This window comes from Myotis nattereri (genome assembly GCF_964212035.1).
Source record: "Myotis nattereri genome assembly, chromosome: 10".
Taxonomy (NCBI): Eukaryota; Metazoa; Chordata; class Mammalia; order Chiroptera; family Vespertilionidae; genus Myotis; species Myotis nattereri.
In genome coordinates this window covers 59,322,720-59,466,898 of record NC_138085.1, presented here as the reverse complement: position 1 = coordinate 59,466,898, position 144,179 = coordinate 59,322,720, and the positions used below count along the sequence as shown (strand labels likewise).

The 144,179-nt window shown below is 43.0% G+C and overlaps 4 protein-coding genes across 5 annotated transcripts; 2 read left to right on the top strand and 2 right to left on the bottom strand.

Moving 5' to 3' along the window:
• Positions 1-19,461: 19,461 nt before the first annotated feature.
• On the bottom strand, positions 19,462-20,193 carry ATP6V1E2 (ATPase H+ transporting V1 subunit E2; the record flags this gene model as incomplete). The annotated part of the gene is made up of 1 exon (XM_081100546.1): positions 19,462-20,193. One exon carries the CDS (start codon positions 20,191-20,193, stop codon positions 19,513-19,515), a length of 681 nt encoding a protein of 226 aa, XP_080956672.1. The 3' UTR covers positions 19,462-19,512.
• A 16,953-nt stretch (positions 20,194-37,146) lies between these two features.
• Positions 37,147-69,717, top strand: RHOQ (ras homolog family member Q). Its single transcript, XM_081100549.1, has 5 exons — positions 37,147-37,340; positions 37,922-37,980; positions 61,725-61,889; positions 62,202-62,297; positions 66,415-69,717. The coding sequence occupies exons 1-5, from the start codon at positions 37,199-37,201 to the stop codon at positions 66,568-66,570; spliced, it is 618 nt and encodes a 205-aa protein (XP_080956675.1). The 5' UTR covers positions 37,147-37,198; the 3' UTR covers positions 66,571-69,717.
• Positions 66,762-94,843, bottom strand: PIGF (phosphatidylinositol glycan anchor biosynthesis class F). Of its 2 annotated transcripts, none has more exons than XM_081100548.1 (6): positions 94,758-94,843; positions 92,698-92,946; positions 92,064-92,155; positions 90,764-90,880; positions 76,158-76,270; positions 66,762-67,077 (listed from the first exon to the last, which is right to left on the bottom strand). In XM_081100548.1, exons 2-6 carry the CDS (start codon positions 92,923-92,925, stop codon positions 66,923-66,925), a joined length of 705 nt encoding a protein of 234 aa, XP_080956674.1. In that variant the 5' UTR covers positions 92,926-92,946; positions 94,758-94,843; the 3' UTR covers positions 66,762-66,922. The 2 variants fall into 2 exon arrangements, with proteins under 2 accessions (XP_080956674.1, XP_080956673.1); XM_081100547.1 differs by having other exon boundaries at positions 76,162-76,270.
• Positions 94,844-94,882: 39 nt separating this feature from the next.
• CRIPT (CXXC repeat containing interactor of PDZ3 domain) lies at positions 94,883-104,065 on the top strand. The gene is made up of 5 exons (XM_081101258.1): positions 94,883-95,096; positions 98,755-98,820; positions 99,729-99,783; positions 102,119-102,222; positions 102,517-104,065. Exons 1-5 carry the CDS (start codon positions 95,081-95,083, stop codon positions 102,579-102,581), a joined length of 306 nt encoding a protein of 101 aa, XP_080957384.1. The 5' UTR covers positions 94,883-95,080; the 3' UTR covers positions 102,582-104,065.
• Positions 104,066-144,179: the final 40,114 nt, after the last annotated feature.

Genomic DNA, 144,179 nt, shown 5'->3' with positions numbered 1-144,179 from the left:
GAGGAGGCAGCATCTGAACTGGGCCTCCAAGCATGGGTAAGATTGGCTAAACTAGCTGGAAGGCCAACACTCCACATAGGGGAGCAGTGAGCTCAAAGGCAGAGAGGCGGGAACCAGCAGCATATCCAACATGGTCGTGCAAGTGTGCAATGCTCACAGGTGCCCAGATGAGGGGACAAGTGCGAGCTGAAATGCAGCCCACTCTCCCTGGCCAAGCCATGCCCCATGCACTAAGCTGTGTCTGTCCAGAGGAAAGGGAGCCTTTTTCTTCGTACAAAGGTGTCTTGTGCTCTCCACCTCATAGGCTCATGGGGCTGCATCTGCCCAGATAAGACCTTTCCTAAGGACACAAAGGCACCACAGAGGTCAGCCAAAGCCTCATGAGTGAGCACGACTTGGGATGGAGAGGAGACGCAGGCCAGCAAAGAAGCCAGTTCTCTGTTGGAGTCTGATGGAGGCTCTAGCTTTCTCTGGCCCTTGTTGGTCCCACTATGTTTCTTTCCACTCTACCTGGTCTATGGTTACCCACCCTGCCCTGCAGAGACCCCCCACATGGAAGAATGAGAAGAAAGTTCATTCAAGAGCTCAAAGTAGGTTGAACCAAAAGGAGGAGGAGGGCTCTGAGAGAAGAATCTGGATCAGGAGACAGACAGCATCCAGTGTACCTAGGATGCAGGTTACTGTTCCTCTGCCACCTCAGCAGAGAGGCCCTACAGAGAGGTGGCTACCCCCAGGGAGGTTCCCTCTACCTAGAGCACCTTCCCTCCTACCACTAGACTTTCAGAACCTATAGGAACCCCTCACCCCATTACCTCCCCTTCCTTTGTTCATCAATCTAGCAATGGGCCAAATCAAACTAAGGTTCAGATGCTCTTGGGGAAACATGAAGACTCTCCAAAGGGTCTTTTTAAAGGCCTCACACAAGCCCTCCACTTCTACAAGCACTCTCTCATTCAGGTGTCCTGTCTGACCTCTCGGACGAGGGTTCCTGCTGTTTCTCATGATAACCTTCCTCCCACTTCCCCCAAAGAAAGGCACACTTCTTATTCATCCCAAATCTTACCATGTGCATTGATGTGGAGAGAAAGGCACAGTGCCAGAAGGGGACAATCTAAATCCTGGTATCCATGTTGAAAAAGAGGACAGACTAATAACTGGGCACATCAACTAGCCTCTGATTTTCTCCTTTAATTCAAAATGAAGGAGAACCTATTCCACTTGTCGACTGATAAGATTTTTGATGATTCACTCATGTACTCTTTGGCATACAGCTCAAAAGGAGTTAGTAAAATTGAGAGACATTGTTGTAACAAAATTCCTTTCATGTCTTTGTACTTATGTATGTGAAACGGTTTCTGAGCTCAGCTCTTGTATCTATTAAAAACAAAACAAAAAAATACAAAACGCACACACACACACACCACATCAGAAATAGAATGCTGAACCCTAACCCCTTCTAGCAATGAGTAATAGTCATCCAAGGATATATGAACTAATTAGTGTAGGGGGAAAAAATAGCTTCATCTCATTAAGAGATGCGTTTCCAATTAAGCTTTATTTTTTATGCTTCCTTAGTATCTATTAAATTTTCTAATAGCATTTGTTTTGATTAATTGTGTACTAGTTGTCATGGTACAAATCCAGACAAAATGTTCCCTAACATTTAGAGTCTATGGTCACAGGAAATTTTAAAAATAAAATCATTTTATATACACAGCTTTGTTGGAGAGAAATATGATGAGGTGATACATAAAAAACATTCAGTCATAAAACATGTTAGGATAAAGTTCTGTAGGGGAGGTATAAATTCAAGGAGGAAAAGAGAAAGATGAAATGTTGTCCACATTTAAGGACGAACTTCATGTATTTTTTAAAAGGATGATGGAGGTATCCAATCCTATAGTATTTCATTTAGAAACATTTTTCAGAGTACTAAACCAGTTTTATTTTAAAAAGTCAATATTTGCATACATCAGAAGGCACACCCTATGTAAGTATTTATACTATGAAGAATTTTTGAATGTTTGCTTCTAAAAATGTGCAGATACATAGGAGGGTGCAAGAAAAACGTTTAAAACACCTGGGTCATCAGTCTGGCTCTTGCCTGCGAGTAGAGTGTGCCTACAGTGAAAGCAATCAACAGCGTTCCCTAAATCTTGGGGGACCTGTGGGCACCCTCAAAGGGGAAGTAGGACTCTCACTGGTGCCCATTTCATCCTATCAATACTTTTCCTCGATCTTTTTTGTTTTCTTGCTTTATTCTAAGCTTTCCTCTAAAATCCCATGCTCTCTACTACAAATGCCCCATCATACTTTTTCCCACGCGGCCTCAACCCTTCCTTTCTTCCAGAAGCTTTCAGTGCTCCCACCCCCACCCCCAGCCTTGTGGTGGCGCCCACTGTTTCCTCCCATTTTCTGTTGCTTTGGGCTCGTCCTCACCCCCCAGCTAGGCCTTAAGTTTTCTCATCTGTGTTTCCAAGTCTCTCTCCTCAGCAGTAAGAAGGACGTGGATTAATAAGAGTTGAGCGAGATGAAATTTGCAGAGTCTGGCCCCAAGCCTGGCTTGCAGCCAGACCTGGATACCCAGATGCGTTCAGCAAATACTTGTAATCGTGCTGTTACATTTTCTCGCTGATGAGTGATTACAGAGGTCTGGGCATCCTAGCGACCCCCTTCTTCTTCGCCCAGGAAACCAAGGACAGTTACCTAATTCCCAGGCCTCCTTTAGGTCACTTGCTAGCCGGGAGTGACGAACCCGCCCTCCCCCGCCTGCTGCCCGCGCTGGGTCCGCTGGCGGAGGGGGGAGGGGGGAGGCGGGGCGCGCGGCGGAGCCGGGAGCTATGAGGTCATGCTCAGGTCACGTGACCGCTGCTGCACTGTCAACTGTGGTACAATTACAGAGACTGTCTGGGCTTGTGACATTCAAACTAGTATCTCTCCCTCCTCCCTCTCCAGAGCGAGCGCTGGCCCCTTTCACATCAAGGGACCGTCTCAAAAGTCTAGGACCCTGAAGGTTCTGGCTACAACTTAAGATCTGGGAAAGAAAGATTGAAGGGGAGAGAAAAAAAAAGTCCACGATTGCACTTCTTGCTGCCGCAGTTTGAAAACCATGTTTAAGCCCGGGGCTCTTTAAAATCTTTTCTGCCGCCGCAACTTGGCATAAGCATTAAAGAGCCTTTTAAAAATCGTCATACTCCTTAACCCATTAATTCCAGTTCCAGGATGCCTGCCTGTGGAAATTATCCAAACTGAGGCAAAGGTTTAGGTGCATAAAATCCATGCCTTGTTATTGAAACTAAAAATATGCATATATGATTAAATTGACTAGGTTACAGTATAAATAAGCAATATAATATTGGGTGGTCATTATAAATAGTGATTTCCAAGACATTTTCATGTCATGGAAAATGCATGAAAAAATGGCCATGGGGAGTATTTGTTGAGCATTGACTTATGTGCCAGATGTTTTTGCTAAATGCTTGATATGGATTGAGTCTTACAACCTCAGGAGACAGATACTATTATTATGCTTTTAAAAACTGGCCTAGAGAAGGAACTTCCTCAGGTTAGCTAGCTAATAAAATATGAAAATTGAGGTTTAGAGTTTATTCAGAAGCCTTAACTGAGTAAGTGGCAGGGGCAGCATTTGAAGTCAGAGTATCTGAATCTCGAGTCCAGTCTCTTAACTCCCATGCTCTCAGCTGCCTGCCACAATAGTAACTTGTAGAGACCAGGATGCAACACGGTACATACACACCATCAGGTCAATAATGTGTATCCACATGTGTGCTCCTACACACAACATATGTAAAGAAACAAATAGAACAGACTCCACATTTCCTTGATGGTACCCCCAATGGTACAATCACCAGTGAGATCAATTTTCTTTAAACTCTTCTGGATCTTCAAATTTTTCTACAATGTGTGTGTATTAATTTAACAAATAGGCAAAATGTTATATATAGATAAGCTGGCAGGTGGACATCCCCTGAGGGGTCCCGGACTGCGAGAGGGTGCAGGCTGGGCTGAGGGAGCCCCCCCCCCCCACAGTGCATGAATTTTGTGCACTTGGCCTCTAGTATATAGATAAATTCCACTAAAAAGCCATGTGCCAATCACAGTATCATTTATTATAATGATAATTTGAAAGTAGCTCAAATGTCAATTACTGTTTGAATGGTTAAATAAATTATAAAACACTAGAAGCCGAATGCACAAAATTCGTGCAGGGGCCACTGCCTCGGCCCTTACTGCGGCTTTGTCCAGAAGGAAGGACATCTGGAAGGACATCTGGTCTAATATTATGTTTTTATTATTATAGATGACAGGTACAATAATTTTCAGGCATGTAAAATGAAGCTACCAAAGATCAAGTATCACTATGTAAAGGATCACAGTATAAAATGGTAGGCATATTATGTATAATTATTTGAGGATATCACTGTAAAATCTGAAAGAAAATAGAAAAGGGTAACTGTATCAGGATTTTTAAAACTTCTATAATGTTTTCCTATTTCTTGTATAACAATAAAAATATTTTCATTGAGTTAAGGTTCAGTGATCAAAATTAGCATGAAACACATGGGAATCTGTTTCTTCCTTTCTGTTTTATCTCATTTCATTGCCAAAACACCCCAAAGAAAATAGGCCTTTTCTCTTCCATTTTACTGATAAGAAAGGTGAGGCAAAGAGAAGGTGAGTTTCTTGGAGAAAACTAGCAAATAAGTGGCAACCCTGGGACTAGAATCTCCCACCCCAGGTGGCTGATAAACCACACTTATCCTCTGGAAAGGGCTGCATGGCACTGCCTAAAGAACACAAGCTGGAAACTAAGATGGCGGCATAGATAAACACCGGGAAATAGTCGCCCCACACAACAATTGAAAATTATCCCAAAGGACGGAGCAAACATCGTCCAAAACAACAGGAAGGCTGGCTGAGTGTAATTTCTACAACTAGAAGAAAAGAAAAGCACGCTGAGAGCCAGAGGAGCTGCGGAGGCTGAGTGCAGAGGTACGCGGCGGCTCGCGCGCGCGGAAAGGGGGTGGCACCTGAGGACGCGGCTGTCTTTTTGAATCACAAGCTCCCGACTGCTCTGATCTCCGGTTCTGGGAAGTCTCTGGGGACCCAGGACTCATACGGGCAGAGGCTGCTCTCTCAGGCGGCAGCGGGCGAACTTGGGGGGCAGATTTCCCTCGGAGGTGCTTGCAGCCATTGCCGGGACACTGAGACGCGCGACTCCGGGCGCGGAGAATCAGCCATAGCTTCTTTCCCCGCCCTTTTGACTCCCTGAGACCCCGCCCCACCCGGGCTGCGGCAGAGGCTTTTGCATGTGAATGCCCCAGAACTTTGCAACCTGATAATTACCTAACTGCAGCCGGGCCAGCCAGACCCGGAACTTCCAAGAGAAGGCCCAAGGCCCCGCAGCGGCTTGCATTGCTTCACAGCTGAGCCTCTTCGTAGTTCCTGCTGTGTGGCCTCAGGCAGGGGCTGAATTAGCACCTCCTTAGATCCAGGAGCCACTGTACCCAGTGGTCAGAGGGGGTCCATTCTCCCACTTCAGACACAGCTGATTCCCACAGCCAATTGGCCTGGAGGTCAATTCCTCCCAGTGATCCTACAACAAGCGAGGCACCAAGAGTGCACCAAGAGTGTCCACCCCAGGTAACTGGGGAGGCTGAGCCACTGGGCCCTACAGGACACCTGGCGCGCAGGCCACTCTATCAACACAGGGAAGCAGCCAAAATGCGGAGACAAAGAAACAGGTCACAATTGGCAGAAACGGAGGAGGCCAGACGACTGGATATAGAGTTCAAGGCCACGTTTATAAGGTTTGTCAAGAATTTTATGGAAACCGCCGATAAATTTAATGAATCCCTCAAGGAGTATGGTGAGACCATGGAGGTCATGAAAAAGGACCAATTAGAAATTATGCATACACTGACTGAAATAAAGAATACTTTACAGAGCTCCAACAGCAGACAAGAGGATCCCAAGAATCAAGTCAAAGATTTGAAATGCAAAGAAACAAAAAATACCCAACCGAAAAAGAAAAAAGAAAAGAGATTCAAAAAATATGAAGATAGTGTAAGGAACCTCTGGGACAACTTCAAGCGTACCAACATCAGAATTATAGGGGTACCAGAAGGAGAGAGAGGGCAAGATATTGAAAACCTTTTTGAAGAAATAATGACAGAAAACTTCCCCCACCTGGTGAAAGAAATGGACTTACAAGTCCAGGAAGCGCAGAGAACCCCAAACAAAAGGAATCCAAAGAGGACCACACCAAGACACATCATAATTAAAATGCCAAGAGCAAAAGATAAAGAGAGAATCTTAAAAGCAGCAAGAGAAAGACAGTCAGTTACCTACAAGGGAATACCCATACGACTGTCAGCTGATTTCTCAACAGAAACCATGCAGGCCAGAAGAGAGTGGCAAGAAATATTCAAAGAGATGAATAGCAAGAACCTGCAACCAAGATTACTTTATCCAGCAAAGCTATCATTCAGAATGGAAGGTCAGATAAAGAGCTTCACGGATAAGAAAAAGCTAAAGGAGTTCATCACCACCAAACCAGCATTATATGAAATGCTGAAAGGTATTCTTTAAGAAGAGGAAGAAGAAAAAGGAACTCTTACCATTTGCCACAGCATCGATGGAACTGGAGAGCGGATAAATACCACAAGATCTCACTTATTTGTGGAATATAATGAACAACATAAACTGATGAACAAGGACTGATCCAGAGACGGAGAGGCATTGATTGGACTGTCGGGCCTTGGAGGGAAGGTAGGGGAGGGTGGGGGCAAGGGGGAAAGATCAACCAAAGGACTTATATGCAAGCATATAGGCCTAACCAATGGACACGGACAACGGGGGGGTGAGGGGGTGAGCGGGGAGAGGGGGGGGGTAGAGGGTACACATATGTAATATCTTAATCAATAAAAAATATTAAAAAAAAAAAAAAAAAAAAAAAAAAAAAGAACACAAGCTACAGATATTAAGACACCAAACTCTGAGATGCAAGTGTGGATTCTCTCCAGTGGGTCAGAGCCTGGAAGCAGGAAGCATGCCCGATTTATGCTCTTTGTCTTCAGAGTGGGAACGCCTAAGGCTTTCTCCATCCACCCTCCAAACCCATCCACCCACACCCACACACACAGTCTGCCTTGTCCCCAAAACAGGCTCCCAGAGAACATGCCTTGCCCTTGGGTGAAGAGAAGGTCAGTAGATTTGCAGTTTGTCCTTCCCCACTCCCCTTGGGGTACAAGTCCTGCTTACTGCCCTCAGAAGAGGAACTGTGACCCCATAGGCCAGCATATGTCAAAGGCCAGTTGCAAACCAGGTGGGCACCAGAGAAGCAAACCTGGGAAGAGAGATCAGAAGAGGTCAAAGGTCAACAACAGTGGGTGAAGCTAGCAGTGGGGATCCGGGAAGCTGAAGTGCCCCAGAGAACATGGTCATCGGGCCCTGGTCCCTTATTTAACAACATGGGATTTGCCAGGTTCACACAACAGCTAGAGAGAGTAGGAGTGAGCCTAATCCAAAGCCCTAGGGAATCAAAGGCCAGGCGATGACTCCACAGAACCAGGCTCTGTCATCTGTTCAACACACCTAGTGCCATTCCTGTTTACCCCATCTCTCTGTTCTCATGGGGTCAGAGCCAGTACCCAATCTCTGATTCCACTTCACTTGGGGGTCAAGTGACCCCATACTTCAAGGTGGAAAAAACCTGGGAAGTCACAGGCAAACAAGCAGCTCCCCCTCTGGGGAAATAAGCCCAACCTCCAAAGCACATGAAACAAATCAATGGGCTGAGAGTCCAAAGATGTGTCCAAGTCCAAGAATTCCAGAGCCAGGTGAGGAAAGGTTCCAGAAGGCAGGAGGAGTCAGGAAGAGTCGCGACTTGAGTGGACCAAAAAGAGGGACTTGCTATAAAGAGCTCAGAGAAACTCAAAGATCCCATTGATGCAGTAATGTCACAGAAAGTTCAGACATGGGGCTAAGCCCGGGTTTACCAATACCAATGGCTGGGTGGGCCCCTAAGGAGGAGAAACGGAGGTGGCAGTGCTTGGATGGGGTGATGCTTGTCATTAGTGCATTTAAGTGTTTGTTCCCACCTTGAAGTGGAAACCATGGAGTACCTGAATGCTAGCAGCTCCTGCTACTGAAGATAAAGTGAAGTTAATGGTACTTTCTGTAAGAAAAGGAATGGCATTGGCCCCAAATGCTACTTTCAGGGGGCTTTTCAGAGGGAATATAAAATATTACCTATAAAAATACCTGTGCATTGGTCTGAGCTAGCTGGTGACTGGCTGACTTGCTTTGGTATTTCTGTGGGGTCAGTGTGGTTTCCTTTGTGCCAAGAAGGGGAGGGGCAAGTGTTATATTAGAAACATAACAGAGAAGCTGGTACATTTCACACAATAAAATGAAGGCATGCCCCTTCCATGCTTGCAAGTCCTCAATGGCTTTCCACTGTACATAGAATAAACCTGAATTCGGTGTGTGCCATTCATAAGACCCTCCCCCTTCCCTCCCCTCTCCCCTTCACTCACTGAGTGAAGCTCTACTGGCCTCCTCTCTGCTCCTCAAACTGGCATAGCTTTTTCTGCCTTGGTGCCTTAATTTGTAGTTCCTTCTGCTCAGAATGTCCTTCCTTTCTCCCCACTCCCAGCCTCCTCCTCTGCTGTTTGCATAGCCAGCTCCTTCTCGGGCGTTAGTTGCACGGGGGCCCTACTCCAGCAGGGGTCAGGGAAGGCCTCACTGCCCAGAGCCCTGCACTGAGATCAACCTGAAATCGCCAGTTGCCCACTTGTTTGGTGTCCTCTTCCCAGTCATGATGCCTCCCCGTACCCCCATCCCATGAGTCACATTAGAATGTTCCTTTCGGAAAGCTGGGGCCCTAATTGTCCTGTTCACTGCAAGGGATGTAAAGCCTGGCAGAGCACCTGCCATTTGGTAACCACTCAATAAATATTTGTGGGCTGAAAACGGGGGTGGTTGTATAAGCCATACTAAGGAGTTTTGTGGCTCTCTTTTTGTTTTATCAATGTTGCCTGTGGGGCAACATTTCCCTTAAGTCCCATTTAAATATCTGTTTCTCCCCAATTTTCGCTCTCCCAAAGCTGCCAGACACTCTCTCTTTCCCCTCAACCTTCTCCTTCTCAGCCCTCTCAACCCATGGGCTCCAGTCTCCTCCCTCAGCAAAACATAGGCTGGTGGCCCACCACGCCTAGCAGCCCACAGTCCGGGGATTCTGGTGGCCCACCACACCTGGCAGCCCACAGTCCGGGGATTCTGGTGGCCCACCATGCCTGGCAGCCCACAGTCCGGGGATTCTGGTGGCCCACCATGCCTGGCAGCCCACAGTCCCGGCATTCTGGTGGCCCACCACGCCTGGCAGCCCACAGTCCGGGGATTCTGGTGGCCCACCACGCCTGGCAGCCCACAGTCCCGGCATTCTGGTGGCCCACCACGCCTGGCAGCCCACAGTCCCGGCATTCTGGTGGCCCACCACGCCTAGCAGCCCACAGTCCGGGGATTCTGGTGGCCCACCACACCTGGCAGCCCACAGTCCGGGGATTCTGGTGGCCCACCACACCTGGCAGCCCACAGTCCGGGGATTCTGGTGGCCCACCACGCCTGGCAGCCCACAGTCCCGGCATTCTGGTGGCCCACCACGCCTGGCAGCCCACAGTCCCGGCATTCTGGTGGCCCACCACGCCTGGCAGCCCACAGTCCGGGGATTCTGGTGGCCCACCACGCCTGGAAGCCCACAGTCCGGGGATTCTGGTGGCCCACCACGCCTGGCAGCCCACAGTCCCGGCATTCTGGTGGCCCACCACACCTGGCAGCCCACAGTCCGGGGATTCTGGTGGCCCACCACGCCTGGCAGCCCACAGTCCCGGCATTCTGGTGGCCCACCACGCCTGGCAGCCCACAGCCCCGGCATTCTGGTGGCCCACCACGCCTGGCAGCCCACAGCCCCGGCATTCTGGTGGCCCACCACGCCTGGCAGCCCACAGTCCCGGCATTCTGGTGGCCCACCACGCCTGGCAGCCCACAGTCCCGGCATTCTGGTGGCCCACCACGCCTGGCAGCCCACAGTCCGGGGATTCTGGTGGCCCACCACGCCTGGCAGCCCACAGCCCCGGCATTCTGGTGGCCCACCACGCCTGGCAGCCCACAGTCCCGGCATTCTGGTGGCCCACCACGCCTGGCAGCCCACAGTCCCGGCATTCTGGTGGCCCACCACGCCTGGCAGCCCACAGTCCCGGCATTCTGGTGGCCCACCACGCCTGGAAGCCCACAGTCCGGGCATTCTGGTGGCCCACCACGCCTGGCAGCCCACAGCCCCGGCATTCTGGTGGCCCACCACGCCTGGCAGCCCACAGTCCGGGCATTCTGGTGGCCCACCACGCCTGGCAGCCCACAGTCCGGGCATTCTGGTGGCCCACCACGCCTGGCAGCCCACAGTCCCGGCATTCTGGTGCCCACCACGCCTGGCAGCCCACAGTCCCGGCATTCTGGTGGCCCACCACGCCTGGAAGCCCACAGTCCGGGCATTCTGGTGGCCCACCACGCCTGGCAGCCCACAGCCCCGGCATTCTGGTGGCCCACCACGCCTGGCAGCCCACAGTCCGGGCATTCTGGTGGCCCACCACGCCTGGCAGCCCACAGTCCGGGCATTCTGGTGGCCCACCACGCCTGGCAGCCCACAGTCCCGGCATTCTGGTGCCCACCACGCCTGGCAGCCCACAGTCCCGGCATTCTGGTGGCCCACCACGCCTGGCAGCCCACAGTCCCGGCATTCTGGTGGCCCACCACGCCTGGCAGCCCACAGTCCGGGGATTCTGGTGGCCCACCACGCCTGGCAGCCCACAGTCCCGGCATTCTGGTGGCCCACCACACCTGGCAGCCCACAGTCCGGGGATTCTGGTGGCCCACCACGCCTGGCAGCCCACAGTCCCGGCATTCTGGTGGCCCACCACGCCTGGCAGCTCACAGTCTCAGTCCACAGTTCAAAGCAGGTTGAACCAAAAGGAGCTTCATGAATAAACGAATGAGAGAGCTGCTGATTGGAATTTATCCAAGTAAAAACCCGGGGCTCACACGCCAAACCAGAAAAGACAAGCCTCTTCTTCAAACTCTTTATTGTTCCCCTTCCTTCAATGGAGCCCAGTGCATCTTGCTTCCTCTTTCTCCCCTCCCCTCCTCCCTTTCACAGAGCTCCATTAGCACCTGCTCTGTGCCAGCTCTGGGCTAGGTACTGTGCCACCTTCCCACCCACTCTGCTCCCCAACATGCCCCCTGTGCCCTGACCTCCCACAAGGTCCCAGTCTTTTCCTGGGCTCCCTCAAGTCACATCCCTCGTGCAGTCACCCACTGGTACTCCTTCTCTGTGAGCCTTCATTACAACCGAGCCCTGCGGCCAGAACAACCCGGTAAGAGAAAGGAAGGATTCTCTGAGGATCCAGCTATGGCCATGTATTTGCTACATATCTGACCTGCAGGGAGTCGAAGTTCTGGAGCTTCTATATGGTAACTTTTTCATAAAATGAATGATAACAACATGGTCTTTTCAGGTTTTTTCTTTGCAGTCCCAAGTGTCTTAGCTGATTATGACCTTGAACAGTGTCCTTGCTTCTTCTGAGCTTCGGATTCAAATGAACCTTTGGCTCTCAAGATTCCTTCAAGGTCTGAACATTCTGGAACCTCTGGGACGTGAATCCACCCAGATTTGTAGCCACCAGGATGAGTTAACACATCACCCTGTATGGGCTTATCTCCCAGTGACAAAAGAATGTGCTCAATTCTATCACGCCAAGTGTGTGTGGGAGGGTGTGGTGACTGGGCCAAGAGTCTGCCAGGACTGTCTCTCCGATTTGGAGATTCTTTCGCTGTGTCTGCAGAGAGAGAGTGGAGTAGCCTGCCTCCCCATAAAGGGCTGCTGACCTGCAGGAAAAGGCCACGGGGTGGGTGAGCTGTGAGATAGGGCAGGAAAGCATTGGACACCACGAGAGAGTGCAGGTTTATCATGCTTTAGAACAGTTTAGAAAGGTGGGATGGACGCGATCCTTTCCCAGTACCTTCAATAACAGGTGTGATTTCAGGATGAGGTAATGATTTAGAAGGATATAGAGGGACAGAAACAGAGGAAAGCATAGCAAGGGGCAGACTTGAGCAAATTTCCCCTGGAGAGCTCAGTAAGGAGCTGCACTTGCTTCCCAGAGGTGGGGGGAGGTGGGTATGATTGGCCTAGAGTAGATCTGCTGACCCACTTCCAGGATCCTGGGACCCCAGAGACAGAGAGGAAGCCCTGCGGCATTTTCTGTTCTGCCTGTCTGCTCTCCCTGCCTTCTCTGAGCTTGCAGTTCATGATCAAGCATCCCCTTTGCTTCTGGCTCTCCAGGCAGCTCAAAATCAGAACTAACTCTGTACTCTTCCTCCACCAGTCACCCTTGCCAGCAAGATTCCTGGGGTGGAGGCCTCCGTGAGGGGCAGGGCCTAGCTGGCTGTGTTTCAGACCCTCCAGCCCTCCCCCAGCAGGCAGTGAGCCTACCAAAGCAGCCTTGCCCTAACTCAGCACAGCCTCTGTCTGCATCTGCAGCAAACAGCTTCCCTTGCACCTCAGGAGGAAGTGTTAATGAGGAAAGGGGTGGGGAGGGTTGGGCCTGCCTGTGGTTGTAACAGTTTGCTCACGAGGATTGAGGAGCTAAAAGGAGAAAGGCGCTTTCTTGAGGATAGGACAGTTAACAAGGCGGGTGGGAAAAGATCAACCAAAGAACTTGTATGCATATATGCATAACCCATAAACACAGACAATAGGGTGGTAAAGGCTTGGGGTGGGAGGGTGGGCGAGAAGGGGTTAATGGGGGGAGGACATATGTAATACTTTCAATAATACATAATTTTTTTTAAAAAAGTATGCCTGCACATTTGTACCAGCCAATTAACAAGTGCCAGTGCATGCATTTCTAAAGCAGAGACCCCTATGGGAGTGCAGCTATCAGAATGGTGACAAACAGCCCACCAGATGGCCAAGGCTAGCGCTGGGGCTACAGAAAGGTAAAGGCTAAGGTTTGCCTCCCATGGCTGAGGCCCCTAAGGCTGACCCAGCCTCTAACTTTGCACCCAGGCCCAAAGCAAACCTCCTCCCCCATGTATTTCCGAGGGAGGGAGAGATGCACTAGGGCCCCAGGTTTGCCCAGGAGGTAACCAAACCCTGACGAGGTGAGGCAGGGGCACAGTAACGCCTGAGTTCAGGCTCCACCCATCCACAGCCTTCCCCAGGGAGCAGAAGAGAAGGGTTTTCTTGTCGAGCACCATCCCTGGACTACAGTGCAGGCCCTCATTCTCCCTACCTCTGCTCCCATCTCCCATCCTTGCCCTTTTCTGTGGCACAATCTAGGGGACGAAGAGGAGAGAGACTCCAGAGGCCTCCATTCAGGAAGCAGAGCCAGGCAGGAAAGAAGGACATAGCTATCAGAAATGTCTGTTCAGAACCTACGACGTGCACATCCAACTGAAATAATGAGGCATCAGGGAATGCAAAGAAGGAAGAAGACACACTGTCCCTGCCCACGTGGAGCTGAGTCTAGGAAGGTGGGACAAGTGGAAACAGAGGCTCCTAGTAAATGAAGGTGAAGTACTCGATGGAGCTGCTGTCCTACAGCCGGGACTGTGGGCTGCCAGGCGTGGTGGGCCACCAGTCTATGTTTTGCTGAGGGGCCATTTTGAGGGAGGAGACTGGAGCCCATGGGTTGAGAGGGCTGAGAAGGAGAAGGTTGAGGGGAAAGAGAGAGTGTCTGGCAGTTTTGGGAGAGAGAAAATTGGGGAGAAACAGATATTTAAATGGGACTTAAGGCAAATGTTGCCCCACAGGCACTAAACTTTTCATAAAACCTGACTATTAATTTTTTTGGAGATGAATTAATGTCACGCCCCAGTAATGGATGGTAGCCAGTTTAGGGGGCCAGAGCTCGGGTAGGCCAATGGGGTGCAGACACTCCTGGGTGACATCAGGAAATGGGGTTCCAGGTGTCAGAAGGAGCAGCAGCTGGGGGCTGGGTCAGCTGGGAAGGGACTGCTATGCTGGGCCTGGAAAGATGACTAGGAGAGAAGTCAGAATGAGAGAAGGCAGGAGGAGAGAAGGTGGAAAGAGAGAAGGTAGGAGGAGAGAAGGTGGGAGGAGAGAAGGTGGGAGGAGAGAAGGCAGAAGTCTCTGAGAGTAGGGGAACCCTGATTTAAAAAAAAATTGTAAGACAGTGTGAAACCGTGGTGGAAAGCCTCGGGGCCTGGACAGGTAGGAGGAGTAGAGGCAGGAGTGGATAGGACATACAGGTCACTGATTCTAATCTCTTCCAGTCTATGTATCAATGAATTTGATGACCTCACACAAGAGCTGGTAGGGTATTTATCATCTCTCACTTGGGCTGATAGATTGTTCCTAATGGGGCTTCTACCTCCAGTCTCTCCCTCCCTCCAATGTGTCTTCCACATACAGTGACACTAAAATCATCTTTGAGAAGTCCAGTGTCCATGATTTCATTCTTATCTAAAGTCCTTCAATGACCCTACACACCTCCTCCCCACCACCCCACCAGAATCAGTGTAACTCCTAAGCAGGGCACGCAGCACCACCTCATCAAGCTTCCTGTGCCTTCCCAGCTTCAACATGGTCACTCCCCGTTCACCCCTCACACTCATCACAATGAACCACACACCATTCCTCTAACACCACCTGCTTTTTCACTCCTTGGGGCCTTTGCATATGCTTTCCCCCCTTTTCCTGGAGTACTTTCCCTGGCTCCATTGCCAATACCCCAGAAGCTTTCTATGACCCTCTCTTCCTTGTATATAGCACTAGGCTGGCCTTTCCATATTGTATCATTATCATGATCCTCATGATAATGTTTGTGAGTCTGTGACTAGTGAAAGGACAGGACCAGATCACATTCTTTGCCCCCCAGCACCTAGCACAGGGCCTCGCTAGCTCTTTATTGGCATTCAGAAAACGTTTATTGAATGAGAGAATTTGTAACTCGCAAGGGCCCACATAGAAGATACCCTTTGGAGACTCTGTCTAGCTGACAAAGACCCCCTTTTCTCTGAGAACTGAATACCAACTGGACCCTAGGAGGACATCTGATCTGAGCTGGGCCAAAGGGACTCTCAGGAAAGTGGAACAAACTCCAAGAGAAGCACATTTGTTTCTGGAACCACAACATGTAAAATTGGGAATGTAAACTGGGGGGCATGCTTACTCCATCATTTAAACTGCACAGTAGAGAAAGTCACTCCTTGAAGTAAGAAAATGAAGTGGCCACCCAGGGAACTTCAGATCGTTTCCTGGTCCCCACGTCCAGCCCTCTCCTGAGACCATGACAGAGTCCTGTCCTTTAGTTCTGGGAGGCACCCTGTTGAGCCATAACCTGTCCCTAAATTTCTGTACCTTATACAGTCCTTACAGCACAAACCAACCTTTGCTGTTGGCAGTTACTTGGGGTTTTTCCTCTTTAAAAATCTTTGATTTTAATATAGAAGTTAAACTCTAACTTATAGAGTTTAATACATTAGACTCTAAATCACCATACCGTGCAGAGCTGCTCACATTATTTACAGGGCCCAGTGCAAAGGGAAAAGGTGGTGTCCTTTGTTCAAAACGTGCAAGGAGAGGGACTAAACTGTAAAGCTTTTTCCTTGTTTCTGCAGCCTCTCTTTTGATTTGTCATCGTTTTTATTTACAATGTTAATGACTAAGGGAATAAAAATTAAAAGTTTAAATCATAAGCATGAATTTTATTATTTATCTTCATATTGTGCCATGCCCAAATGGAGAGTCACCAAACTTACAGTGTGTATTTCTTGGCTTCTCCCAGAATATTCATCAAGCTGGCGGGAGGAGACGACCCCAAGTCTCCTCAGGCACTGACTGAGCTGTTTGATGGGAACTCTGTCGGTCATGGGGATACTTGGCAGGGCAAGTACAGACCCTCATAAGCTCCTGAAGTTCCTTCCCTGAGACTCAGGCCCAGTAGCTTGACAACTGCTATGTCTTCTTTCCCACAGGTCTAGGTGCTATGTGCTGGCTGGGGTCAGGGAAGTCCTGCCATTACAGCATCTGCCATTACGGCAGGCTGGCTGACCCAACCCACAGAAGACACATGAACCCAGGGTCTTAAACCTCTACACCAGGATGTGCTCAGTGTCTGGTGGGCAAGATGCTCACCTTCGTTGAGTCACCTGCTGAATGGAGCTGCCAGCCAGGGTGCTGATGGCCACTATTATGCCCAGTCATAAACCCTGCAGAGCATGTACACCCCCCCTCTGACCCTCCCTGCATGCACACCAGGCCCTCACCAGGGGCAGAGGGCAGCAATATTACTGGGTGAGGAAGAGGAAGGCTGGGACACAGGAAGCTGGGAAGTGGTAGCTAAGAACCCATCCGAGGGAGATGGGTAGGCTTTGGGAGTTGGCACCATGTGTGAGCCAAGGCTCCAAGCAATAGTTCATGCTCTGAAGCCACATGGGGCTTCACTTACAAAACACACATTCAAAGTTAAATTAAGAATTTCAGGGAGAAAACTAAGATGGCGGCATAGATAAACACCGGGAAATAGTCGCCCCACACAACAATTGAAAATTAGCCCAAAGGACGGAGCAAACATCGTCCAAAACAACAGGAAGGCTGGCTGAGTGTAATTTCTACAACTAGAAGAAAAGAAAAGCACGCTGAGAGCCAGAGGAGCTGCGGAGGCTGAGTGCAGAGGTACGCGGCGGCTTGCGCGTGCGGAAAGGGGGTGGCACCTGAGGACACGGCTGTCTTTTTGAATCACAAGCTCCCGACTGCTCTGATCTCCAGCTCCGGGAAGTCTCTGGGGACCCAGGTCTCATACGGGGAGAGGCTGCTCTCTCAGGCGGCAGCGGGCGAACTTGGGGGCAGATTTCCCTCGGAGGTGCTTGCAGCCATTGCCGGGACACTGAGACGCGCGACTCGGGCGCGGAGAATCAGCCATTGCTTCTTTCTACGCCCTTTGACTCCCTGAGACCCCGCCCCACCCGGGCTGCGGCAGAGGCTTTTGCATGTGAATGCCCCAGAACTTTGCAACCTGATAATTACCTAACTGCAGCCGGGCCAGCCAGACCCGGAACTTCCAAGAGAAGGCCCAAGGCCCCGCAGCGGCTTGCATTGCTTCACAGCTGAGCCTCTTCGTAGTTCCTGCTGTGTGGCCTCAGGCAGGGGCTGAATTAGCACCTCCTTAGATCCAGGAGCCACTGTACCCAGTGGTCAGAGGGGGTCCATTCTCCCACTTCAGACACAGCTGCTTCCCACAGCCAATTGGCCTGGAGGTCAATTCCTCCCAGTGATCCTACAACAAGCGAGGCACCAAGAGTGCAGCAAGAGTGTCCACCCCAGGTAACTGGGGAGGCTGAGCCACTGGGCCCTACAGGACACCTGGCGCACAGGCCACTCTATCAACAAAGGGAAGCAGCCAAAATGCGGAGACAAAGAAACAGGTCACAATTGGCAGAAACGGAGGAGGCCAGACGACTGGATATAGAGTTCAAGGCCACGTTTATAAGGTTTGTCAAGAATTTTATGGAAACCGCCGATAAATTTAATGAATCCCTCAAGGAGTATGGTGAGACCATGGAGGTCATGAAAAAGGACCAATTAGAAATTATGCATACACTGACTGAAATAAAGAATACTTTACAGAGCTCCAACAGCAGACAAGAGGATCCCAAGAATCAAGTCAAAGATTTGAAATGCAAAGAAACAAAAAATACCCAACCGAAAAAGAAAAAAGAAAAGAGATTCAAAAAATATGAAGATAGTGTAAGGAACCTCTGGGACAACTTCAAGCGTACCAACATCAGAATTATGGGGGTACCAGAAGGAGAGAGAGGGCAAGATATTGAAAACCTTTTTGAAGAAATAATGACAGAAAACTTCCCCCACCTGGTGAAAGAAATGGACTTACAAGTCCAGGAAGCGCAGAGAACCCCAAACAAAAGGAATCCAAAGAGGACCACACCAAGACACATCATAATTAAAATGCCAAGAGCAAAAGATAAAGAGAGAATCTTAAAAGCAGCAAGAGAAAGACAGTCAGTTACCTACAAGGGAGTACCCATCCGACTGTCAGCTGATTTCTCAACAGAAACCATGCAGGCCAGAAGAGAGTGGCAAGAAATATTCAAAGAGATGAATAGCAAGAACCTGCAACCAAGATTACTTTATCCAGCAAAGCTATCATTCAGAATGGAAGGTCAGATAAAGAGCTTCACGGATAAGAAAAAGCTAAAGGAGTTCATCACCACCAAACCAGCATTATATGAAATGCTGAAAGGTATTCTTTAAGAAGAGGAAAAAGAAAAAGGAACTCTTACCATTTGCCACAGCATGGATGGAACTGGAGAGCGGATAAATACCACAAGATCTTACTTATTTGTGGAATATAATGAACAACATAAACTGATGAACAAGGACTGATCCAGAGACGGAGAGGCATTGATTGGACTGTCGGGCCTTGGAGGGAAGGTAGGGGAGGGTGGGGGCAAGGGGGAAAGATCAACCAAAGGACTTATATGCAAGCATATAGGCCTAACCAATGGACACGGACAACGGGGGGGTGAGGGGGTGAGCGGGGAGAGGGGGGGTAGAGGGTACACATATGTAATATCTTAATCAATAAAAAATATTAAAAAAAAAAAAAAAAGAATTTCAGGCCCAGCTGGCGTGGCTCAATGGTTAAGCATCAACCTATGAACCAGAAGGTCACGGTTCAATTCCTGGTCAGGGCACATGCCTGGGTTGCGGGCTTGATCCCCACTGTGGGGTGTGCAGGAGGCAGCTGATCAATGATTCTCTCTCATCATTGATGTTTCTATTTCTCTCTCCCTCTCCCTTCCTCTCTGAAATCAATAAAATTAAAAAAAAAAATTTTAAACAGAATTTCAAGGCAGTGGTTACAGAAAATTAAACCCCAAGCACTGAACTGTTTTGAGCAGGGAGCCCTGTGTGGGTGACTGCACTGGTCACATATGCCCATGGAGTTGACCCTGTACACAAGAGGAAGATCTCTAAATCTCTTTAAACAACCTAAGTACAGGCTGTTGAAACAAAAGGAGGAAAACATTCTTCACATACATACTAAAGAAATTTAGAGCACTCAGACCCATAAGCCAAAAATACCACTCACATCTCACCATGAGGATGAGCTAAAGAAAAGAACAGACATCTTGTCTTTACTCCCTTCAACCAGACTGCAGAACTGAGCAGAAGCTGTGGTATGGATGGATGAACTGGAATTAGATTTCTAAGCATTAAGTGGGGCTTTATTCCAAAGTAGAATGCCTTTAGCTATTCAAAGGGTATTTCTTAGAAGAAGATAGAATGATATCAGAGCAACAAAGAAGAGGAAACATGACTAGTTTCTTTGCCTTAATAACATGCTTTTATGGCTCAGAAGTTCAACATGAGCTTCATTTCCCAGAGGTTTATATTAAAAACTTCCTGTTGGGATTGGCTCCAAATAAGGCCTTTCGCATTTCTGGCATCTTTTGATGGGCTAAGAGATCCAGTCGACTCTCTAGAGTATTGGAAACCTTTATATTCTGAGTGCTACTGTAGACCTCCACACCTCCCGCTGCATTCATAGGCAGGTGCACCTCTCGATCAAGGTGGACATTCACACTTTTTTGGGAGACTGTCTTGTATTGAGTGATGGCTTTTTTCACTGCCTGCTCAACCAGGAGGTGGTCCTGTGGCCTGCAGCGTATAATCACCTCAGGCTCCAGCAGTCGGAACAGACCTTGTAGCACCAGTTTATACAACATCTTCTGGTAGACTTCTGGATCTGACACAATCCTGATGAGTCTCAGCTTTGCTTCACTTAGCAACTCTGAGACGAGGTCATTTCGGGCTTTTAGGAAATTCAGCCTTGCTTGACTCCTCATGATGGACATCTGGATTTTCTTCTGCTGCTCTATCTGCTTTTCCTTTTTCTCATAATACTCCATAATCTTCAGTCGTTGGGTTTGCACAAGGCATCCTTTCTCGATGTTATATTCTTCCTCAGCCTTGACATCTATTTGTTCTGCCTTCTCAATGGCTTCCTGCTCAATGAAAGCCATCATGTGCTTAATGCGCTTCTGCACTTCGGCATCACTCAGGGCCATGGCTGCTCCTGGAAAGGGAGGTGGAGGGGGAGCTGGCAGACCCTCTGGTTCCTTTGATTAGGGCAGAGTTTTAGGAGTTCCACTTCCTTAGCTGTGGAGTGCATGAGGGGAGGAAGGAGAGAGTCAACATCCAAAGAAAAAAGTCCTGGAGACCATCTATCGGCTGCTCATTTCACAGATGAGGAAACTGAGGCGTAAAGAGGGAAAGCTACCTGTCTGAGGTCATACCTCAGAAGAAGAAAGACTTGAACCTGGGTTCCTAGAGTTCTCTCTTTATTATACTTACCACCTTTTTGTCATCAAATAATAGTGAGACAATTAGGACAGACCTAGTCCAGAAGTTTTCTAGGCAGTTATGGTTCAATACACAAAAAAGCATTACTATTTATGCCACAGAAACAAAAAGAATTACAAGATACTACTATGAACAATTATATGCCAACAAATTGGAAAACCTAGAAGAAATGGGTGGATTCCTACAAACATACAATCTACCATGACTGAAGAAATAGACATGAAGAAATAGAAAATCTGAACATAGCTATAACTAGTAAGAAGATTAAATCAGTAATTAACAAAAAACCTCCAACAAACAAAAGCCCAGGACCAGGTGACTTCACTGGAGAATTCTACTAAAAATAAAAATGAACGCCAATCCCTCTCAAACTCTTCCTCCCCCCATGAAAAAATGAAGAGGAGGAAATGCTTCCAAATATATTTTATGAGGCCTACATTACCTTAACACCAAAGTCAAACAAAGACACTACAAGAAAACTACAAACAATACCCCTGATGAACACAGATGTGAAAATCCTCAACAAAATACTAGTAAATCAAATTCAACAGCACATTAAAAGGTTCATACACCAGGAACAAGTAGGATTTATCCCTGGGATGCAGGGATGGTTCAGCATACAAATATCAATCAATGTGATACAACACATTAACAGAATGAAGGATAAAATTACATGACCATCTCAATAGATGTAGAAAAAGAATTTGAGAAAATTCAATACCCTTTCATAATAAAACCATGTAACAAACTAGGAGTAAAAGGAAATAACATCACACTCAACAATGAAAAAATAAAAGTTTTCCCTCTAAGATCAAGAACAAAGCGAGGATGTGACTCTTACCACTTCTATTAGCAAGGTATTAAAAGTCCTTGCTATAGCAATTAGGCAAGAGAAAGAAATAAAAGGTGTTGAAATTAAAAAGAAAAAAGTAAAATTATTTCTATTCCTAGTTGACATGATGTTATATCTAGAAAACCCTAACAATTCCACAAAAATAAAATGCTAGTACTAATAAACAAATTCAGTAGTTGCAAGATTCAAAATCAATATACAAAATCAGTTGTGTTCCTATACATTAACAACAAATAATTTAAAAGGAAATTAAGAAAACAATCCCATTTACAGTATCACCCACAAAAACCAAAGTACTAGAAATAAACTCAACCAAGGAAGCTAAATACTTGTGCACTATAAACTACAAAATGCTGCTGAAAGAAATTAAAGAAGACACAATAAACGGAAAGACATTCCATGTTAATGGATTAGAAGACAATATTGTTAAGATGTTCATACTACCCAAAACTCTCTACAAATTCAAGAACGAGAAAAAGAAACCCTAAAAATTCATATGAAACTACAAAGAACTCTGAAGAGCCAAAAGCAATCTTGAAAGAGAACAAAGCTGGATGTCTCACATTCCTGACTTCAAAACATATTGTAAACCTACAGTAACCAAAATAGTATGGCACAATAAAGACAGACATATAGACCAATGCAACAGAACAGAGAGCCCAGAAATAAACCCACACACACACAGTGAAATGATTTTTGACAAGGGTACCAAGACTGTGGAGAAAGGATAGTGTCCTCAACAAATGGCATTGGGAAAATTAAATATGTGCATACATAAAAACCAACTGAAATTGATTAGAGACTTAAATATAAAACCTAAAATTATAAAACTCCTAGAAGAAAACATTGGGAAAGACTTCATAACATTGGTCTTGGCAATGACTTCTTGACATGATACCCAAAGCATGGGCAACAAAAGCAAATAGGACTATATCAAACTCAAAATCTGTGCCGCAAATAAAATGATCAGTATAGCAATAAGGCAACTTATGGAATGGGAGAAAATATTTGCAAACCATATATCTGATAAAGGGATTAATATTCAAAGTATCTAAGAAACTTCTACAACTCAATAAGAAAAAAAATTAAAGAATAGATATTTATCCAAAGAAGAGATATAAATGCCCAAAAGGTATATAAGAAAATGCTCAACTTCACTAATCATCAGGAAACTGCAAATCAAAACCACAATGATATATCACCTTACATTTGTTAGGGTGTCCATTATTCACCCCCTTCCCCCCCCAAAAAAAATAATAAAGCTGAAAATAATGTGTTGGGAAAGATGTGGCGAAATTTGTACAATATTGGTGGGAATGTAAAATGGTGTTGCAGCTATGGAAAACAGCATGAAGGATCCTTAAGAAGTTAAAAATGGAACTACTATATGATCTAGCAATCCCATTGCAGGGAATTTATCCAAAAGAGTTGAAAATAGGACCTCAAAGACATATTTCCCACCCCTCCCCATGTTCATTGCAGCCTTATTCACAAAAGCTAATGGGTGGAAACAACCTAAGGACCATTGAGAGTTGAATTGATAAAGAAAATGTTGTAATACATACAACAGTATATTATTTTGACATAAAAATATGACAAGGATATCCTGTCAGCTGCTACATCATGGATGAACCTTGACATTATGCTAAGTGAAATAAGCCAGTCACAGGACAAACACTGCATGATTCTACTTACATGAGGTATTAAAAGTAGACCAATTCATAAAAGCAGAAAATAGAATGGTAGTTGCCAAGGGCAAAGGGGAGGGAAAGTTGGGGAGTTGATGGCAACGTGTATAGAGTTTCAGTCACGCAAGATGAAAAAGTTCTAGAGATTCAACAATGTGCTTATAGTTTACAATACTAACAATACTGGACTGTAACTTAAAAATCTGTTAAGAGGGTAGATTTCATGTTATGTGTTGTTGTTTTTAACACAATAACAAAACAGAATGCTGTCCCAGAAAGATGCACCAAGCTTGGTGAAAAATGACCCCGTGATGGTGACAAAGACCAAGGCTCCGGATTCAAAATTACAAACTGCTATTAGAAATTAAAAGGAAAATTCCCCCCATTAATTTAGGATGTAAGTTTTTTTTAAGACTGCACTTTTGTAAATAGAGCAAAACATTCTCTGCTCTTCAATAAGACAAGTCAACTAAATGGTTAGGGGAGAAAAAAGGCTCCCTGGGTGAGCAGAGAGAGCAGGAGATCCAGGAAGCCCCAGCTTATGTGTAGAAGGAAAAATGTACCAGACAAGCCCTTACCAGTCCTCAGCCAAGGGCCAGCCTTTGCTCCGGCGCCTGGAGTCCGCAGGCAGAATGTGGAACTTGGAACGCACACTGGAACCTGGCACTGTTTCTTCCTTCTTTCTGCAGGCGACCCTCGCAGTCTGCCCAGGCAGCTTGATCTGAAGAGCCAGGCTGTCACCGGGGAAGGCTGGCCAAGTCTGCAAGAGGAGGCCAAGAGGGATTTCCTTGGCACACAGGCCATGCCGGGGGCTTCCCTTGCACGCTCAGAATCTCAATTAAGTTGGCATACTGTGGGCTTCAGGTGTGGGGTAGGCTGACCTTAACCAGGATATCAGAAATGGATACGTGTGTGAACCAGACAGCCAGTTTATTAATTTACTAATGAAAAATACAGCTGTTGTGTTGGCAGATCCTGGCCTTCCCCACCCCCCGCCCTCCCCCCTCCCCGGCTCCCGTATGTGGGAAGGCAATCCAAAAGCACTTTAATGGGAAACCAGAGCAAGCAAAATTTGCCAGATGGTCTTTAAGGGGGCCACACCCACCACAGGGGCTGGCCTGCTCCAGGGGTGAGGCAGGACACCCTCTCCAGGCCTAGACAAGGTTGACCTGGGCAGCGCAGGCTCCACAGGGTGGGCTCAGGAGTCAGACTGCCGAAGTCAGATCCCAGTGCTGCACTTACCGTTCTGTATGACTTTGGTAAAGCAGCTCACCACTTGAAGCCTCATCTGTATAATGTAAATAATAACATCCCCAATAGAATTATTGTGAAGATAAAATAAATGAATATTTAGCTTAATCCTCATGCCTGGTAGTTATCATCATTACTACTACTCTAACTACCATGATTAGTGTCTCTTCTCTGCGTCAGGCCCCGTTCCTCCACACATCACTCTGTGTATACAGAGTGCCTGTGACTCCCTAAAGGGAGTGGAAACACAGCCTAGTCTTGCCTCCTTGTATTATACTCAGGAGCCCTGCCTGGAGTTTGGGAAGCTCCCAGCACTTCATGGCATCTTCACCCACAGCCTCAGGTGGCCGGCCACATCCTAGGTGATGGTGGGTGAAGTCCCGGGATTCCAGGGCTCCAGGGCTTGGGTGGAATCCTCTCAGAGCCTGTCACAGTCACCATCCAGAAACTCAGCCCTGAGTTCTCCTGCCCCCTCCCACTTCTCAACAGCTGATCAGTGCAGCGACCCTGAAGGCAGCTGCAAGGTGGGGCAGGTTTAAAAGTCAGGATTGAGCAAGCGCCTCTGCAGGCTTGTGGGTGCCCGTGTAATGCATCTGGCAGCTGTAACTCTTAGTCTGTCTGGAATGGGGATTATGAGGCCAATGGGCCTGTGGCTTGAGCAAAACAACAAAACAAACTGAGAAATGAGAATCCCACATGTCTGCTCCTGCGTGAGAGCCCGTATGCCTCCATTCCAATGAGGCAGGCTTGCGCTATAAGTGGCATCCACTTTGCCATTTTTTTGGGCCTGGCGGCGGTGGGTAAGGGGGGGTGGGGGGGTGGGGGGAGTGGGGGAGAGCAGCATTTATGGCTCTTTAAGACGGCCTTCCTCCTATAAACTATTCAGTACCAGGGTCTCTCATTGCCTGCCCAACTCATCAAGCTCCACCCCACCTAACGGCTTTTGCTCATACCAGTTTCTCAGCTAAAATGCCCTCCTCTGCTTCTTGTCCCACCTATATTTTCAGGCCCAGTTTGAGCCCCACCACCTCCTTGACCTCTGAACTCCTCCACAAAACAACGACAGCATGGTTATTTCCAGGATAGAATCAGAGCTGGATTCAGTGTCTTGTTTTCTCCGTGACTTTGCTTCTTCCAGGAACTTCCTTGAAGACAAGGATCTCCTTCTCTGGCAGAGGCTGGGCACAGAGAGGCATGGGTTCAAATGGATCAATCAGATTAAGAGTTGGGGAAGGGGCAGGACTTTCTTTTTTTTGTCTTTTTTTTATTGTGAAATATATTACACATACGGAGAAGTGTATAGAATGTAAATGTATGGCTTAATGACTTAATATGATATACAGATATCCTGTAACCACCACCCAGGGCAAGAAATAGAACATTGCCAGGATCCCCAAAAGGCCCTCCTTATGACATGAGGGAGACCTTTCAAAACTGGTGATTCTGTATTTGTGGGCATAGGAGGGTCCTTAGAGGAAATGTGAGTCTGGGGATCTCTTCTGGGCCCTCACAGTGGCCCAGTGAGCCTGTGTGAGCCTGGGGAAGGAAATGCAGATCCCCAGCCATTGAACCGGAGGAGGGGCTGGCGGGAGTGCCTGGTGCACAAAACCGAAAACCTGTCCTTCGCCTGGAGCCCTGCCAGAGCCTCAAGCAACTGGTCTTCATTCCAGATAGGATTTGTAAGCAAGTCTAAGGGCAAAGGTCTGGGTGTGGGCTCCCTACCCCTGGCCAGAAGAGAGGCAGCCCGACCTGGGCCTCCAGACACTTGAAGACTGCAGAGCGAGGAAGGGAAGGGACTTTCCAGAGTCAGGAGCACCGGCAACTTGCAGAGCCCAGGAAGTGGGTGAGGAAATTGAGAGAAATACTGACTCCTTTGGGGGATTTCAAATGCTAAATATGTGGGAAGGCCGCATCCCTTTTTTTGTTTCTCAACAAATGCTTGGTGACTATCTGTTATGTGCCAGGTGTAGGCACTGGAGATACAACAGAGAACAAGTCAGACACCAGCCCACAATGTAATGGGGGAGAGAAACCAGTAAGCAGGCAATCACTTGACAGTGTTCAGTGTTAGCAGTTTTAAGAAAGCTAAGTGAATGCAGGGATTTAGTGTCTAAGCCCCCTTCCTAGTTCATCACAGACTCTTATAATGCATTGACTTACAGATAGGTAAGCCGTGTCATGGGTGGTTTGAGATAACCATCATTGACAACAGGTGCCTTAACTTGGAGGCAAGTCACCTGGCAAAAGTAGCAAGTTGGGATAGAGAGACCAAGATGGAGGTGTAGGCAAATGCCTGTACTGGCCGCCTCCTACAACCACATCAAAATTACAACTAAAATACAGATAAAACATCACCCAGAACTGCCGGAAAGCTGGCTGAATGGAAGTCCTACACTAGAGACATAAAGAAGAAAGCGCACTGAGACTGGTAGGAGATGCGGAGGCGCAGAATGGGCTGGTCCGGCACCCATAAGTGCCGCTTTTTTAATCATGAGGGAGGACTGCCTCTGTGGAGGCCACCTGGAGGAGCAAGGGGTCCCAACTCCAGAGCAGACGCTCCAGCCCAGGGTCCCAGAGCTGGGAAAAGTCCCCATAACTACGGCCTGTAAAAACCAGTGTGGACTGGGGCTCAGTGACACAGAGGCTGCTGGAGACCCAGCTGCTCCTCTTAAAAGGCCTGCACACAAACTGAACTTACCAGCTCCCACTTCCTATGAGCTCCAGTGCTAGGGCGAGGCTCTGAGGGACACAGACACATACGAGGAGGAACTAGATTGTCTGGCATCAGGGCAGGAACTCGGAGGCAGCTTTCTTCCAGATGGAGGTGCTTGTAGGGATCATAGTTCCTATGCTGGGATCTTCCCAATTGCAGAGCTTACTGGCAGTCATTTCTGTTTGCTCTGCCCTGGTGATTCCCTGAGACCCTACCCCATCCAATTTGCAGCCCCACCCAACGTGTGTGGAGTAAATTTTGCATACGAATGGCCTGTCCTTGAAAATCTCTAACAAGCTGCAGCTGGGTCAGGAAGCACCAAGCCTATCATTAAAAGGCCCAAGACACAGCACCAGCACCAGCCTGCCTTGCTTCACAGCTGGGCCTCATCTGGGCCTTTTCAAACCTGATACAAAGAGGAGGAATCTGTAGATCTTTCTGTAGCTCCTGTTAGGGGGCCTCAGACAGGGCTGACTTTACTCCTCCCTGGAAACCCAACAGCCAGTGTACCCAGCGGTCAGTGTCAGATCATTACCAGATTACAACTCTCCACATCCATAAGCAACACACTCAAGGGGAAGACTCAGTGAGCACCAAAGCCCCACTGAAGCAAGTCCTGCTCCACAAGGGTGTCTCCTGCACAGCAGTTCTCCCACTATAGTCACAGCTGGTCCTCACAGCCATTGGCCTGGAGGTCAATTCCTCCCAGTGACGCCAACAGCAAACAAATCTCAACTACATCAAGACTGTGCACACAGCCCACAAAGGGGTGCACATAGAGTGTCCACCTCAGGTGATTGGGAATGCTGAGCCACTGTGACCTATAGGGCCACTCTATCAATTCAAGGACACCATAGCAGCTCTACCCAATACATAGAAACAAACACAGGGAAGCAGCCAAAATATGGAGACAAAGAAACATATCACAAATGAAAGACATGGAAGAAAGCAAACTACTAGATATAGAGTTCAAAATCACAGTTATAAGGTTACTCAAGAATCTTCTAGAAACCTCCAAGAGACTTAGTGAGACTTTCAATGATCTTAGTGAGAATGCCAAAAATAAAAAATAAAAATAAAAATAGGAAAAGGACCAGTCAGAAATTAAGCATACTGGTACACTGACTGAAATAAAGAACAATATACAGGGATTCAACAGTAGACTAGAGGATCCCGAGAATCAAATCAATGATTTGAAATATGAGGAAGCAAAAAACACCCAACCAGAAGAGCAAAAAGAAAAAAGAATCCAAAAATATGAAGATAGTGTAAGATAGTGTAAGGAGCCTCTGGGATAAACTCAAGTGTACCAACATCTGTATTATGGGGGTGCCAGAAGAAGAGAGAGAGCAAGATATTGAAAACCTATTTGAAGAAATAATGACAGAAAACTTCCCTACCTGGTGAAAGAAATAGACTTACAAGTCCAGGAAGCACAGAGTCCCAAACAAAAGGAATCCAAAGAGGACCACACCAAGACACATCATAATTAAAATGCGAAGGACTAAAGACAGAGAAAGAATCTTAAAAGCAGCAAGAGAAAAGCAGTTAGTTACCTACAAGGGAGTGCCCATATGACTGTCAGCTGATTTCTCAACAGAAACTATGCAGGCCAGAAATATTCAAAGTGATGAATAGCAAGGACCTAAATCCAAGATTACTCTACCCAGCAAAGCTCTCATTTAGAATTTAAGGTCAGATAAAGAGCTTCACAGACAAGAGAAAAAAAGCTAAAGGAGTTAGCTTTTATATGAAAGCAGTATTGTATGAAATGTTGAATAGTATTCTTTAAGAAGAGGAAGAAGAAGGAAAAGAAAAAGATCAAATATATGAACAACAAAATGGCAACTAATACATACCTATCAACAATTGAATCTAAAAATCAAAATAAACTAATAAGAAATCTAATGAACAGAATAAACTGGTGAATAAAATAGAATCAGAAGCATGGAAATGGAACAGACTGATGATTCTCAGAGGGAAGGAGGGTGTGGGGAGTGGGAAGAGATGAAACAAAGATCTTATATGCATATACGCATTACCTATGGACACAGACAATAAGATGGCAAATGCCTGGGGTGGGGCAGGAACCAGGTGGAGGGGAGCAATGGGGGAGAAAAGAGGGACATCTGTAATAATCTCACGAATAAAGATTTAAAAATCCTATCTAATAAAAGAACAATATGCAAATTAACCGTCACCCTGCAACAAAGATGGCAGTGCCAAAGATGGGAGTAGGAGGGGACACTGGCGACGTTGCCTCAGCGACGTGAGCCCAGCGTCCCACGCTCCAGCTGCATGGAGGGAGGGGCCTCTGGCCAGAGGCCGGGCGCAGGACACTAGCAACGTTGCAGGCCGGGCTGAGGGACGACCACCGCCCCCCCCCCCACATGAATTTCATGCACTGGGCCTCTAGTAATAATAATAATAATAATAATAATAATAATAATAATAAAAGAACATAGAAAAAAAGTAGCAAGTTGGTAGTATTCATTAAGAAGAATTTATCCAAATAGACAAGAATTGATTGGGTTGTTATGGATACCTAACTATGCAATCAAGAGAACCTTGGTTCAGAAATGTGGAAAGGTATTTGGCACCCAAAATGGGATGGGATAAGAGTCAGGAGAGGACACAGGATGAGTTGCTGTAGGCGTCAGCTGAAGGAGTGGTCTTGGGGTAAGGGGTCAACCCAGGAGGCAGGAGTAAAAATGGTTATTGTCGGACTGATCATTGAGATAAGCAGAAAGAGAGAGCCTCTAGATGGGGAGAATGCTGTGGGCCATGGCACAGTTGTGGGGATGTGTAGGAGGTCTGGGTGCAGAGAGTAGATTGGGTTGGCAGCAGCAAGCAGGCCTGCAGTGGCAGTGGGTGTCAGCAGTGCCCAGAAAGACTGGTGTTCAGCTGGGAAGGTTGGACATGTCAGACTGAGATTGGGTCATTAGGCAAAGGAGACCCATCTAAGGCTTCTGAGCAGGGCTGGAACTTGGCCAAACCTGGGTTTAAGAAGATTAGCAGAGGCAGGAGAGTCTGGCTATAAGCCAAATAAGTGCCATGTTGAGACTGCCTGGGTGAGGGTTTGGACAAGAACACAAGGACGGGCTTTGGGGTAGAAGGAAATGTTGCACAGAGCCAGCTGGCAGGTTTGATGAGTCAGGGGCAGGCCCTGGCAGCCTGCTGCAGCTCACTGAGCCGAGCAGCTCAGCTCAAGGTGAGGATGTGGGAAGCAGAGACTGTGCTACCTTTGGAGCAAGCTGAGGGAGAAGAGCATGAGCCAGAGAGTTCATTTGGTCTGGAAGTAAATGGAGACATCAGAGAGAAAATCAAAGTGCCCAGAAAGCTTCAACTCTTTCTCAGTGCTGATGAGTAAGGGGACACATACAATTTAATCCAAGAACTCCACCCCCAGTGCAAAGCAGGCTTTGGTCAGGGCCGGAGAAAGCTAATGCCTGCACGGGCCAGAACCAGACAGGGTAAGAAACATTTCTCCTCAAATAATTTACATTAAGAATTCACACCTTGCCCAGCATCCACCTATGAACCAGGAGGTCATGGTTTGATTCCAGGTCAGGGCACATGCTTGGGTTGTGGGTTTGATCCCCAGTGTGAGGCATGCAGGAAGCAGCCTATCAATGATACTCTCTCATCATTGATGTTTCTCTCTCTCTCTCTCTCTCTCTCTCTCTCCCTTCCCTCTCTGAAATCAATAAAAACATATATATTTTTAAAAGAATTCACACCTTCCCCTAGCCAGTGTGGCTCAGTTGGTTGGAGCGTTGTCCAGTCCACTAGAAGGTTGAGGGTTCGATTCCTGGTCAGGACACATATCTAGATTGTGGGTTTGATCCTCAACTCAGGGTGTGTACAGGAGGCAACTGATCGATTTCTCTCTCTCCCCCTTCCTCCTTCTCTGTTCAGGTTTCAGTCCTGATGTCACTCATAGGCCAGGCAATCTGGATAAAGGCTCAAAATCTGCCTGAATTCCATCTGGATAAAGACACAAAGCCTCATCTATAAAATAAGGATATTAATGAGGAATTCTGCTGCCTTGTCAATGGAGCTGTGAAAGCTAGATGTTGTAAGGAGTGAGCAAGCTTTGTGAAGTGCTAGGTAAATGTCAGATGCCATTCACAAAATACCCTCCCCTCATCTGCCCTTCCTAGAACCACAGTTCTCGAGCTGTCTGTGGAGAGGCAGGCCCAGGCCAGAGCCCAGGGAGCCTACAGAAGGCTGGGAGAAAGGATGAGGAGAGTAAGGAGCCCCAGGACAAGCCTCCAGTGAGTTATAGGCCGGAACAGCCCCAAAGAGTGCAGATGCTCTGCTTGCTCAGAAACACACAGTCCTCAGCTCAGGGGACATATTCAGATGCCAAACATTGCTTTATGGTTGACTTAATTCTCAATTAAGAGGTCCTGGCTGACCTCACCTCTGCTAAGAGGCACATCTCAATGCCTGACACAAGGCAGAGAGTGTATCCATTCCACTCTGCCCTTCACCATGGATAGGGACTTCCGTGATGACCTTATTGGGGAAAGTACTAGTTCTGATTCACTTAGTACTTCCCACAGAGTCAAGCACACAGAGATCACTTAATAATAACTATAGTTGGATAGGTAGAGGAATAGATGGATGATGAGGAAACAGTCTTCCCTGTAGACTGCCACAACTTTAGAGGTTTGCAACCCTCTTTGAGAAGAGAGAGGAAAGGGAAGATGCAGAATGCTGCTGTGGCCTGTCCTGAGGGGTACCTCCTCCTGTCCTGACCACACTCCTAGAACACAGAGCTCAATACAAATTTTAAAAATGTAAGTTATTTGGATGCATTTGCCCAGATCCTCTAGTTGAGTCTATTCTTCTCAGAAAGTGACTTGAAAGCCCAAGAAGGCTCCCACAGTCCTAACATGTCCCATAATCAGAGATGACACTCAACACAATTAACAGCTAACCAACCAGAGTCGTCCTGCCTCAGTTGCAACAGGGTTCTGCCAGGCATTAACCCTTTATGTTGAATCAGGAGGTCAGAGGGGGCCAGGGAAAGGCCTGGGGTCTGGGGCACCTGGGGGAGGAGGGTTCAGGGCAGGGGGCTTTGACCAACCAACATGAAATGATTGCATTTCTTTTACAACCTGTTCTACTACATTGTTGTAAAGGGGTTGAAGGTTAGCCCTGCCCCCTATGGAATCTGTTGGAAATGTCTACCTTTTAACTAAAGGCCTTAGGAATGTAGTTTAGGACACAGCAATTGTGTTTTGTTTTATTTTCTTAGGCCTTTTCTCTGTGTGCTTTACTTTGGATAGGTTTTATTGTTATGTCTTCAACATCACAGACTTTTTTTTTTCTACCATGTCCAATCTGCTGTTAAAACCGGCCAGTAAACTTTTCCTTTCAGGTATTGTGTTCTTCAATTCTAGAAGTTCGATTTGGTTCTTCTTCATAACTTCCATTCTTCACCTCTCCATATTCACATTTTTCTTTAAAACCCTGTGTATATTTATAGTACCTTTTAAAATCCCCATCTGCTAATTCCATTATCTCTCATTTCTGGGTTTGTTTCTACTGACTGGTTTTTCTCCTGATTACATTTTCCTACTTATTTGCATGTCTAGTAATTTTTGACATTCTGAATTCTATGTTGTTGAATGTCTCTATTATGTTGCTGTTCCTTAAAAATGATGAAATTCATTTTGCCTGGCATTTATGGTAATAGTGGATGAACTTGTTCTTTAGGAGGCCTGTTTATAAACTTTGTTGGGGGGACACCTAGAGTCACTTTTACTCTAGGGCTAATATGGCCCCTCTACAAATGTGCACCCCTCCTGTAGTTTCTACTGAATCCTCTGGACATTCTATAAAGTCCCTTCGTATTGGCTGGTTGGAACTCAAACACCTCCTAACTCTGTGTGTGCCCTGGGAACCAGGCAGCTCATGTTCTCAGGCAGTTCTTTGCCTAGCATTGTGGAGTTTCACGCTAGGAATGTACAATTTAGTATCAGCAGCAGACTCAAGAGGATCATGTTGCTATACTCCCTCCATTCTGGTACTTTGTCTTGAACAGTCTCCTCAGCTATCTTCTCAATTCAGCAAAGCCACTGTCGTCTACTTCAGTTGCCCCTCACTATGCTGCAATTCAGAAAGTGCTTCCAGTAGAAAGGTAGGGTGATAGCAGAGCTTGCCTCATGTGTTCTGTTCTTTCAGGAATCACTGCCCCTTGCCATGTGCTGTCCAATTGCAGAAAACGGTGGTCTTGTATATTTTGTGCCATTTCCAAGTTACTTACATTAGGAAGGCATTATAAGTTCAACGTGCTCCCCCAAATTTGTATGTTAAAACCTAAAGCCCAAAGTATTGGTATTAGTACGTGGGACCTTCTGGAAGTGATTAGGTCACCAGGGCAGAGCCTTCGTGAATGGGATTAGTGCCCTTAGAAAGAGGCCAGACAGAGCTCCCTAATACCTTCTCCCATATGAAGACACAAGTCTGCAACCCTCACCAAACCACACTGATATCCTGATCCCAGACTTCCAGCTCCAGAAATATGCAAAATACATTCCTGTTGTTGATGTCACCCAGTCTATGGTATGTTGTTATAGCAGCCAGAACAGATTAAGACAGAAGGTAGGTGTGACGGAAATGGGAACCTCTGCATGAAGCACAATCAATATTATAGTTCCCAATTAAATACAAAGCAGTTCCCCAGCACCCCTAATCCTGCACTCTGTCCCCCTAGCTGGCTCACTGTTCCCAGGAAGTAGTGTGCTGTTCCTTCTTGCCCGGGTGTGGGGCTGTCTTTGGCAGGCACTCTTATCTTGCTCCTATGAGCCTCTTAAACCGCAGGCCAATGACACCCTTCTGCAAATCCTTCTTCAGCTAGGTACTAACAGCCTCCCCTGCACTTCCAGAAGTCTGTTCTTTATCCTCTACGGCAGCACTGATCACATTATTTAGTAATTATCTATTTGCTCATCAGTTCCTTTCTGCCTCTCCCTCCAGCGATTGCGGTTTTCCAGCTCTTTATCCCCTGCCCAGGAATAAAGCCTGGCATCTAGTAAACCCCAATAAATGCTTGTTAAATGAAGTACTGGATGAATCAACGAAGAGTAGGAACTACAGGAAAAAGAGAAGGCTAAGTAGAGATTTCCCGATTCTCACACAGAGTATTGTATGTTTTGATATATGCAATTGACCCAAAAGGGAAAAAGCAAGCAGAGCCTATGGGGATGCTTAGAAACAAAGTTGACTTCTGTCTTTCAAGTCCCTGAAATTTGAGAATTATTTTTGTTGTTGTTTTGACCACGTGAGGGATTATCCTTTTTGCCCATAGGAAAAAGGTTTCTGCTGAAACCTATCTGGTCCTTCCAGTTTACCCATCTGTGGGCTGATCCGGGGCATCCAGGATAATCCCGCCCTCCCACTCCGCATACACACTAGTGGAATCAACCCAGAGCACTGAGTATTCCTGGCAGTCAATTTTGGCTTTTTTATGGGCCAAAGGGATGAAGTCATCATCACCAATGAAGTCACCTCTGCATGATTCATCTGACATCAGTTCCCCATGTGAAGTGCTCTTTTTCAGAGCTTCTCCCAGACCATCCAGGACCTGGGGGCCCTGACATTTTTCAAGGTTCTGGAGCTGATCCTCCGGCTCCTTGGATCCCTAGTAAATGCCTGTCCCAATAGGAACTGGGAGGCCAGAGTCCTGAACTGGGGAAGCCTCTCTGCTCCAGTCCTGGGAGAGACCTTGTCATCCTCATAAAGGCCTTCCCCATGTCTCCCCAACAACTGCTTCTCCTCTAGTCCTAAAACTGTAAGCAGGATACATTCTGAGTCACCCTACAGTTCTCAGGGGTGAGACCTGTTCTCATTCTTTTTTTTTCTTTTTTTCAAATACATTTTATTGATTTTTTTACAGAGAGGAAGGGAGAGAGATAGAGATTTAGAAACATCGATGAGAGAGAAACATCGATAGGCTGCCTCCTGCACATTCTACTGGGGATGTGCCCGCAACCAAGGTACATGCCCTTGACCGGAATTGAACCTGGGACCTTTCAGTCCGTAGGCCGAGGCTCTATCCACTGAGCCAAACCGGTTTCGGCCTGTTCTCATTCTTATGGATGCACTCACATTTATAGATGAGAAAGCTGAGGCCTGGAGAAGTGGGCCTCTAACTAGCATCAGGGACCAAATGCACTCTCCTGGCTGAGTAGACTCCAGTAGCTCCTAACCTCTTCCGATAGAACTTCCTTTCAGAATACGGGACTCAGCAAATGCTGCCTGAAGAAATGGTCCTATAGGCAAAGGGAGCAAGTCCTCCTTTCTTCCTTTCTAAGTGGCAGAAGGTGACCTTGAACCAAGATCTGACTTCAAAGCTGCCTTTCTTGTCATTCATACAAAGTTTCTTCCAGATTCATTGCAGCGGGCAATGCACATGCCCACCCGCACTTGGATGCATTTGGAGGGATCTGGTGAGATCTTGAGCGTGATTCCACAAGGAACTACCAGTAATCCAGGACGTCCTCCTGGGACGATGGAAGTCAGATTTGGGGTTTGAGAGTTGAGGCCTCAGAAGTGAGGCACAGGGACCTAACAGTGAGCATTTCCCGAAGTGAAGTGTCCTTGAGTGCTGCAATTGGCTTGTAGCCTTGAGATAACCACTCCACCTCTCTAGGTCTGTTTGCTTACCTACCACCTAAGGAGTCTAAGGAAGATGGTCCGGTTGACTTCTGCACTGCCTCTCAACACAGCGTTTTCTAATCCTGTGAATCAATGAAAGGAAGTGGTTTCTCTCATGTCAGCAGGGGGTGCAGCGTCAGCGCAAGAGTACCTGCTCTCCGCCAGCCCTCTCCCCCAGTGCCTCATGTTCAAAGCAGCACTGTTGGTCAGTGAATGGGCCCTGGGCAGCCCAGTCTTTCCGAGCTTTGCCCCGGCAGGGGCACAGGGGTTGCTGCCTGGATCGCAGGCCAAGGCTTACAGCACCATAGTGTGTGGCTCCTCAGGGATCACAACCTAACTCCTTCGAGGGGCACTGGGGGCTGCAAGGGGGCCTCAGAGAATGTCTCTTCCAGGGGGAACCAAGGCACATTTGTGGGGTCCAAAGCCAGCGGCGTCTCCCTTTTCTGGCTGGTTCTGGGGTGCTTCCATGATTCAAGATGCTGTAACTCCCTTAGTCACCAGTTTCAAAGGAAAGGATTCAAGCTTCTGCTGCGAACGGCTTGGGTGGTCGTGGGAAGGGGGCCCCAGCAATCAGCCAGGGGTCCCTTCTTTCTAGCCCAGGGTCGACCACTGCCCCTCCCCCATCACCCTACCCGCCTTAATGAAAAATTTTTTTTAATCCTCTTGGTCTTTCTTCCGTCCCGGTTTCTAGTTCTGTTGTGCACGTAGAGGCCGATGGATCCTGCCTTCCGGGCGGAGTTTAAATATATATGTATAATTTTGCATGACTATTGCGTCATCGCTGGAGTCGTCGTCGTTCCCCAAGAGGCCTCCTCATCTCCCAGCATCGGGGCCTCTGGACGCTTCCGGGCGCTGCGGGCACTTTCGCGAGGAGCCCTCGGCTCCTCCCAGGCGCTCCCCTCCCGGCCCCCTCCCGGCCCCCTCCCCCGCCTTACCTTCCTCCCCTCCCTCCTCCTCCTCCGCGCCTCCTCCCTGCGCCTCCTCTCCGCTGCCCTCGCGGGGAGTCTAGCTAGGGCAAGCCGGCTGGGCCCGTGGCGGCCGCGGGCGGGGCGCAGGAGCCGGTGGCGGGCGCGGGCGGGCGCCCCGCACTCGGGGGAGGCGCCTAGGACCGCCCTCCTCCGGGCGCAGCGGGGAGGGGGCCTGGGCCCGCGCGGGGCGGGGACAGCCGCCTGGCCCCTCCCCTCCCTGCCCTCCCCAAAGTTGCGGTCTCCCCCGGGGCCGGACGGTCTTATGATCCAGCGGATCCTCCTGGGGAGGCCGGGTCGGGGAGCGGGCGCGGGCGCCGAGCAGCTGGGGCAGCGGGCGGGCGCGGAGACCGGGGCCCGGGCGGGGATCCGGGCAGCGACCGAGGCGGCGGCTGCGCCCCGGGCCCGCCGCCCCCTCCCCTTGGGCGGGGGGAGCCGCTGCATGGGGCCGGGGGGACGGCCCAGCTGCGCGGAGCGGCGGCGGCGGACCCCCCAGGCGGGCTGGGGTTGAGCCGGGGGCCGGGGCAGGGGCTCCGGGGGGACCATGCCCGGAGGCCGGCCGGCCGCAGCATGGCTCACGGGCCCGGCGCGCTGATGCTCAAGTGTGTGGTGGTCGGCGACGGGGCGGTGGGCAAGACGTGCCTGCTCATGAGCTATGCCAACGACGCCTTCCCGGAGGAGTACGTGCCCACCGTCTTCGACCACTACGCCGGTAAGCGCGGCGCCGGCGAGGGCGGCCCCCGGGCCGGGAACTTTGGAGCAACTTTGGCGGAGCCCCCTCGCCGCCTCCCCTGAGCGCTCTCCCCACCCCTCCCCCGCCGCGCCCTCCTCGGGGCGCCAGCCCCACCCCCAGGCTTTGCCTCCGGCCACCCCTTTGCGGGCAGATGGGACCCCTCTTCCTACCCCCACTCCCCTCCCTGCGCACTCAGTGCCAGCTCCCCGCACTTCCCAACCCCCTTGGCGTCCTGGACCAACCTCCTTGACCTTCCCAACCACCGCCTCCCCTACTGCCCCCAGCCCCCGGGAAAACATTTGGGGGACCGGGCGGGAGACACGGGGCTGCGGGACTTGGGAGAAGGGTGTAGGCTGTAGCTGGGGGGGGGGGGCATCGCACCCCCACCTCACGCCACTTCAGAGTGAGCCGGGCACTAGGGAAAAGGGGTGACATCTCCCTTCCAGCGCCCTCCGGCCTCCGGCTGGGTTGGGAGTGGAAGGTCCTGGTGGGAAGCGAAATTGCCCCAGCGTCTAAGTAATTGTGAGCTTTTCTCCCCGCCCCCACTTCTGCCCCTGCAGTCAGCGTCACCGTAGGGGGCAAGCAGTACCTCCTGGGACTCTATGACACGGCCGGACAGGTGAGTGTCTTGGCCCCTGGCCTACACCCCCTCCCCTTTCTAGATTCAGGGTGCTTGCGAAGGGCCTTTGGAAACTGAGGTGTCTAAGGAGGGAGGGCGTGTCTGCGAGGGGCTTCTCTGGATCGTCTTTATTTCTTTTTTTCAACTCAGCAAATTAGGAAAAGGACAAAAAACCCAACAACAAACCCCAGACCAGCCCACCCCATGTGAACGCCTGGGCTGTGAAAGTTTTTGCTTGTGTGTGTGCCTTCTGTGTGGTGCCTGGTGTGTGGGTCCCAACTCCTGTTGCAAAGTGGCAGCAGCCAATCGTGAAGCGCCCTTATTTTTGGTCGCAGATGCCCAGGGCTCCCCCTCACAGCTTCTGTCTGGTCCCTCATTGGTGAGTGGCCTGCCTGCCGGAGGAGCCTGATTGGTGGAAAATGGCATCATCTAATATGATGGGAAGGCATTTGGTCCTGGTTATGTTTATTACAACATCACTGCACTCTGGGACTGTAGTCCCTGAAAACATAATTTGTGGTGTTACCAGGGGACCACAGGGAAAAAAAAGAAAAGAAACAACAACCATTTAGCCGCTCCCTGGGGCTGGGAGGGGCTGGAAGGGTTAGGAGTTCAGTGTGAATCTTGGAAGAAGGACTTTATTTCTTTTGCTTAGGAAGGCCAGGTGACTGGCTTTTTTTTCTGGGAGAGATTATTTTGTAGAAAGGAAATGCACACTTCTCCTGGCAGCCTCTGACCATTATTTGCAAACTAGAGGTGTCTCCTAAAGGTTTAAGGTCTCTTCTCTCTTCCTCTGACCCAGCTCCACCCTCTTCCCAGACCCACTGTTGCTGTGGGGCTAGATTGTATGATGAAGTTTTGCAGAATCCAGCCCTGTGATTAGATCTGAAGACTCAAGCAGAAGTTTCCACATGTCATGCAGACTTGGGTCCTTGAGGCTATGTGAGCAGCTGAGACATAGCGAGAGTCTTTGGGGGATGCTCAGTAGTAGCTTTCTTATCTGTAAAATGGGGGCTTAGCACCAAGTCTGGCACATACTAGGAAGGTGCTCAATAAAGGGGAGCTGTTCTTTGTGGCTTTTCTAGTTTTGGATTTCAGAATTGTGGTACCAGGTTAGATTCTGAAAAAAATGTCTTGTTTGGGGGGTTCCTTGATGTGACCTCTGGTTTCTAAACCATCACATTAGAGTAGCATCTGAGGGTTGAGAAACCGTTGCAGTGGGAGGTGCCTGAGGCTGCCTCCTTTATCCAAACCGACCCAAGTCAGTACAACCAGGTCTTCTGGGCCCCTTTTGGTTGCTTGCCTGGTTGTTATTCTTTCCAGCTATCAGAATGCATGGAGACCAACTTTTAAGCAGTGCACTTTACTTTTAAACAACAAGTTAAAATTATTGGTTGAAAGGAGTCAGGTTTTAAAATATGGCCTCTATTTTTAACTTCTGTCACTACCCCTTCTTCTTTCCTTTTCTCTTTTACTTGTCACCACGACTTTTTGTTTTGTTTTGTTTTTACCACGGCCCCTATTCAACAGGACATGTATATGTCAGAGCTGTTCTGTGCACATTCAAACCCAACTAATATTTACTGAGTTGCTTCTATATATTGGGCATGGGGTGACCACTTGCAAATATTATTATGTTTTCTTCACAAAACAACCTTATGAGATAGGTGATGTTTCATCTTTGCTGATGAGGAAACTGGGACTCAGAGAGGTGAGGTTGCTGACCTAAGGTCGCAGCTCTTGAGAGGTCTTGCTTTGTTTAGGACATGGGTCTGACTCTGTCCTACTTGAGGCAAAAAGCCATGGGAGGTGCCGAGATACCACCTGGGTTGATTGAATTGCTTATATGTCTGTAGACATGGTATTTGGAATTTTAAAAAATATATATTTTTATTGATTTCAGAGAGGAAGGGTGAGGGAAAGAGAGAGATAGAAACATCAATGAATGAGAGAGAATCATTGTTCAGCTGCCCCCTACATACTCCCTGCTGAGAATCGAACCCACAACCTAGACATGTGCCCTGACTGGGAATCGAACCACGACTTCCTGGTCCATAGGTCAATGCTCAACCACTGAGCCACACTGGCTGGGAGTATTTGAAATCTTCACAGCCATTTTCTGAGTGGGGGCTGTAAGCCAACTTTACAGAGAATAGAGAATCCTGATCCAAAAAGTCACTCAAAGTTAGGGCCCACTCACAAAATCAGGGCTTTCCATATGTCATCATAATTGCTGTTTCCTATAGAGATTATAAGCTATATACCAAGTGGGGGAGTCAACCTATTAGTGAGGTTCAGATATTAATGTTTTTGCCCAGTGGGTGGGACACCTCCTCTGTTGGTCAAGTTGGTGTTTCTCCCAATGTCTGAGACTTTTGTTTTTGCATCAAAGTTAGTGATAATTCATCTTTCAGCATCTAAGGATTTATTACTACTGTAATATGAAATCTTAGCAAAGGAATCACCAGTGAGATTAAATGGCAAGTGCCTAGGGTGTACCTAGCGCTGTGCTAAGCACCTGGCAGGTCAAAAGAATAAATTTATGAGAAGGATCTGCCATGACTGATGACAGCATAGGGGCAAGTGTCTGGATCAGATGCCTGTTTATGCATGTTATGTAGGAGATTTCAATGTTGTATTTGGTCATTAAGACCCCATGCCTCTATGAATATGTATCAGGTTAATCTTAAATAATGATAAACACATGCATGCACACACACACACACACACACACACACGAGAATTTTTAAGCCTGATGGGCAGTAGAGGAAAGGCCATGGGCTTTGAAACCAAAGGGGTCTCAGATCTCTCCTTTGCTCTACTAGTCATGTGATTCTAGCTAAGTTATTTTCCTTCTTTGTAATCTAGTAAAATTGTGGATAATTAGACTCTATACTGCAGTGTTTTAGGCCAGCTTATATTGTTTAATGTATGTAAATTTCTTCACTCATAGTAGATGTATAATATATTATGACAAATTATCATATTCCACCCTGGGCAGCTTTGTGGGGGGAAGGGATTGCAGGTGGACGAGGACAGTGTATTATGCCTGGAGTTGATAGCAATCCCACTAGGATTCCAGATCCTATTCTGTTCTCAGCAGAGGTGTGGATCCAGCTTTGCACTTGATGATTCCCACAGTCCGCATCATGGACCGACCCACAGACACAGTCGAGTGCTCCCTGCTCTAAGTGCCCTGTTGTGTCATATGGTTTTCTTTCCGAATCAGAGCCTGCACCCTCAGTGATGTAACAGAAACTTAGAAAAACTAAGAGTTCAGTATAGAATTTGAGAAGAAAGTGGGTTGTGTAGGTTTCAGTTGCTTCTACTTTGGGAGACAAAATGGGAATGAGGAAGAAGCTCACAGCACTGGAAACAGATGCTTTCCCTCATGCACTCACTGTATTTGAATAACAGCAACACTACCTCCCTCTGGTTGGAACTTGTAGTCTATGTACTTATTCTTCTTGGTCTTGGATCCCAGCGAAATTCAAAGCCAGCGGTCCTCAAACTACGGCCCGCGAGCCACATGCAAATACAAATATTGTATTTGTCCCCGTTTTGTTTTTTTACTTCAAAATAAGATATGTGCAGTGTGCATAGGAATTTGTTCATAGATTTTTTTTTAAACTATAGTCCGGCCCTCCAACGGTCTGAGGGATAGTGAACTGGCCCCCTGTTTAAAAAGTTTGAGGACCCCTGTTCAAAGCCATAAGCAAACACTTGCCCAATTTATGTATTAGGGAACTCAAGAGATGACTACAGGTATACCTTATTTCATTGCGCTTTGCTTTATTGCACTTCCCAGAGGTTGCAGTTTTGTACAAATGGAAGGCAAGGCCCTCCACCAGCAAAGGTTACAGCTCACTTTATTGTGGTGGTCTGGACCGGAACCCACAGTATCTCTGAGGTATGCCTATAGTAGATGAGCTTTTGCCTTCCAGAGCAGGCTGCTTCCTCTCTTGACCTCTGCTGAGACCTCTGAGAGACAGAGAGAGAGGAAGAGGAAGAAATAGGAATGTGCGTGTGTTGGCCAGTATTGGTCCCCATCACATTTTCTGCCTGGGGACATCCCTCAACATCCCCAACACACTCACTGGCATTCCTGCTAAAGGGATGCCCCCTCTCCTGGCCAAGCCCCTGGGTGGTCCAGGAGCAGCTGACATTTTGACTGCCTAGCATTTTGGAGTGGAAGTTGAGGCCAAGGCCTTCCTCCTCACTGGTGCCTTGTGCAGGGGTCTGGCTTCCGGCCCGGGGCTCTGTGCCGCTTCTCCTTTCTTGCTTGGCTTTCAGGATCAGCGTGGGTTCTGCAGCAGCCCCACTGTCTGCTCAGGGAGGGGCTGAAGAGGCGAGACTTTCCCTCTGCCTCTGCACTGTTTGGAAGCACATGGGAAGTGGGAAGAGCTCTTGCTCTCTGTGCAGCTGAGAGGTGGGGACCTGCTTGGCAAGCTGCTCTTGAGCTTCTGGCTCCAGGCTGATCTCTTAATCCTTGGCAGGAAGGCAGAACTTGATACCCTGAAGAGAGAGGACTGACGCCCAGTTTATCCCAGGCCCTGGAATACCCACACTCTGGAGGGTGCGTTGGGGGTGAGTTTGGGTTCTCTAGAGTTCCAGATTTAGCCACTGCCTCTGTGTGTGGAAGTCTATATGTGTGCTTTTGGGCGTGCCATTGCTGTCTGTTAACTTCAACGCATACAAGTTTAAGGGCACATCCATGAGAGCTATAAATACCCTTAATTCAGATGTCGCTTGGGGTTGCTTTTTTAGTGACAAGCCAGATCTGTTTCTCTCCTAACATAGCCTAGCATCTGTGGCTGCCCTGCAAGCCCTCTGGATACCCAGGGAAGCACTTCCCCACCAGAAGGGAATCTCCCTGGGAGGCAGCCTCAGAATTCCCCGCCAGGCCCCGCCTTCTGCATTTCCTGGGGCAGCCCCCAAGGGCCCCGTGTAATGAGAAGGGGAAAGGGGAGGGCCAGGGCTCCTCACCTTTAGGCTCTGTTCCTCACTCTATCTTCCCAGGTAGACTTTTCCCAGATGAAGAAATTGGGCTTACAGAAAGCAGAGATGTGATTAGGAAAAAAGTTTTCTTTACTTTGGAAAAGGCCTGCGGGGAATATCAGTCGGGCGTAGGAAATGCCCACTCATGTCACCCAGGCTCTAGGTGCCTGTAGCCCCACATTATATCCATGAGGGGCCCAGGGAGCAGAGTTTAGGAGGAGCCACAGGGTTCCTTCCAGGCATCAGCTGCAACAGGTGGGATGCTGGCACTAAGCATCCTGGTTTCCCTTAGTAACCTACTGTAGATTTGTCATCTGTGCATTTTGCTAACCTTTTTAGAAGCTATTTATATCTCCAGCCTGCACCACGTCACATGGAATGCTGGCTTCCTTCTCTGCTGGGAAGGTGGACGGCCTTTGTTGACTCCAAAGCCTTTGCAGCAACTGAATGCCCTGTGTTTCCCTCTCCTGGGACTCGGATGTGGGTTTGGGATGTGCCAGCTCAGGCAGGCAGCAGGGACCTCAGGGTGGGGCAGCCCCATCAGATCTGATTGGTTTCTCTTTGTGTCTCCCGTCCCCTTCCTGACTCTTTGATCCATCTGGCTTCTCCACTTCTGCCAGGATTCTCTTGAGGTTTGGTGACATTTACACACTCTGGGAACCCAAGTTTCCCAGCAGGTGTATCAGGAATGGGTGTTACAGGTGTGCCGCAGGGGGTGGGGCAGTGTGCCATTCTCAGTGTGTGCCAGGGTATCAGAAAGGTGGGGAGCACTGCTGTAAAGCTCCTGGGTCAGAGGCCTAATGGAGAGCCGGGTTTTTGCGATTTTGTTGTGGAATTTGGGGTTTCAGTATTAAAAGGAAACAAAACAAAGCAGCTCTCCAGGGGGTATCGGTTTCTAGCAATGACACACGTGTTAGCAGCAGCAGTTCCTACCAAGAGGCCTCCAGTGCAGAAGAGCAATACTGCAAGGAGGAGACAAGAGAAGCAGGTACACAGAAACAAAACGAAGGACCACACATGTCTTTTTAAAGAAACTGAAATTCGTGAGCCTCTGCTGAATTTCCTTTCACTCGGAGGGGCTTGGTTTTGCCCTCATTTGGCAAAGTAGGGGTCAAGGAGCAGCTTTCCTGGCTCTCAGCAGTTCGCTCTTCCTTTTTTTATTTTTTATTTTCGGGCTGGCAGTTGCTTTGCTTGAGGAAGTGAGGGGACACCCAGCCAGGGAGGGGTGACAGGATGGCTATGGCTGGGCCATCGGAGCTCCCCCAGGTCTCCCAGCTGCCTCAGTAGAGATCTCCCAGCTCCACTGCCTGCAGCACCTCCTGGCCGGTTCTTGCTCTCCGGAAGCTCCCTGGGGACAGACCACTGTGTCTGTTTTTCTCTGCCACATTTCCAGTACTTAGCCCAGAACCTGGGGCATGGAAGGCATACATCAGATATCCCTTAGGTTGACTTGATTCTCATTTGGCTGTCAACTCATTTTTGCTACAAGGTTAACCAAAGACTAAGGTTATGGCTATTAGAGAATAATTTCGGGCACAACCCCTTTCTTGGGGGAAAAAAAAAAAAAGCTTTGTTAACCCAGTAGTAAGCTGGAAGGTTAAAAGGAGTGATGGTATGGAGGTGTGCAGCAGGCCATCAATTTCATCCCCACCCAGAACCTGCGTGTAAGTTCACCAGTGGGTCCGTCCCCCAGAGCTGTCTCTCAGGCTCAGGCCTCTGCATCTCAGGTCTCAGATCTCCTGGGGAGGAGGCAGCTTGGCAGTGATGGATTCTTGTGGGATTTAGATCCTCCAGACCCGTGGTCGGCAAACCGCGGCTCGCGAGCCACATGCGGCTCTTTGGCCCCTTGAGTATGGCTCTTCCACAAAATACCACGTGCGGGTGCGCACGTATAGTGCGATTGAAACTTTGGGGCCCATGCGCAGAAGTCGGTATTTTGTGGAAGAGCCACACTCAAGGGGCCAAAGAGCCTCATGTGGCTCACGAGCCACGGTTTGCCGAGCCGTGGTTTGCCGAGCCGCGGTTTGCCGACCACTGCTCCAGACCAACCTTGAATCCCAGGTCCTCTTCTCTGTAGCTGTGAGACTATTGGCCCGCTGCTCACCCGTGTGATCCCCCTCCCCTCCCTGTAAGAGGAGATGGTGTCTACCTTGCAGGGTGGCTGTGAGGGGTAGGGATGAGGTGTAGTTGCCCCCTATGGCCTGATGCTCAGCCTGTGGTTGCTGAGAGTGATGGCCAGGCCAGCCTGGGTGGCGCCACACCAGTTCAAGGCAGTTGGTGTGGGTTCAGGGCCTTCTCTGTGTTCTGATCTTCTGTGGAGAAGAAAGCGGGGATCCGATCGCAGAAAGGTCCGCCCATGCACCTGGGAAAGCTCATTATGTGCAACCGAGCGCTGCCCGGTCCCAGCTGGGAAGGGGTGGCAGGGGGGAGCCTTTTGGGAGGGCTAGGCTTGCAGGAAGAGTTGGGAAGCAGTAGAGTACCCTGGTTACCTCTGTGGGCCCCGACTTTGAACCGCCAGCGCCCACTTTCCAGCAAGGAGCTTGGCCTCTCAAAACCTCAGTTTCCTTATTTGTATAAAGGGGATTGTATTGTGGAGCCATTGGATCAAATCAGAGCTGCTCAGCTCCCAGATAACGGATTTTCTCGGGCTCATGGAGGCTGGGTGGAGCCTGGGACAGACAGCCCCGGGCTCAGGTTGTCCCTTCTGACTTGAGCAGTCCAACCTCGGTCACTTCACCCATGGCCCCTTCATCCCGCCCGCTGTGTGCTGAACATGGCATCTCTTTTCTCTGTAGCATGAAGTGAACGCTTGGGAAGCCTTGGACGAAAGGAGGGCCTGCCAGGCAGAGGGTCCATGGGAGCTCCTGTTCTGGGTGGGGAGGAGTGCGGGCAGGGGGGTGTCTCGAATGTGTCTTTTTCTGGATCTCAGATCCCTGCTGTCAGTGTCAGCATGTGGAGTAGGGTTGATAACTAAATTATGGAGGTTTTTCACCCCATAACTGACAACTTGGTAATTAGGAGATATCAATCTGGGGCTGTGTTGCTTGTTGATTTTAATAAAAAGGACAAAAAGTAGGGGAAGGGGCCTTTATTGTTGTTGCAGTTTCTTTTCAAGAGGCTGGTGAGAGAGTAGTGATCCAGTCCATCCTGGGCTCAGGACAGAATTCGGGGTTTAGTCATGACACACTGGCATTTTTACAGAGTGCAAAGCATGTTGCATTTTACAGATTGCAATGCGTGTTGCACTTGGGGCTTCTCATCTGCTCCGTAAGTAAAGTGGTTAGCACATGGCCGCCTCGTTTTGTAGGTTTTGCGAGATTAAGTGACTTGCTCAGGCCACACAGCTGGTAAAAGGCCAAGATTCCAGGGCAGGCTGTCCAGTCCAGCTCAGGTCCCGGGTTATGTTAAATTACACAAAGCAGCTTGACAGTGTCAAATGTCTCTTTTAGTTGTATCTATTCTGTTGTTGAATATTTCATGTGAGAAGTGCATTGCTTTTACAAACAGAAGAGTTGGTGGAGTGGTGTCTATAAGTGGGACAGTAGGGGCTGCTGCTAAAGTGGCTCCAAGAAAAACTCCCTTCTACCTGGGAAGATGAGGGTGTTTTGTCAGTTTGTTCACTAACCTCAACTCTTGCTTAAAAAGAGAGATGCCTGGTGGCTGAATGGCTGGTGAGGGTGTGGGGGAGGCTCGGTGCCATTTGTGTGGAAGTATAGCCTCTTCCCAGGAAGGAGGAATGGGGATGCTCTTGACATGAGCTGACTTCTCAGGCCGAGGAGGCAGGGCTGCCTCCCTGCCCTTTGAGCTCTCAGCCCTGCTCTGCCTGCCAGCCTTCGCTTGGCATTAGCTTGCTGTTTGGGGCTGCTGAGTAGGACAGCTTCGGCCTGCAAAGTGACAGGTGTCTTTTCTGTCCCAAGCAGTTGCCCCAAGTCTTTCTTTTCTCCAAGAGTTCTCTTGTTTAGGTGAAAACTGCCATTTCAAATCTGTCTTTCTTCCACTCGAATATGCCCCGGATGCACCCAGAATGTTTTCTGTCGCCTGCCACGCATTTTGCTTGCCTTCCTGGGCTGTCCCCATTGGCACCACCTCTGCGTGAGCTCCCATTCCTCCTGCCTGGCCAGCTGTCAGGACCAGATGAAAATATTCATGCAGTCAGTCAGCAAACATCCCCACGCACCAGATCTGGGCTGAGCCCTGTGCCAGGGGCAGGGCTTATAAGACAGGTCAGGCACCGGCCCTGCCCCCAGGAGCTCACAGCTCAGTGAAGGGGCCAACAGTGAGTGATGGGAGAGGACGGGTACCTATTCACTGCGGACGCAGAGGCAGCCATGTCTGTCCTTCCAAGGAGATGAACAGCTCCTAAGAGCTAAGTGGACCAAGGGGTTCTCCAGGTCAGTTTTTGATGGAGAAAGTTGCTCAGATTGGATTCTTACATGCGCTAGACGCTTCAGAAGGATTTGACTCCCTGCACTGGTCTTCAGATGTGCAACTCAAACCAACATGTATCTCCAGTGAACTTGTTAGAAATCCGAATTCTCAGGCTCCACCCCAGACCTGAATCAGAAGCTTCGGGACATCTCTGTTACAATGAGCTCTCCATTCCAGTGCAGGTGGAGATGTCAGAGCTACAGGGGGAGTTCATGAATGTTTGTGTACTTACGTACCTCCTCTTAGCAAGCCACCTTCCTCCCCCCTCCTCCAACACACACACACACACACACACACACACACCTTCACCGTACCCCCTGTCCCTGGAGTGTGAGATTTATTTATTTTTAACCCCTGCCCCACCAAACACACCTCCTTTCTAGTTCGTTGTGCATGGTTGTGACTCTCCATATTTGTTGCAATGAATTGAAGCATCCAGCCTTCCTAGCTCTCCCGGTGATGGGGCCAGGAAAACACAGAAGCAGAACTTTCTAAGCCTCCCTTGGCTCCATTGGTATGCTGTCGGGCCCAGGGCTGTGCACACAGTAGGCTCCATGGGTATTCTTTGCTAAGCCATTTTCTCTCCTGTACATTAAGCAGCCAGACAGGCTGGGGCCCGGGCCCCTCTCTGTTCTCTGTAGCTGAGGTTAGCACTCTGGGTGGTGACAGGCCTGCCCCTACGGAGGATGCCAGTGTGGTTTGTGCTAAATTAGTTCCAGAGCAACAGATGGCGATGAGGTCCTTTTGTTTTAAAACTCCTCAGGCAGGACACCAGGAAAGGTGGGAGGAAGGGCTGTTACTCAGACACCCATCTTGGCAGGAATTACTTCTCTGGCTGTCCTCCTCCATTCCTCCATTCTCCTACACACACACACACACACACACACCACTTTAAAATTAGTTCTTCCTTCCATCCTCCTCTCTTCTAAACTGTTCAGTGTAGAAAAGACATCCGCTTTCAAATGGCCTAATGGTTGGGGTTACAAATGAGTTGGCTCAAAGTGTGCTGCCTCTAAGAGCCACTGCTGAGAAAGAGCATTTAATTCTGATTGTCCAGTTCAATTAAAACTCCATTTGCCCCAGCTTAATTTTCAAAGAGCTGTCCTCCCAGGCAGGCTGGTTCGGGGCTCACATTTACAACCTTAAGGTGTTTCTGGGGACTCCTTGTCCCTGCAGGGATGGGGAAGGGGCTGTGTTTGGCAGGAAGTAGCTCTGTCTCCATCCAGCTGCAGAAAGGGAGAAGGTGCTCCTGAGGTTCTCTTCAGGTTGAACCCCTTCTTTCAGTTCCAACTGAGCAAATTGTCTGTTAGCATTTGGTTTTATTCACGTGTAAATCTTTATTCAGCACCCAGATGGTAATTGGGCACAAAGCACTTAGCATGAGGTTTGGTGGAGGGGGGTCCCAGTAGGAAACCAGGTATGTGTTGGATTTAGGGAAATCTGCCAGAAAACTTATGGAAAGAACCTTCCCCATGACTTTCCCACCTCCATGTTGGCTTTCTTATCAGTTCACTTTGAAAGGAATTCTGATCTGTCTGTACATGACTGAAGTCTTTAAAATCAGGTTATAGCCCTGGCCGGGTGGCTCAGTTGGTTAGAGTGTCATACCGCTATGCCATGGCTGTGGGTTTGATCCCCTGGTCAGGGGTACATACAAGAATCAACCAATGAATAAGTGAAACAACAAATCAATGTTCCTTTCTCTATCTCTCTCCCTTCCTTTCTCTCTCTAAAAATCAATCAATAAATTTAAAAATGACATCAGGTTACAGATGGTTGTCTAGTGCATTGCTCGTTTAAGCACAATAGAGCTCATTTCTTCACTCAAGGGGCCCGTTAGTAGAAAGCCTGTCAGGGCTGTTTGGTCAGAGTGTGTGTTGTTCTCTAGTAAGTCTGGATCTTTAGGAAGCCTTCAGTGTGTTGGAGGCCAGTGTCCCTCCAGGGTGTCCTGTGGCCCTCTGTTGGAAGCACAGGAATGAAGGCGCAGAGAATGGGCTAAGCTGCTCAGCTCTGCCTCAATAGGAGGGGAGACTGAACGCTGCCTGCGGCCCTGGCGGAGCCCTGACATCCTGCTGCCTGACCTCGCAGGCCAGTGTGGAAGCAGCCACACCTTGGCAGGCTGGTGTTCATGAAGAAGCGATCACTCAGAATTCCTGGTGGACCAGACTGCTTATTGTATAAGTTTATTCCTCTTTCCTTTTCTATTTTTATTTATTTTTCTTTTTAAAAATATATTTTTATTGATTTCAGAGAGGAAGGGAGAGGGAGAGAGATAGAAACATCAGTGATGAGAAAGAATCATCGATCGGCTGCCTCCTGCACCCCCCACACTGGGGAATCAAGCCCGCAACCTGGTCATGTGCCCTGACCAGGAATTGAACCGGGAATCGAATTGTGACCTCCTGGTTCATAGGTCGATGCTCAACCACCTAGCCATGCTGGCGGGTTCCTCTTTCCTTTTTTAAAAAATTGAAATATAACTCACATTCATTGGATCTTATATATTCACAAAGTTGCACATCCATCAGCGCTGTTTAATTCTAGAACATTCTCATCACCTCCTAAAGAAACGCATTTAGCAGTCACTCTCTATTCCCCTTTCCCTCCAACTCCTAGCAACTGCTAATCCATTTTTTTTGTCTTCATAGATTTGCTTCCATTTAAATGGAATCATAGAATATGTAACCTTTGTGTCTGGCTTCTTTCACTTAGCATAATGTTTTCAAGGTTCATCGTGTTGAAGAATGTGCCATACTTCATTTCTTTTAATGGCTGAGTAACCCTTGCCTTCCCTTTTTATTCTCTTCCGTCAGTCTGTGTTAATGGCATCTTGCCCCTGGCTCTAGGAACCATTTTTCAGGTGGTGAGGCAGAGAGTGAGGTTCCGCTGGTCATGCACCTGCACGAGTTCACTGACCCTGAGTTCTCCAAACCCTGTCCTTTTGGGTTTTCATGGAGGTTTCGTTGAGTAGGCACGATTGAGTAATTCATTGGCCATTGGCAACTGATTCAGCTTCAGCCCCTCTTCCTTCTCCTCTAATCACATGGTTGATTCTCGGAGCTGTGAAGTTAAACACGGCTGTACTAACGTGACGCGGTGACTTGCTAGAGGACTGGAGGGGCTCTGTTGGGAGCCTCCTGGAGTACAAGAGGGCCAGAGCTGGCAGGAGAAGATGAAGGAGGAAATGCAGAACAGTCAGGGGGTTGGTATAAAATAAGCACGAAGAAGGATAAGCTGAGCTCCGGTGCTCAACAACGGGGAAGCCTGCCACGGGATCAGTGCGGGTCCTGGGCAGTGCATGTGTTGGGCTCCGGGGACTTCCTGCAGGGTATTTCTGCTGTGTGCCTCACCTCTCTGAATTTCAAAGAAATCTCTGTTACTCTGTGTGTGTGTGCACGTGTGCATATATGTGAGTACTTGCAAGGTCCCAGCTTTGCACGCTTATGGACCTGTATTTTTCTTAAATTCCGGTGAAATTCACACAACATAAAATGAATCATTTAAAAGTGTACAGTTCAGTCCTGGCTGGTGTGGTTCAGTTGGTTGGAACATCATGCTGTGCACTGGAAGATCACTGGTTCAATTCCCAATCAGAGCACATACCTAGGTTGCAGGTTCAATCCCCAGTTGGGCACCATCCAATCAATGTATCTCTTTTCTCTCTCTCTCTCTCTCTCTCTCTCTCTCTCTCTCTCTCTCTCTCCTTCACCCTCTAAAAATTAATGAAAAATAAAAAAAGAATGAAATAAAGCATATAATTCAGTGGCATTTAGTATACATTCACAATGTTGCAAACCTATACCTTGATCGAGTTCCAAAACATTTTCATCAGTCCAGAAGCTGTATTTTTCTAAGGGCCTGTTCTGTGACTGTATTTGTGAACTGCATTAGGTCATCCTGATTTTGCCTGCCTGCCAAGAAGACTTTCTCATCGTCAGATGGCAAATTTCACTGCATGTTGGGCCAAGGAGTGTGGTTTAAGCACTCAGATTCCAAGTGGGTTTGTTAGTCATGGTTTAACTCCTCCATGCAGCTTGGCTGCCGCATCTGGGCATGGAGAAAACCAGAGTGTCGTTCCTGGGGTCTTCTCTTGTTGTTTGGCCTCTTGTCTTGGTGTATTAAAAGGCCAGTGAGAGACTTTAGTCTTTGTAAGCCTCTTCCCCAGCCTCAAAGGCAGGTGTTAGTTCACAGCTGAGGAGAATGATGTTTCTTCCGGATTTGGCCCATCTATTACTTACAGTTCTGTATTGGCTGACCCCTCCCCTGGACCCTACAATGGGAGGTCCAGGTAACCTGCATTCACAATGCCCAAGGGTCCTCTGTAGGCCAAGTGTTGGAAAGGGTGAGAGGGATACTCCTGGGAAGTGTGAGGCCTGGTTATTACACGTGCCTCCCTCTAAATAGCTAGTCCTGGGTAGCATGTACTGCAGTGTGATTCAGGGACCACAGTGTTGCTGATGAGGAGGGGGTCCCTGAACAGTCTTCATGATCTGCAGAGGCAGAGCCTAGTGAATGGCAGCTATATACTGAGTGAGAGAAGGAGGGAGGGAGGAAGGGAGGAAGAGGGAGAAAGCAGAGGATAGCAGCAGAAAGGGGTGAATGAGGCGCCACCTTGGATGATCCAGGGACTACTTCTTTCTGATTGGACTTCTTAGGCCATGTGCCCACAGAGAACCAATGACTTTGGTAGGTTGGGGACTGGGAGAGGGGGCAGGGAATGAGTCCCTTGGATAATCCAGAGGCTACTTCATTCTGATTGGACTACTTAGCTCATGTGCCCATTTGAGAACAAATGCCTTTGGTCAGGGGGTGGGGAATGAACCTCTATGATTGGCTTAATCCAACCAGGAATTCTTTTAGCTATTAGGGGCATGTGTCTGGATGAAGGAGTGATGGGGTCCTGAACAAATTCAGTTTGGGGAAGAAGAAGGAAATAGGAGAAGGATGCTTCGTTGACAGCCAACAATATTCCTTCATACTTAGGTAAAATAAATGTCAAGACAATGAGTAGAAGGCAGAGGTAAAAATAGTAGCAGGAACTACAATGCTGGAAGTGTGCCCACTTTGAGGCTCTCCTCTTTAGAGCGCCCATTATTCAGGCAGGTGAGTTGGACCCACTGGTGCAGCACAGAATAGCCCTGATCACAGGAGGCCGTTTGATTCTTGGCTGAATGTGGTGACGGCAACCTGAGAAATTAGCCTGTTCCTGGAGAAGTCAGGTACCCGATGCACCTTCTCCAGCTTTGTACCTGGTGAAAGGAGGTGCCGGCCAGCACTGTGCCAGCCACCCATGATCTGGCTGCAGTTGGCCTTTCTGATTTCACCTTCTCACATGCTACCCTCATTCACTCAATAAGAACTGAGTAGCAGTGACTATAAGCCAGGCTTTGAAGAAGAGCCCCCTGCTCTCAGGGAGTCCTGTGCAGATTACAGAGAAGAAAAGAGGCGATCGTATTACAGCGTAAGAAGGGGAATGACAGGAAAAGCCTGGGGCGCTGCAGAAGTACTTAGTGATTCCTAATCTAAATGGAAGATTTGTTGGATGAAGAGATTTCTAGACCAAAGCCTGAGAGACGAGGAGGAGCTGCCCAGGCTCAGACATGTGCACAGGGAAAGGGCAGTGAGGCTGGCTGGGCAGTAGACTCACATGCTGTGTGTCTGGGGTGGGTCCTGAGGACCTCCAGGGGTCCGGCTGGAGCCTGATGGAGTGGTGATATCTTTTACCGAGCTGGTGAACACAGGAGAAGTTGCAGATTTGAAGGGGAATAAATTTAGTTCAGAAATGTTGAATTTGAGATTCTTCTGGTTTAGCCAAAAGGAGGCATCTGAAGCAGGAGCCTGGACCTCAAGAGGCAGAGAGCTCCTCCAGAGACACTTTTCTGACAGTTTTCTGAACATCTCAAGCTTAACATGTCCAAAACTGGCTTCTTGCATTTTCTTCCTAATGTGCTTCTCCACCCTCAGTCTTCCTCATCTCCCTGTAGAAGACAAGCCCCGTGCAGCTACATAAACCGAACCCCGGATTATTCCAGAGACTTCCCTGACCTCTGGCCACACTTCCAGCCCATCACTGAAGTCTGAGTTTACTTCCAGAATTTATCCAGAACCCCCCCATTTCTTTAGCTGTCACCTGCTGCCACTCAATCCAAGCCACCATGTTCTCCCCTGAATTATTGTAATACTCTGTCTCCTTGCACTCCTGCCCACCTCTGATTCATTCTCCACAGAGCAGCCTGAATTGCCTTTACAAAAAAAAACAAAAAAGTAAAAAACAACAAAAAACTCCCCAAATTATATGACTCCCGTTTTTCACCTTTTGGGTGACTTTCCATTACAGTAGGCTCTGATGATATAGGACTGCTAGCTCTCCAACCACCTGTCTCCCTGCCTTTCCCCCACTCCCCCACAGAAGCCAGGGCTTTTGTGCCTCAGGCTGTTGCACTTACTGTCCTGTATCTGGCTCCGGCTCCGTAAACCCTCCCTCAGATCTCAGGTTAGATGTCTCTCCCTCTGAGACGTCATCCTGGTGATCTCTCTCCTAGTACTCGGCTCTTTTCCTTCCTCACACGTATTTCAATTTGCATTTAGAGTCCTTTTTGTCCCTATTTGTTGAATGCCTAGCTCAGTGCTTCAACCAAATCCAACTCATCCCCTCTTTTATAACAAATGTTTCTCCTTTACTTATCCTTGAGTGAAATCTACAAGTAATATAACCTCTCTAATGCACCTGATTTTAAATCAATATAGCATCCTAGCAGCAATAGGAAAGAGAAATAAAAGGGAAGTGATTCATCATAAAAAATATTTATTTCAGTATTAAACTCCTAAGTTTTTAGAGCTGAGTTCTCCAGAAATTATAATGAAGTGGTCAGATGCCTACCTAGAGGTAGAATTACCACGAATTATAACAGCTACAGATGTTGACTAACAGTTGTGGTTTATTGGTGACACAGTTATTGAGAGCAATATTGCCGGTGGTGTGCAATTTTCTATAATGGTAAGCAACTCCTGTAATGTTTTAAACAAAATAAAATACAGTCTATTTTTTCTCTTTCAACTTGCACTGAAATTACCTTCCTAGAAAATTCACTACAACTGTGCAAAAAATACTTTGTACTTTTACGTGCACCAGAGTTAGATCCTAGACTCAAGTAATTATAAAAGGGTTTTCCATGCTCATCAATGCCAGGCGGTACACTCACCAGTCATGCACACAGGTTATGGTAATACCCTGGCTCGCCGAACGCCGAGAGGGACACTGTAAAAATACCGTTTCACAGCTGAACTGAAGAGTGTGTGTGTGTGTTGGGGGGAGGGGGGGGGGGAGGCAAATATTTTAAAAGTTTCTGGAAAACAGTTACCTCTTAGGAATTTATAGCACTTTAAAAAATTCATTTTCCTCCCCCAGTTTTCATCCTTCATTCACGTTGACTATCAAAAACACTCCCACATTTTCCAAACAGCCCGGCGGGACACAGAAGCACTTCCCTAGTTGGGAGGCACTTGCCTTCTCCTGTCACATTGGGACAAGGCCCTGCCTGTTTTTCACTAGAGCATTCACAGTGCTCAGCCCTGAGCTGACAGATACTTGTTAGAATAAATGAATGAATGAATATTCCATCAGCATGAATTTGTGCCAAGAAAGTTAGAAAGGAGTAGACCGCGTGGAAGCATGACCTGACATTTACCTTCTGTCTGCGTGCCTTAGGCCAGCTGACCTCTGTTTTAGTGAAAGAGACTGGTCATTATAGCTCCAGACAGGGTAGCGTTTCAGCTCTAAATCCTTTACCGCGGAGGGAAGTCATCTCACCACGCACAGAAGAAACTGCGCTGGCTCCGAAGTTGTGGTTTGTCTTTTTTTTTGGCAAGTCAGGCTTGTCTGTTGCTCAGAACACTTGACCAGCTCTCTCATTTATCTTCACATGTGTATGCTATATTTATTCTCCCCTCACAGATGGGGAACTACAGCTTGCCCGAGGGCCATATTTAGCTAAGTCTTGATCCCCTGTCTTGTGGGGTCAGCTTAGATAAAACAGAATCCTAACGCTTGATTTTTACCCAATCGGTTAAATCTCCTCCCACATTAAATCTGTTACTAAGGCTGTTCACCAGGGTAAAAAGTGTTCTTTTGAGCATTTTTAACCATGTAATGTGGTGATCGAGCTCAGCCCCTCCTTTTAGAGAAGAGGAAGTGCTGGTTCATAATGGCACTGTTGGACAAGGCCTGGGCCAGTGCTCTGGCGGATTGTACATTTCAACTTTCCTTTTCCTCCAGCCAACCTACCCAGGAGTTAGGGTCAGTCAGGCAGTCAGAAGGAAGATAGGGATGGGAAAAAAAGCCAAAGATTTGGTTCACTAACTTCTAAATAATTGGTAAATCAATGGAGCCTGACTTATTATAAATCAAAATAGATGAAAATGACAGTTACTGAAATTTAGAAGCTAAAACTTCAATTTCAAGAATTCTTTTACTGAAAGCTGATCAGGCCAGTGATATATACATAAATACCATTTCACAGCTGAACTGAAGATGAGGGAAAACAAAACAAACAAACAAGCCAACTATTTGAAAAGTTTTTGAAAAACAGATACCTCTTAGGAATTTATAGCACTTAAAAAAATTCTTTTTCCTACCCAAATTTTCTTTAGTTCCGTAGTAGTAGGAGGTGGTAGGCAAATTCAATACACTCATCACTGATGTATTTGGAACCAAACTTATCAAAATGCTGCCCAAAGGAACATAACCCAGCTTCCGTGAAAAACACAATTATTGTTAAGGGGGTGAAAAGTGATATTTTCATTTCATGAAGTCAAATGTAAAATGAACTCAAAAGTGACAGGATCACACAAAGGAAACGATGTTTCATAGATTGTTATTACTAAGAATTATTGTTGGAGGTTCCAGTGTTTCAGGAGCCATGCCTGATACCTATTTTGGGCTTCTCACGAGAAACAGATGGAGATTACTACTGTGTGCTTTGAAAGTGACAAAGTTGTTCCTTTATATACCACAAACCACCAGTTGTCAGGGGCATCTCTTAAGGTAGTTAGAAGCTGTTTTAAACTTTAGAAGTCTGGGCTTGTCAGTTAAAGAATTATTCCCTTGTGGTCCCACATTTTATCTTTCAAGGTTGTTACAGAGGAAACCTCTTGTAGGTTTTGATAAATGACTATCTCTTAAAGTAACATGCTGGATTATTCGGGAGTACATAATATGTTCTTAGGGCACTGTATAGCCTTCAAAACATTTGTCACTGATGTTCTCCCATTTTACAGACAGAGAAACTGACCATCTAAGAAGTATGTGACTAGGCCAAGGCCACATTGCTAGTAGGTCATATATGAGCCAATCCCCTTCACTCTTTAAGGTCACCTCCTCTAAGAAGTCTTTTAGCATCCCCTAATTACCACTCTTAGTATTTACCACATTCTGACATGTAATATAGTGTTCACCCATATTTGTCTCCATTACCATGAACTCCCTTAGAACAGGGACTGTTATAAATGTTTGTGTGTCTCTCCACCTGTCAAATTCTTCCTCCTCCATGCTGACCTTATGCATGTTCCCACACTAGGACTGAAATTTCTTTTCTTCTAGGCTATGGCTTTGAGGTCTACAAAGTTCTAGTGAGGTGCACGAGCACATAGTGGGTACTATTATTGCTCATTTGAGCTGGTTGCCTTGTTTTTAACATACAAGTATCTTATGACAGAGCTTTGCAAATGTATAAATTATAAGGGTGTTATATAAGTCAAATATGATAAGAATCTTGTCCTTCATTTCCCTAATGATTGCACTTCACACTATTCTGGACACATAGTAGGTGCTTATTAATTTTTTTTTTTTGGGGGGGGAGGGGGGTTAAGCATTTATATGTTCACCTGACCAGTTTCCACTTTTATTTTTCCCATTATTCTATATGCCTGTCATTTTATGTGTCTATATCTTGAACTCCCAACTCAACTGTAAGCTCCAGAGAGGACAATTATTCCTTGTATTTATGTCTCCCAAGCAGTGCGATCTCAATACATTTTTTCCAATTGATGTTAGGTGACCGGTGTGTGATAGCATACCAGTTAACAAAGCATGGGAGGGGCTGTGTTAGCTGATGTGACTGGGTTTACTTAAAATTCATGTTTGGATATGTAGTTTAAATAGGCATACACATGCTAAAAAAAATATGTCTTTTAAAGAGAATTCACTAAAGTAGGAGAGAGCACCAGGTCCACATGAAGGGGACAAAGGTCGTTTCGAAGTGGGGATGGTCATGGGCACTGCTGGCTGCCTATACGTGGAAAGGGATCTCCCTCCTGATGGTCACTTGTTGCAGTTCTGTTACACCTAAAGGTCTTTTCTTTCCTCTCAGAACACTTTTATTCAGCCTCTTTTTGTCTGAGGATCCTTGTCAGGTTGTAAGTGTGTGATATTTTTCCAGGGTTAAGGCTGTCATCATCGTAGATCAAAGACTCTTGACAAAAGCCGAGAGCTTAATCACTAAGCTACCAAAAGACATTTCTAAAAAAATTTGACACTTCTGGTACTTAGCCAGTTGGTCAGAAACTAAAGCTTTTACTAAGCACTCTAATAATCCTTATGATCAAACTCATGATTGTTTTTCATGTTTTTGATGGAAGACCAGTTATCTTTAATATGGTTTTCTCTACTCCTGAGAAGGTTCCAGTTACCATGCTGAAATGTCTAAAACTCTATCTTCTTTTAAAGAACTAAAATATAATTGCTTTGTTAATTAAGAAGACCACTAGAGAGTTGTCTTTGGGAAGTTACTGACTTTGGTATGTGGCTATTTAAAATGAAGGGCAGTTGTTCCACATTTAACTTTCTTTGTGTTGTCACATTTAAACTAGATAGCTGGAAATGAACTGTATTCATCCTCAAATCCAGAATTTCACTGTAAGTTCACTCAAGATACTGCACAGTAGATATAAACCATTTTATATGATGGAGGGTACAGGATGCATAGGAGATAATTTATTTTTTTAATATGCTATTATTAGACTTCTAATTACTCAGGCTAGATGGAAGCAGAAGGCTCTCATTCTTATAATAACTGCCAATTATTTAGTTGGAGAGTACAGGCAGAGTTCATTTTAGGTAGTTCAGACTTCAGAGGTAACATTTGTTGTTAAGGCGTTCTAAATGTACTTGTCTTTGTCTTGTGCTTTTATAACCCCAAATCCTTCACATTTTAACAAAATCTGCAATTTAACAAATATCTAAAAGTGATTAGTCTAATTTCTTTCCTTTGTGCCACATGTCTCTCATTGAGGAAAGTCAGGCCTCACTATGATTATGAAAGCAAACATACAATACTTATGTTCTGTAGAATATTTGCATTAATATTATTAAGCATATCCAGAGAATTGTGCATTCATTTTCTTTTTATTCTTTGCAATACCCTTCTAGAGAAAGAGTGCACATCCAATTTCCCAGATGAAGTAAATGTGCTTGAAAAGTAAAATTTCACTTAGAAATCTCATTTGTTTTTCTTAGAAATATATATATATATATATATATATATATATATATATATATATATATATATTTGGTTACATTTTGAATAGTCTTAAGGCTCTGAGTCCTCAAGTGACTAATTAGTACAGTAATAATATTCTCTTTTATTAATCTGAAAATGATGCTGTCCTCAAGAGACCTCAGTTTGATTTGTGCGTTTTGATGCCAGTATAGAAATTTTATTTCTCACTAAAGGAGTTTCTTCTCTGTGGTTGGAGAGAGATGCACAACCAGGTCTGGAGTGGGACCGCTGTGATGCTGTGTGGCTTTATGGAGGATAGAAGAGTCAGTTTCCCATGGGATGAAGAATTTATGTGCAAGCATTGGAGGTTTTTACGTGCCTGGCACTATGCTGAGGGATTGAGTTGCATTCTTTCATTTATTTCTCATAATCCTATGAGATAGTATCCCCATTTCTAATTCTATGAAAATTGGATATCTAAATATGGATGAGGAGAGGTTTTGAACAAGAGTGTCCCATTCCCTGAGCATGCCATGTATTCTCTCTGGAATGTAGAGTTGTGGGGTGGATGCTGAGATTAAATGCTGTCACTTTCCTCCCTTATTAGAATACTAGAGGCCCGGTGCATGAAAATTCATGCACTGGAGGGGGTGTCCTTTAGCCCGGCCTGCCCCCTCTTACAGTCTGGGAGCCCTTAGGGGTGGGAGGCGACCCAGTGATCAGGGGAAGGCAACGCCCCATCACACCTCGGCTGCTGCCACTGCCGGCAGCGTGAGCCTCGGCCAGCCCTGGTTACCTGGGCAGCTGGGGGGCTGTGGGGGCTGGGGGACTCCAGAGGCAGGTGCACAGAGTGGCCAGGTCTGTCTGGAGGTGGGCCCAGCCTTGCCGTGCGCCTGCCGCCCAGCAGGGCTAAGGGGACTAGGCATCGCCATCCTGTGGCTGTGGGCGCCGCCATCTTTGAGGGCGTGACAGTCAAGTAGCATATTTCCTCCTTATTGGCTGTGGGTGCTGCCATCTTTGAGGGTGGGACAGTCAATTAGCATATTCCCTACTTATTGACTGTGGGCACCACCATCTTTGCGATGGCGTGAGGGTCAATTAGCAGATTTCCTCTTTATTAGATAGGATGTCTTTAAAAATCAGCTTGAAATAGGCAACGGAGTACAGAAAGTATATTTAATGCACCTAATCCTACCACTTAACCCTAAACTGATTTTTTTTAAAGACATATTCTAATATCTGTCCTCTGATATTAATTGGCTGGGGTGCAACATGTTTCATACCCACATTACTTTATTTATTTATTAGTATTTTTTTTATGGATTTCAGAGAGTAAGGGAGTGGGAGAGAGAGATAGAAACATCACTGATGAGAGAGAATCATTGATCAGTTACCTCCTGCAAGCCCCCAACTGGGGATTGAGCCGACACCCCAGGCACGTGCCCTGACTGGGAATCAAACCATGACCTGGTTCCTAGGTGGACGCTCAACTACTGAGCCACTGCGGCTGGGCTGTTTATTAATTTCTTAGTAGCAGAGCACTGCTTTATTAAAAACCAACTAGAAGCCTTCACTTTTAAAAATAAAGGGTGAAGAAGATTGGGGATGGCTTGTCCCTTCTTGTCCTGTAATAGCCAACTCCTGAGAAATCTTTTATTGCCCAGGGCTCCGGGTTATGGAAGAATCACAGAGAAACAGAAGGATTAACTCCAGAGTCAAAACTTTGACATGTTAATGTGCGTGAGTTGAACATTGCACTGAGAAAAATGTTAGAAGATAACATGCAAGAAAAAGCGTCCCACAAGGGAAAGACTGCTGCTGAAACTCCGAGTGCAAAGTGCTCTGAATAGTTGTTCCTTTCGCCCCACATTCAGGCAGCAGTTTAGACTTTCATGGCAGTCTAACCATTCTGGTCTGGAAAGATCTCCAAGACATACCGAAGGGTGCAGGACAGCATGGATTGCACAGTCTCGTCTAGTGCAGAAGTTTGAATGTGTGCAGTTGTAGGTATATTCATGCATAGAAAAAGAACTGGAAAGATACACATGAAAACATCTCCATTTCAGGAAGGGAATGGAAATTGGAGAGGAAAGGATTTTTGTGTGAATTTCCTCTATATGTTTCTATCTTTAAATGTTCACATAACACACACACACACACACACACACACACACACACACACACACACACACAATTAAAAAACCTATATTAATAGGGAAAGCAAAGATTTAAGATTCCAAAAAAAATGTATGGTGGGTAAGGCATAGGCTCTGGAGTAAAATTGCCAGGGTTTAAATCCCATCTCTTTTACTTATTGGCTTATACATCCCCACCCAAGTTATTTAACTTCTGTGCCCCAATTTTCTCAGCAGGGATAATGGTACCTATGTTATCATAGTTGTTAGGGGGCTTTAATAAGTAATACGTGGGAGAGCATACGGCTCAGTCCCTGACACAGTAAACTTTCAGTACATGTTAGTTATTATAAATGGTAACACTTATACTACATCTGGCTGTAATCAATTCTTCGTGCAGACTTTTCCGTGCAAAACGTTTCCAGTGACAGCTTTAGTAATCGCAATATATTTTCTCCAAGTTTCATTGTAGTTGTCAATGATCTTGTCATATTTTTACCCCACTGGTGTTCAGAACTTCAGAAGGAGAAATAACAAAAACAAGTGGGCATTATCCTGTTTTATGTAGCGTGCCATACATTTCACTTGTGGAATAGTCCTGACATGTGTCTTTGACCATGTTAATGTAATGGACATAGTAGAGTAAATTGAAGAAGTAGAAATAATTAGGTTTTTCTTCCTTCCTTAGGAAGACTATGATCGTCTGCGGCCTTTATCTTATCCAATGACTGATGTCTTCCTTATATGCTTCTCTGTGGTGAATCCAGCCTCATTTCAAAATGTGAAAGAGGAATGGGTACCAGAACTTAAGGAATACGCACCAAATGTACCCTTCTTATTAATAGGAACTCAGGTATGTCTGCTTTGATCTTACCGTTTTAAGAAAACTCTCTCTGGTCTATCTAGTGGTGTTGCTCTCAGACCAATGGTCCTGAGGTTTAGCAAATATATGTGTGTTTAAGCTCAGTTGTAAGTTATAAGAAAATCTATCACATTTTTTGAAAATACAGTGCTGAAAGAAAGCAATTATCTTAGTTGGTTTAAAAAATTAAGATCCTTTGTTTAATCTTTTACTGGTATGTGGGAATTAAGTGGGGCTCCATGCTTTGATTCATCTTTAAAGACTTGTAATTATTATGGGATATTATTGACCTTTCTTCATTAGATTGATCTCCGTGATGACCCCAAAACTTTAGCAAGACTGAATGATATGAAAGAAAAGCCTATATGTGTGGAACAAGGACAGAAACTAGCAAAAGAGGTAATGGAACCTTTACAGAATTTACAAATAAGTGTAAAAACAGCTAAAGTAATACTAGAAGCTGACATTTATTGTGCACTTACTGTATGTCGGGCACTGTGCTGAGCGCTTTCCATGCATTATCTCATTTAATCCTTGCACTGACTCCGAGGTAGGTCTGATGAGCTCCCTATTTTACAGAACAGAAAACGGAGGTATGGCAATGTCAGGTAACTTGCAAGGTCCCGCAGGTAATAATGGCAGAGCTAGGTTTCAGTCAAGGCCTGACTCCAGAGCCAGACTCTTATACCACCAACAATATTTTCTTAATAAGTCATGTGTAGTTAGAGGCATCATAAAAAGGTGCTGATCTTTCAGCCCTTCTTAATCACTTAAATATTGGTACTGCGCCAGATCAGGCTCTGTCATCAGTTAACACTCATGGAGTAGGTAGTGGAGTGGCATTGGGCGACAGATTAAATCTGCAGTTAAAAACAAAAATGATGGCTAGGTTTGACATAAATGAGTTGAGTTTTCTTCCAATCTTTTTATGAAAGATGTGAAATAGTAGCATTCTAAAAAAGATCTAACTCTGATGCACATAATATCTTTTAACTTGTATTTTTCCTCATCCCAAAGCTAGGCTTACTTTTTTCTCTATTGGGCCCAAACATTATTGGATTCTATTTTTTCGATGTGACTTTAATAGGACTTTGGTGGAAACAGATTCTAATAAGCTTCTTTAAAATGTACTATCAGGAGGCAAAAGAAAGCAGGAAAAGTTTTGGGAGGACAATTTTTTCTACAGCAAAAGATAAATAGCTTCACTAACAAATCACTTTAGAAATTTCATATATTCATTTTGTAATCTTGGGGAGAGAAGGAATTTCTAAATGACACAAAGTCATAAATGAAAATATTGATGATTTAACGATATAAAAATGTAATACATCAAATGCCAGGAATAAAATTAAAAGTCATATAACAAACTTGACACGTATGGCAGAAAAATAAATTAATATGCTTAGTACACAGGAACCCCTTGCATATGAATTAATCAGACAAAGAATTATATGCCCAATAGAAAATCGAGCTAAGAACATCAATAGAAAATTCACCAAAAAATGCAAATTGCCATTGAAGATAGAAAATATGTTAAAACTCCTTAGTAGTCAAATGTAAGTTCAATTTTCACCTATAAAGTTGGCCTAAAAATTGAGAAATGAATTACAATAACCCCTCTTCCATGGGTACAAGGAAATGAGCACTCTATTGTACTGTTGGTCATTGAATAAAAACAGTCTTGATGATATGCAAAAGCCTTAAAGTCATGCACACTCTTGTTCAAGCAATTCCTTATGTTGGAATTTATCCTAAGAAAATTATTTGGATGTTCTTAAAGAGATGGCTACAAAGTTGCTGCATTGTTTATAAAGGCAAAAAAAACCCTGCATCTATTAAAAATTTATACTAATATATCCATTGAGATGTTCAAATTTATTATGTATTTTAAGAAAAAAAGTGGTTGCAAAACAATATGATCCCATTTGTAGGCCTCTCAGGATTTGGCACAGTTGATTCCTTCATGAAATACTTTCACTTGGCTTCCTCGAATGCTCTCTCTTTGGTTTTTCTCCCCGCTTGTTGGCCTTTCCTCTATCCCTTTATCTCCCTGTCTCAGAATGATGGAGGGCCCAGGGATCAGCATTCAACTTCTTGGACATTTTTTCTTCTATACCCACATTCATTCTCCAGGCTTAGGTGAGCTTCTATCAGTCTTGTAGTTTGAACAATCTTCTATTGAAGACCCCCAAATTGCTATCTCCAGCTCGAAACTCTTCCCTAAACTCTAGACTTGCTTATCTAGCCATTCATCCTGCTGGGGTCCAACCCCAGCAGGTTCAGGGGTCCCCAAAGGTGTGGACGGAGTCGGCGAAGAAGGAATGACACAGAGACAGCGTTCAGTTGATCAGCAGCCTTGCCAGGATCTCTAGCCACAATCTCCAGCCAAGTTCTGTCTAGGATCTCCAGCCAAGTTCTGTTCAGGATCTCCAGCGAAGTTCTGGTTAGGATCTCCAGCCAGGTTCTGTGGCCATGTTCCCTCACTAGGTTCTCCAGCCAGGTTCTGTCCAGGTTCTCCAGCCAGGTTCATTCACCAGGTTCTAGTCAGTTTCTCTTGCCATGTTCTATAGTCAGGTTCAGTCCAGGATCTTTTGCCATGTTCTCTCGCTAGGTTCTGTCTCTAGGTTCTGTTGCCAGTTTCTGTCCAGGATCTTTTGCCATGTTCTCTCCAGCGAAGTTCTTCTGTCTCTAGGTTCTGTGTAGGTTCTGTCTTCTTAGTTCTGTCTTGTTACATCTGTATTTATACCAGTTGATTCCAATCCTATCAATCTCTATTCCAAAGGTTAGGGCGTTTCTTATCTCCATTCCAGGGAGTAAAGATTATGTAGCTTAAGCATGATTGTTCGTAGTTAAAGTGATTAATTACCCGCCTGGCACTTAGTTAAGAGGTTTTATTCCCTCCCTAACTTCAGGGGAAAATCCCTACCTGGGGAAACAACCTTTCTCAGAGAGGTGACCTTGGTTAAAACACATAGTGCCAAGAAGGTGAGCAAACATATCAAGAACAGTATGCCATATATGCCAGGTCCTTTGAAACAGCAAGGATGGACCGGCTCCCGGCATCACCCGACAAGTCCATCTTGATGGCTAAGCATCTCAAAATTAACATGTCCAAAACAATTCCTGATTTTACCCTCCAAGCCTGTCCTCCCAGTTACTCAGGTCAAAATCCTTGAACTCACACTTGACCTTGTTGTTCTTACATAATGCTCTGCCTTCATAATACATCTAGAATCCAAATGCTCTGCCTCTTCTATCAGTCAGGTCCGGGCCCCTCCATATCTAGCCTGATGACTGTGCGTTTCTAACTCACCTTTCCATTTCTCTCTGTGCCCTGTGTTAACCTGTGCTCAACACAATATCCCGACCGAGTCTTACATATAAGCCCCATCAGATCACTGCTCTGCTCAGGATCCACCAGGGGCTCCCAGCTCACGAAGTCAAGGCCAGAGTCCTCACTGTGGCCCCTGGTACCTCTCTGCGTACTCAGGCACGTGAGCTCCTTGCTGTTCCCTTCTGCCTCAGGGTTGGAATTTTGCTGCTCCCTCTGCCTGGAATGTTCTTCCCTCTGGAACATTATTTATTCTTTCTCCTTTCAGATCTCTGCTCAATCACTTTGTCAATGAGACCTTGCCTTGATTTCATCCCTACTCATTACCTATCTCGCTTCTCCATTTTTCTGCAGACCACATAATACCCTGTGACATTCTACCTCCGTATTTATTAGTTCATGGTCTTCTCCCTCTAAAATGGAAGCTTCACCAGTAGAGACTTTTTTATTCTTCACTATATTCTCTCATTTGGCAAATAAAAGTGCTCATTACATTTTCAATGAATGAATGGTTTCCCCCAATGTAGAAGCCAAGGTCTTTAGAGTGGCCTCAAGGCCACCTCACTGACCTCATCTCTTGCCATCCACCACCCTCCCCTGACCCGCACTCACTCCCTCCTGCCACTGTGGCTTCTTTAGCGTTGCTGGATCGCTCCAAGCAAGCTCCTCCATCAGGGCCTTTGCAGCTGGGCTCCATCTGCCTAGCTATGCTTCCTCTAGTTATCCCTCACTGCTCAAATGTCACCCTGTAGAGCTTCCTGACCACCACCACCGCCCTCTGCTCTCCCCATCTTCCTCACTCTGCTATCTTTTTCTCCAGAGCATGTGCCACCATCCCTATTTAAGTGTAACCTAAATATTCCCCCAGAACTTAAGCAAATGTAAGCATCACACAGCAGGGACCTGGCTCAATTGTTTAGTTCACTGACAGTATCCCCAGCACCTAAAGCAGTGCTTGGCATAGGATAGGTACTCAGTAAATGTTTGATGAAAGAATTATTCCCAAAATGTCTGGAAGGATATATACAGTACTAGTAACTTAACAGTTAGCTATCTTGAGTATTTTGATTTCATTCTTTTTGCATAGCTACTATATTTTTAATGTTCCTTATAATGGTGTCTGTGTCATACCAGTTGTGGAAAAAGATTTTATGTATTTGTGTTTGTTCTTTTTCTCCCTCCCAGATAGGAGCGTGCTGCTATGTGGAATGTTCAGCTTTAACCCAGAAGGGATTGAAGACTGTTTTTGATGAGGCTATCATAGCCATTTTAACTCCAAAGAAACATACAGTAAAAAAAAGAATAGGATCAAGATGTATAAACTGTTGTTTGATTACGTGAAAACATCTTCAGTGGCCAACGAAACACTCCATTTCTCTCTAAGAAAGCATATGAAATGCTACAGCTCTACCCAGACCTCTTATAAATACTGAAGCAGTTTAAAACTTGAATGAGAAACAACCCTGTCCTCAGAATTCTATAAAGTTCATTAAGAATGTTTCTAAAAGGTCCAAGAAGCAGCAAACAGCATCTGAAGCCACAATCTATTATAAATACTTTATTTCAACTAGAAGGTACAATCTCTCAGGGGTTTCATAGTTTAAAAAGCTACAATCACATCATGTAACTACATAAAAAACAGTGCTGTAAATGGGACTGCCTGGCTTAGACCATATACATTTCTGCACAGTCTTTATGGAATCTGCACACACAAAAAATCTTCCTTTGTTCCACTTAATTGTTCTTGTATGTAAGCTGCTTTCTGTTCCAGTATATCCAGAATGGTGAAATAATGAGGCCAGCCACATAGCCAAAGGTCGCTCCGAGCGTGCAGGAGATGGGCCACACCTGAGGAGAGAATGTATGAGATCAAAGAGAACAAATGTTTTATTATTACTTGAGCACAAGTTAAGTGTAACCTAAATATTTCTATATTAAAGCTTAATGTGCTTTCTTAAAGAATGCCAAAAGTGTAATAAGGTCATAACTGCATTTATCACGAACACTAAAAAATGTACACGTTTTAGTTAATGTGCATTCAACTGTAACAAGGCTTCTGGCAACTGTAGATTTAGTTTGATGCTCCCAAACTGCATGAGACACATGCTAAACTTACAAATTAAAATTTTGGGTCAGACTTTGCCATAATCTTGGACTCAATTTAGCTCTCTGAAGTTGGTAATTTTGTTTGTGAATTTCCAAATTGGCTTGTATATCAAATGAAATGAGAAGTGTGTATGATGACCAAACCATACGAAACTTTAAATTGTGTTAAGGTGAAATGACCTAGAATTATAAGCATGTTACATGCAATTTATAACAAAGCAATTGCTTCCATTATAAAACTGATGTTACCTTTCAGATAGATATTGGAACCCTAGTAGAAGTTACAGAACTACAACTTAAGTCAAATGCCCAGAGTGTAAGTTAAACAAAATACCAGCTTCCAGACACCCATTCTGTTCCAGCCACATTACATTTCACAATATTACACCAAGCCAGAAGTAAATAATGTTCATTTATTCCATCTACAAACAGTGCATGTTGGTCCCTAGGTGAAAGGCCCTGTTTTTAAAAACTTCATGTTATCTGTGAAGCTTATTTGGCATACTTGAACCACTTCTAACCTTTCTCTGGGGGAACAGGCTATAGAACCGTGTTAGAGGTGAACCGTTTTATTACCATCTGTTACCTATTTAAGTTTCTGCTGTGGATCTGCCTTATTCCACATACCATGCAACAGACAACAGAGTTAGACAGTTTCAGTGTGAACAAACCAATGCGGTTCAGAAAGGCATAATCTCATCCATGCATTCTCCACCCCCTCCCCCCCGCCCCCACCCACCCAGCCTTTTCTACATTTAAACTTGCTGTTGCCAAAATTATGATTTTGTCTTTGGTAGGCTCCTGTTAATTTCCATGACTTGAGCTTATAGCTATGTCTACTGCATAGATTGGTTAATGGAACATTAAACTTTTATACTTGAAAATGACAGCCTTAAATACTCATATCAGTCACAAATCTAGGATGCAATGGCTTGTCTGTGAGCTTTGTAGAGATTTAAAAACATAAGCATCATCTTCCACACTGAAGAGTAGAGAGTCTACTGGGTAACTAGTCAGGAGCTTTCTCTCAGAACTGGACAGTGGATGTCTTCTTTCTCCCATGAAGCGGTAGTTCATATTAAGTACCATGGCCTTATGTATGCTTAAAAGGAATCTCATGTAATGTTCTCATTTACTTTTGGTTTGCTGGTTTTAGATAGAACTGAAAGGAATTGTATAAATCAATTAGTATATTAGCTAAGTTGTCCAACACATGGTATAAAGGAATTAAGACAGTAAGGTATTATGCATTTCCAACCTGTCTTTGGGGATTTGATAGGAATTTACTTTTTCTCAAACTCACATCCCTGAACTCCTCACACTTGGTTTTGTTTTACTAGCCAATGAAAGTTAAAATCTAGAATTTGTCCTACCCTAAGAGAAACAGACTTGGGAACCTGGAAACACAGTTCTGTCATCACCTGTTTCATGAACGGGCCTCAGTTTCCTCATCTATAAATACGGACGTGGAACAGGTGGTCTCCAATGTCACTCACTTTTATCAACTCTTATGATTCTCTTCTTCACAATTAACAACGGTTGGCCATTACCTTTTCAGCTTCACATTATTTTTATTTTCAGCTTCACATTCTTAAGATGGAACAATCCTGTGCATAGATTATTAGAACTTTAAGCAAAGATGATTGTATCATCCAGACCTGAGGTGCCTTAGGTACTCTATTGACCTTGGTGGGGTTTGGAGTTTCCCATTGCTTACTAAGAGCCTTTCCATTGCTTTGGTTCTTGAGTATTTCTTTTTGCAAAATCCTCCCTGCCACTTTTCCTAAAAACCAAAGATTTGTTTTCTAGTCATTTGTTTTCAGATTGTAGAAAATTGCCTTCTTTCCAGAAACACATCTTCATTAGGTCTTCATAGAAATTCAGACTAGTCACTGAACAACTAATTCAAAGAAATGAAATATCTGGGAAATAAAATACTTCAAAAATACCTTAGTGACTTGAATTTTACTAATGAGTGCAAACACACTGCTTCAAATAAGGTCACCTATGAATGAACTTAAACTTAGTTAATATTTTTTATATATAATCAGTTCTGAAGTTCTTATAAGTAATTTTTGTGGCTCCCTGAAATCTTATTTAACACTTTGCTAACTTAACCCTCATTCTATTTCTAAGGGTACATTTTAGGTTAGCCGATTTCAAATTATCATATTTCCATAAGCAGAGCCTGAATGATGGTTTTTATTGTGAATTATCTTAGTTACTTTAGACATTGCTTCCATTTGATTTTTAATTATTAATTTTAAGTACCAAATTAAATACTGGTTTGTTGGTTGTTGCTTTTTAAGTGATTGTTAATTTAACAGTGTCCCATCTTAACACATGGGGTTGCAAATAAAATAACATGCATAGTTTACTAAATATGTAAAGCATTGAACTTCTTACCTTAATAGTTTAATTTAACACCCTGTGTAAACATTTGGGATAATACTCTTTCCTCTGTTTCTCATGCTGTGAGTCTATTCATCATTGGCCAAGTGTAAGCATCTGCACTTTGTTAAAAAGCATGCTGTCCAAGAATAGGGAGAAATATAACCCCTTGGGAATTCCAGCCAAATTCCAATTTGGGTTACTAAATTCTATTTTAATCACTTTGTAATTTCAGTGTGGCTCTTTGTTTCTAAACACATACAGACATTCACACACATAATCTTTAAGCAGTTGGTGTACATCACCTCTGGTGGAATGCCAGAAATGAAATAAATATCGTTTAAAAAGTTTTGTCTAATGAGGAAGTAAAGCTTCTTGAACATTTATTAAATGTCTCAAGAAATCCATGCCTTCAGCAAATTAAAATATTGGACTGGCTATGAGATTGTTTCCTACTGATGGATCAGACTTTCTTGAGTGATCCTTAATTGTAACATGGTCACTTTTTAAAGAGAATTTCTTTATACAAGGGTAACTTCTCTGATTTTTGTAGACCAAGATAGGGAATGGCAAACGGAGTAGTTGAAGGGAGTTGGGAGAGGTTGCCCACTAATAATGTTTTTTCTCGAGCAATTTCTTATTAACATTTTTACAATTGTTTTAAAAATTTAAACCTATACTATGGCAACAGAATTCCTATTAACCTGTCAAATAATCCTATCTTAATCATGTATTTCATAACTAGATCTTGAAGTTTGTATTTAAAACTATTTGCTTGTCGCACATATAAAGATGTTTCTATTTAACATTCTTCATGCCTAAAAGGACCAAAAACAACACATGGTATCATCTACTGAACAGACGATTCACTGCATTGCTACAAATATTTCTCCAAATTGTAGTAATCTGAGATGGCTATGTATAATTAATTATCTTGTTTTGTTTAAGGAAAATTGAAAACTCAAAGACATCCATGTAAAGGAAGTCATTCACAAGTCTTTGCCACCAAAATGACCGTCATCTTTTTATCCAATTTTTATAAGTTTAAAAAAATTTTAAATCATAAAATAGAGAAAAAAATAACAACTCTGTTGCATAACAAAGATAATATAATGTACGTAGGTAAAATTATTAAAATTAACATTGCAGGGGAGGGAGTGGGGTGGATAGAGGTGGGAAAGGGTATAAGGGGGATAAATGGTGATGGAAAAAAATAAAAATAAAGGAAAAACAAGCAAAAAAAAATTTTTAAAAATGAACAGTTACATCATGTGAAGAAAGTATTTTACTTAGTGTGCTATTATAATTTATACCAAATAATTCATATTTTTCACCACTTAGAAAAGGTCAGTGTTCTCTTAAAATAATCAGCTTTAACAATGGCCTAATAGTATAGGTTCTGGGTACATGGCATCTGGAAATTTCTCAGAAATAAAACAATTAAATCCTTATAAGATAAAAAATTATTAATAAAGAACACAGTTATAATTTTGTGTTTTCTCTGTTAAACAAACTGATATATTTCTGGTTGAAAGGCACTTCAAAATTACACAAGCTTATTCCCACCTAAAGACCACACTGCTCTCTCTGATCAGGCATTGCTGTAGAACTCTGCTCATTTTAGGAAAGCGAAATGTGCTAATATATCTATGTAGTGTTTGATTTTTTTAATTGATTTTTTTCTTTTAGAGAGAGGAAGGGGGAGAGAGAGAAACATATGAGAGAGACATTGATCAGTTGCCTCCCATACTCGCCCCGACCAGGGATTGAACCTGCAACCTGGGTATGTGCCCTGCCTGGAAATCGAACCCACAACCATTTCAGTGTACAGGATGACACCCCAATGAACTGAGCCACACCACCAGGCTTATTCAATATTTTTCAAAGCATGTTCTGAGTAGTACAGAATAGGGATTAAGAACACTGGTTTTTGTATTAGACTGAATGAGTCTCAACTCTGCCACTTGTTAAAATAAGTGACTCTGGGTAAGTCACCTAATCGTTACGTGCCATGGTTTCTCATCTGCAAAATGAGGATCATCACAAAACTCACCTCCTGGGGTTGCTGTAATGACTATATGAGAGAATGCACTATGCGGAATTTACAACCACACCTAGATCAGTACCTGTCACACAGTACAAAGTGACTAATACATGTGAGCTATACTTGATGATAATCTTTTAGTTCATATTCCTAATGGGTACATACAGCATGGGGAAAAAGTAGGTTTACAGTTGTTTGTATGGAAAATAATACAATAATGAATAAATAACATAATAAACTTCCATGAACTCACAACTGTAAACCTACTTTTGCCCCATCCTGTATAAGTTTTTACAATACAGAAAGTCATCATTCCCCAAATCTTTACAGCTGAGATTTCTAAAGCTGCTCCTATTTAAAAAACAAGGTCCTGCCCAAATTTTAAGTACTTTAAAAATAAATTTTAAAAATGACACCTAACAGAATTCATGCTTCCTTGTCAAACACTATCCAGATATATCATATATATATACAAAGTGCCTATAATTCAGAGGTTCACAGGCCTCTGAAGCCCATCTATGGACTCCTGGTTAAGAACCCCATCGCTCTAACAAGTATTTTTACTAACTGTTCTAGTAGCCAAAGAAATATGACGACCCTTTACATTTTTGGTTTCCTCACTTTAAGGATTATTTTTAGTGCTGTAGACGGCATTTGTTGTTCTGTGATTTGAGAGTCAACAATTTTAATACATTTTACTTAATTATAAAATGCACAATATTATATAGGTCCATTTAGTATATATTAAGTACAAATAGATGTTTAACCTTGTAATGTCATTAAAGTGATACCCACACTTTCTGATACTCTATGGAACAGCTAGTTTGATATGTCACTGACTGGCAGGGTATAAGCTGCAGATTTCCTAAAGTGATGATCAGGTATTTATTAGGTAATTATGATTATATAATTATGATTTCTGTTGAAACTAGTTATACATACTCAACAGAAAGTTTTGAAATAATTATTAGGCTACTTTAAAAAATACTTCATATTTTACTTGGGAGTTTTAGTTTGCTTTTCTGGGAAGGAGCATGGGACAGTGGGCTGAGAAAGATCTGAGTCTGCAGTGCCAAGTCAGCCACGTACTGTCCGTATAACTCCCGTCAGGTCACTGAACACCTGAGCCTCAGTTTCTCAATGGGCAATGCAGGAATAACAGCACCTCTTGTACTTAAAGCATGGAGCTATTGTACTTAATAAAATAGTATTTTAAAACTGTCATGGAAGTTGTAAAGTACAATGCATTGGTATAATTTTGTATATCACATGTCCTAACTTGAAAAAATTAAACTTATGTGATAAATAATATAAGTATTTCTTAGGTAACTGACACTGCTAGGTAATAATTAGAACCAGCAGTTTAGAATAAATAAATTTGTTCATGAGCAATGTTAATACCCTGCTGTAGGAACTATTCCCTTGCCTTCGCAATGCTGTAATTTTTAATACATGCTATTCTTTACATGAAATGTCTGGAGAGTATGAAGTTTACAAGAGAATACACACTTCATTCACTGTATTACTATACTAGAGGCCCGATGCACAAAATTCGTGCAAGAGTAGGCCTTCCTTCCCCCAGCTGCTGGCACTGGCTTCCCTCTGGCACCCAGGACCTGGGCTGGCTTCCCTCTGGCCGCCCACAGGCGCCCGGGACCTGGGCTTCCCTCTGGCCTCGGCTTCATCCAGGACGTACGAAATGACGTCCTTGATATCCAGTCTAATTAGCATGTTATCCTTTTATTATTATAGATTATTATAGATGCACCCTCCCCTTAAAAAAGGGGGGGGGGGATTCCTGCTCCTAGTTGTCATTTTTATAAGTTTAAGAAGTGTAAGTACAGAAATTGGTTCTACACCAACCACTAGGAGACATCTGTCATTCTTAAGTCTCATATGAATGACTCCATTCATTCATAACTATTTATTGAGCCTCTACTATAAACCAAGCTGTTAAGGTACAAACTAAGATTATTTCATTCAGAATATTTTTAAATAAATTTTTAAAAATATGTGTTGCAATATATAATTTTTGGAGAGATATATGTCATCACAGATATCATGGGGAAACCACCCTATCTGCAGATCAGAGGACCTAGAACACTTAGAACAAAGCAACAACCATTAGGATTACTGGCTCTTTCAGATAAAAAAGGAAGGTTAAACCCAGGCAGCCAGTTATAATTAATTCCTCGCAAGCTATTTTTTAATGTATTTATTGTGCTTATCACAAATTTGCATTTGCATGACAATTCATCTTTCAAAGCCTGCTAAACTTCTACTGGTTTTAAATGACCATATTTTCCTCTGAATTTGATTGTGATGTTTTTCCAGATGTTCCTAAAGCAAATGCTATTGTCTGATATAGGAGTACATGCAGATGATCTACCCATGTGGACATATTTCTTTAGTTGTAAATCTGCACTGATCCGTGTATACTCTACCACTCTCCTATGCCTAACAGTACATACCTGGGAACAGCTGTCTGTAGTGAGATGTGTAGTCTCCAGTCTGGAACTTTTTGTCAAAGTAATGCTAAATGGTTCTTGCTAAGATCATGCAAATGAGTTAATTTGGAAAGCACTATTCTCTCACATTGAAAGTCCTGCGAGCAGACCATTGTCAACAGGACTGCCTTACAATGAACCCACCTTTTAAATCCAAAACCGTGTTCTGGCCCTGGACGGTTTGGCTCAGTGGATAGAGTGTCGGCCTGCAGACCGAGGGGTCCCAGGTTCAGTTCTAGTCAAGGGCACGTACCTCCGTTGCAGGCTCCTCCCCAGCCCAGGCCCTGTTCAGGGCGTGTGCAGGAGGCAACCAATCCTTGTGTTTCTCTCACATTGATGTTTCTCTCTATCCCTCTCTCTTCCACTCTGTCTAAAAATCAATGGAAAAATATCCTTGGGTGAGGATTAAAAAAAATAAATAAAACCGTTTTAAGTCAGTTAAATATTATAGTTTTTTATCCATGTTTGGAATGTGGCATATTCATATAAATTAATATTTTATTTTGGTCTACCAAAACACTGCTTAATACCTTTGATAACAGAAATACCAAGTAACCTAAAAATAGGCTACTCTTCAACAATTAAATCCATAATTTAAATTTCATCCCTCACTCTAGCATTATTTGTAGTAATTCACTTAGTTATAATCCTTATGATCCCTAGCTTCAATTTATGAAAAAATTATCTGTGGCATCTGTGACTGTGGAAAATAAATATATGTTTCCCAAATATTAAATTTTTAACCTAATAAGACCAGAGAAAACAAAAAGGATTTTAAAACATAACAATGCTTCATTTATCTGGTATCTAATGGGAATAAGTACAAATATTTTTAAAATAACTTTAAATTGTTTTAAAGACAATCTCAATCAATTTTGCTTTTTAAGAAATAAGTATGCTCAGAAGAGATTTGATTATCTGGTTTAATTCCATTTTGGAGATAGTAGTATTAAAGTCCAAAGTTTAAAGGCATCTAAGTGGCTGGACATTGAGTAATTTTCACTTTCTTTGTAACTATTAATATTGCTTAAGTTTTCTAAATACAGTGTATATACAGTCTCTGTAATCAGAAAAAAACTTTCTTCATGTTGGAAAAAGAAAAATATATTTTTAAAAGCACAATTCCATTTAGGGAAAATTATCTTAAGGACATAATTGGGAAAATCTGTGAAGATACAGAGTCAAAGATGTTTATGATAACACTGTTTATAATAGTAAAATATTGACAATACCTAAAAGACCAATAGTGAGTTTGTTAAATAAATTTTAGAATAACTCTATAATGGCATACTACTAAGCCATTAAACATTAAATAATGATATATGCATTACTAGCCCAGTGAACTTTAAAATATTATGTATCTCCTTGGTACCAGTTTCTTCATCTGTAAAATGGGGATAAAAAGAACACTTATCTCATAGTGCTTTACCTAGCTTATTTAGCCAAATCCTATTGGGATAGGAAGTCGAAAACCTGGTGTTAATGAGCTTCCATCTATATCATGTACCCCTTTTAAAAACCTACTTTGCTACATGCTTTTAAAAAATATTTCAAGATCAACATAATTTGGCCATCAATCACATTAACAAAAGTATGACTCTAAGGCCACAAAGGCAATGAATATCAAGGTTAAAAATAGGGAATTCCTGCAACTTCTAGCTTTTTTTTTTTTTTTTAAACTAAGCTTGTTTATTCACCTATATATGTAGAAAAAAAGCAAAACCGTCCTGGAAGATAGAACCGACATTGCTACTTCATTAAACAAAACAATTTACATAAATAAATAAATAAATAAATAAATAAATAAATAAAATCTATGTTAGCGTCATCAGTTTTATGATTGTAAAAACATTTATCTTGTAGCTTTAAGTAGCTAAAACCAACCTGCCATGGCCTTTCCCAATCGAGTGGAATAGGAAAGGCTCCAAGCCATGTTCCTAGAAAACTAGAAATTGTGGTGATCTGGAGACTATTCTCCCAAACGGACGTAACTCTGTAAAACACAAGCATGTAAATTATTGGTGGTATATATCTTAGCTGCTGCAGAATCTAACAAACAGAAGCACAAATTAACACTATGCAAACATACTCTGTTCATTTAAAATAGGCACCTCAAATTGACATATATTTACCATGAACTATTAACAATTGGCAAGAAGAAAGCATTTTTCAGTTGAAAAGCTAACACATGCACACAGTATAAGTCGGACAAAATGAGAGTGCATTTGCAGTGAAATCTACGTCTTCCTCCTGCCCTTATCACTACTGGTTCCTTTCCCCAGAAGCAACTGCTACACCATCACCTTGTAAATTCCCTTTGCTTCTCAGTGATTTTGAATCTCCTGTTTTCTAGATTCCAAGACTTCCTCCTCCTATTTTCCCTTTTTTTTTTTTTTTTTAAGTATCTCCTTCAATAGATTCCTGATAAAGGGTACATGGAAAATAGATTTTAGAGATGTTTTAAAATGATGACTATAATTTTGGAAATCATTTGCTTCAGGATTTTGAAGGCATTGCTCCATTGTTTTGATTCCCACCTGAGAGGTTCAGAGTCATTCTGGCTCCTAGACTTCTCTGGGGAACATGTTTTCCTCACCACCCCCCTCTGGAACCCCTTAGAATCATCTATTACTGGTTATCTAAAATTTCACAATAATGTGTCGTGAAGTGGCTGTCTTCTCATACATTATGCTGGAAATACATGGGCCTTTATTTAAAAAATATTTTTTTATTGATTTCAGAGAGGAAGGGAGAGGGAGAGAGTAACATCAATGATGAGAGAGAATCACTGATCGGCTGCCTCCTGCAAGCCCCCTACTGGGGATCGAGCCCACAACCCGAGCATGTGCCCTTAACTGGAATCGAACCTGGGACCCTTCAGTCCGCAGGCCGACGCTCTATCCATTGAGCTATACAGGCTAGGGCTACATGGGCCTTCTTAATCCACAATCTCAGGTCTTGAAATTTTCTTTTACTTAAAGATTTGGTTTTTTTTGGCCCAGATCCCACTGTATAACTCCTATTGCTTATATTAATCTTTTATAAATATATTAATGAATAAATATATTCTATTCTGTAACCCCAATTTATTCAATTATTTTCTTTAGTAGAGGCCCGGTGCACGAAATTAGTGCACTAGTGGGGGGAGGGGGTCCTTCAGCCCGGTCTACACCCTCTCGCAGTCTGGGAGCCCTCAGGGGATGTCCAACTAACAGAGCTTGGGCCCGCTCCATGGGACACCCTTAGTGCTGCCGCGGAGGCGGAGGCCACTGCGTTTACCAGCCATGAGCCCGGCTTCTGGCTGAGCAGTGCTCCCCCTGTAGGAGCACACTGACCACTGGGGGTAGCTCCTGCGTTGAGCGTCTGCCCCCGGTGGTCAGTGCGCACCATAGCAAGTGGTTGAGCAGCCTTAGCATATCATTAGCATATTACACTTTGATTAGTTGGAAGGGCCAACAAGATGACCAGACACTTAGTAAATTAGGCTTTTATTATATAGGATATAGTGAGCCTCTTAATATATAAACTGAGTAATTCCTTCATTTGGGAAAACTATTTCTACCTTTTCTTTGAGTTATTTTTTGTTTTACATTTTAGGTGCACTAACTCATCTTAAGTTTATTTCCTTTGTCTGTTCCCTATATTTATTATTTCTTCTTGAACTGCTTTGTTCTTCCAAACCCTCTCTCCACCTCTCATTTATTTTGATTAGCTCAAATCTTTTCTCCATGGCTGGAACTTGATTTTCTAATTTGTCTATGTTTCTAACTTATGATTTGTAATAGTGTGGTTTGGATTCTCAATTTATTTCATTAATTTGGAATCTCCACCTCATTTTGTTTCGTTATCTCATCTTTGAGCTCTTATTTAATTAAATTCATATCCTTAATAACATTTTTCTATGGTAAACTATATAGTTTTTTTTGTTTGTTTTTGCTTTGTGTGTAGTATTTTCTTCTAAGCTGGATTCTTTGTCTTCTTCATGCCTTTTTCTTCTTTTTCTATAGTGTGTTTTTAGGGTTGCCATGCCATTTTTTTCATCTTGCTCACAGTTCACATGGGCAGGCTACCACACCATCTATTTGCTCAGATACAATGAGTGAGTTATCTTTGAAGCTGTTATCCCATCTTAACTGGTACCAATTTTTCCTGTCTGGAAGCTGCAATTCTGAGGATGTTATGTTATTCTCTATCCAGTTTTCTGTAACATGGAGAAGAGAATGGAGGCAGGGACATGCTATCTACAGTTTAATCAGTAATATTCAGCTGAAATTTAATAAATGATGATTCCATAGTCAAATTTATGAAATTTTTTGACTGGGGCTTATACATCCCATTAGAAACCCAATGGAGCTACTGGAGCACAGTCTGCTCCCTTGGCAGAGCCCACTATGCAGCAGGCCCAGTAGATTGATAAAGTAAATAGCCCTGCCCTGGCCAGTGGCTCAGTTGGTTGGAGCATCATCTCATACACCAAAAGGTCGTGGGTTCAATTCCCTGTCAGGGCACATACCTAGGTTGCAGGTTTAATCCCTAGTCAGGGTGCATATGGGAGGCAACGAATCGATATTTCTCTCTCTCCGTCTCCTTCCCTTCCCCAATCTAAACTCAATAAGCATATCCTTGGGTGAGGGTTAAAAAGAAAAGTAAACAGTCTTAACGGCGATTCAGTTACTCTTATGTGTGTATAAGTATGTATGTGTATACTCTCCAATACCTTCATCTAGAAAATACCCATACTTGTATATATACATATATATATATATATATATATATATATACACACACACACACACACACACACACACACACACACACACTCTAGAGGCCCAGTGCACGAATTCGTGTACCAGTGAGGTCCCTTGGCCTGGTCTGCAGGATCAGGCAGAAACCGGCTCTCCGACATTACCCGAGGGGTCCAGGATTGCGAGAGAGCACAGGCCAGGCCGAGGGACCCCCGCCCCCACCGGTGCACAATTGGGGCTGGGGAGGGAATCAGGAGGTTGTCCAGCCAGGGAAGAACTGTAGGAGGGCTCCAGGGCATGTCCGGTCCTTCTCACTCAGTCCTGATCCCCAGCAGCAAGCTAACCTACTGGTCAGAGCATCTGCCTCCTGGTGGTCAGTGCAAATCATAGCGAATGGTCGACTATCTGCTCCCTAGTGGTCAGTGCACATTATAAGGAACGGTTGACTGGCCTTAGCCTATCATTAGCATATTTTGCTTTGACTGGTTGAACAGACGACCAGACAACCAAACACTTAGCATATTAGGCTTTTATTATATAGGATAAATAGGTATATACCTATTCTTCAAATCAGAACTTTAATTTGGCAGTGTCTATCAATTTCTTCTTTTAAAAAAAAATATTTTTATTTATTTCAGAGACAGGAAGGGAAAGGGGGAGATAGAAACAGCAATGATGAGAGGGAATCATCGATTGGCCACCTCCTACATGCCCCACACAGGGAATCCAGCCCGCAACCAGACATGTGCCCTGACCAGGAATCGAACCGTGACCTCCCGGTTCATAGATCGATGCTCAACCACTGAGCTATGCCAGTCGGACTCTATCAAGTTCTTTTGATCGAGGAATTCTAGTCCAGAAATTTAGTCTACAGAAACCCTTGCACAAGTATTCAAAATTAAATAGTACAAAGATGTTCATAACAGTATCATTTATAATCATAAAAATGTGATAATGGTGGACAACCAAGATGGCAGCATAAGTAAATACCTGAACTTGCTGCCGCGTACAACCACATTAAAACTACAACTAAAAGACAAAACGAATAGCATCCAGAACCACGGGAAGGCTGGCTGAGTGTAAATTCTACAACTAGAAGGAAAGAAAAAAGCGCATTGAGTCCAATAGGAGGTGGAGAGGTGTGGAGGTATGGAGGTGCGTGCTAAAGGGTCTGGCAGCTGGGTACGCTGTTGTTTTTTTCAACCGGGAGGGAGATACAAGCTCCCGACTGCTCTGAAATCCAGTTCTGGGTGAGAATCTGGGGGCCCAGAATCACATGGAGAGAAACTGTACTGTCTGGCATTGGGCCGGAACGTGAGGGCAGCTTTCTGGCAGAGGTGCTTGCAGAGTTCACTGTTCCTACACGAGGCCGAGGGACATAGAGACCCAGGGACCTATCGGGGGAGGGCTGATGGCAGGTAACCATTGCTATTTGCACCGCCCCGTGACTCCCTGAGACCACGTCCCACCCAATTTACAACCCCACTCAAGCTGTGTGCAGAGGCTTTTGCATACTAATGGCCTGACCTTTCTCAGCCTAAAAACCTATCAAACTGCAGTTGGGTCAGAGAAACCCAGTTCTTCCAAAAGGCCTAAGGCTCGTCAGCAGCCTGCATTACTTCACAGCTGCGCCTCATCTGGGCACCTCCAAACCCCAAACAATGAGGAGGAATCTACAGATGTCTCTGTAGCTCCTGCTGGGTGGCATCAGGCATTGGTGGCTTTGCACCCCCTTGGAGATCCAAGAGCCAGTCTACCCAGTGGTCAGAGTGAGACCATCCAGATAACAACTCTTCACATCCATAAGAGACACACTCAGGGGGAAGACTCAGTGAGCGCCAAAGCCCCACTGAAGCAAGTCCTGCCCCATAAGAGTGTCTTCAGCACAGAAGTTCTCCCATTGTAGACACAACTGGTCCTCACAGCCAATTGACCTGGAGGTCAATTCCTATCAGTGTTACCAACAGCAATCAAGGCTTAACTACAACAAGACTGTGCACAAAGCCCACAAAGGGGTGCACCAAGAGTGTCCACCTCAGGTAATTAGGGAGACTGAGCCACTGGGCCCGATAGGACACCTAGCACACAAAGCCATTCTATCAACACAGGGAAGCAGCCAAAATGTGGAGACAAAGAAACAGGTCACAAATGAAAGAAATGGAGGAAAGCAAAATACTGGATATAGAGTTCAAAACCATGGTTTATAAGGCTACTCAATAATCTTCTAGAAACCTCCAAGAAATATAGTGAGACCCTCAAGGATATGAAAAAGGACCAATTAGAAATTAAGCATACACTGACTGAAATAAAGAATATACAGAGATCCAACAGCAGACTAGAGGATCCCAAGAATCAAGTCAAAGATTTGAACTACGAAGAAGCAAAAAACAACCAACCAGAAAAGCAAAAAGAATACAAAAATATGAAGATAGTGCAAGGAGCCTCTGAGACAACTTCAAGCGTACCAATATCCGAATTATAGGTGTGCCAGAAGAAGAAAGAGAGCAAGATAATGAAAACCTATTTGAAGAAATAATGACAGAAAACGTCCCCCACCTGGTGAAAGAAATAGACTTACAAGTCCAGGAAGCGCAGAGAACCCCAAACAAAAGGAATCCAAACAGGACCACACCAAGACACATCATAATTAAAATGCCAAGGGCAAAAGACAAAGGGAGAATATTAAAAGCAGCAAGAGAAAAACAGTTAGTTACCTACAAGGGAGTACCTATATGACTGTTAGCTGATTTCTCAACAGAAACTATGCAGGCCAGAAGGGAGTGGCAAGAAATATTCAAAGTGATGAATAGCAAGAACCTACAACTAAGATTACTCTACTCAGCAAAGCTATCATTTAGAATTGAAGATCAGATAAAGAGCTTCACAGATAAAAAGCTAAAGGAGTTCATCACCGCCAAACCAGTATTATATGAAATGTTGAAGGGTATTCTTTAAGAAGAGGAAGAAGAAGAAAAAGGTAAAGATAAAAATTATGAACAACAAAGTGACAACAAATACATATCTATCAACAAGTGAATCTAAAAATCAAGTGAATAAAAAATCTGATGAACAGAATAAACTGGTGAATAGAAAGGAATCAGGGGCATAGAAAGGGAGTGGACTGACAATTCTCCGGGGAAAGGGAGTGTGGGAGGTGCAGGAAGAGTCTGGCCAAAAATTATACACCTATGGATGAGGACAGTGTGGGGGGGTGGGGGGAGGAGGGGGGGACCAGGTGGAGGGGAGCTATGGGGGGGCAAAGAGGAACAACTGTAATCTGAACAATAAAGATTTATTTTTTAAAAAATGTTATAGCCCTAGCCAGTTGGGCTCAGTGGATAGTGTTGGCCTGTGGACTGAAGGGTTCCAGGTTCAATTCTGGTCAGGGGCATATGCCCGGGTTGCAGGTTTGATCCTCAAAAAAAATAGAAATAAAAATAAAATGTGATAATTATCTCAATAGTAAACTAGTTACAGAAACTGTATGGAATACTTGTAATAATGATTAACTGCCCAACATACATCTCATCTCTGATGATTAAAATAATTAAATAATGGCGATCCCATTCCCCTTCCCAATGATTAGTTTAGGAAAACTCAAGGATGAGAGCTGCTATCATCTCACTACTAGCCCAAGGATGAGAACCAGGAGTGTCAGTGAGAAGCACAGCCACACCTTGACTATCTATCTAGAACCACACCACCTGCTATGTGACATAATCAGTTTCCTTATTGTTCATTATCAAAATAAGCTGAAGTTTTCCATTGCTTATAGGGTAAGATATACTAAGAATACTATGCAAGAAGATGTAGTTTATACACACATATAATAAAAGACATTTCTAATAAATGAAAAAAGCAAGTGATAAGAGCAGTGATAGTGTAGCCATTTTTGTTTTCAAATTACATATGTTATATGCATAGACAAAATTAGAATATGTAAAATGTTACTAATAGCTGCTTCTTTGATAGGATTACCAAGATCTTTAACTTTCTATATATTTCCATTATTTAAAATTTTATATGTGTTTCTTGTAATAAACAAGATAAAAATAAATAAAAAATAAATTCCTTCCTATTAACTAATTTATAGCAATATTAACATTGGTTTATTCTTATTTTACAAGTTTCCATAATAAAGTCATCTGAATTCTATGGTTATTGGCTAATTTTTTCATAATTAAGGAATGTATACACATAGTCAATAAAGCTGAGAATTATTATAAATGGCTCACTGTTCAGTAAATAATGAGCAATATTACAGATCAATTTTCATGTCAATGAGCCCCAAGTAACTGGCCACACTGACTCCACTGAAATTCATTATGCCAAATATTAATTGAAGTAAATAGAATATTTTGAATGCCAAATACTATATCAGGTACCTGAGGTAGTTCACATTAAACACTGTGGCTGGACAGACTGTCATCAAAACAGTGCTTGTTTAGATGGAGTTGATCTTTTTATTTTTTTTTTATTTTACTTTAATTAAATCTTTATTGTTCAGATTATTACAGTTGTTCCTCTTTGTTCCCCTCATAGCACCCCTCCCCCCAGTTCCCACCCCACCCTCTGCCCTCCCCCTCCCCCTCACTGTCCTCATCCATAGGTGTACGATTTTTGTTTTGTTTTGTTTTGTTTTGTTTTGTTTATTTTTTTTTAATTTATTGCTTAAAGTATTACAAAGGGTATTACATATGTGTCCATTTTATCCCCCCGCCCTAGACAGTCCCCTAGCCTCCCCTATCCCCCAATGTCTTATGTCCACTGGTTATGCTTATATGCATGCATACAAGTCCTTTAGTTGATCTCTTACCCCCCTACCTCCTGCCCCCCAACCCTCCCCAGCCTTCCCGCTGCAGTTTGACAATCTGTTTGAGGCAGCTCTGCCTCTGTATCTATTATTGTTCAAAAGTTTATAATGGTCTCTATTATCCATGAATGAGTGAGATCATGTGGTATTTTTCCTTCATTGACTGGCTTATTTCACTTAGCATAATGCTCTCCAGTTCCATCCATGACGTTGCAAATGGTAAGAGTTCCTTCCTTTTTAGAGCAGCATAGTATTCCATCGTGTAGATGTACCAAAGTTTTCTAATCCATTCATCTACTGATGGGCACTTAGGCTGTTTCCAGATCTTAGCTATGGTGAATTGTGCTGCTATGAACATATGGGTACATATATCCTTTCTGATTGGTGTTTCTGGTTTCTTGGGATATATTCCTAGAAGTGGGATCACAGGGTCAAATGGGAGTTCCATTTGAAGTTTTTTGAGGAAACTCCATACTGTCTTCCATAGTGGCTGCACCAGTCTGCATTCCCACCAGCAGTGCACAAGTGTTCCTTTTTCTCCACATCCTCTCCAGCACTTGTCGTTTATTGATTTGTTGATGATAGCCAGTCTGACAGGTGTGAGATGGTACTTCATTGTTGTTTTGATTTGCATCTCTCGGATGATTAGTGACTTTGAGCATGTTTTCATATGTCTCTTGGCTTTCTGAACGTCCTCTTTTGAAAGGTGTCTATTTAGGTCCTTTGCCCATTTTTTGATTGGATTGTTTATCTTCCTTTTGTTGAGTTGTATGAGTTCCCTATAAATTTTGGAGATTAGGCCCTTATCAGATATGACATTGGCAAATATGTTTTCCCACACAGTGGGTTTTCTCGTTGTTTTGTTGATGGTTTCTTTTGCTGTGCAGAAGCTTTTTATTTTGATGTAGTCCCATTTGTTCATTTTCTCTTTAGTTTCAAGTGCCCTAGGAGCTGTATCAGTGAAGAAATTGCTTCGGCATATGTCTGAGATTTTGTTGCCTTTGAATTCTTCCAGAATTTTTATGGTTTCCTGTCGTACATTTAAGTCCTTTATCCATTTTGAGTTTATTTTTGTGTATGGTGTAAGTTGGTGGTCTAGTTTCATTTTCTTGCATATATCTGTCCAATTTTCCCAACACCATTTATTGGAGAGACTATCTTGGCTCCATTGTATGTTCTTGCCTCCTTTGTCAAATATTAATTGAGCATATTGGTTCGGGCCGTAGATGGAGTTGATCTTTTTAACTGTTCACTTTTCATTTTAAAAAGAGACACCACGCAACTCCTCCTAGTGGCTAAATATATTTTATAGAATTCTATGTAAACTTTCCCCTTAGCCACTGAATGAATATTAAAACCAATCCCTCTTTGCCACTAAATTTCTATGCCCACATTAAGGTGAAATTGCCTATTTTTTAATATGTATATATTTTTCATCATTCAGACCTTTTCACTCTTAATGGTTTTTCCAACATAAAATCCACTTCAGTACAAAGGTGAGAGAAAAAGGCTTGTTGTTTTGGTCTACAAATAGGTCCTGCTAACTGTCTTTACCTTGGCAAGATAACTACAGATTCAGGCACCTATGCAGAAATTCAATTTTTTCACTTCACCAAAAGTGATCAGATTCTCACTTAAACATTTACCTAACAACATAAACAAACTAATAAGTCAAAAAGCAAACTCCAATGACAAATACAGGTTTAAGATAGTGGGATTATTATTTTCCTTTAGAAGAAAGTCTACAAATGAAAAAAAACCATAATAACTATAACACAAAGGCAACAAGCTGAATTAAAGTAGTACAAATTGAGTACATTCATTCAGTAATAAGCACACCAAAAAGTTGGTAGAACTTTTTAAGAAACCAAATTACTTTTCTACCTTCATTAAAGGTCTCTTTAAAACAACATTTTTTAAAAAAATCTGGAATAACTTTGTATTTACTTTAAGGGAAAGTCTTGTTAGAATAGTGTTATTTAATATGTATTAAATCTTGATAATATCCCAAGGTCCTTTACTCTTGGGATGTAATTCCAACACAATGAAAACTTTTGTGTTTGTCAGTCTTCAACTGATATTATCTACTTAATTTAAACATGCAAATAAGTACATTAAGAAAATTAGGATGCAATACTTATTTCACTTAAAAATAGTATAAAATACTGAGTGAGATGTCAAACCCAATTCAAAATTGGCTTGTTCATACTGAACATCTAAATGATCATATTTCAATAATACTAAAAGGGCCAGCTTTACACAAACAAAACAAAAACTCCACGATGTTTTATACACTAAAACACAGGATGAATAATAAAAATATTTTAAGCTCTAAAATCTTTAATCAGTACTTTAAGGTAGTTTAAATACTTTTATTAATTAAACTACAATGTAAGAACTTCAAATCTGAACTTAAATTTTGTAAATAATTATTGGGTAGGAAAAAACATATTCATGTTTTCTGTAATCTCTTTAAATAACAATAGAATTCTCTGAAATTAAAGTTCTGACCTAACATAAATAATGTGAACTGTATAATGGAACAATTTCAAAATAACACAAAAGTAATTGTTTTTTGGTGGGTATTTCATATTTTCACTGCAGAAGAGTCAGATCTTTGAATTTTAAAAAGATTTTTGCCTAACAGTGAACATTTAAGGCCAACTCTAACATTAAATACATTAACCTATCGAGTTAATTATTTCCTAAGTCATTCAAAATTTGACATGCTTTATATTCTAAATTCTTGAAGTGTGATGAAAGTGCTAGGAGAAAGGTGAACTAGTGATGTGTGATGGAGACAGGAAGAATTAAGTTCCCCTCTTACAAAAAAGTTCAAATTAATTTTACATTCAATGAACTGAAAAACAGTTCCTCCTTCTTCATGGCTGCACTCCTGGGTCTGTTACCTGGACCAGGAAGAGCTACTAAGACAAACAAACTGGAAGTTTGAGTTACAAAAATGCTCCCTGACATTTGTTAATCCACCGGATAAACATTTTTTGAGCACCTACTATTTGATTTCACTCGTTTCATCAGTTCTGACAATAATCCTGGAAAGTACAAATTCATATTATTCTAATAATATTATATATGAGGATCTGTAAGTTAAATAGCTTGTCTAACATCAGGGGCCAGTAGTGAAGACAAGATAGGAATTCGTTTTCTGACCCTCAACTAGTGGAGTCTTCTAAAAATTTCTACACCATCAGATGATGTGGATTCAAGTCCTATCTCTACCTCTTTCTGGCTATTGGACTTTGGTGAATCACTTAGCTTTCTAATACCTTCATCTAGAAAATGGTGAAATAGGAGTATCTCACTAAACTACTGTGAGAATTAAATGATATAACATATATGAAAATACTTTAGAAATTATTAAAGTATTTTTGCATATTACTATTTCATGCCATGCCCTGTGTGATATTAACGAAAATGTTTTATATTACATATTGATTATTTTTAGTCATAGTTTTCTAGCAACTGAACTGTTATCTGGTTGTATGTTAGAAATTTTAGAAGGATATTTTTGTAGTCTACTGAAAGTTAGGTGGCATCAGAGAAATCTAACAGATTCTGGCTACAGATCTAACTTTCTCAATTACTGAAAAGTAAGTTAATTATTGGCAAAATCCTACTCATTTAAAATTTTCATTTTGACCATGTAGTACATGAATACAGTTCAAATTCAAAAGATACCAAAGGGTAGTTAGTGGAAAGTCTCCTTATCTTGTCTTCTAGCTTCTCAGATCCCCTCCCCAGTCAATGGATGCTATATTAGTTTTCTGTGTATTCTTCCAAAGGCATAAGGCATATTTCTTCTATCCTGCAACTTTTTACATAAATGGTAGCATCTTATACACATTTCTTCACCTTGCTCTTTTCCACTTAACAGCATTTTAATAAATAAAGACTTGATTGTTTTTTAACAACTGCATAGTATTCCATGGTGTAGATTAAATTAAATGTGATCCATCTTATTAAAGAACATTTAGACTATTTTCAAAGCTGCAAGGAATAATCTATAGTCAATATTTTATAGGTATGTCAATATATCTACACTAATAAAAGAGAAACATGCAAATTGGTCATCACTCTGCTACGCCCACCAGCCAATCAGGGTGAGCATGCAAATTAACCCAACAAAGATGGCGGTGGCCATGGAGCTGGAGCAAGCAGGAGGCTTGGGTTGCCCCTGGCGATGGAGGAAGCCAAGCTTCCCACCTGCCCTGGCCACTGCTGAAGGAGTGGCTGGGGGCCTGGGTCGCTGGGGGGCGTGGCCAGCCTGAAAACAGCCCTCAGCCCCTTACTCAGGCTGGCCAGGCACACAAGCGGGACCCCCCACCCTGAAGGGGGTATGGCCAGCCTGAAAATGGCCCTCAGCCCCTCACCCAGGCTGGCCACGCCCCTCCAGTGGGGACCCTCACCCCATGGAGGCATGGCCGGCCTGCAAACCACCACAGGCCCCTCGCCCAGGCGGTCCCACACCCCAAGGCAACCCCCACCCTGATCCAGGACACCCTTCAGGGCAAACCAGCCAGCCCCCACCCGTGCACCAGACCTCTATACTAATAAAAGGGTAATGTGCTAATTAGACTGGGAGACCTTCCAGGAGACCTTCTGGACATTCTTCTGGACAAAGCCATAGTGGCGGGGCCGAGGTAGAGGCGATTAGAGGCCAAGAGGGGAGGGTAGTTGTGGGTGATCAGGCCAGGATGGGATGGCAGTTGTGGGTGATCAGGCTGGTGGGAGAGGGGCTGTTGGGGGTGATCAGGCTGATGGGGGCGGGGGGCACAGTTGGGGGTGAGCAGACCAGCAGGGGGGTCAGTTGGGGGCAAGCAGGCCGCCAGTGGGGGTCAGTTGGGGGTGATCAGGACTGCGGGGGGGGGGCAGTTTGGAGTGAGCAGGCCAGCAGGGGGGCAGTTGGGGGCAAGCAGGCCATCGAGGGGGGTAGTTGGGGGTGGGCTGATCAGGCTGGCGGGGGGGCATTTGGGGGCAAGCAGGCCGGCAGCGGGGGGCAGTTGGGAATGAGCATGCCAGCAGGCAGAGTGGTTAGGGGCAATTAGGCAGGCAGGCAGGTGAGCAGTTAGGAGCCAGCAGTCCCGGATTGTGAGAGGGATGTCTGACTGCCGGTTTAGGCCCGATCCCTGTAAACCAGCAGTAGGACCTCCTTCGAGGGGTCCCAGATTGGAGAGGGTGCAGGCTGGGCTGAGGGACCCTCCCCACCCCCCTCCTCCATACACGAATTTCGTGCACTGGGCCACTAGTCTATGATAATATCCTAGAAGTGGATTGCTGGGTCAAAGTTATAATGACTTACAAGAGGCAACCATTGCCACGCCTACTTGCAAAAGCAAATTTCAAGGTTTTTCCCAAGGAAAAGTGCCACATTTATTACAATAATTAGGCATTTCTTAACAGGTCTAACATGTCTAAAACTGTCCCTACCATTTTTATTAAGTTCCCACCTTTCTTTATGAGTTTTTTTATTGCCCAAGTTTGCATAGTGCAGAGATTTTTAGGACTGCATATGTCATATTATAGCAGGAATCAGATGTCTCCCCCAAATACACTATTATCAGAAACAAAATTCAAAGCTGGATAAATCACCAAATAAAACCAATAAGGTTTAACCGGTTTCCACTGTTTAAATTTTTCAAACTAAAATGCTAAAAGAAATCAATGCCATTTGGGATATTGTGGTAACAATATAGGGAAAAGTTTTCAATAATTACATTTTTTTTTCTAGAGGTGTTATGAACACTAGATGGTTCAGAAGGGGGAACAAACAGTATTCATTTCAAAAACAAAAAGTCAGTAATTTATGGAGCCTCGATACCCATCAGGCATCCTCTGCTCCAGGTGGGCTGTTCCCTCTCAAATCCCACAAAAATGCCATGTTCATTTCAGTTTCTATGGTTTCATTCATTGCCTTAGAATGAGGTGTTTTTCCCTTTTCCCAGTCTCCCCAAATCTCATACTCCTAATCCAAGTCCTTCATAGATTATCCCTCCTCCAACTCATTCTTCAGTGGTCTCCCACCCCTCAGTTCCTACAGTACTTACTGTCTGATTTACACAATTCTAGCCTCACATTGTTTGCTCATTTCATTCCTGTCCCGTGAACAAGGGAAAGGGAGAGAAGCCTGGCTGACACTTCAGAATCCACACACATGTACAAAAAAAAAAAAAAAGAATACACATAGAGCTTGCACCACATGGCACAGAGAAATAAGAGCTCAAGAATTTTTGCACTGGGTGATAAACAGGACAAAATTATGGACACCAAGGAACTTTCTAGTTTTATTAATTATGACTCAACCATTTCTTTTTTTCCCCCCCAACCATTTCTGATACAAATCATCTCAATGCCTTTCAAGAAGCTAAAATTTTAATTTAGCTATGCTGAAAATATATATGGCTGCTGAGGAGGTAAAATCCTGTAAAACTTGCACTCAGGTATCATATCACAAAAGAGGCTAAATAAGAAATGGCAGTTATGACACTAAACATTTTTAGATTGTGGACTCCAATTCTACATTATAATACATAAGGAAGCAATTTTATCTGTCGAATTTTTATCACAGTGACAAATTATCCCTGAGGAGTGGTTTTCAAAGATTACCTCTGGTAGCAGAAACCCCTTTTCAAAAGAAAGGCTAAGTGGAATTCTACCATATGGAAAAACACAGAGCTGATCTTGCTAAAGCAGAGGGAGGGGCCTGTAGTTCTGCCAGCCTGGATCTCCCTTAAGTGCTTACAACTCCTTCCCTCTCTCCAGTCCCCAACTGCAGTGGGCCCTTAATGCAATTCCGAGAACAATACAAGCTGAGAAACACTCATGAAATAATCAGCTAGACACCATGAATAGAAAAATACATTAATTTAAAATATTTTTCAAATCACTAAAATATAAAATTAAAACTTACCCGTTTCTACTGAAAACTCTTAGCCATGCTTTGAGGTTTGGTCCTAACAAACACAAACAAGGTACTGTAGTAAAAGTAGACAAGATCACTGCAAATAAAAATGTTTCCAACACCAGCCTAGGAAAAAGAAACTTCATTAATTTTTTAAAAAGTATTAAAGGAGCACATATGTACACATACATAATCTTTGTTACTTAAATAGATTTAATATAATAATATTTTCTTGCACTTTCCTTTGAAAGGTAACATGAGTCCTACCAAAATGATGACTATAAAAAATGTAAGCTATAAAAAATAATCTACCAAATATCTGGCTTTAATTGTAGAGTTCAGAAGTATTAAAAACCCTATGATCCATTCTGTCCAAAGCAAGAAACCTCATTTCCAGATAATTAACTTTCTTCCTCAATAGTCTCTGGAACTTTCTCTGCAATGGTTCAATTTTAGCTTATATCAGAGCCACTTAAAAAGCTGGATAAACTTAGAGATTAGAGGACCACACCTCTAGAATTTCTGACTGAGGCCTGAGAATTTGCATTTAAGTAAAATGCTGATGCTGGTATAGAATCACACTTTGCACACCATTGCTCTAGACATTCATTCTACTCTAAAATGGATTAGATAGAAATATCCATTTACCATTACAAAGGTCTTGTCCTCCCTTCTCTAGAAAAGAATTATCTGTTAATTTAATATGTATATGTAACAAGCTATGTATAAATATATATAACTATGTACATAGCTATGTATTTGTGTATATACATAAATCACTCATTTCACCATGATCATTAATCACTGCTAAAGTTTCCCAAATTCTAATGTAAGAAATATTCATGAATTTTCACTAATTTAAAATTGGTCCGTTTTGAAAAAGTATTGAGTTAAATTTTACCTTTAAACCATAAGCATTAACTTAAGTATTTAAATACTGGAATCTATTGGCTTTTCTTAAGAAAACAAACTTTTTTTAAGCACTTCAGAATCACATTTAGTAAGAACTGATATGCTAATACTACCTAAGTTATCCATTTCACTATTGGGTCACACACTTATTGGTATAGTAGAGTTTCTCATCTACCTTCCACTCCCCACATGCAATTGTGTAATAGAAGGCTAGGTAATAAGAGCAGTTGATGAATTTAGTTATTCCTGCTAAGGAAGGGCAATGATGTCAGTATCCTTCCTTGATCCAATAATAAAACACACCACAGTCTCTCTAATCATCAACAGAATTAGCCCTTTGTATAGCAAAAAAGTGTTTTAAAATATAATTGGCGTAAGGTAGAAATTTCAGACTTACTCTATTAATGGTGCTCCATATAGAACAAAAATTACATGAAAGACGAAACAAGACATAAGAAAGTAGAAACAGCATTTCAAAAATCTGGTTACCTTAAAAAAAAAAAAGTAATTTAAAGACTCAAGAGAATGCCTAAAGGACAGTACATGTTTCCATTTTATTTACAAACATAACTTATTCCCATGTGTGAACAGTTGAATGTTCTTTGGATTTGGGTATCCTGAAGTCAGATGACATCCACAGTCAGGTAGGTACACAGCCCTCAGTAGAGTTCCCCCCGCCAATATTCTACCCACCCAACTAGCACTATAGTCAAAAAGCATTTCTGTTTCTATGGTATGTATTGAGCTATGCTGTTAACCAGTATCTATGAACTATTTACCAATAACAGACTGCTAGGATACAATACAAATAGCCCTTATTATTATGAAATATTTGCTATATTATTCGTGAAGACACAATTAATGCCCAACAAGGCTCTATCGAGTGCTGTGGGCAGCCTTCCAGCAACTAACATTCTCTTTAGTCACTGTAAATAACTCAAGTGAGTACTGGAATAATGCTTTATTTTTCCATAAAAAAACAACAACCACTACCTCTATCTAAAAATCAGTTATCAAGAAATGAGCCTTACCTTGTATGATAATGAACTTCTTTTACTGGATGCATTTGGTTTCACCACTACATATAATACTAGATTGACGGCAGTTACAAAAACAGAACAGATGCACAACCACATCAAGTGAGTTTCCAATACTGAGAAGTTCTCCAAGAAGAATGATGGAATGAAGATGCTTAGGATAATTGAGAATATGCATAAAAGATGGGTATACAGTAGTCTCTTGATATCAGCATTTTTCATGGTGTTTCCTTGAGTGGCTGTCTAATAAAAAACAAATTAAGAAGATCATATGCAATAATGACTTTTTCCACTGTTCTAAATGTTCCAACACCTAAGAATAATTATGAGCCAAAGTCAATTTTCTAATTATTAGTTTCAGAATATAGGAAAATGCATATGCATGTATGCACATGAAGACTAATATAGTAAACAGCTCTCACAGTTAAGAAGGACAAATTTTCTAATTTCTTAAATATGTGTGACTGGTTTCTGCAAAAGGGTCATGTGCTAAGACCAATTAAGTGATTCCTTTTCCTTTTTTTTTTTTTTTTTTGCAAAATCAGCGGTGAGAACAAACTGCATGGAGTAATGATCTGCCCTGTTGGAAATATAACCTATGCATTCTAGAAACTCCACGAATACACTTTGGCTAAATTGTTGGCATTTTTTACCACTGTGGCTCCTTGTCTAATATCATAGTAGTTCACATCTTCTAACAAATGCCCGGCGATACCAAGTGCACACTTGAATACTCAAATGGTGACTAGTGTAATCAAGAGTTCAAAAAACATTATGCTGAACTAAGCGATCCTAGCGCTCCAGAAATACCAAAATGACAATGTTAGTTACAGGTGTTAAATTCCAATAAAAAGTAGAACACAAATGGAAGGAGGAAAATAATTTACTCTCTCTCTCTCTCTCTCTCTCTCTCTCTCTCTCTCACACACACACACACACACACACACACACACCTTTATGAATTACCTAGCAGAGAGCTTATACATAGCACAATTGTTAAATAAGGTCCTTATTAATTTAAAGTAATAGTCCCTATGTAACTCTGGTTATTTCAGTATATTTTATACACACACAGAAGAGGGGACGCCCACTAGCACAAAAGGGCAAGCCCATGACTTACCCAACAACTCTCCATTAATTCGCACTATAATTCTCAAAGGTAAATATCTTAATGATAAGGAAACAGGCTAAAACAGGTTTGAGGACACGCGTAAGATCCCAAGCTTCCACGTGCTAAGCCATTTCAAATAAAGACACACACCAGGGATCGGACCGAGAAGAGTATGAATGGCAAGAAGGGAGAAAGGAAAAATGTCCCAGAGGTCCAACCTCAGGGGCGGAAGCAGATCAGCAATGCACTGTCTCAACAGGCATCCCTTCGCACACTTCCTTCTGGGCCATTCTCACAATCCCAGCTGGCATGAGAGGCTTTGGATGTAACACAGGGAGCAATACCTCAACTCAAATGCTTCCTGAATCAATGATGAATGAATGAATGAATGAATGAATGAATGAACGAACGAGGGGCCAAACAAAGGAGAGTGGGTGGGTCAAGTGTTAGGCCCTCTTGAGAGACCAGCCCTGTGTGAGGCCCTGAGAGCGAGCGTAGGCCACCCATCAGGCGCCCCTAGACCACCCATCAGGTGCCCCTAAGGAGGCTACAGCCCTGGCGTCCGCGGTCACACCTGGCCCGGGTCAGCAGACATTGCGGGGGGAGAGAAGGCCGTTCTGAGAGCGGCTCCCGGAGACTTCGCGGGAACCGCCTGGCCCCACCGTGAACGGGGTCGCTTGGGACTCAGACCAAACCTCGGCCGGCCGGAGTGCGGGCAGCGGGGCCGAGCTGAGGGGCATAATCAAAAAGCACAGGTGTGGAGACCAGGGGAGACGGAGGGGCAGCCACAGCACGTCAGGCGGCGTCAGAGCAGCCCCTGGGTTACGCGGGAAGGGTGGCGCGGGCGGGCCGGGGCCACAGAGGCTCGCGGGCATCTGGGCAGTTGGCAGGGTTGCTTGCACCCCCCGGAGGCCCGCGTGCCGGACCGTTCGGCTGGGCTTACCTAACTCTCCCGCCCGCCGAAGGGAAGGGGCAGCTACCACCTCCCACCATCAGGTGCGACACTTCGCGCAGGCGCAGGCCTAGGGGGCGGAAACCCTAGGCCGCACAGCCAATCGCGGAAGTGGAGGGGCGGGCAAAGGAAGCAGTCCCGCCTTCCCTCTGAAGTTTATTCCTCCCTTGGCTTTCCAGGTGTCGGAAAGGCCGGCAGAGGGCGGAGAGCCCGGAAGTGGGTTGTGGTAACCCGGAAGGGGTGTCCTTCCCGGGCGTGTATTGTTGTTTTCAAGCTGCTCCGGCTACTGCGACTAAGGGAACAGTCGCGGAAGGATGGTGTGCGAAAAATGTGAGTTAAGGGGTCGCTCTTGCGGGAGAAGGAAGGTAGGAGAATCTAACCGGAGTTCCCCGGGAACTTTGCCCCTTTTCTTTTGGTTCCGCCATTGATCTCTGGTTCTAGTCTCTGTCCTCCTGCCCTGACCTTTGATTATTCCTGCCTCACCCCAACGATCATATTGTCCTATATGTTTTGCCTTCCGGATGGTCTCAGTTTTTGTACCTCTTTGTCTATTTGCGTTGCTTCCTCTCAACCCAGAATATCATCCCATACAGCTTCTTGACGGGCTCCCTCACCCCACAGACCCTCAAGGCTGGAATGAATTTACTTCAGATCTCACTCATATGTGGGATATAATGAACAACATAAACTCCTGAACAAAAATAGATCCAGACACTAAGAAACACTGAACAGACAGTCCAACCTCAGAGAGAAGTCAGGGGAGGGAGGGTGGGTAAGAGATCAACCAAAGGACTTGTATGCATGCATATTAGCATAACCAATGGACACGGACACTGGGGCGGAGGGGGCTGGTTCCCCGGGAGGGGGGAGAGAAGGAGGGGCGGGGGTCAATCGGGGGAAAAGGAGACATAGGTAATACTTCAAACAATAAAAAGAAGAAGGGAGCACTGACTTGAATACACATTAACACAGTTAATTTTACAGGTAGTGATTCTACAGTGCATTAATTTTAATGCATTTTTCAAAATTTTGCATCAGAGGTAATCATGAAATGTGTAAATAATCTTCTCAAGTATCTTATCGAATTATTTTGTAGAATCACTTTCTGTGCTTTAAATTATGTGTACAAATATCAGTAGTTCAGATAGTCCTGGACATAGTTTTTATATTACTAGTAGTAAATAACCATACCACTTTAAAAATTAAAAACATTTCTGACAATATTCATTGTACCTGCTACTTTAGACAATTTAGTGAAAACATATCCATTTTAATTGTGGTGAATGCAATGTGTGAGTTCAGAGAAATGAGATGTCTTACTTTTTATATTACCTTGTCAACTAGAGGTAGGGCAGTAAGGCATGATGGATTTAGATTTGAGGTATAAGAACTGGAATCTAACAGGAATCAGTTGTGGTCTGGAAGCAAAATTCAACAGTGAGGGTGTTTCCCCTTTAGACAATAACCAACAACCATGAAAAGTACTGGGCACCTGGCACTTGACTGGAAGAGAAAGTTCGGTGGTCCTCGGAAAAACAGTGGTACAGTTTGGCATTCGGGCAAAGCTGCTTCTCCTCACTGATTTTGCCATGTCAAGGAAAACGTGGTGTCAGTGAGGGTGGGGACAGTCTCCTTGGTTGCCATTTTAGTTGATTTTTCCAAACTCTTGAGGTCTTTCAGACATTAAGCAATATTCTACACACAATCCCAGATATCCTATTTACCCAATACATTTTCTACACTATTCTGTTGGTTAAGGTTCTTTGGATTTTAATTAACAGAATCTAATTACAGCTCTTTAACTAAAAAGGATATTTGGATACTGGGGCACTTCAGAGAAACCAAGAAGGAATGACATATCAGAAATTAAGACAATTCTAGGGTCCTCATGAATCTACTCCCTAGAGCACTGCCATTAACAGGGCCCACCTACCAACCTGTCCTGGTCCCTATATCTTCCATTTCAAATATTCAAATATTCTGGAGAAGTGTGTCTCATTTGCCTAGCTTTGGTTATAGGTTTTTCTTTAGGCTATTCAGTGAATTTATTTAGGGAGAAGGTTGAGTATTGCAAAAATTATTACTAAGAGCTTATTCTTATGGAAAGAGTGGCCAGTTTCCAGTAGGTACGCCTTCCACAGACCTTGTAGCCTCTGATCTGAAGTCTCAAATGAGCCATTGTTTTCAGATAATATTATTAGGATTGCATCTGAGCCTAAGAAATTTAGAAACTCTTCCACCAAAGGGGTTATGAAGTCTTATTGGTATACCAACAGTAAGGCTAGGTTTTGAAAATAAAAGTAGTCTTGTTTTTACAAAAATGGAACCAAATGTCACAGTAAAGTAAGGATTTAAAAATAAAAACTTATTTTCTCACTGTTATTAAAATATTCAACAAATACAAAAAAAAAGTCACTTCAACATTTGCCATATTTAAGCAAATAAAAATACCGATGCCCTATTAAATTTGAATTTCAGGCAAACAACAACTAATTTTGAGTATAAGTATATTCCATGCAATATTTATGACTTAGTTCTGTTTGTTGCTCCTGAAACTACTGTGAGGAGTTCTTTGTACCAAAGCACTTACTTATAGGACATCCTTTCCAAAAATAAGTATTTGTTGTGTATCTGAAATTTAAAGTTAATGGCATCCTGTATTTTATCTGACAACTGGAAGTCAGTATCCCACCCAATGACTTTGGTACTTTTTTTCAAGAATACCTACAGTATTGAGACAAGGTGGCAGGAGATTCTCACCACTTTCAAAGCAGTCTGTGTAGACTTCACTGGCTTTTAAAAGAGTCGTTCCTCCCGATAGTTGCCACCCAGTGATTCTAATGCCAACCTAGAAGATTTCTTATTTTTGACCTCACAAACTGTCTGTATGTTTAAAAATAACTGTCATATGCCCAAGTCTCTTTTTCCCCAAGCTAGACATATCTGACTCTTCTGTGACAGGGTTTGAAGTCCTCTTATGGCTAATTAACATAACCCATTTTGTTTATATACCCCCATTGCTACATACCCTCTCTATTACCTTTCCCACAGAGCTTTCCTGGATTTCCCTAGCCAGGTTGTTTCTTTCTCCATGGTATTTCTCCTAGTATGTTACTCTCAAATTGTTTTAGCTCTCAATTATTATACTTTTTTTTAGCTTATATTTTAATTGAATGGTTAACTTTTTTTGTTGTTGTTTCTCTGAACCCTTTGAAAATCTGATGAAAGCTATAGACTCTTACCAGATTCTATAAATACAGAGAATATACCAAAGATTTGTGTACAATTTCATCTAATTCACGTTATCTCCTATGTCCACTGGTAAAATCCAAGTTAAGGACTACTGTTAGAGAAATCAGGAAACTCCTTGAAATTTAGAACTTTACCTAACTCATCAGGGTTTTTTTTTCTCTGTATTTTGTATAATGGTCTATACTTGGTATAAATGGCTTATAGATGTTTAGTAAATATTTATGGAATGAACAGATTTATCAGATTTGTTTACCTAGTTTGTTTAAAGTGTACAGAGAAAGCCTATTATAAGCCTACTAGAGACTGGTACACGAGATTCGTGCACTTGCGGTGGGGGGGTGGGGGTGGGGGGGCGGGGTCCTCAGCTGGGAGCCTGGCTTCTGGCTGAATGGTGCTCCCCCTGTGGGAGCGCACTGACCACCAGGGGGCAGCTCCTGCATTGAGCATCTGCCCCCTGGTGGTCAGTGCACGTCATAGCAACTAGTTGGTCCACCGTTCGGTCAGTTTGTATATTAGCCTTTTATTATATAGGATTATACTATAGATTTTACTAAGAGTCTGTTATATATTGCCCATAGTTAATAGCTTAAGTCTCAGTTCACTGGCCCTGACCCCAGCATTAACAGGATCCTAATATAATATATCTGTTGAGACCATTGTGAACTTTGGACAATATAATGTATTTCTTAGATAGTAAATACTAATTCCCTTTACTTTTACTATCTTGTTATAACAGGTGAAAAGAAACTTGGTACTGTTATCACTCCAGATACATGGAAAGATGGTGCAAGGAATACCACAGGTATTTTTCCTTTTAGAACACCGAAGTTGAATCCCATACTTTCTGTAAATAATGTTTTAACTTTTAGATTATTTGTAAAATGAAATGTTATATATACAAAGTATTTCATTTATTAAACATTAAATTGTATATGGATCCCCCAACAATTTAATATCTTATATAGCTCTCTCAGTTACATTTTAGGGTTCCTAATTTGGTTGGCAGGAGACAGTAAAATTATTAAATGACTTTCAAGCAATAAGTATATCATAGTAATTGATATGATTCAGCTTAATTACAGTTGGTATCTAATCCCCATCTTCTTATCTGATTTTTTGTATTCTTAAACAAATCATTTAAATGTTTTCACCTTCTTACTCATTTTTTTGGTATAAGATAATTTATTACAAGACTAGCCAGTATCACCTTCCTAATTAAAGTTCTGCTTTGAGTCTGAGAAATAAAATGATTGTGTTTTATCTAAATTTTTATTGTTTTCCTAATAAATAATTGTTTTCTATTAAGTAATGTCTTAAGAACCTGGCTAGTAAATGAGGATTTTTGAAAACTTTGATATAAACTAGTCTACTGGTAGGGGGTCAGAAAGGGAACTTTTTAATTGTTTAATGCAGTGGTTCTCAACCTTCCTTATGCTGCAACCCTTTAATACGCCGGGTACTCGTATGTGGGCATATCTGTATGTGGGCGGACCCGCCTGGAGATGGATAAAGGAGCGGTGTCTCGGTTCCTAAGACCATCGAATATATGTGTTTTCCGATGGTCTTAGGTGACCCCTGTGAAAGGGTCGTTCAACCCCCAAAGGGGTTGCGACCCACAGGTTGAGAACCACTGGTTTAATGGTATATGTATGTATTATTTGTAACATGTGTAGAAATAACTCACTGAAATACATGTATGTTTTGACATAGAAAGTGGTGGAAGAAAACTGAATGAAAATAAAGCTTTGACCTCAAAAAAAGCAAGGTAGGCATAAGAGCATCTATAGACAATCCTATATAATAAAGATGTAATATGCAAATAGTCGTTACACCTTGACGCGTAACCACCCACTGTGTAACGACCAGATCACAGATCAGCAGGAGGGTGGGGCATCCAGCTACAAGCGGGCTGTGGAGAGCTACAGGAGGGGGCAGGGCAGCAAGCTGTGAGGAGGGGAGTGGGGAGGAGGGAGCTACAGGAGGGCAGCAGCGAGCTACTGGCACACAGATTCGTGCACAGGGCCACTAGTAATATATAAAATTGCCACTTTTTAACGTCAAGCTTACTGAAGTGAATTTGGTGTGCATCATTCTATTGTGATAAAGCAGGTAGTTCCTAGCATGCAAAACCAAGCTTTCTGTTATAACATGCTGGTTTCTCCCTGTTCTTCCTCACTATATCAATATCTGAAGATATTAGTGCTATGGTAATTTTTTAATTTCATCTGAAAACATGACTTTCATGTTTTCTAGTTTTTAATTATCATGCAAATCACAGGTAACAGAGAAATGTGAAAAGACCACAAGTTCTGGAGTCAGACCACAATTTGAATCTAGACTCTGTCACTGTCTAGCTCTGTGACCTTACACAAGTTAAGCCAGTTGCTTAACTTTTCAGAACTTTACTTTTCACCTGAGAATGGAGATAAAAATGTCCCCCCACCTTAAAAACAATTCTTGACACAATGCTTTATAATATCCAGTCTTAAAAATCCCATGAACTCTCCCAGCTGCCACCCCATTTCCTGCTTCCCTTTACAGCAGAAGTTTTCAAAAATCTTATCTAGATACTTTCTCAGTGCCCTTAAGTTACAGTCTCCTTCAGCCATTCTAATCAGGCTTTTATCCCAAACACATCCCTGAAACTGTTCTTGTCAAGGTCACACATGACCTTTAAACCGATGTCTACTTCTTTATTTTTACCTTACTTAATCTTTTAACAAGTCTTTATTTTGGAACCCTTTTTTCTTTTGGCCCAGGAACACCATACTCTTCTTTCCTCCCAACTCACTGGCTGTTTCTTATCAGTCAAGTGCCCCTGGACTCAATCTTAGACTTTTTTTTTTTAATATATATAAATTTATAATTTCTCCTCATTGACTTGAGCCTAATAGCTTTAAGTTCAAACTATCTGTTAAGGACTCCCAAATGTATATCTCTAGTTCTGACTTCTCTGAGCTCCAAACATACATCCACCTGTCTACTTGATTTATCCAATTGGATGTCTAACAGGTAACCTCTTTTTCTTTCAGTTTTCTAATCATAGTTTTCTCATCATTGCACTTTGTCCAATCCAGTTGTGCAAACCTAAAAGCTAGAATTCCTCACTGGTTCCCTCCTTTTCCTCACTTCCCATACCCATCAGCTAGCAACATAGAACCCGAGTCCACCTGCTTTTGTGCATCTCACTGTTATTCCATGTCCCAAACCACCATTATTTCTTTTCTTTTTTTCATTTCTTAAATATTTATTTATTTATTTATTTATTTATTTATTTATTATTTATTTATTTATTTATTTTTTCAGTTGATCAGCAGCCTAGCCAGGTTCTCTAGCCAGGATCTCCAGCCAAGTTCTGTCCCACCATTATTTCTTACTTGGATACCTTAATTCTCTATCTCTCTGCTTCCTCTCTATTTCCTTGTAAAGTCTTAGAGTAACCAGAACAGTCCTTTAAAAGGCATGTAACTTCTTTGCTGAAAACCTTCATTGGTTTTCTTTTACATTGAATAAAATCCAAGCCCCCTACCACGTTCTTACAAGGTCCTCTCTGATCTGGCCCCTCCCACCTCTCTGACTTCCTGTTGTAGCAATCCCTACATCAGATCAGCCAAGCCCACTCCCACTGGAAGAGGTTTGTGCTTATTGCTCCCTTCTAGAGCTCACCCCTCAGAACTGGGGAGGGAACTTGCAACCAAGGTGTGTGCCCTTGACCAGGAATCAAACCTGCGACCCTTCAGTGTACAGGCCGACACTATAACCACTGAGCCACACAGGTCAGGGCTCCATAATATTAATATTAATATATATATGTGTGTATATGTGTGTGTGTGTGTGTGTGTGTGTGTGTGTGTGTGTGTGTATAATCAGACAAATAGATCAACAAATACATTGGCTATAAACTGGTTTGGGATTAAGTAAGCATACAGCTTGCATGGAAGGGGTAGAAGTGTGCAGGCATTTTATAGAGTAGCCAGAGCTGGTAGAGTTTGACAGAGGGAATTGAGAGCATGGATTAATCCCATTTGTTGTTCAAATGAGGTTATTTAAGAGTGTTTCTATGGGATTATGCATTCTTCTTTCTTTAAAAAAATCTCTAGATTCGATCCATATGGGAAGAATAAGTTCTCCACTTGCAGAATTTGCAAAAGTTCTGTGCACCAACCAGGTTCTAATTACTGCCAGGGCTGTGCGTACAAAAAGGGTAAGTTTAATACTTTCTATTCATATCAAACTTATTTTATTTGGTATTGATTTGGATAATATAGAAAAAGGAGTTGCCTTTATAAATTCTATTGTAGTTAAATCCTTATTTCTAAGGCAAAATAGAATTTGTTCATCATTAAAAATATATATTGCCTTTTTCTGTTTTCTGATGCTATAAATTATGGTTTTAGCTTCAGAATTGACTTAAATTAACCAAACCGTTGTTTTAGATATTTGTTGATATTATTAGTTGGTATTGTGATTTGACGTTCACGTGTTTTCTTTTGTTTAGGCATCTGTGCAATGTGTGGGAAAAAGGTGTTGGATACCAAAAACTACAAGCAAACGTCTGTCTAGATGTATTGATGAAGATTCTGTCTTTCTGTATGATTTTGCTTTCTGCTTTAAATTTTCAAAGCATATCATAAATGCTCAAGTTACAAAATAACATGTTTTAAGACTATTAAGTTTAAACCAGGGAAGTTGATTCATTCTTTTGCTCTCTAGAAGTTCTGAATAGCAACAATGGAACTAATCTGCCTTACAAGCATCTTATTGAACTAGAATAAGAGGCAAATTTAACAACAACAAAATATTGTCCCAGTTCTGTAGCACTTTTTATTTCACAATATTCATATAATTCTTATTGTCCTCTTCCTCTACCTTATACTTACATATATTGTGAAAGTGAAAAGGGGATTATTGATATTTTCTCAGAACTTGGCATTCAGATTTGTAATTTCCCCCTCATTCCCTTGTTGGTTGCCTAGTTCTTAGAATCAGCAGTCCCTTAATTAATTGCAGCTTCACAGGGTATTTAATTATCTGAGACCACAATTGCTGAATGGTTCCTTGGAAATTAGCCAAGACCCAAATCAAACACAAGTTCTATTTATGATTTTAAAATGTTTGTTCTTGAAGTCATAGTGCTAGTACCTTTTATATGAGAATAAGAACATAAGGGGTACTCCATATATATCCAAATGAATACACTGGATTTCAGAAAATACATGTTCCACACATAACCTGAAATTTACACTATTATGAAAGCCAGAAGAACAGTGTTCATTATGATGATATATAATAGAAATGAATCACTACTCTTTGGGAAAGTTTTTGAAGCAAAAATGAAACTTCTTTAACCTCCCCCCCCAAAAAAAATAAATAAAACAAAGCAAACATTTTGATTCCCAATATATATATCTTCAAAGAAAGATTTTTTTTTAATGCTACTTTCAGAGGTTTAGGACTTCTGCTTTGGAAATCTGCAGCCTGCTAGGGGAGACCAAAAAAGTATTCCCTATTGCAAAGTATAGTATGTGTAAATACTTATAACTATAAAATGTGTAGAATAGATAACATGATATACATAGTATAGATATTGCATTTTTATTTTTAAATTATTATGCAAAATAAAGTTTTAACTGTTTAAGTTTTAAAATAGTGTTTATGGGATATGTTGTTATTAATATCTAGAAAAATCACAAGGATAATGTAAAATATAATAAATAGCAATAGCTGTGAAGGCAGGAAGTATCTTGTCATGCTTTAATCAATTTGGGACTTTTAGTTAAAATCAACAAAAGGAACCCAGTTAGAGAGTGGCCCAGATACATTAAAAGTTGGGTTGGCCACCCTAACTGGTTTGGCTCAGTAGATAGAGCATCAGCCCTGAAGATTGAAGGATCAAGGGTTCGATTCCAATCAAGGGCACTATCTCAGTTGCAGGCTTAATTGTGCCTTGGTCCCAGTCCTGGCTTAGTTGGGGCTTGAGTGGGAGGCAACCAATCGATGTGTTTTTCTCACATCTCTTTCCATCTCTCCCCCTTTCACTCTCTTTGAAAATCAATGGAAAAAATATATCCTCAGGTGAGGATTAACAAACAAACACAAAAGTTGGGTCAGCCAACTTTGGGAAAAGTACATTTCTCAGGTACTAACCGAGATCTGGACTTCCACAACTCACATTAAATATCAATAGAACATGTAGCCATCAAAATGATATAACAATTCTACATGCTATATATGCAGAACTTTGGGTATATACATAGAAAACATCTGGAAGCTATTAATACTGTCCCTCCACCCCCCCCCCCACCCCCCGTGGAGTGGAACTGAAGGTTGAGAAAAGAGAGACTTAACTCTTTATAGCCTCATGCCAACCACCTAATATTTTTAGCTCCAAGTTTCCTTAGCTGGGGAGTACTGATAATTTTAGTATCCTAGAAATATATATCTACATATACATATGTGTTTTTGTTTTAAGGATTTTAAATAGAAGAAATATATACATTGTTCTGCACTTTGACTTTTTAAAATGTTTCTCATATTTGCTTTATCATTTTCTCTCTATCTTTTGTTATATATTTTTTCCTTGGCCCATTTGAAAGTATATTGCAGATATCATACACTTTACCCTTCAATACTATATCTGTACTTCATAAGAACAAGCATACTAAGTACAGTTATGAAATTCAGGAACTTAGCATTGATAACAGTACCCTTGTCTACAGTCCCTCTTCCAGTTTCATTTGTTCATTTGTTTGTTTATTATAGCTTCTAGTTCAGGATCATATGTTACTTTATCGTGACTCTTTAGCCTCTTTTTGTCTTTTGTAGTATTAATGTATTTGAAGAATATAGGACAGTTAAAGCATAGAACAACCTTCACTTTGGCCTTTCCCAATGTTTCTTTATGTTTAAATTAAGTTATGCAGTGTGGGTTGAAATACTATGAGTGATGTCACATCCAGTCTCACAGAACTGCCTTATTGGTAATGTTCACTCTGATCGCTTAAGACAGATGTGGCCAGTCACTGTGTAATTATTGTTTTTCCTTTGCAATTAGTGGTTAATTTGTGAGGAGAAATTTTTGAGTCCATGTTGATATTCTATTTCTCATCAAACCTGCCGCAGCTAGATTAGCACCCTTTGATGATTCTTATCTGAAAAACATTTTTACTGTGATGTTTACAAAATTGTAATTTTTTAACTACATCATTTTTTTGTGTATTAATTAGTTGTCATTCTATAAGGAAGAGTTTTCCCTTTATCGGTGTAGAATAAATGCTTTTTCCCCCTGGCTATTTTCATGTTAGCTACAGATGGATGCCTCTTTACCTCAAATACTTGTGTATTTCCTAAGAACAAGGATATTTTCTAACATAACCATAGCACAGTTATAAAAACCAGAAAATTAACATTAATGCAATAATATTTCCCATATTTCACTAGTTGTTCTACTAATGGGCTTCTTTTTTTCTTTTTTTCTTTTTTTTTTAACAAAGCTGGGCCAGGATCCGATCCAAGATAATACATTACATTTAGTAGCCATGTCTCTAGCCTCCTAGAACAGTTCTTCAGTCTGTCTTCCAAAAATGTCAAGCTCATTAAAATATAGGCCAGTTATTTTAGAATGTCCCTTAATCTTAGTTTTTTTTTTATGTTTCTTAAATGATTAGGTTGCATTTTGGGCAGGAATGTCCTAGAAATGATGTGTCCTTTTCAGTGCATCATCATGGTGTCAATTGTCCCATTTCAAGGTGTAATTTCATTCGTTTTAGGCGATGTTGGCTAGATTTCTCCACTATAGAGTTTCTTTTTCTTTTCTATTGAATTAAGCATTTTGTGGGGAGATACTTTGAGACTGTAAATATTCTATTTCTCAGTAAACTTTTACACCCTTATTTAGCATCCAGTAATGTTTCTTGGCTGAAGTTAATTGTTACTCCAATTATTGCCAAATGGTGGTTTTTCCAATAATATCATTCCTTGTACACTTATTAGTTGGCATTCTATTGTAAGGAAAAGTTTTTTTCTTTTTATCACTTATGTTAGCATGAACTCATGAATTCCTATTTTATTCAGTCTGTTACTCACATTTGTTTTGATGTCAAATTGTCTCAGCTTTGGCCAGTGGGAGACCTTTCAAGCTGGCTTTTGGGTCTTTTTGGCATGTTCTTACCATTTTTTGAGAAATTCCTTATTTTCCAGCATAAATGTTCCAAGTTTATCTTACTGTTTTATTTTTTATTTTCCCACTCAGCCCTAGAATCAGCCATTTCTCCAGAATTCCCTTTTCTTCTGGAGAATGGTGTTTAAAACCTAAGAGCTGGGCCTGCTGAAATGTCATTGACTCTAGAAAGAGCAAGAAAACATATATATTAAAAATTATGAGTTTTATTGCTATCTCCAATTCCAATCCACCCCCACAGGGTTCTTCCTTGCTTTTCCCCCTTCCACATTTGTATCTTCCACAGTAAGAACCGTAGCTCCCAACATCATCAATATAATTACTCATTTTTCATATTGGTCTTGTATTTTGTAATCAAATATAAGTTTAAGTTTAAAAAAAATCTAGGTAAGCCCACATGCGAATGTCATTCATCAGTATGCTATTACAGAAAAAAAATGTGGAAACTTCTGTACATATGCTGCCTCCCAGATAAATTTGGCAAATGAACAAATGACACGAAGTACTTTTTCAATTCCTCTAACTTTTATTGGACCTCTACTTTGTTCTTATCCCTAGTCAGATTGCTGTTATTGGCTCTAAAAGCTTTGCTTATAAGCAAGAAATTGATAACCAACCCATCAAATTAATGTAAAATTGTAAAAGAAAGATGTGACAATAAGAACACGGAAAATACAACGAAAGAACAGTGACTAAAGGAAGAGGCTGGTTCAAAAGCAACAATTCTAGAAAAAAAAAATCTAGGAACAAGACTAAGGTAGTACTAGGAAAATGGAAATGAAAGGAGAATTAGGAAGACCTGATGAAAAGACGATTTGACAGGATTTATTGACAATTTGGGGGGAATGAGAAGAAGGTGAGTCCAAGTAGGTCTCACTTAGATGTGGTAATAGTACATTTTTCCACCAGATGGCAGTGGTGTTCTGGGTTTTCCATCTTGCTAAAAGATTTACAGTTCAGCAACTTAAAGATCAAATATGCCCTCACTGGTTTGGCTCAGTCGGCTGCGGACTGAAGGGTCCAGGGTTTGATTCAGGTCAAGGACACGTGCCTGGGTTGCAGACTCGATCCCCAGTGGGGAGCATGCAGGAGGCAGCCGATCAATGATTCTCTCTCATCATTGATGTTTCTACCTCTCCCTTCCTCTCTGAAATCAATAAAAATACATTTTAAAAAAAGATTAAATAGAAGGGGGAAATAGGGGACATCTGTAATAGTGGCAACAATAAAAAAAGAAAAGCTCAAATAGATGGACTTAAGTTTCCAACAACAATGAACAAGCTACCCAACAGAGAAACTTAACCATACAACAATAATAATCCTGGAAAATATTTATTTACATACATACATATGCATGTAAGTATACACAATTTATGTATGTATGTAAGTTTTAAATCTATATATATAAAAGCCTAAGTGACCATTACAACTGGACAACCAGATGACCAGCTGGTAACTATGATGTGCACTGACCACCAGGGGGCAGTGTGCAGGAGCTGCCCCCTGGTGGTCTGTGCGCTTCCACAGCCAACCTCCCATGGCTGGCCAGCCCCAATCGGTCCTGATTGGAACTGGGTGAGACAGTTCCAATTGGGCCCTATTGCAGGCCAGCCCAAGGGACCCACCCGTGCACGAATTCATGCACTGGGCCTCCAGTATGTATATAATTAAACTGGCAGGAAAGTAATGATGATCCTCAGAAGCCAGAAACAGGGAAAGTGCAATTTCAAAGGGTAAACTAACACCAAAGTCAGTGCTTGCCTTCAGGAATATCTGCCAATCCCCCAAGGTCTGAAGCCATATTTTAAAGGGCACCACACACATGGAAGACAAAACCATGGGCTGGGGCAAGGTGGAAAGGTTAGGTTATTAACAGATCATCTACGGTTGCTTTTGTGTATAATGGCAGAGTTGCAAAACCTGAAATATTTACTACCTGGACCTTTCAGGAAAGGTTTGCTAACCCATGTTCTAAATAGTTCTAGAAATAGTCAGCATTTTTGGAAAAATCTTGGATTGATACGGAAGGTTAGTGGCTGCACAGTAGTAGTACAATGTTTTCCCAGGCTATTTTTATTGTTTCTTAATTCCTTAATCACTTAATGGACTCAATTTAGGACAAGGAGTCACGCAGACATCTCTAAAGATTATCTTTCTGGCACAGGCTAAAGCATATATTATTCTACATTGATAACTAAACTATTAAGCAATTTGATCTAGATTATTGTTTACAGTGTAACCCAAATGCCTTTAGTTTGTTCTGGATATTTACCCAAGGATTATACCTTCTTACTATGTTCACTCAGGAGTAATATAATGTAATTAATATCTTCTGGGATATGGAATGTTTGGATCTTTCTCCAAATACACCTCTGATTTGTTTCCATGACATGGAGTTGGCTTTTCGGCAATATGGTTGAGGTACCCCAAACAGGACATTAATTTTCACTCTTCACAGCTGGAGAAATATAATCCTACTTCATGACTTAGTGAGCCAAAGAGCCTCCTAACTTCTCACACTATTTTTTAAATAAAATAAATGTTAATTTGTTTTTTTGTTGTTGATCATTTGCAACAAACTTGTATTTTCAAGGAGCTCACACCATACTCAGGTGAGCGTACTCGGCTAAGGCAGCGCATTTGGAGCCTTAGCCAAGAGTTTAATAATAAAAATGCATTGCTTGCAAAAGCTCTAATTGAGCACTCTGGTGTGTCCTGTGTAGTTTTGCCAACAAACTTTTCTTTGCCTGAAATACAGAATCTTTTAAGTTATATGTCACTCTCTCTCCAAGAAGCCAGGTGGGGGAGACGTTGTGGCTTTTGCATTGTGTGTTCCTCCCCTAGACTCCTGATTCAAATAGCACAAGTTTAGAAACATGGAAGTAGAAACTTCTTGCCTGGACATGCAGCATTTAGCTTTTTGAGAAAAGTGTGTGCTCATAATTACCAAATTTGAAATGTATAGGCATCATTGCTACTAGAAATTTGAGGTTGGTTTAGAGCCAGATCAGCTGCTCCCTGCTCCCTCTCCCTCTTAAGAGGTATCCAGCCTGTCTGGCTGCTCAGAGCCATCATGTCCTGTAGTCCTTGTGTTTCTTATCTCAGTGCCATCTGTTCCTTCTTGCCCTACCCAGGCAGCCTTTTCTGACACCTCAAGGCTTAGTGAGGTGTTCTGCCTCTGTCCCAGGGAAACCTGCATTTCCCCCATCATTGAGATCATTCCTTCACCTGTCTTTGCATGGGCTCCTCCCTCCTCCAACTGAACTATAAGATCCTTAAGTCCAGAGATCATGCCTTTTTGTTGTTGTTAATCCTCATCTGAGGATATTTTTCCATTGATTTTTAGAGAGAGAAGAGGTGGGGAGACAGAAAGAGAAACATCGATGTGAGAGAGAGACACATTGATTGGATGCCTCCCTCATGGGCCCTGATTCGGGCCGGGGAACCAGCCTGCAACCAAAGTGCATGCCCATGACTAGGAAGTAAACCCACTACCTTTCAGTCTGCGAGGCTGGTGTTCTATCCACTGAGCCAAACTGGCTAGGGCCCATGCCTTCATGCCATTTTTTTGTTCAACAGACTCTAAAAGTTCATCAAGACCAGTTCCCCAGTATATAGCCCCACATGGAAATTCAATTATTTTGAATGAAAGAATAAGTGAATGAATGAAGGGACTTTAGATCTTGGGGGGAGTAGGGGCAGGAACTTTGGATGTAGAGGCAACTGCCTTTAGAACAGCCCCAAGGACAGGGAAGTTGCAGAGGACCTGCATGAGAGGAAAGCCTCAAGGTGGTGCCTGGCAGTGTACAGCTGCCTCCTCTTCTTATCCCACCTTCCCTCTCCCCACACCCCAGTCTGACTTGCCCAAGAGCCTCTGTATAGCACGGTAGGAGCCTTCATCGCTCACCCAATCCTTAGAAAAGATACCTCTATTTCAGTGTTGTGTATGAAAGTCACTTAGCTCCAGAGGCTACACAGCAGGAAATGTTGAGAGCATGTAGGAAAACTGTACCAGTCCTGGGGGTCTTATTTTAATGATTCTATAAAAGTTCAATTTTTGCTCAGTGTCTCATTTCATTTGGGACTGACTTCCTCTTTTGCAGTCATGAAATCTATATTAATTTGTTTATGTGACAGAATAATATCAACCCGATTCCTTTCCCATGTTTACCCCTCCTCCTTCCTTCACCTCATTCAGGCACTAGCCTATTTTGTGCTTCTTATCTCAGAGGAAGGATATGATAGCAAGAGACAGAGGAATAGAGTATCTTCCTGGCTTTTTGTTTTAGAAGCTGCCCTTACGAGAAAGAAGAGGGAAGAGGGGGGAGAGAGGGAGGAGGAAGGGAAGAAATCAACAGCATAGACAAAAGGTTTGGAAGAAAAGATAATTAGAGTAGAAAGAGTTCCCTACTCCTGGGGAATGAAGTAAATTCCTGGGAAAATACCAAGGGCAGAGATGTCGCTAGGTCCTGTGGCTCACCCTGGGAAGGTGGCACAATCCAAGACGTTTTGGTGGGGCCTAGGAATAGAGAAGATATGTTCCCGCAGCCTCAGGAGAGCCCCAGGAAGATTACAAGACCTCAGAGAAGAAATGGGTGCCCGGTAGGTCACCACTGGCCTTAAAAGGCTTGCAAAGCTTTCCCTGCCCCAGTGAGACACGGAAGCATGTCTCCTTGTGCCCAAGAGGACGCTGGAGAAATGAAGGGTGCTCCATTTGCTGAAGGAGTCAGACAAACAGGGTGAAGGACGGGTCAATAAATACCAGAGTGGAAGGGTGCCCTTGAGGACCCGTTCCTCACTCTACCTCCTCCCCTCCCCCTACTGCATATCTTGGCACCTCATTAGCCCCTCCCAGAAACTAGACACAATCATAGGGAAAGGGGAGGCTGAAATCAAGTTCACTGAGATCAAGTTTCTGATAATGCAAAGAAATGGAAGCTGGAAATAAAATTCGGGTTGTGTTTATGTACATTTGTGAACTAAGGGGTATATCCACTCCTTGCTTGTAGTTTATATCCTAGGATGACATTTCCCATAGAGGAGCAGTGCTCAGAACTAGCCACTTACATGTCTTCCTAACTAGTTTTGTTTCTAGAAACCAAATGGTGATATACTATCCAATATATGCCAAGAAAGTGGGGCCAATAACTGGGGAAAAAGTTCTCTCCTGATGGAGGGTGTCCATATCCCTGAGATGAGGATGAAGTCAAATGATGACAAGTGTGAACACTGCCTTTGGACATCAAACAAATGTTTTTCTTAAACTCAAGCATCATGGTAACTCTACTTTTAGTATCAGCTAATTAAGAAAACACATAACAAAAAGTTAAGATACATTCACTAACATTGTAAGTTAATTTCTTTTATTCATCACAACATGTATGCATATTTGAGAAGTAAGCCATATGAATGAGCACATTTTTTCATCCAGGCTACAGTCAGAACATGCACATGGGTTGCAGATCCCTTGAGGTACACAGCTCTCAGGGGTCTGAAGTTCATCAGTTAGGACCTACTGGGCCAATTAATTTGAAGTTGGTCTTAGTTGGAAAATCCAATATGTAGGATGGCAATGTCTTGCATAAATATTTCTGCCAGTCTTCCAGCCTGTGGGCTCTGGCAGAAATAATAGTTTGCTGCAAAACCAATCACTCCTTTTTGTTTGCAAAGTCTCCATATCAGTTGAATCACAGCTTGCTTTTCACTTCTCATAACACCTTGCAACATCACAAAACATTTGCTGAAGTTTGTGAAGGGCGGCTGCAGAAGAAGTAAACTGAAAGAAGGCCTGCCTTTACTCCCACCCTCAGCACCTTCTGTTCTCGCAGACCGACAGGCAACTCGAGAGCCCTGACTGCTTCTCCAGATTAGGACAACTCCTGGCACCAGGGCTGGGAGCAAGAATGGAAGCAAAGGAAACGGAGTTTTGCAGGTGCCAGTACGTAATATTGTCACTTTGCGGAATTGAATTTATAAATGACTTCATGAAGGTGAATTGCTATGGAAACCAGCCTTCTCAACTTTTATGTAAGTAAGACTAGTTGGGCCATTTCTATTTGGGAGTATAGAATCTGAGTTTAATGACTAACTAACTGCCCATGCTCTAACTCCTAGTTAACTGGGCTCATATAATGCTAGGCCAGGAAGGAACCTTAGCAATTACCTACTTCCAACTCCCAGGTTGATAGATGGGGAGCTGAGACTTGCAGAAGTGAAGACACGCAGTTACTGTGTGTCTGACCTGAGCCCATGTTTCCTCACTTAGTTTCCTAGTGTTCTTTTCTTTATACCGTGCTGCCTTTCTGGATGGCCTCAACTTCAGTAAGTGGGTGAGAGAAATGGGACCACAAGTAGACATAGGGCCACCCTCACTTCTTATTGAGATATTAAATCAAGTCTTATTTATAGGTTGCTGCCTAAGTATGTAAATTTCTCCATCAGCGTTATTATGGATTCCACATTCCAACTTTTATTTACCTAGAATATGGATGGAAGGACAGTGTGGGGAGGTAGGGAGTGATCTGAGGAGACTTGATCATGTTTCCAACATAAACCATATGTTGATGAACAGTTTCAAAGAATCAGAATGTACCAAAATCATTTGAACAGAAGGTAAACTTACTTTAGTGATTAAAAAACGAACCTTTAGGATTTTTCAAGACCTTGTTTCTTGAAGAATGATGCCCATTGCATAAATACATGCAGAGTCGGCAAAGGGCTTTCCTTCCAGAGCACAGCCTTGAACTGTTAGGAATTTCCATAGGTTCTCACAGAGAGGAATGTCAGAGGCATAGAGTATTTCATACTATCTTCTTAAAACCAAATCAAAATCAAAGTTTTAACTAAACAGTGAAATTAAAAAATGTTTTAGAGTATTATTTTATGTTAAGGTGACATATGACTTAGTCTCCAAAGATCTTTAAGTCTTTAGTGTGTGAGAATCACCAGGGGAGGAGATCTTATTTAAGTGCAGATTCTGGTTCAGGATCTCTGAGATGAGACCCAAGATTCTGCATTTCTACCAAGTTCTCAGGTGGTGCTGATGCCACTGATCCTTGGGCCACACCTTTGGTAGAAAGGACTAGTTTACCTGCCATCTCCCTAAATGTGTTTTCTATGAAGGTCAACTCTGATTTTCATATCTGTGACCACCCCACTCAGCATCATGTTGGCCTCTGAAGTCCTAGTACTCTTATATTTATGTATGTAATCTACAGGAATTTAGGTGCTGCTGTGTATTATGTCCCATATGTGTATGTCTTATGTCTGCAACCAGATTGTAAGCTCATCTATGTCTGCTCAGCCCTATGTGTGAATCAAGAAGTACTGACTCATAAATTGAAGATTATTTCCTCCTCACTTAAAATGCTACAGCCCAGCTTATTAATGAGCTCAAGACGTAAATGTCTGGTCTAAGAGCCAATAAGTCTATTCTGCCTCTCATCACCTTCCCATCCCCGTCCCTTCCCCCCTCCCCCCCCCCCAGTTGACTTTTTAGAAACCTATGGCTCTGCAGAGAGTTCTGATTGGGTATGTGATAATTGAGGGGAACACTATATAAAGTGTATGGTTGTCTAACCACTAAGCGGTATACCTGAAACCAATATAAAATAAAATTGAGCCCTAGTTGGTTTGCTCAGTAGATAGAGCGTCGGCCTGTGGACTGAAGGGTCCTGGGGTCTATTCTGGTCAAGGGCACATGCCTGGGTTGCAGGCTCAATCCCCAGTAGGGGACATGCAGGAGGCAGCCAATCAATGATTCTCTCTCATCGTTATTTCTATCTCTTTCTCCCTCTTTCCTCCCTCTCTTAAATCAATAAAAATATATTTAAAATAAAAGAATCCTGTATAGGCTAATATGCAAATTGACCAAACGGTGGAACAAATGGTTGCTATGACATGCACTGACCACCAGGGGGCAGACGCTCAACGCAGGAGCTGCCTCCTGGTGGTCAGTACACTCCTCCTGTGGGAGAGCTAGAAGCCCCTCCTGCCTCCATGGCAGCACTAAGTATGTCTGACTGATGGCTGTCAGTCAGATATCCCCCAAGGGCTCCTGGACTGCAAGAGGGCACAGGCCAGGCTGAGGGCCGCCCTCCCCACCCCCCCCGCCCCCGCACCGCCAAGTGCACAAATTTCGTGCACCAGGCTTCTAGTAAATAAATAGAATTGAAAGAAAACAATAACAATCAGTTGGGGGTGGGGGGAGCTGTCACAGCCAGAAGTATGCTTATTGATTGCATTAGGCCACTAAAGTGGAAACACTGGGCTATACTGGAAAGGACACAGGCTTGGAGGTCAACAGACCCTGGTTCAGAGTCTTCTACACTGTCTACAAATTGTGTATTCTTTAGAAAACTTACTAGAAATTTATTTCTTCATCAGAAAAATGGGATACTTGCTCCTGTGGCTGTTGTAAGAACTATCCTATATAATAAAAACCTAATATGCTAAGAGTCTGACCATTTGTTCAACCATTCAACCAGTCGCTATGATGCACACTGACTACCAGGGGGCAGATGCTCCAACTGGTAGGTTAGCTTGCTGCTGGGGTCTAGCTGATCAGGACTGGGTCTAGCCAGATATGCCCTGGGGCCCCCCCGTGATCGCCCCCAACCCCGATTGTGCTCCGGTGGAGTCCTCGGCCTGGCCTGCAGGGATCAGACCGAAACTGGCAGTCTGACATCCCCCGAGGGGTCCTGGATTGCGAGAGGGCACAGGCCAGGCCAAGGGACCCCACCGGTGCATGAATCTGTGCACCGGGCCTCTAGTAGAAAATGTATAAAATGCATTGTAAATTGCCTACCAAGGTGCTCAATAAGAGATAGATGTTATAATATCAGCAGAATCGCTTCACACTGGAAATTGAGTCCCTTTGAGAAGCGGCTGGATAGTTTACATGCAGGGCATTTAGCTCCATCTAGTGGCTTGCCACTGCCTAAGCGTCCTTACACAACTATGTCTTCCCCTAGTACATACCTTTGATGCTCATTTCATTGCTTTATTGATTTCACTCAACAAGCATTTATTGAATGCCTCCTGTGTGCCAGGCACTCATTTGGCTGCTGATGCTACGACAGTGAACAAGATAGACATGATCCCTGCCTTTAGAGAGTTTATGGGCAGGCGGGAAAGACAGAAATTAAATAATTTCCCAAATTTTGAGTTCAAGCTCTAAAAAGCAGTATAAAGGAGTACAGGATCCTGTGAATTTGTAAGAAGACTTCCCTAAGGAAGTGACATTGAAGGTAAGAAGAGAAGAAGTTGGCTAAGAGGCCACACCAGGCATGCCTCAGCCACCCAGCAGCATCTCTCTGGAAACCTCAACTCATTTTAGGATCAGGATCCTGCCAGCCCATCGGACACTCCATTCTTAAACCATAGCCTATTTCATCAGCCATTTAGTAAACATTACACCCCACCCTATGCAAGTCCCTGTGTATACATTGTCACTGACCTCTGATTATCCATTTACAGACGGTATTCAGAGAGGTTGAGGAACTTACACAAAATGACATGACAGAGACAGGATTCGCAGGTGGGTCTTTCTGCCCTCAAAGTCCATGTCCTTTCTTCTACTCATGCTGTCTCCCCAGTGCCAAGCTCAGATCTCTTTATTCTGCTGCTTGCATTTGGCTGAACGGAAACCATCAGGAAAGTGAAAATGTGAAGGGAAAAATAATAGCTTTGTGGGTCATCTGTGAAGGGCAGAGAAGAAACTGCTGACTTGGCTGGTTATGTGCCATCAGTGTGTCAGAAAAGTGAACCCTAGAGATCTCTTCCATCAGGAAAGAGTCTCCCTAATAATGCTCATTATGTGCTTATGATTTAAAAAGGGATGCAGTTGTGGCTAAATTAAAATGATTTGAGAGATCATTTAGAGAAGTGAGGTTATTCTATGGAGACCTCTAGGGAGCTGCAAGGATCACCAAGCACCATGAACAAAACTCTACTGGGTCAGAAAGTGGCCGCAGGGCTGTGCAATGGGGAGGCGACCAGCTGCCCTGGTTTGGTCAGGGCTGAGCGATTTCTCATGGCACAGGACTTTCAGCTTTACTGTCCCAGAGCTCCTGCCAGCAGAACTGGTTGGCTTCAGGCTTAAGGGAGGGCTTGGGTAGAAGACAATAGGACAACTGAGTCAGGCTGGTCTGCACCTTAGTTTCCTCATCTGTAAAATGGGATAACAGTGCCTACCTCCTAAGACTCCATATGAACCATATGAGATAATATGTGTGAAGTGCTCAGAGCAGAGCCTAGCCTAGAAGAATACATAAAGTGTCACCATGTAGCTCTCAGGAAGAGAAACTTGTGTTGTCCTGGACCGATCACCGTCTGTAGCTGTTTCCCTGTCTTTTAAAGTGGAAATCAAAGGCTCTGCCAAAGCTTTCAGAAGAAACAGAACAGGATGCAATCCGGAAGGAAATGGCGAGCAGTTAGGAATGGGTGCTCTGGAATCAGACCGCTTGGGTTATATCCAGCGCTGCCATTTAGATGTTCATTTATTATTTAGCAAACACACACAGGACAGGCCCTGTTCTGAGCATCTGACATGTATCAGCTCATTTGGTTCTCATAGCAATCTTACCAGGTGGGTGTTTTTATTATTCATCCCATTTACAGACGAGGAGACTGAGGCACAGAGAGGTTATAACTTGCTCAACCCACACAAGGAGCCAGAAGTTTGTTGACATCTCTGCTCCCTGGGTCCCCTAGAAAAGTGGGGATATAAATGATGATACCTACCTCATAGGGTTGCTATGTGGATTTGATAAAATAATCTATAGACAGCCCTAAGCAAAGGGTCTAGAACATACTAAGTGATGAATACTTAAACATAAAGTACCTTACTTATTTAGAATGACAATACATATATTACTTGCTATATTTATAAAAAAAAAATAACTGGCAGTTTAAGGAAATGGCCAAATGAGTAAAGCAGTAAAAGTCTGGGGGAGGGGGGTTCATAAGACACCCTGAACTTAGGGACAGGAGGACAGGCCTAAAGATCCTATTTGCATGAGAGACCTTACAGGTTTTGGGGGGAGAAATGGTAAAGAGGACTTTAAGGATTGACCATTGGTCCCCAAACTCTAGGCTTTACTTTGCTGAACTAAGAGAGACAATAAACAAGCCCTCACCTCCAGGAAGAAGTCCCCAAAAGCTCCAGATTGGAAAGTTAAGGTACCTGGGCCTGGAGCTGAGACGGCTGCAGTCTATTCTTGCCTCCTGCAGTAGAAAGCCTGGGCAGGGGCAGGCTCCACTCCTGTTCCAGATTCCTACCATGACCACCTCCGGCTTGCCAACTCGAAACCACTGTTATCTCTATGGCTTCACCCATTTAGATGCTCATTTTTGACTCAGCCCTCTTCCTTCTCCCACTCTATTTTTGATCGTGCCCTTTGATTCCAGACAAGGCACATTACTCTATGTGCCCTCAGTGGAGGGGCCTTGAGGGAAAAGAGGATTGGCCAGGGATGGGTGAGGTGAGAGGAATCTCTCCAGGAAGAGATGTGGTAATGATGCTCACAAATAGCTCTAGAGTCCTGGCCAACCCCTAGGAACTCACCCCAAGTTCTTTACCAGAGAGGGCGTTAAGCTACGTTTTGGAAACCTAGTAAGAGTTGTAAATAGCAGCAGAAAGAGAACAAGAGCCCTTCTCCAGGGTGAGTTACAAGAACAGTAAATAGTGAGTGAACACTGGCTGTCCAGCCAAGCCACAATCCCTTCCCTCCTCTCTCATCGCTTAAAAAGTGGCCAGAGCTGTGCTCTGGGCTCAGGTAATTATTCCAGGCTGCACTGCTTTGCCTCCAAATAGACTCTTCATCTCTTCTAAGCCCTTTCGGATAGGGAGCTGGATTGAAAGGTACTTGGTTTTCATTTCTATTTCTTCCCTGGATGCTGCCCTCCTCAAATCATTCACATCTAGTATTGGCAAGTTCCATGTCTCCACTTTGGGTGGATGCTCCACTCTGCTGGGGTGAAATGGTGAAGAGGACTTTGAGGATTGACCATTGGTCTCAAAACTCCAGGCTTTACTTTTTTGAACTAAGAGAGACAATAAACAAGCCCTCGCCTTGTCTGCGTGGAGGATTTGGATGAGGGCTGCAGCAGCCTTGGTGCCTGGCATTTCAACCCTGGTTTCCTGGGTTTGGGTTGTGGGTGGGATGCTGCAGAGTGGAGCCACCACGTGGCAGAAGGGAACACAACAACGGGGAGATTCCCCTGCAATGGAAAGGGGGAGGTTTCTTGGGAGGAAATGAGCACCTGGGAACCCTGGTGGTCAAAGGCCATTGAATTGTTTCCCACAGACTGATGTTTTCTGGGGGAACTCAGCTAAAGTCATCATGTGTCTCTAGGGTTCTGCTAAGAAAGCTTCCAAGAAGAGACTGGAACTGGGCTTCAGCTGGGCTAAAGAGTGATTCACCCGCATGGTGCATTCAGGTCTGCATTTCTGCCCTGAGTGACTCTTCAGTCCAATCTTACTAACACTTTTCCACGAACGTTGTGTTTTGTCCTACAGATCCTACAGACATAGCATGACAATGAAATCTTGGTGCTTCCTATTGTTGTTACAAAGAGACCACACTAATATTTTATGGCACTTTTGTTTTTGTTTTAATGTATGCTATATGTGAAAATAACTATTACACAAATCAAGTAGTCTGCTTTCCATTGCTAAGCATCTCTGACAAAAGAGCTTAAGAAGCATAATAGATAAAACAGTTTTTAGAATCACTAATTTGGTGGCTGGGATATGAAGCTGGCCAGCCCCTCTCTGCCCATGCCACCAAAGACAGACCCGGTGGGCATGTCCTTCCTTAGGTCATGGTACTGCAGAGGAGGGAGGTTCTCTCCTTGGCCTTCATCCCCAGGCAGCCCCTCCCTTATGACACCCCCATTCCTTCCCTGGGGACTGATATTGAGTGCCCTGCTTGCTGCCCTCCTGGGACCTGTGGGCCACTCAGTCGTCACTGGCCTCCTTGCTTAATCCAACTCCCACGATGGCATTCGGAGTCCTCACCAGGGAAGGGAGCATTGTTAGTCATCTCTGCAGCCACGGTCATCTTCCCTCCCCTCGTTGAGGTCTCTCCTCCTTTAGCACATTTCTTTTTTTAACTGTGAAGAGAGTCTCTCTGACCTTCCATCTGGAGGCCTTTCCTGCTCAGTAAATCCACACCCACCCCACCCCTCAGCCCTGTTCCCAGTGTCCTTCCCACAATGCCTGTCACAATGCCATTGACTTATCTGGGCTGCTTAGGACATTTCTATTTACATTTCATTACAGCATGGATTTGAGGTGAGCCTGTCAATGAAATAAGTGTGAACTTGCTTTATTTTTGTTTATCGTGAGTTTAAAGGGCAGGGAGGAGAAAACCATAGTGAGGGAAGAAGGGAACCAGCATTTACTGAGCCCTTGGAGTGCCCGCCCAAGATAGATGCCTCACACATTAACTTAGCCTCCCAGTGGTCCTGGGAGGTGTCATTTATCCCAATCTACAGAGGAAGAAATGGAGGGTGAATAACTTGCATGGGGTACCAGGATTGGTAGACAGAGAATCCAGTTGCTAATTTGCTCTCATTTCATGTAAAAATTAATGAACATTTCCTGGGTGATTCAATCCTTAAAAAAAGAAAGGACTCATGAGGTGTGCTGTCAAATGAGCTGTGTGACCTGGGACGAGTCAATTAAGTTCTTTGGGCTACAGTTTGAACATCTGTAAAATCAGGGAGCTGCCATCTAAGAGCTTCTGACCCAGTCATTACTTACCCCTGTTCTCAAAGAAGGACTTCCTCCTACCCAGCCCAAATCTCTCACGAGCCTAGCCCACACTAACAGCAAATAAAGGATTAGTACTCCTGGGGTATGAATCAGGAGCACATTAGATAGTCCCTCCTTCCCAGTGAGGCAGCAGTTGTATAGCCATGCTCTCACTCTCCTAAACCAGGCCCTGTGAGAGGGCAGAAAAGGGAAAAACCCAGTGAGCGCTAAAGGGGTTTCTACATCGCCTAGATTTCTCCATCACTCCTCCTCCACCCCTTCTGCCCCAGCACTGGAGCCAGTGTGCCTCGACCCTGCCATCCTTCCCTCTGCAGCCTGGTGCTCCCCCACTGGCGGGCTGCCAGTGCCTGGGGAGGGCCAGTGCCACTGTGCTTTATCCCTGGCAGGCCAAGACAAACAGATTGGACTTGCATGGCCTCCCCTGCACCCTGGGAGAGCACTGCCCATGAGGGGGAAATAAGATAATATTTATGAGAAGCAATAAAATCTACAGCAGCATGTGCACCTTGAAATTCTAGGAGCCATGAATTGGAAGGCCGTTTCCTGACTCCCTGTGCAATTTGTACTCACCTAGCCTAGGTGGGGGAAAGGATCGCACACATATCCATGCACATCCATAAACACATATATACACACACCCGTGTGTGTGTGTGTGTGTGTGTATGTATATACATGTATGCTGACTATCTCTTTGGGATTTGCTAAGCATCTCATATGAAGCATCAGCGTTCCTAGGAAATTGCATTTATGAATTCTTAATTCTGCTAGTTTGCCAGCATTCCAGAGTCAAGGCAAGACTTTTAAATAGCTGTGGACTAGATTCTGACCTCAGTGCACAGATTGGACAAAGGTGCCAGGGAAACACATATGTAATAACTTAATCAATAAAGAAATTTTAAAAAAATGCCAGGGAAGCTGAGTTTAGGAGGTTCATTAAAGAAGCTAACTTATTTGCTTAATCTCAAACAACTGGTTAGTGGTAAAACCTAGATTCTAATCCTCTTTCTGTCTCCAGATCCAATGATTGCTTCTTTTCATTTTACCTCTCCTACCTAGTTACTACCATGTTAACTTTCTAAAAATATTATATGAAATGGATTATATATGCAAATAAATATAAATAATATGTGTGTATTGTTAAAGAATAAGCACTTGTGAACCCACCCACCCAACTTAATAGAATATTATCAAATTATTGAAGCCCCCATATACCCTTCCCTTCCTGCCCAGAGATAACCACAGTCCTAAAATGTGTACCAATAATTCCTTTGTCCCTTGGAATTTTACCACATTTCCTATGTATTTTCTATGTAATGTCTACTTGCCCCTCCAGATCCATTTTCATTTTCTCCATCCTGCCCTGTGCCCCACCAGGGGCTCCCCTGGCCCCTCACTTCCTGATGGGTTTGGCAAAAGTGAAGCACGAACAGGAGATCTGAGGATGAGGAGAATGAGGTCGGGTGTTTGCTCCTGTGCTCCCTCCCTGCTGGGTCACCCCCTCCCCCCCCCCCCCCCCCCCGTAAATTGGCCGCAATCCTCTACCAAAGGCAGGCAGCCCTTCCACATAGCTATTCCCATCTTCCCCTAGCCTTGCTCCTCGGGCCTGGGGATGCTAACGCTTCCTGACTGTGTGGTTAGCCCTAGGGCACTGCACCATTCTTTGCTGGTTTCCCAAACCTAATGTTTCTCAATCATATTTTTCATTATCACCTCCCATTAAGTAGCCTTTTCAGGTTTTTTCCATACTCGTCTTCCCCACCATTAAATTTTAATAGCACACACATACTGTACTGCATATCTGTTTATGTACTGTGCATCGCTTCTGTACTTCATACATGAAAAGAATATTTTTTGCCCCCACGAGCTAATTTTCTGCCCTTATTCAGAAGACATGCCCTAACTAAACTCACATTTTTTTAGAATCCCTTTAATAAGTGATTATAACCACCCGGGTTGTTATGCCATCTCTCTCTTGCCAGAGCACTGATTAATACATATCTATGTCCCTGACAATTTATTTTTAGTTTTTCCGGGTTTTGACATTTACATAAAAGAAACAGCAGTGTATTTTTCTTTGTCTTGCTTTTCTCACTCATTATTATTTTGTGAGATTCATCCATATTAATGTGTATAGCAATTATTCATTGTCACTGCTGTATAGTATGGCATTGAATCAACAAATCAAAATTTGCATGTTCATTCAGTGTTGATGGGCATTTGGGTTGGTTACTTGAACATGTGGCACAAAACTTTCTTGTACATGTTTCCAGGTGTGGATATGGATAAGGATATAGATATGGAGATGGAGATGGATATGGATATGGAAATAGAGAGTCCAGGGTATATATCAGGATGTAAATAGCTGGGTTGTAGAGTGTACCCCTTACCAAGAAATACAAAATTGTTTTCCTATACCTACACTAATTTATACTCACACTGAAAAGGTATGAGAGCTCTGGTTTCTTCACATTCTTTCCAGCATTTGTTATTGTTAGACTTTAAAATTTTTGCTGATCTGGTGGATATGAAATAGATATCTCATTGGCCATTTGTGTTTTCTTTCTGTGAACACCTGTTTATGTATTTTGTCTACATTTCTTTTGGGGTGTTTCTCTTTGTTTTTGATTCTTTGGCATCCTTCATATGTTCTGGACACTAATTATTTACCAATTACATATGTCATATGTATTTTTTATTCTCTCTTTAAGGTGAATTCTGATGAATAAAAGTTTAAATTTTAATGTAGAAAAAAGTATTAATCATTTCCTTTATAGTATGTGCTTTTTGTGATGTATTTGAGATCCTCTTTCCCATCCTGAATTGATAGTTATTCTTTTAAAATATTTTTAAAGATTTTTTTATATTGTGCCTTTCACATTTAAATTTTTATTCCATCAGAAACTATTTTTTGTTCCTAACAGGGATCCATTTTTTCTCCCATATTAACTGAAACCAATTTTCTAGTACCACTTATTTGATAGACCCTCATCTCCCTTGTCTACCTTTAGAGCCTTCTCTGTCATCCAATATAATAAAAGGGTAATATGCAAATTGACCATAAGGCAGAACAACCGATCGCTATGATGCGCACTGACCACTAGGGGGAAGACGCTCAATGCAGGAGCTGTCCCCTGGTAGTCAGTGCACTCCCACAGGGGGAGAGCCACTCAGCCAGAAGCCAGGCTCACGGCAGTGGCAGGAGCCTCTCCCGTCTCCACGGCTGTCTGACTGACCCATGGCTTCCCGGACTGCAAAAGGGTGCAGGCTGGGCTGAGGGACTCCCTCCATCCCCCTCCCGAGTGCATGAATGTCGTGCACCAGGCCTCTAGAATATTTATATGTGTGTGGATCTCTTTCTGGATTCTTTCTTGTATCCCATTGGTCTGTTAATATATTCCTGCATCAATAACACAGTTCTAATTTTTATTGCTTATAAATATCTTGATATCTGGTAAGTTAAGGCTCTTTTCTTTTTTAAGAATGTCTTGCCTATTCTTTTTCCTTGAATCTTTCCTGTAAAAAAATTTAAATGGTGTGTCAAGTTTCAAAAAGAACCCTAGCAGGCAGCATCATGGACAAACAGCAGGAGCAGCAGGAGCATCTACCGCAACACAGGGAGGGCCGCTTGGAGCAGAGCAGGTGATGAAAGGTGGTACCAGCAACCAGAGCATATCTGAAGTGCAGGAGCCAAGGCCTCCAGGAGCCAGAACAAGACCACGTGGTATGCGGGAGCTTATTTCAGAAGTGCTGTGAGGCTATCTCTGCTGGATCTTATTAGCCCAGGGTCATCATAAATGTGCTAAACCTCTATCATAAGCCTCCTTTGGGGAGGTTCATTTAGGAACTGGAATAATTTATTGTGAAAAAGAGAAAAACTAGCAGTGATTCAATTGATGAATACTGTTCGGGGCTAAGGAGATAAGTGAAAATGTAAAAATAGGCCAGAGTTGTGGATTTGGACTCAGAGGCTTCTCTTAGCATTGCGGGGAGACAAACCTAGGTGAATCCACAGCACCAGCCAGTTTTCTCCCAAAGAGAATGTAGATGGTTCCAATACATGTCCATTTTTGTTTGTTTAGCTGACACTTATTAAGCATTTACTATGGAACTTGTTCTCTTGTAGGCACTTACCATGTATTATTTAAATTCTGCCCTCCCAACCCAAATCAACTCAGATAATGTATCCAGCTGATGAGTGATCAATCACTCGGCCCAGATTACTGAGAGAAGGTAAAGAATGCCCCTAAGCATGGACCTTGGCAACCACTCCGCAAGCTGGGCTTTTGAACATTTTCCTGGGGGATCTTGTTTATTTGCTCTGAATGGGAAAACATACGGCCAGGAGTAGGTCATGTGGCTTAAAAACAAAAAGAAACAGGATCATGGAGACCACATGTTCTCTATTGGGAGCAAGCAGAAGGAAGGGAAGGGCAGGTAGAGGGGTGCTTTGGAGCAGACCGCCTGGAGCACCCTCCACAAGGCTGTGTGAACAAAACTTGGCCCCTGGCTCCTGGCAGGAAGTCCAGAGTCTCAGATGCCAAGTATTGGCATCAGGGGTTTTCCAAGAAGAAGGCAGGGCCTCAAATCCTTTGTGGAGCAAGACAGGTTATAAATAGATCTATAATTTTTTTAACTAGAAGGCAACAGGCTTAGCACAGCTATTCTTCCCTTTTGGTTCTCCTCCCTGCACCGCTTTGCCTATTATATCCCTGCTACCAGGCAGACACACCTGCTGCGAGCCAATCGCTGCTGAGCAGCCTCAAGGAGTCAGGATGGAAACTGGCTTCTATTACGATTCCAGATTGTGACCTTGCTTGTGGAAAAGATTAAATCTTCCTATCTTATCTCTGGCTAATTGGGCAGGAGGTAGGGAGACAAGAATTTATCATACAATTTGCCACCTGCTGACTAGAACACTAATGTAGCCATTTCGGAGGCAGGCTCTGATTTTAGCAACAGGCTGAGGAGAAAAAGGACATAGTCTGGGTTTCTGGGACATGTAATGAGAACCTGCTCCTGGGGCTTCTAACTGCATGATCAGAAGACTGGTATTTTATGGGTGGCCAAGTTTTATGTGGCTTGAGGTGTGTGTGTGTGTGTGTGTGTGTGTGTGTGTGTGGCGTGTAGAGAGAGCGAAACAGAGGGACAGAGAGATTGATTTCATCTCTCCTAACAGATCCAAAGGTGTATGAGCATGCAGGCACTTAGAAATTATTTAGCTCAGTGCTTCTCAAACTCCTTGTTCATCAGAATCAATTGGAGGTTTGCTAACACAGATTGCTCAGTCCCACTCCCAGAGTTTCTGATTCAGTAGCTCTGGGCTGGGGCCTGAGATTTGCATTTCTCATAAGTTACCAAATTATGCTGATGAGAACCACTGATTTTGGCCAACCTCCTGATGTCGTCACAGATGAGGAAACTGAAGCCCAACAGTTAATAAAAGCACACACCCAGGAGCTCACAATGGTTATTGGCTAAAGCCAGACTAGAACAGAGATTCCTGACTTCTAACCTGGCGCTTTTCCCACCACTTCAGGCTGGTGCCTGGCCAGAGTGCCAGGGAGGTGCCAGTCTAATAATAAACATGTCATCCTTCGTGGCTGAAGATGACCAGCCTCTACATTGTTTCCTCTTCCCCTGCCTTCCCCAGTCCAACATCACTGGCCCTGCTGGTTCAGTACATCAATAGCTCAGTCCAGCCCACTCACCCCATTACCCAGTGGGCCTTAGAATCAGGTCCTGTTCCCACAGCTAAGGTGCCTACTCCCAAAGGCCTAGTGCCTAGCTTACTCCCTTCATACCCTTGCTGGCAAATGACCTGGAGATCTGGGCCACTGGTCATGTGTATTGGCCCTGAGTTACAGCTCTTTCTACATGGATGTTCACCAGAGGTTTGACCTTGGTGTTGGACGTTTCTCCTGCCTGCCACCTAAGTCGGGTTATTGTGCCTCCGTGGAATCCAAATTCTGGAAGGAGACAAAGAGACGTCTGGAAGCCTCTGACTGGAGAGCCTGATGGATTCAATTCAAGCCTTGAACAGTCACAAAAAGCTGTTGGGGTGCCTGGGCAATGTGGAGCCAATGGTTCACCTTCCTTCCTTGGGTTTGGAACCAGTTGGAGCTCCCGGGCGGTCTCCCAAGGTAGACCCCCAGAGAGCTCAGGGCAGCTGTCCAGGGGAAGGGACCAGGTTCAGGATGATGGTGGCAGGCTGGGAATTGGAGGAAGGGCCCCTCCTTTTGTGAAGCATCTGGATATCATTTTCAGTCTATTAAAAACACTAACTATACTCTGCTAAATACAGCCAATTCATAAAAAACAAGCAAACAAACAAAAAACACTCAGGGGACAATTCCAGGACAAGCAGTTGCCCCAAAATGGATCCAAATAATTTTGGGCTATTCTACAGGTGAAGCTCAGAGAAAGGCTCCAACATTCTCTAATGGGCATCCAATCACCACCACCACCTATGTCCACCTCCCAACTTTACCAGCTCTTGAGCGATGACACCACCCACTGACTATAAAGACTCAAGGGCAATGTCAGGGCTTAACAGTGTAATTTGCTTTGTTGTTGCTGTTGTTAATCCTCACCCGAGGATACTTTTTTCCACTGATTTAAAAAAAAAAATTTTTTTAGAGAGAGTGGAAAGGAGAGAGGGAGGGGGAGAGAGAGAAACAGCAATGTGAGAGAGAATCATTGATTGGTTGTCTCCCCCACGTGCCTCAACCAGGGTAGGGTCCAACCCAGGTACTTGCTCTTAACTGGAACTCAAACTCACGACCCTTCAGTTCTCGGGCAACGCTCTAACCACTGAACACCACAAAACAGGGCAGTATATTGTGCTTTTTTGTTTTTGTTTTATTTTAGCTTGTGCACAATGTTCAAGATAGATATAGAAGATTTTCTTCCACTTTCAAGGCTTTCTGACTGGTTTATAGAAAATAAGCATGAGATAGAGAGACAAGGGAGGGACAAGGGAGAGCACATGAGAGAACAGAGAGACTCAATGGATAAGCCACCTGACAATTCCCAGTGGACTCCATAGTCTGTGAATTAGCTTTGGCTATGACTGAACTTTTTTACTGTGAAGAAAGACTTATTTGCCTGTGGCCCTGTTGCAACCCCGAGATTGGATGGTAATCTGAGGCCAGTTCGCTAATAGCAGCCCCCCTCCAAGAAGCCTGGGGAGAAGACAGGAGGTGAAGAGTGTGCCTCTGCCAGATGAGTGTCCAAGGCTGGATGGGAGAGAACCAGTCCCTGCTATGGGGAAATCCTGGTGAACAAGACACCATATCCCAGTGCCAGGGAGCTTTAGGCTTACTAGAAAAGAAGTGTCACAAAGCAGATGCGCTAAACAATTCCATAGGAAATGAGTCCATCAATACTGAGGGGTACAGTGAAGAAGTGAACAGAGCAGGCAGGGGTAATATGGAAGAAGAGTTGCTGAAAAATAATACCCCTTTCAATCCAATAGTCAGACACAAAGGAAGCCTGGGTACAATCCTGCCCAAGCATTCCAGTGTCCATTGTGTTGCTTATGGAACTGTGCTTTACTAAAATTATTTTGGACACATTTCTAGAAGGTAAATATCAGAGAATTAAAATCTTACACATCAAATTAATCCCCCAGAATCACCTTGTTTGAGGAGTGGAAACGTCATATATATCCTCAACTATTTCTGATGCTAAAAACATGCTTCTTAAAAATTTCAGTATAATCCACAATGGGAGAAAAGAATAACATTCTTGACATAAATCAAGAATATATATCATTATACAAATGATATATATATTTGGCTATGATATATATACAAATAAATACATATCATTATACAAAACAAGCTATGAATAATCAAATACACAAATCTATACACTGCAAACTTCTGGGGGACAGACCTCTACAGAGCATGTCCATATGCTTCTCACTATTTAATCTCACTATGTTTTTGGGAGTCAGACAAGAGAATCCTTATCCCTGTTATTCAGAGACCTCATCTGACCCTGGTCCTCCTGGATGCGTCAGCCTGCAAATCTACAACCTGAGGCCCAGACCCTCACCTGTCTTGACAGAGCTTTTCTGGACAGCCAAACAACACCCTGCCGCATTCCGAGGTGTTATTAATTATGGTTGATGTTGCTTGTGGCAGCTCTGCTGTGAAATGCCAGGCCTCCTAATAGCTCAACCTCGGGCTCTGTGCTTGTCTTCTTGGAATCACACCTCAGGCCTAACCTTTATCTTCTTTTATGAAAGCAGGACACTGACACACTCTCAACTGCCATAAACAATAATTTCCTGCAACTCATCATCTTGTGATAACTGACACATATCATGAGCACCAGCCAATCCTTCTGGAATAATATTGATAGGCACACAAGGAAATGACCGTTATTTTTTCCCTCCAGAGTTAAATGGGGGCATTTGAAATTGTTTCCCAGACCAAGAGATTTACACGATACAGAACTTGCCTGGACCGAATGTTTCTTATTCACTTGAACTTTAGGAGAAACTTTCTCAAGGGTCCAGACAAGTGTGGCTCTAGTTCTTTAAATGGAAGAAATGTTTGTTTTCATTCTGTCCGTACCTGGTGACCAGCAGCACTGCTCTTCGGCATGATGTCAGGTACTTCCCCAATATGTTGGACCTCTCTCTTTGTGACTCATGCTTCTCAACAACAGGTTGAATGGAGGAGCTCAGGATTTTCCCAGTCAGAGAAACCTGAGACATGCCCCAAATCAGCTTGCCTACGGAACAGAAGCAACAGATGCAGGGCATCTCTGCTCAGTCCTCATTTCCTTTCCTGAAACAGCCATAAGCTCAACTTGAGATGGAGGCTTCCATCAGGAAGATACTTACTGAAGAATTACTCCATGATGAAAACTGGAGTCCTTGAGGCTCTGCTCTATAGGGTTTGGTCTAGATTGTCTTGAATAATTCACTGCACTGTGGGAAATGAGCTCCTCTGGTCATGGACCTGACAGATGGCGATGACTCTGGTCAGGAGTGTCAATGAAAACTCCATATGGATGGGTATCCCCACCAGTAACCTTCTCATACCCACAGAGTGTAAGCACCAAAAAAAAAGCACATTTCCTGAGATCTGCATAGGGTATGTCTTAGCGGGCATCTGACCTGTTTTGAGTCAGCAGAGGAGAATCTATCAAACTAAGTATCATTGAGGAAATGTGGAGCTGTTCTTAGACTCTGGCCTGGTAGAGTCCACACTGGGACCTAAGAGCTGAGGAAATCTGGCTGAAAACAGCAAGCATCATCCAATAAGCAGGATGGAGGCACACCCATCCTGCCCTGGTGGCTGGCTGCCAAAGTCGATTGGCTCCAGGGAAGTAGCAGGCAAAGAAAAAAATACTTCTCCCTGCTCTGCATCAGAAACCTGTGCATGGGTCACGAGCTGTTGGAGCAAGGGCAGAATTGGAAGGACACCAGGAAGCTTTTGCAATCTGATGATATTCCTGGGGCTCAATGAATCCTTCCATCTGATCTCCTGCTCCCAGGAGGCTTCCTCCCTTGGCTTCCCTCAGGTGTGGTGATGAGCCTTTCATTTGACATTGAGCAGCTATTTCCACATGGTCTGTCCATGCCTCCATCTAAAAAAATTGTTGGATTCTGGGTTTTTCCCACCTCCCCAGCTACTTCACTGTGAGAAATGAGATTAAGCTGCAATAAGTATTTTAGGGAGAAGGTACACAGACTTGTTGTTACCAAATATATCTAAATTTACTTTAATCCATAGCAATTTATGTTCGGAGAAAAGATACAGCAGTTTTCCTTTTCCAAGGTTTTCCTTCTGATTGCTCAAGTCACCCTTGTAACTCTCAGAACCACCTAGGGCAGTGATGGCAAACCTATGACACGCGTGTCAGAGGTGACACGCAAACTCATTTTTTTGGTTGATTTTTCTTTGTTAAATGGCATTTAACTATACAAAATAAATATCAAAAATATAAGTCTTTGTTTTACTATGGTTGCAAATATCAAAAAATTTCTATATGTGACATGGCACCAGAGTTAAGTTAGGGTTTTTCAAAATGCTGACACGCCGAGCTCAAAAGGTTCGCCGTCACTGACCTAGGGACTAGACCAGCCGTGGGCAAACTACGGCCCGCGGGCCGGATCCGGTTGGTTTGAAATGAATAAAACTAAAAAAAAAAAAGACCATACCCTTTTATGTAATGATGTTTACTTTGAATTTATACTAGTTCACACAAACACTCCATCCATGCCTTTGTTCTGGCCCTCCGGTCCAGTTTAAGAACCCATTGTGGCCCTCGAGTCAAAAAGTTTGCCCACCCCTGGACTAGACAAATTACCTCCCTTTGACAGTTGAAAACAATGCCACCCCATAGTGATTTATTTGAAGGAGTCAGAATTGGTGACAAAATTCATGTCTGGCCTCCTGATTCCCATTCTGGGTTCTTTCTACCAGTCTTCCTTATTTCATTTAGTCAGTGTAGCAACTCAAATGAAAAAGTGCCTACTACATGCCATGGAAGAAACAGGTTTCTAGCCTTATCTCCCACAGCCTACCCACACAAACCATCTGTCCAGCCACACAAAAATAGCTGGTGTTTTCAGCCTCTGCACCTTTGCTCCTGCCATGTGACTTGCTTGAACTGCCTTCCTCCAATTCTCTGCTTAATGAAACTTAATCATTCTTTAAGCCCAAGCTCAACTGTCCTCTCCTATATTTCTCTTCTGAATATTGCAGCAGGAAGTAATTTCTTGCTGGGGATGAAGTTACTTTAAAAAAACAATAACTTTGAGGGCACCATATACTGCTTTGGATTATAATATTTTTCAGGTGAATTTTCATCTCCCCAAGTAAACTGTGAGCCTAAAGGAGGCAGAAACTGTGCTTCGCATATCTTAGTGTTCCCCACGGAGTCTTGCATATAATAGCTCAATAGTTATGAAATGAGTAGACATAGGAGAGTTAAGTGGCTCTCTAAAGTTTCACAGAACACCAGAATCTGACCTCCATGTACTCCACCAAGTCATGCTGAAAACAATGCAGTTTCCACTACGATTAGCCTCTTTGTAGGTCAAAAATGGTTTAAAATAGGCTTTTTAATATAGCTCAGTCTAATACAATGCAGATTGAGCTGTTCAGAAAGAACAGAATAGTTTAAATGGTTGGGCTTGAAAACCTGAAATTCCTATGCTATTGGCTAGCATGAAATGAGTAGTCCTCTTCCCAGGATGCCTCCTCTTTTAAACATGAACTGATTCTCACCATGAGTCAGTGTAATAAAGTATGGTGGTCATTAAGGTGCCTTTATGGACCAAATAAAGAGAATCAGAGAGTGACCCAGTGTTATCTTCCTTCAGTCATCCATGCACTATTTCCGTCAGCATTGAGTAAACGCACTCTGTCTGCCCACACTGAGCTAGATGTTATGGATACAGAAGTAACACAAAATCTCTGCCCTCATGGAATGCCAATCTGGTGACTACCTATGCCTATTGCTATAGTAGTACTAGCACTCTTCTTTTTGTTTTATCTGAAGAGTTAAAGTAAGGGTGGAACTCCAGGCATCATTCTGTACATGAAGTGTATACTCAATCTGCATACTGGGTCAATATGTATACTGAAATGTAATGAATGGAAATTATTATGCTTACTAGGATCCTTTCAGGAAGTTTCTTGGGGGCGGGAGACTCCTAAGAGAGTTGCTCAAGTAACAACAGAAGTTCACTCACCTGCCTTCAAAGAGGGGTAGAGTGTGGTACTAAAGAGGTCTTCTGCTGAGCAGAGGGTACAAGTTTGGGTCAGAACTACATTGTTCAAGCCAACAGAAAAAAGATTGATCCTATCCTCTTTCCTCTGTGGTTCTCAGGCTGTCTTTAAATAAATATTAAACACATATTTAAAGAACATGGGTTGAAGCAATACCAAAGCAGCCTATTAAGGCAGCTGTCTGTCTTGGTTAGCCTTGTTTATCTGTTTTGGTTTATCTTTATTTATCAAAGGTAATGAAGCATTTGTTGGGCAGTAGCAGAAGCCACAATGGAACTCAGGAGTCTTAACCCAGTATTACATCATACACATTAACATCCCATTGCTATTAGCAATTCATTCAATTTGTTTATTTATTAATGACAATTATCTGCATTGCTCAAATGACTTCCTCATCCAAATTAAATATTCAGATATTAAGTCAACAACATCAATTTTCTAAAGGCCATACCTCTCTCCAGTACAAGAGGGAAACAACTCAAGCAAAGGCTAATAGGCGACTTTCTACCGGTACTGTGCTAGATACTGGCAAAATGTAGTTTTTTCATAGTAGAAAAGACCTAGTATGGTTCGTTCAGAAGACTACTCTGCTAAACAAACCAAGAAATGTTTTTGTAGAAGGATAAAAATAATCAAAAGTACAGCATCATAAAAAAATCACAGATATATCCTAAACAGCTCTAGCTCCCTAAATTTCTATAGCATTTATTTTGTTCATCTCTCTAGTACTTCTTGGTATAACAAATTTATAAGTCAAGGAGTAAAGGAGAATTTCCCCTTTCATGTTCTAAAATTGCTTCTTTCAAAGTTCAGGTGTTCCTTATCCTCTTTAGTTTTGGTGTTGGATAGTCTGGTGACTCATTCCTGATTATATAGTATATAAACTTCATATTCATAAAATTCAATCATGTTTTTGTTCAGTATTCTTTCCAAAGTGCTTTATCCACTGCGGTAAGCTACCAGTCCTCAAATCATTTATGAGGCCTTTCTGGAACTGTTCTAGTTCTTCATGTTTGTATTGATATATGTATAGTTCCCAAAAGAGTAGGTGATAAGCACACAAGATGTAGACTACCATGATTCTATATATATCCAGGTTGATGTTTACATAATTCTTTAATAATAAACAGGTCAGTATTTTACATAACCATTTGTCATCAATCCATGTTTTTATCCAGGCATTTCCTTGCTGTATGAACTTTCTTACTGTAAAAACAGTCCTCCTGTAGCAAATACCTGTCTAGGACTTTCCTTTAAAACTCCTTGCCTGCTGCTGCTGCAAATCTTCCCTGATACTGGTTTTCTATACACACGTAAGCACTTATCTACATACAAAAACAAAAACAAAAAACAAACCACACGTGCAAATAAAACTAAAAAAAAAAAATGTTTCTCCTTTGCTTCTGCAAAATATCAAACAACAAACCTTCCCCTAGTCCCTGTACACTTCATTTTCTCTTTTGCTCTTCCTAGTCCCTGACTGAACTCCATGTTCCCTTCTGGCCTCTAGGGTTCTTTCTCATCTTTTTTTAAAAAACAGGGTAAGGGCTCCAGTGGGAGGCAACCAATCAATGTGTCTCATATCGATGTTCCTCTCTCTCTTCCTCCCTCCCTCCCTTCCACTCTCTCTAAAACTCAAAGGAAAAATATCCTCGGGTGAGGATGAACAAAAAATAAAATAAAAAGCAAACATTTTGACCAGTATATCCACTGTTAAGATTTTTATCCTGAGGGGACATGAAATTTGAAGATGTACTTATAAAGCGAAATAAGAAAATCCTGAGAATAATTTAAATATACAACTGGAATCTGGCTTAATAAGCTTTCTAGAAAGTTGACTAGCCTGCAATCATGAAAATCATGTTTCAAAAGATTATTTAATGTCATGAATAGTTGATCTTTTAGGTTGTAAAAATGTGTTTACAATGTGATGATATTTTCATTGGAAAAAAAATATCTCCATGGTATTTGAATATATAAAATCATGCATGATGAAAAGGTTGAACGTGCATATGATAAATGTAAGCAGTGGGTGGAAGAATTATCTATGATTGTTTTTTCAAAAGCTTCTACAATGAATTACGTGTTTCAATTTATTAAAATAACAATTTCACCCAGCCAGTGTAGCTCGGTGGTTGAGCATCGACCCAAGAACCAAGAGGTCGGGATTCGATTCATGGTCAGGACACGTGCCCGGGCTGCGGGCTCGATCCCCAGTGTGGGACATGCAGGAGGCAGCCAGTCCATGATTCTCTCTCATCATTGATGTTTTTATCTCTCTCTCCCTCTCACTTCCTTTCTGAAATCAATAAAAAAATATTTTAAAAAAACAAACAAACAAAAAAACAGGGTAAATATTAAAAACACAACAAAAAGAAAAGACTTCTCATTCTCCAACTAATGTGCAGGATAAGAAGTGAAGAGCAATGCAGTGAGGAGCAAATAGGTCTCTTAAGCCAAATAAATTTTAGCAATTAACATCATCTTCTGTGCATGGAACTTAAAAAGACAGTTTTTGATACTTCACACCTTATGAATGCCAATTGGGAAACTTGCATTTAGGTAATAATTAACTTTTTAAAACTAGACTCCAATGTTGCGGAGTCCAATTTTAAAGTCGTTAATATTTTTGGATGAATGGGAATCATATGATAGATTGATGAGGAATGAATGAAATGTATGAGTTTTAAGCTGTTAGAAGGTAATAATCCCTTTGGGGCCTTCCAGATAGTCTGTGAGCTAGTATTCTGTAGAATTAATACAACTATGACAGCAACATACATTTAAATAAATGAATTAGCCCTAGAAACTGGTACTTTTTAAGGTTTTATTGGAATATCTTCAAAAAGACAGCACTGTACTCATTCATTCAGGAAAAGTTTTGTTGTTGTTGTTGTTCTTAAGGCAGATGAAAATTGGTAGTATAGGTGCTCTAGGTTGTCTTCCATCTTTCCCTGATTTATCCATTCTGAATACTTTTAGTCTAGAGAATCATCATTGGCCTCAAGGCTCCCTAACAAAAGCCTCTATTGAGTTTCATTCTGAGTTCCCCAGTGATAGGTTCAATGACAGTAGTTCTGCTTGAAGATGTAGATGGATCTTCACCTTCACATGATCAGGCCACTGAGTAGGCGGCATCGTATTTTGGTGAATTGGGAGTGAACATAAAATTCACAGGAACAAATGTTGACCCAAGTACAAGGAAGGAGTCCAGTATTTTAAAATATGTAATTAGTCAGTGACTAGAAACTCTTCCATACATGAGTCTGGAAAGATAAGTCATATACAAAATGTTTTCTTTTTCTACCTTAAATATCTGTACTAGTTAACTAGACAATACCATGTGAGTTGCTAATTTTAGAGGCGTTGGACTCATTTTTACAGTAAAGATATAAGCTAAGAATGAGGTCCAAAAAAGCTACTTGTTGTGGAAGTTTTTTGAGAACCTAACTAAAAGTCCCTATCAGAAGCAGCCTGTTATTAATGAGAAGCTCACTGAAATAGAATAATGTAATAAAAAACAACTATCCTTCCCAGCTGACTTAATTTTTGAAGAAAGCTGAAAAAACAGACATGTGACCTGTGGTCTGAGAGATACCCAAATAGATCCCTCCAACATATTTATATTCAAATTTTACCCTGCAGAGAATTTCAGTTTCTACTTTAAAGATGTGTGGCTAATGGAAAGGTTCATATGCATCTTCCTCCTGAATGAGCCCCTAAAAGTCAGCATGTTCCCCAACCTCCAGCTGCATTAATTATCTCAGAGCAGCCAGAAACATTCTGTAAAGATTCTATAGAATTTAAGAGCCCACCAGCTCTTATTTACAAAGCTCTTTGATACCTATTCACGGACTTTTGGCTCAGAATGAAAATGCGTAGGATGCACAGCCTCTTCTTAGAACATTCACTATTTTCCTTTTTGCTATTTAGGAATAGGAGTCTACTAATTTAAAGCAAATGTTCAAAAAAAGCACATCATCCTCCAGGTAGCTTGGCAATATCTAGCCAATTTTTACATTTTAAAAAATATTTTTATTGATTTCAGAGAGGAAGGGGAAGGGAGAGATAGAAACATCAATGATCAGAGAGAATCACTGATTGGCATATAGTTTTTAAAAGACAGTATTGTAAGTGAAAAAATAGGTTAGCATCAAATGTTTCAACAATAACACTTAGGTCTGAAGAAAATGGAGTAACATATTTAAGATTCATAATTAAATGTGAGCTGAGAATTTTTATATTCAGAAAAACAGACTTGGGTACAAGGAACACAAAGTGTTGCCAGCATGTAAAAACTCAGGGAATATTGTTCCTGTGAGTCCTTCCTGTGTATCTACTAGAAAACAAGCTTCAGAGTAACTCATGCCACATCAGTAGGGAGATTTGTGAAGATTAAAATATACAGCTACTTGTAGAATCAGGATAAAGTGAGGAATAAAAGGGAGCTAGTATTGTATGCAGTGGCTATATACTCAGACAAATGCAGATATAGTAGAAAGTACTTTTAAAAAATAGAAGCAAATGCAGAGTGCAAACGAAAAAAAATGTAACTTTTAGCAATCATGGTGGTGATGGTACTATTATTGTTCTGAGCCTACTGTGTTCCTAAGCCTATGGTTCTAAATTTAAATTATGAGTATAAAAATAAACTCAGCATGTATTTTATTTTTAATAGTATATAGATATTTCCTAGCTCTGTCCATTAAAAAGGCCTAGAAACCATGCTAACACAGAAGTGATAAACATATTTAGTGCCTATATTGTGGTTTTGAAATACTATTTCCTACTGAAAGAAACCAGGGCCTATTGGAGAAATGGCAGATTCCAGATCTGGGGCATGAGATGTATAAGATGAGCCTAGAATATTTTGTCATATCAGATGGCAAGGAAGCTATCAAAAATTACCAGGATCATGTGAAAAGGACTCAAGTACCAATGGAAGAGGATCTCTCTGGCCAAAGGGAGATAAATTGAGAGGCAATAAAAGTAACGATAGCAATGACTCAAAACCCATAAAATATGAAGAATACATGAGTTTATGATGACTAAAATAAAAAGTCACCTTTGTAGGAGGATAGGAAATATTAGTGAACAAAGGGAAAAAATCAAGCACTTACTTTTCCTCTTTTATCTAAATTGTACCACCAATTAAACAAACAATAGATGGGAGGAAGTATCTTTTTATAGAAATATTCTAGCTAATAAATGAAAAATATATAACTGAATTAGAATATCCCATAGCCCACAATAAATTACTGGGTCTAGGCATTGAGCATCAATATATGCTAAAGTCACAGAGACCTCCTGATGTACCACTCATTATCTTGCCAAAGGTGAGACTCAAAACCTGAGTCTCAAAAAGCCTAAAAATCCAGTTACGTTTGCAGGAAATACGAAGGGCAGGGGAACTTGCTGAACTGCACCAAGAGTATGGCACTGGTATCATCCAGGCTGCAGGAAACCCTACAGGTCAAATTGCTCTGGGTTCTTTAACAGATAAATTGTATGGAAAATAAACGTTTGGAAAGGAAAACTAAGTTTAAAGAGGTTTAAAAGACATACCAAAGATTTTAAAAACTGGACATCACTGAACCACAGTGTTCAGGAATGCCACTTGGTTGCTAAAACCTAAAAACGAGAAGGAAGTGACTTTTATAGAGGTCAGTATAGTGGTTACTTTCAGGGGGAGGGAGGCAGCTATGATCACCCCAGAGCACATGGAGGGCCTCTCACATGGCTGACCAAGTTCTGTTCTTGATCTTAGGTGACGGTTAAAAGTGTGCTTACTGTGTAACAATCCATTAAGCTCTATATTTGTTTTTGTGTGTGTGTCTGTATTTTTGTTTTATTTGATAATAAAAAGTGGTATTAAAAATTTAAATGCACATATCTTTTGACTTAGCAATTTCACTGCTTGTCTATAAAATAAACTCACTGAAATATGCAAAGATCTAAGTATAGGTATCTTCACTGCAGTACAATATATTTGTAATTGCTAAACAGTTGGGGTGGTGATGGAAATGTCTGTTAGAGGGGGGCTCATTGAATAAATCATGGTACATCACACATTGGAATAGTATGCAGCCAAGAAAAATGAGATAGGTCTATATCTCAGACATATCATTAAGTGGGAAAAAAGCAAGATGTAAAATAATATTATGCTGATCTCATATGTGTATACACATGCATACACATTGTATTTGCATTAAAAATATTTTGCAATAAAATACCCCAAATGAGAAAACATGAAGGCCAGAAAGGATCAGTGCAGGAAAAGCATGACAAGATGGCTGGCAAAAGTAAACTACTGGTGAGTTCAACCCCAAGAGAGCATATTTACTACTATGTGCAAGATTTGTTTAGGCTTCGTTTTAATAAACAATGAGACACAAATTAAATTAAAGGTCATCTTACCATTGATGGTTCCTTAGAGTCTTCAGAGTATTGAATTCAACTTAAACTTGGAGCCCCAGTGCTGTTAGGTGGACAGGAAATTCAACTTTGGTCAGTCTGAAGTATCTTGGGTACACTCACTAAAGGCTCTGGCAGGGACCAGGCATCTTAAGAAGCACAAGAACATCTGGAGGCCCTTCTCATCATTACTCCATAATGGAATGTCCCAATCTGCATTATCCCTTTGGGTTGACCCTCTGCTATTTTCTAGAAAAGAGGTACTCTTTGGTAAAGACATGGCCTCCCTGAGGCTTGCAGAACAGGGGTACTGACAAGAAGCAGAGGATAGATCTTGATAGTGTGGGGAGATATGGTTCTCCTCAAGCCACAATTCTCTTTGATGGGTTTATTCAGAACTAAAGCCTGGAAGTTCAGCCACAAGTCTCTCCTGAGGTAAAGACACAGAACCAGTTAGAATGAGAGAGGAAAAGGGGAAAAGACAGAGAGACCACAGAAATCAGTATTTCTCAAAAGCTTTTCTCACCAAATTCCTTTCATTTTAGAGTTGAGGAAACAGGGACATGGGCATAATAACCAAAGGCATATTAGCACATAGTTACCAACAGAGCTGGCTCTTTCTACTATGTCACAGTGCCTCTTGGCTTTTCCTAATTCCCAACCTGTTCTATTCTACATTTCCCTTGTTAATTGGCACATAAGTTTCTGCACCTAGAGTTTTAGACATATTTGGAAACTTCTTCTAGACATGTTGATCCACTCAGGGCTGAATTATCTGTGACAGCAAGAATAGCTCCACCCTGGGGCATATCCAGCAGGATGAGGGATGAGGGGATAAATCATGTAGTGTTCCATTCTTCCTGGCTCTTGATATTTTCACACAAGAGAAATCAGGTTCCTCGGAGTGCACAGGCCCAAAAGGCCATTTTTAGGGTGTGTGTGTGGAGGAAAAGTCCTTCTGTGGAGGAAAAGGTAAAGTCCTATAGGCCCAGTTACTCTCCACAGACACCCTTAGGCTCCCCTTAGCCTGATTCCTCCTGTGGCAATGATACACGTGCACTGGGTGACTTGGAAGAGGCAGGTGAATGAGCTATATGTATGTAGCTAAGTCGTTGATCCTTCTTAGCAACAGCTGGCAAGACCCTGTCCTTTTCTTACTGCCTCTGAGAGTCACTGTTCACCTCCCTGTAGGCAGGAAAGGGAAGAGGAAGTGGTATTGCATCTAATTTTGAGAGTAATTGTTACTATATCAGTGTGCAAAGGGCACGTTCCAGTGGGCAGTGTGGGAGTGCTCAGGACTGTCTGGCTATAGGCATGGCCTAACACTTTCTTGTATTCTTTCTTCTAATAATAAATTGTGAGAGAACAGAATGTACTGTTGTGTTTATAATTCAGGCAAACCACATACAGGTATTGGCCAACATGGTTTGATATGCTTTTTTTTTCCTTAAGCCAACCTGACAGAAAAGCATTGAGAGTTGCATTGACCCTTCCAACATTTTTCTGTCCAGTCCATTAATCATCAGCAGAATAGCCAAGAGACCATGTTATTGCGCTGTGGCCCAAAGAGGTCTGTAGTTGTGAATGGGTTGACTGGGAACAAAGTTATATCATTGCAGTTCTGATTGATTAATGCTGAAGTCATTGCTAAATAATGGTTACCAGCCCGTTTCCACAAATCATGCAGTGGGTGAATAAGAACTAAGTTAAACAAACTTAGGCCTGTGATCACTGCTTTTTCTTGTGGTGGAGGCAGATGTGTGGAGATAGTGGGCAAGGGAAGAAAAAATTAGATCTGATCACAAGTGAACAGAAAGCAACAGCAGTTTGGGTTCTCATGGTGACTTGGGCACTTCCCTTCCTCTTGCAGTTGCTTCCCATGTCTCTGCATTCCCAGTCTCTCTCATCAGATTGCCTCTGAATGCTGCCACCACAGTCACTCCCCTCTATCACTCTTGCTCCCTTCTTACAGATTTCCATGACTAACGAGATGGAGTTACTGCCTACTCAAATGATTTAAACCTCCCCTTTCTCAAGGCTTTCCTACCCCAGTTCTGCAACTCCCCTCAATTCTTCCCAATTTGTTTCGAGCAAAATACATTCTATATCATTCCACTTGTCTCTTTCTCTCTGTGTTTCTTTTTTATCACTCCCATGTTCAAGTATTTGCATGCATGGAAAGATAACATTCTTCTACTTAGGTTAGATGACCTTTCAAAATATTTAGTGTATTTCCACTAATCCTGAACACAGAGTAGGTAGGATATTAGAGTCACAAGAATGTTTGGACAATATCAAATTTAAATCTTGTTTGTGGTTCATTGAGGCATATTTAAACAATTAATGGGGGAAATGTTTTTAAGTTTTAAGGAAGCTTGGGTTGCTTTGGTATCTGCAACCTTTAATGTTGCTTCTTGACATTCTAATTGGTAGAAGGTGCTTCTTAAACATGCACTTTTGTGAAGTCAGAACCAGCATAGGCTGAGCCAAATCATGATTAAAATTCTTGCTGGCTGCTCCTTTTGCCAGTAGAGTTCTGTGTTTCCACTTGTTGGAAATACATCTGCCTGTCAATGTTTGAGAATGCCAGTACCTTTTTGAAATTACAAACACATAGTGTTCCTCTTCAAGAACACCAGCATTCATAATTTTTAAGTCTCAAACTTCAAGAAATAGAAGCAATTGAATTTCTCTGCATCTTAAAGTAGAAATGGTAATATTATATGGATTGGCAATAATGTTATTTATGCTTTCAAAAAGGAGGCCCTTCTAAATTTATGCCTGTGTATTAGTCACAAGCTAATTCATTCCTTAACTTCAAATGACTTTCTTTTTTCTTTGGTCCCAGAAATTCTGAATGATTGTTACAGTGTAGAAATTTACAGAAGTTTGAGTTGAAATGAAATGTTTCAGAACTCAAGTAGACATAAATTATAATTTATTAATGCAAAGAAAACACTTAGTTCCAACATCTCTTACAGGAAAGTTTTTAAATATTCTAGATATGAAAAGATTTATGAGGTGTGATTTCATAAGTAAAAAAATTATTTTGGTGAAAACTCTTTTTTGTAGATAAGAAATCACAAGAGTAACTAGATGAACTTCTGTGGAAATCATTTGCTAACTGAACTGAGCAAGTGAAGTCCATTAATCTTTAAAAACCAAGATAGATGTTTATTATTAGTTTCTGGTACTGAATTCTTTTATTTTCTTACAGAGTTGTTTGTGGAATCTCTTATTTTGAAAACATGGCACTTTAACATGGGTTGTCAGTAACTTGATCCTAGTAATATGGTAGAAAAGGCATTAGGTTAGAAACCATAGGGCCTTGGTATCATTTTCATTCTGCTACTTACCAGGTTTGTGACTATAGTCATTTCTCTTCTATACTTTGGACCTCCATTTTCTCCTCTGTTCAACAGGAAGAAAAAATACCTGATCTAGCCCTAGCCGGTTTGGCTCAGTGGATAGAGCGTTGGCCTGTGGACTGAAGGGTCCCAGGTTCGATTGTGGTCAAGGTCAGGTACCTCGGTTGCAGGCTCCTCCCCAGCCCAGGCCTTGGTTGGGACTCGTGCAGGAGGCAACCAATAGATATGTTTCTCTCACATTAATATTTCTCTGTCTTTCCCTCACTCTTTCACTCTCTCTAAAAAATCAATGGAAAAATATCCTCAGGTGAAGATTAAAAAACACACACAACAAAACAAAACAAAAAAAACCTGATCTCCTTGCCTCTTAATGTTGTCATGAGGATCAAATAAGGTACTAACTGTTAAATCATTTTGAAACTATAAAGTGTGAGATGGTGAGCATTGTACTCCTCTCAGATTACATTGCCTCAAATGCATTATTTAGGAAAAGTACGAACTTGAATGCCATGTGGAGTCCTTGTTGACACTGCAGATGTTGGTTAATTTTAGATTCTAAAAGAACAAAAGAACAGAAGCACAACCAAGCAAATTATCCTCTTTAGCCTTTTCTTCGAAATCTCCTATTATATGAGTACCAAACTAAAAATGGCAAGCTAAATATTATAGAAAATTACATCATTTGAAGCATTGAAATTCTGTATATCCAAGCCCTTTTGCAGAACATGACTTTATTTCCTCCAAAGCACATCACCAATGAATTTAATGCTATAAGATTAATTATGGTTATATCTTCAAGGATCAAGTAAAAGGATTTTAATCTCCAACTTTAACTTCAAGTAACACAACCAGTAAAAACAGAAAAGTCTCAGAAGAGTCACAAAAAGATATGCAATCCATTTTGGTGGTCATAGCCTCTCTTGAACCAATGAAAAATTGATCTAAGCTCAGCTAGCCCTGGGTTCAATTCTGAAAATTCATATTTGCAAGTGTGCATTTCTTTGCAGAACAGATGCGACAGACAGGCACATACTCATGAGAACTGCTTTTACAGCCTCATCAGTTTGGAAGACCTGTCCTGCTCACGTGTGCCATCTGTAAGACATCTCTTTGCATCTTGTCAAATCTGACTTCCTGCTTACACATGCACAAACAAGAGGTGTTTTGTAAAATATGTAGACAGCATCTGTCATTCTATCCCTTGTTTGCATACCATCCACTAACAAAAAAATCCTGAAATAAGCTGAGCATTTTGTGTTTCAAAATTATGTGTGTGTGTATATATATATACATATATATATATACACATATGTGTATAAATTATAAGTAATATATTTAATAAATAAATGTAACATATGTAGTTCCATATATTTGAAGCAATAAAACAAAGGATACTTCATATCAGAACATAGCCATTAGATTACCTGAAGCCGTTTAAAAATGGTCCTGTTGATATTCTGAGTCTAGATTTTTAATAACATTTTCCGGAAAATAATCCTGTCTCAAAATTGCTCACTAAGTCTTAGTGCCTTAAGATACTGACAGAATATCACTCTAATTAAAAATAATTCTCAAACAGAAATGTTTCACCTACCTAAGATCCTTGTTTCTCTAACAGGCAAAAATTTTAAAAGATGTTTCAACCTATATTTTAGAAATTTGGTAGATACTATATGATATGATATCTCAAAATGTGCTCTCCACTGGAGGAAATATTCAAAGTAAATCCAAGGGTAGATTTTAGGACATTGCTTATTATGGATGCAGTCTAGGCTGATTATTTTAGTATTAAATATATTATTAATCACCTTCCTATTTAGCCCATATGCTACCTCTGTTAGCACAAAGGCCGAATAAGACAGGTGCAACTTGATTCCATGTTACATAGTTCCCTCAAATTGAAACAAATTTTAACCCTCCAAAATACTTTCCCATGTGAAGGACTGGATTACTGCAGATGATTACAAGCCTGAACCAGAAATGGATTCAAACAACTTTCATTCACTGCTGAAACTGAACTGGCTCTGACCCCCAAAATAAATTGGCTTAGTTCCCTGTAAGAGGAACATGAATCAGGTTGCCATCTGTTCCTTTCCTTCTTTAACATCAGTGGGCTGGGTTAAACATATAACCGGAGGAGTCCTTGGGGGAAGGGGAACAGAACTCTCGGTTGGTGTGTAGATGGGTGTGTGGCAATGGTAGAGTCACCCCAAGTGCAAGAAGAGAGGAATCTGGAAATTATCTGGGGAAATATTGCAATTTGTCAAGCCATGGGGAACAAGATGAGATTAATTTGCCTAAGTTTGTTTGAAGACATTGCATAAACTAAAGCTCCTTTGTTTGCCAGAGATGAAAAACGTAATCTAAACTAGTTTAATCAAAAGGTAATTTAGAGTTTCTGATTCAGGCAAAGCTTAATCCAGGGCTCAAACAGTGTGACCCAGGATTTGATTTATCTCTCCCCATTTCTCTATTCAGCATCTTCAACATTGGCTCCATTCTTGGACAAGCTCTCTCCTTGTATAGCCAACATGGATGCAAGCCACTCCAGGGACTCTTGTCTCTAGATCCAAATCTAGAGCAACCCTTCAATGATTTTTATTACAATTAGAATACAGTTCAAACTCTTTACCGTGAACTTCCAAGCCCTACATGATCTGATCTGGC

What these genes read in the sequence shown, in the direction of transcription:
- PIGF (XM_081100548.1), bottom strand. Translation starts at nt 92,925, where the DNA reads ATGAAAAATGCTGATATCAAGAGACTACTGTATACCCATCTTTTATGC. An exon ending in GAAGTTCATTATCATACAAG is followed by an intron (nt 92,156 to 92,697) that starts GTAAGGCTCATT and finishes TTTTTTTTTAAG; the next exon opens with GTAACCAGATTTTTGAAATG. An exon ending in GGAAAGGCCATGGCAGGTTG is followed by an intron (nt 67,078 to 76,157) that starts GTTTTAGCTACT and finishes TTCTCTCCTCAG; the next exon opens with GTGTGGCCCATCTCCTGCAC.
- RHOQ (XM_081100549.1), top strand. Translation starts at nt 37,199, where the DNA reads ATGGCTCACGGGCCCGGCGCGCTGATGCTCAAGTGTGTGGTGGTCGGC. An exon ending in CGTCTTCGACCACTACGCCG is followed by an intron (nt 37,341 to 37,921) that starts GTAAGCGCGGCG and finishes CTGCCCCTGCAG; the next exon opens with TCAGCGTCACCGTAGGGGGC. An exon ending in TCTATGACACGGCCGGACAG is followed by an intron (nt 37,981 to 61,724) that starts GTGAGTGTCTTG and finishes TTCCTTCCTTAG; the next exon opens with GAAGACTATGATCGTCTGCG.
- CRIPT (XM_081101258.1), top strand. An exon ending in TGGTGCAAGGAATACCACAG is followed by an intron (nt 98,821 to 99,728) that starts GTATTTTTCCTT and finishes GTTTTGACATAG; the next exon opens with AAAGTGGTGGAAGAAAACTG. An exon ending in TTGACCTCAAAAAAAGCAAG is followed by an intron (nt 99,784 to 102,118) that starts GTAGGCATAAGA and finishes AAAAATCTCTAG; the next exon opens with ATTCGATCCATATGGGAAGA.